At 42.5% G+C, this 143,825-nt stretch overlaps 3 protein-coding genes across 7 annotated transcripts; 2 read left to right on the forward strand and 1 right to left on the reverse strand.

Annotated features, from left to right (window-relative positions):
• Positions 1-18,410: 18,410 nt before the first annotated feature.
• Cmpk1 (cytidine/uridine monophosphate kinase 1) lies at positions 18,411-51,094 on the reverse strand. Its single transcript, XM_069987292.1, has 6 exons — positions 50,863-51,094; positions 28,594-28,740; positions 23,670-23,822; positions 21,447-21,523; positions 21,106-21,202; positions 18,411-19,476 (listed from the first exon to the last, which is right to left on the reverse strand). Exons 1-6 carry the CDS (start codon positions 51,031-51,033, stop codon positions 19,435-19,437), a joined length of 687 nt encoding a protein of 228 aa, XP_069843393.1. The 5' UTR covers positions 51,034-51,094; the 3' UTR covers positions 18,411-19,434.
• A 9-nt stretch (positions 51,095-51,103) lies between these two features.
• Positions 51,104-103,605, forward strand: Stil (STIL centriolar assembly protein). 5 transcript variants are annotated; one of them, XM_069987289.1, is made up of 18 exons: positions 51,104-51,406; positions 55,382-55,496; positions 61,954-62,039; positions 64,271-64,378; positions 67,348-67,460; positions 67,890-68,077; positions 69,846-70,093; positions 72,162-72,245; positions 73,508-73,594; positions 75,978-76,128; positions 78,141-78,250; positions 81,463-81,577; positions 83,790-84,758; positions 87,592-87,748; positions 93,080-93,311; positions 96,919-97,135; positions 99,453-99,703; positions 102,207-103,605. In XM_069987289.1, exons 3-18 carry the CDS (start codon positions 61,996-61,998, stop codon positions 102,985-102,987), a joined length of 3,855 nt encoding a protein of 1,284 aa, XP_069843390.1. In that variant the 5' UTR covers positions 51,104-51,406; positions 55,382-55,496; positions 61,954-61,995; the 3' UTR covers positions 102,988-103,605. The 5 variants fall into 5 exon arrangements, with proteins under 5 accessions (XP_069843390.1, XP_069843388.1, XP_069843389.1 ...); XM_069987287.1 differs by lacking the exons at positions 51,104-51,406; positions 55,382-55,496 and adding an exon at positions 60,524-60,685; XM_069987288.1 differs by lacking the exons at positions 51,104-51,406; positions 55,382-55,496 and adding an exon at positions 60,525-60,685 and having other exon boundaries at positions 96,922-97,135.
• A 10,309-nt stretch (positions 103,606-113,914) lies between these two features.
• Positions 113,915-126,688, forward strand: Tal1 (TAL bHLH transcription factor 1, erythroid differentiation factor). The gene is made up of 6 exons (XM_069987293.1): positions 113,915-114,287; positions 114,465-114,717; positions 116,323-116,470; positions 119,867-120,325; positions 121,632-121,726; positions 123,208-126,688. The coding sequence occupies exons 4-6, from the start codon at positions 119,868-119,870 to the stop codon at positions 123,654-123,656; spliced, it is 1,002 nt and encodes a 333-aa protein (XP_069843394.1). The 5' UTR covers positions 113,915-114,287; positions 114,465-114,717; positions 116,323-116,470; position 119,867; the 3' UTR covers positions 123,657-126,688.
• Positions 126,689-143,825: the final 17,137 nt, after the last annotated feature.

Below are 143,825 nucleotides of genomic sequence, written 5' to 3' on the forward strand. Positions count from 1 at the left end.
CACACCTGTAATCTTAACTACTCAGAGACTGAGATCCAGAGAATTGAGGCTCAAAGCCAGTTCAGGCTGGGCGCTGGTGGCTCACGCCTGTAATCCTAACTACTCAGGAGGCTGAGATCTGAGGATCGCAGTTCAAAGCCAGCCCAGGCAGGAAAGTCCTTGAGACTTTTATCTCCAATTAACCACCAGAAAACTGGAAGTGGCGCTATGGTTTAAGTGGTAGAGCACTAGCCTTGAGCTGAAGAGCTCAAGGACAGCATCCAGGCTCAGACTTCAAGCCCCACAATCAACAAAACAAAACAAAACAAAACAAAACAAAAGCCAGCTCAGGCAGAAAAGTTCATGCAACTCTATCTCTAACTAGCAAAACACAGGTTGGAGTTAACTCCAACCTGGAGTGCAGGTAAGTATGTGTGAGGTCCTGAGTTCAAACCCCAGTACCAGCAAGTTGAAAAAATAAAATAAAATCTACCCCCAATACTACAGATGTGAGAGTATAGAGCCACCAAATTGGAGAGAACTACCCAGAGTTATCCAGCTAGAAAAAGGCTCCATCTCCAGGACACACCATTGAATGTGTTTGGGGCTTTAACAAATTACTGATTCCCAATAGAGTCCCCATTTAACAGATGCAGAAATTGAGAACACCCAAGTTATGAGCCTCTATTCCCCAGCCTCGGTCATATGGAGGCCTGTTGCCTGGCTCACAGTCCCAGCACTTTCCTCACTGTGGCCCCGAGCCATCAAGCAGTCCCTACCCTAGTCCCTTATGCTAAGGATCCCCTAGACTGCCTCATAAGGCCCAGAGATGGCCATTACTTGCCCTAAGACCTCCAGCAGATCATAATCTCCTAAAAGACTAGGGAAGAAACTGGGCAGCTGCAAGAGAAAGAAGACTCTCCTAGAGGCTGGAGACAGTGTCTGGAACAGCTGTGCCTCTGGAGCAGGCGGGCAGTCATTAGCAAGGCTTTGGCACATTTGGGGGCAATAACTGTGTGTTGTCTCCAGGGCCCATTGTGAGCCACCTCTGCTCAGAATGTAATGAGCATGTTTCCTACAAGGGAGGGGGACACTGGCACTCCTCTCAGGCTTGCCTGCCCAGCTCTTCTGCTGTCTGCTTGGTGTTAGCCTCACCCGCCTTCCTATTTTTAGCTGCATCCCACAGCCTGGAGGACCAGCAGCTGCATGTGACTGCCACTTGCAGACCAAGCAGCCTAATGAGGGAGGGTAACCCACTCCAGGGCTTAATGTGGTCAAGACACTTCTTTTCATCTTCAGAACTCCATCAGAAGATTTTCTAAGCTTAAAAAATACATGGAATATTGGTGTGGGGAAGGGCTGAAGATGTGGCTCCAATTGTAGGATGCCTGCCTAGCAAGCACAAGGCCCTGAGCTAAACTCCAGTTCCTCAAAACAAAAGAGGGGGGGAGTATTTTTGTTTTGCTTGTTTTCTTCCTATTCTCTATCACCCCAATCTCCCACCCCACCCCCATCCCCACCTAGGAGACTTCAGGGGTGAAAACCAAAAATAAACCTGGGAAAAGTGGAGATGAATCTGCAGCCCTGCCTCCCATCTCTTCTTCTCCCACTCCAGGCTGCTGTTTTCTTTCATTCTCCACTGGGCCCTGTACAAAGCTTGGTTCTTCTGTCTGGAAAAACCCTTCTTCTCTCTGCCCTTGCCCTGATCTGAAAAACTGATCAAGCACATGCCCCATGCCCCAGTTCCCCTCCCCTCAGCTAGGTCTTCTGTGCTTGCTTTTTTTATTTTTTTGGTCAGTCATGAGGCTTGAACTCTGGGCTTGGGCACTGTCCCTGAGCTCTTCAGCTCAAGGCACGCACTCTACCACTTGAGCCACAGCACCACTTCCGGTTTTCTGGTGGTTTATTGGAGATCAGAGTTTCTTGGCCTTTGGCTTTGAACCAAGATCCTCAGATCTCAGCCTCCTGAGTAGCTAGGATTACAGGCCTGAGCCACTGGAACCCTGCTTGTGTTTGCTTTTTAAGGTCTCATGACATCCTGAGTGCTTGCTCAGCTCCCTCCCCTAGTTGGGGCACCTTGAGAACTGGAATGTGAATGATTCCTATAGCACGATTCCCAGTCTCCAACATAGAACCAGGCCAGAACAGATGTATAGTAAATGCTGACTATAGTAAAGGCTGCCTAGACTGGTGGTTATATTACTTTACTAGAGCATCACAGATGAAAGGAGACTAAATATATTCTCTTCATTTTACAGATAAGGAAATTGAGGCTTAGCAAAGGAAAATAAGATAGTATCAAGAATAAGTAGGACTGGGAAGGTGGCTCAGTGGTAGAGCACTTGCCTTGCATGCTCGAGGCCCTGGGTTCAATTCCTCAGCACCACATAAGCAAAAAGAAAAAAGCCGGAAGTGGCGCTATGGCTCAAGTGGTAGAGTGCTAGCCTTGAGCTGAAGAGCTGAGGGACAGCGCCCAGGCCCAGAGTTCAGGCCCCATGACCGGACCCAAAAAAAAAAAAGAATAAGTAGATGCAAATGCTAGAATACCAACTCAAAGTTGCTTGAGAATACTGGGGGTGGGGGGGGACATAAACCGTGTCAAGCATGGAATTGAGCATAGAGGTGTCTGGAGCCAAGCATTCCCATGTTCATTTCTCTCTCCCTCCTCTCTCGCCCCCCCCCCTCACTCTCAGGTCCCAAAGCATTTATTTTCTTCTTCTTCTTCTTCTTCTTCTTCTTCTTCTTCTTCTTCTTCTTCTTCTTCTTCTTCTTCTTCTTCTTCTTCTTCTTCTTCTTCTTCTTCTTCTTCTTCTTCTTCTTCTTCTTCTTCTTCTTCTTCTTCTTCTTCTTCTTCTTCTTCTTCTTCTTCTTCTTCTTCTTCTTCTTCTTCTTCTTCTTCTTCTTCTTCTTCTTCTTCTTCTTCTTCTTCTTCTTCTTCTTCTTCTTCTTCTTCTTCTTCTTCTTCTTCTTCTTCTTCTTCTTCTTCTTCTTCTTCTTCTTCTTCTTCTTCTTCTTCTTCTTCTTCTTCTTCTTCTTCTTCTTCTTCTTCTTCTTCTTCTTCTTCTTCTTCTTCTTCTTCTTCTTCTTCTTCTTCTTCTTCTCCTCCTCCTCCTTCTTCCTCCTTCTTCTTCTTCTTCCTTCTTCTTCCTTCTTCCTTCTTCTTCCTTCTTCTTCTCTTCTTCTTCTTCTTCTTCTTCTTCTTCTTCTTCTTCTTCTTCTTCTTCTTCTTCTTCTTCTTCTTCTTCTTCTTCTTCTTCTTCTTCTTCTTCTTCTTCTTCTTCTTCTTCTTCTTCTTCTTCTTCTTCTTCTTCTTCTTCTTCTTCTTCTTCTTCTTCTTCTTCTTCTTCTTCTTCTTCTTCTTCTTCTTCTTCTTCTTCTTCTTCTTCTTCTTCTTCTTCTTCTTCTTCTTCTTCTTCTTCTTCTTCTTCTTCTTCTTCTTCTTCTTCTTCTTCTTCTTCTTCTTCTTCCTTCTTCCTCCTTCTTCCTCCTCCTCCTCCTCCTCCTCCTCCTTCTTCTTCTTCTTCTTCTTCTTCTTCTTCTTCTTCTTCTTCTTCTTCTTCTTCTTCTTCTTCTTCTTCTTCTTCTTCTTCTTCTTCTTCTTCTTCTTCTTCTTCTTCTTCTTCTTCTTCTTCTTCTTCTTCTTCTTCTTCTTCTTCTTCTTCTTCTTCTTCTTCTTCTTCTTCTTCTTCTTCTTCTTCTTCTTCTTCTTCTTCTTCTTCTTCTTCTTCTTCTTCTTCTTCTTCTTCTTCTTCTTCTTCTTCTTCTTCTTCTTCTTCTTCTTCTTCTTCTTCTTCTTCTTCTTCTTCTTCTTCTTTTTCTTCTTCTTCTTCTTCTTCTTTCTTTATTTTTTTTGGCCAGTCCTGGGGCTTAAATCAGAGCCTAGGCACTGTCCCTGAGCTTCTTTTGCTCAAGGCTAGCACTCTACTCCTTAGCCACAGCACCACTTCCATCTTTTTCTGTTTATGTGGTACTAGGGAATCAAACCCAGGGCTTCATGCATGCTAGGCAAGCACTCTATCACTAAGCCACATTTCCAGCCTCCAAATAATTACTTTATTTGAAGGAATGGTGCAAGTGAAAAGAACTAGGATGTTCTGGTACAACTTACAGAAAAGTTAATGGTAACCCCAACATGCATGCACTGCCTGGGTGACCACAGTCATTCTGTGGCTTTGTGGCTTAGCTCTCATTGTCACTGTCTCCTAAGGTGTCACTGCCTCCCAGGGGTTCCCATCTTATGCAAGTTGGTGACATGTCACCCAATTCTTTGATGGATTTCACCTGCTCATTCAGATAATGAGTCTCAGTGAATTCACACAAGTGGGAGTCATTGTTTTTTTTGTCAGTGGCCAGTTTGTGCAGTTCCAGTAGTGACTGATTCACAACTGTGTGCAATGCACACACCAGTGCCTTCAGCCCCCTTTCCCTGTCCTCAGGGTCCGTTTTCTTGATATCCTGCAGGAAGATGTGTCCACCTTGCTGGGTCTGGGGCTTTATCAGTCTCTCTGCATGTTCCCTCATGATATTGGTGAAGAAAATCTTTGGCAAAGTTCTTCAAAGCCACATCATCTCTGTCAAAGTAGTCAGACATGAACAGGTAGACACAGGAGACACAGAGCTTCAGGTGGACTTGGCAGTTGATGGCGGCCCTTAGAGTCCAAGTAGTAGTTCTGGTACACTTGCAAGGGGGACAGGGACACGAGGTGGTGGCTGGGAGAGGCCCAGAGGCCATCCCAGGATAGGGCAAAGGGATAGCAGAAGGCTGGTGGCTCCCAGTTGCTGGCCAGCCCACCCCTGGGGCTGAGTGCAGGGTTCTGTTCAAGCACTGTTGAAGCCAGAAACCATGGCAACTTTGGGCGAAGAATGTCTGGCAACCCAAGTTCTCTTCATGTTCCTTTCTTTCCCTGTCACAGGCCACTTTCTCCAAGTTGGGGCCCCAGCCCCAACCTGCTGTCTGCTCCCTTCTTTACAGTTCTGCTGACAGAGGAGATAAAAGAGCTGTGGTCTGGTTTGGGTCCTATGCTCATTTCTAATACAGCCCTGAGGACAGAGCCAGAGGAGGAGCAAGTCAAACATGGCGGGGGGAGGGGGGGAGCATCCTAGCCACAACTCTTGGAGGAACTCACTGAAGTTTGGGGAACCACCCTGATTGAAATCCACTGGAGTCCCTAGCATTCCTTTGTCAATTCTATCTTCAATTCATAAGAGAGACTTCCAAAACTCACTGTTTCACCATTACTCTGGGGGTGGATATCATTTCTCTCAGTTTACAGATGAGGAAACTGAGGTTCAGAGAGGGTAATTACCTCAGTCTACATCCTTGGCATACAGTGAAGAAATTATAGCTTCAAGAACACCAAGGCTTACTTGCCTAAAGTCACAGAGCAGGTCATTAGGATAGCTGCAACTGGGAAGTCATAAGGTGTGTGACAGGCATCTTTGGAGTATCTGCTTGGGTCATGACAAGTCCCTCTCTCTCAGAACAGCCCACCTGTCCATCTCCATAAGAGTGGGAAATGCCTCCCAGAGGTGTAACTTGGCAGCCACTTCAGTACCATAAGATGCTGTGTCTCAACGCAAAGCTGACTGTGCTGGAGTTGGACTCCTGGCTCAGTGGAACCAATCATCTTTTTAAGTATTTGGAGGGTTTTTTTTTTTTTTGATCTGGTCATGGGGCCTGAACTCTGGGCCTGGGCGCTGTCCCTCAGCTCTTCAGCTCAAGGCTAGCGCTCTACCACTGGGGCCACAGCGCCACTTCCGGCTTTTTTCTTTTTTGCTTATGTGGTGCTGAGGAATTTGAACCCAGGGCCTCAGGCATGCAAGGCAAGCGCTCTACCACTGAGCCACCTTCCCAGCCCCTATTTGGAGGTTTTTAATATGGCTTGACCTATCAGTCATATTCTTCCCTCATATAATCTGAAGGGCAGTGAAAACCAATCTAGGAAGAAAGAAAAACAGAGACACAAGGAAAGACTCCCACCCCTTGTGTTACAGAGGGCTTTCCCTAGCCTAGGACAAGATCTTTTCTGCATGAGATTCCTTTAGAGATTTATTTAGCCCCTTTTGTTTGTTTAAACTGGCTGTAGTGGATTTCATGTTGAGTAAATAACATTCTAACATCACACATGGCACAGTGCTTTTCCTGAAAAGGTACTACTGAAGGGACTCATGAGAGAATGTGAGCCAATTTGGTGATCACACAAGGAGGCCAGAGCAGGATGGAGTGGCCAGGAAGTCCTCCCTGAAGCAAGCAGCATGCTTCCTTCCTGAAAGCATGGAGAGAAAACAGTGTGCTGACCGCTTTCTCAGAGGTGACACGTGGAAGACTGATTTGAAGAAGTTGAATGAATGGATGAGGAAGGTGATATAGTAAATAAGAAAGAAAAAGGCTCATCCAATGCCACTCATTTGTTCTAATCTGAGAGGTTGCTGAATTACAAAGTACTATGGTCTGATTTAGGTCCTGAAAGGTCCAGCTTCTGGCTATCATTCTATCAGTCTACTGCATTAAGAAATAATAGGTTGAGATTGTAGCTTAGTGGTAGAGCACTTCCCTAAGATGCATGAAACTAGGTCCAATCCTCAGAATTGCAAACACATACAATATAAACCTTTGAGTCATTTAAGGGATTTAAGAGATAGTTATGGATGGATGGATGGATAGATGGATGGATGGATGGATGGATGGATGGGTGAGTGGGTGGGTGGGGAACAGGAGGGTTAAGAGGAAAAAAGAAAAGAATTGCTGTGAAGGGAGAAGCTGGAGACGAATCAGAGGACTGACTAACCTGGATTCTGATGACTGGTTTGCTCTGTGTGTATGTACCCATGCATGTGCATACATGTGTGCACACACCAGTCCCGGAGTTTGAACTCAGGGCCTGGGAACTGCCATTGAGCTTTTTTGTTCAAGGTAGATTGACTTTTTGTGCTCAAGATTAGTGTTCTACCACTGAGCCACAGCTCTACTTTTGGCTTTATTGGTAGTTAAATGGAGACAAGAGTTTCATGGGTTTTCCTGCTCTGGCTGGCTGTGAGCCAGGCTCCTCAGATCTCAGCCTCCTAAGTAGCTAGGATTTCTGAGTTAGCATGAGTTACTGGCACCCAGCTTTTGGTTTGAGTTATATAGCCATGATAAGGAACCAATTTCTGCTGAGCAGAGTGTGAACCTTCATGCTGTCATTGTGGTGGAAAAGTCCTTGTCACAGGGGACATGCAAGTCAGGACTGGATGGCCTCAGCAAAACCTTTGAGCTGGATCTTTCCAGGGCTTAGAGGTATACTGTGTATGTCCCCATCCTACCTTCCTGTCCTTTAAATCAGATGTTGTAAGTGAGCTCAGAGGCTGGGTTGTCCTCTTCCTTCTGTGCCTATCTTCCTTAAGCAGAAGGGATGGAGAAAACAGGCCTCCAAGAAGACATGGGCTGTGGAACACTTGGAGCATTATTTGACTCACAAAGTCTTGGGCTCCAGGGAACCAAAGACAAGGCTGGCCAGGAAGTCCTTCCCTTCAATTTGTTGCTTCTAAATTCCTCCCAGAAATGAGGCGTGTCAGTCTTTAAACTCCCAGGTTTTATGAGGCAATTATGGTGATTACTATAAATCTCCTGTGTGTTGTTTTCAAAGGAGCAATTAAGTGGAGGAAGGCACCATTTTCGTTTCTCATTAAGTGATTAGAGTTTGTTTGGCCAATCCCAACACTAGTGGCTGGAGGCAGGCTCTGTTGAGCTTGACTTGGGCAATTCACCACCTCTACGCACGCTACACATTCCACTCTAGCACTTCCCTTCACCTTGGCCTCTGCCTGAAGGAGCTGGAAGGAGCCCTCTCATTATACAGGTGAGAAATAGGCACAGAATGTAAACTGACTTGCCAACTTTTCACCACAGCAGAGCCAGGCTCCGGCTCTCAGAGTGCTCCTACAGCCAAAACAAATCCTTCCTCCTTTTCAATTGCTTCTCTCACAGTGATGAAGTCTAATTATTACAATATGGTAAGATGGAGGCGTTCTGGCCTTAGTGCTTTACCAGCTACTGTACCAGTTCTAGACAAACCTTCTGTAGTTCTTGGTGAGTGAAAGAATAATGTCCTAGAGGATCAAGGATTTGTGATATGGGTTTCTGTGAAAGTTGGGAGCAGGGAGTAAAGAATCAGAAAAGGAAGGCTTCCTGGAAGAAGACACTTCATATTTCAAAACCATTTCCCATTCTTAGACATTGGCATCAGTTTTATTTCTCCAAGTGCTATTAGCTGGATGACTCAGAGCAAGTTAGCCTCACTGTGCCTGATTTTCCTCATGTTCTAAAGATTCAATGAGATAAGATGTTGGCAGGAGGCCTGATCTATAAATGTTAGTGTCATTTTTTCCCATGTTATTAATTGAGATGAGGAAGAGGAATGCAACTTGCATAGCTCCTGAGGTCATGCTGAGACCACTGAGGGGAAAGATCTGAAAACCACTTTGTGAGAGACTCAGGTTCGTCTATGGAGACCTGGCTTCTGTCTCTGGGGAGGCAAACAGAGCTAGAGTGGTCCATGAGGGAGGGCATCTGCCCCAAGAAAACCTGGCCTGTCCATGACAGTTCAGTGATGGAGAAGAGGTGGAGTAAGCCCATGCTTGAAACTAGTGAGAGCCACCAAACTTTCCTCTGTGGAAACCAGCCTGAGGTCAGAGGGAGGGGTCAGCGGAATGTAGTGTACTAGAGTGACCACCTCATCCTGTGTGCCTAGAATTTTCCCAGTTTAGTACTAGTGCTGAGCAAACCAAGCTGGTGGGCGGATCTTGTGTGTAGAGGCTCCTCCAGGTGAATCTCTCTAGGCCTCCAGCCTGTCACCTGGCTCCAAAGATGCAGACCCACCTCCAGGGTGACCAGGCTCTCTAGTTCCAAGGTCAGGAGAAGCAACCTCCACTCAGTGATGGTAGGCAACATATCTGATCTAAAGACAGACAAGCCAGCTCTGAGTAGCAGCAGCCCCTCTCCAACACAGCTGACCTAGCTCTGCCTTTTGGCAGATCCAGCCTTGCATGATTATTTATACCACCAGTAAGTAACATGTTCTTACTTCAGGGGATCAAGACATCAAAACTTCACTCATACCCAAGACCCATCTTCCCCAATCTAAGCCCTAGGACTGGAATCCCAGCATCCATTTGTTGGAACAGAGTAGGAATGGTGTTCCCAGAAGCTTCCAGATGACAGCAGCTTCAGGGTGCAGTCAGTACTTTCCAGAGGAACACACCATGAACAGCCAGCGAGGTGCTGGGGGCTAAGGGAGGAGAGAGTAAGCATGCCCAGAGGCACATTTTGAGGACCTTCCATTTGGACCAGAGTGGTGATAAGAAGGGAAAAGGGGAAAGAGCTGGGGCCTATGAGTCAGTGGAGATGGTAAACTGGTGGCTTGCTTTATCTTACTCTCCCTTGAAATTTGTTTGTTCTGGTGTGGATACCAGGGTTTGAACTCAGGGCCTCTGGCTGTCAATTGGCTTTTTCTCAAAGTGCTTTACCACTTGAGCCATACCTCCCTTGTAGCTTTTTGGTGACTAATTGGAAAGAAGGAATTTCATTGACTTTCCAGCCTGGGCTGGCTTCAAACTGCAATCCTCCAATCTCAGTTTCCTAAGTAGCTAGAATTACAGATGTGAGCCACCAGTGCCCAGGCTGGCCTTTTCTTTTTTCGACGGTGGGGGGAAGCTTGTGAGGTGAGAAAATTAGGTTGGATAGAGACATGAATTTCTCTTCAAAATCTCTACCATGTCATTTTAACTGAATTAAAAAGAAAAAGAAGTATAAATACATAAATACATGGAGGCAAGTTACAGAAGAAACAGATAAAAGCCTGAAGTCTTTCACCTCAGCACTGTGGGGGAGAGGGTGGCTAGTGGCTGCTTTTTAATTGGTGTGTGTGTGTAAATTGGTGTGTGTGTGTGTGTGTGTGTGTGTGTGTGTGTGTGTGTGTGTGTGTGTGTGTGTGTGTGTATGTATGTAAATATAGAACATAAAATTCACCATTGAAGCATCCTATATTATACTGGCACTGAGTCCATTCACTTTCTGTGTGACCATCACCACAACTGATCTCAGAGCCTTTATAATCCTAGAACTTGAACTCAGGGCCTGGGTACTGTCCTTGAGCTTTTTTTGTTCAAGGCTAGGACTCTACCACGGTGAGCCACAGCTCCACTTCTGGTTTTTGAGTGGTTAATTGGAAATAAAGACTCTCACGGACTTTCCTGACAAGGCTGGTTTCAAACTGCAATCCTCAGATCTCAGTGCCTGAGTAGCTAGGATTACAGGTGTGAACTGACACCAGAACCTTTACATCTTAATCAACGGAAACTATACACTTTGAATAGTGCCCCCCCCCACCTCATTTCAACTTGGTCTCAATGAACTTGACTACTATAAATGGATTCACACAGCGCTCATCTCTTTGTGACTGGCTTATTTTACTTATTTTATGTAATGTCTTCAACATTCATCCATATTGTAGCACATGCTAGAATTAGGCACCCTTTCTTTCTTTTTGGTGATGCTGGAATGGAACCCTGGACCTTGCACTAGCTAGGCATAGCTACATCTCCAGCCAGAGTCAGCCCTTTCAAGGCTGAATAATATTCCCATAAAACCATTTTCTTAAATAGAAGAGTTAAAGGAGAAAGATCTAGGTAGATAATCAAAGACAACCTGGTCTGGTGACTGCGGGGCCTTTTGCACTATCATGATTTTTCTGGCGTAGCAATAGAAGTTAGCAGCTTAACACAGCTGTTTTAATTCTTCACAGTTCTGCAGGTCAGAAGTATGGGTAGGTTCCACTGGGTTCTCTGCTTATAGTTAGCACAAGGCTTAGAACAAATTTGTTGGCTGGACCAGGCTTTTACCTGGAGATTCTGGGAAAGAGTCTACTTTGCAGCTCATTCAGTTGTTTACAGAATTCAGTTATGCTCAAGCGTGGAACTGTCTTTGCTTTCAGCTGGGGCCCATCCTCAGCTCGGAGAAGCCTCCCCTACTTCCCAGCATAGGGTTTGGTCCATTTTTAAAGCAACCAAGCAGCCACCAATCAAGTATGTAATCTTATGTGTCTCAAATCCCTGATTTTTTTCTCTTACTCTGTAGAATCATGTGACCTGTCTGGGCCCATCAGATAACCTACTTCTTGCCACCTAACATAGTCACATGTTCAACCCACACTCCAAGGGGAAGTGACTATACAAGAGAATCACCGAGTTTTATGAACACCCTGATGACTTTCACCCTTCGATGCCTTCCTCCTCTATAAATATGTACAGATGTTGCAGATACAATAAAAGTACTGACAAGATAGGAGGTGACACCAGCCAGTCACATGTTATTATATATGAGGCCTTTACATTTAGGCAGAGTGTTTTGTCCAGATTGTGATAGAAGACCAAGATTCAGAGCATAAGAAAGCTTGTCTGCCTTTGCTCCACTAAAAATGGAGGATGTGCTGACTGACAGTGGCTCATGCCTATAATCCTAGCTATTCAGGAGGCTCACATCTGAGGATCCAGGTTCAAAGCCAGCTAGAACAGACAAGTATATGTCTTTTATTTCCATTTTTTCCCTCAAAACATGTGGGAGATGAAAGTGTGGTTCAAAGGGTAATCAGCCTTATAGCTGAGTAAGAGCATGGGACCCTGAGTTTAATCCCCAATACTACAAAAAAAGAAAGAAAAGAAGAAAGAAAAAGAAAGGAAGGAAGAAAAAGAAAGAAAGAAAGAAAGAGAGAAAGAAAGAGAGAGAGAGAAAAAGAAAGAGAAAGAAAAAGAAAGAGAGAAAAGAACTGGAAGATGTATGTGAAGGAACTGAGGGCAGCCTCCAGTGCCAAGAGCATCCATGGCTAAAAGGAAAACAGGGACCTCAGTCCTACAATCATAAGGAACTGAATTCTGCCAACCATGTGAACAAGCTTGAAGGTAGATTCTTTCCCAGAGGCTCTGGTGAGAGCCCCACCCAGCTGACCTCTTAATTTCGGACTCCTGGTGCTGTGTGCCCAGAACCCAGTCTACTCCACCCAGACTTGTGACCTATGGAACTGTGAGGTAATAAACAAGCGTTGTAAGTCAGCCAGTTTGTAGTGATTTATGAAGCGATAACAGCAATCACTGAAGGCCTGACCTTCATCTATCTGTTCCAAATCTTATTTTGATCATGTCAACAGAGGCATTCTAGACTGGTGGTGAAGCTCACACACCACAGACAGGCAGACCTGAATTCTTTTCTTTTCTTTTTTTCTTTTTTTGGTCAGTCGTGGGGCCTGAGCGCTGTCCCTCAGCTCTTCAGCTCAAGGCTAGCGCTCTACCACTTGAGCCACAGCACCACTTCTGGCTTTTTCTGCTTATGTGGTGCTGAGAAATTGAACCCAGGGCCTCATGCATGATAGATAAGCACTCTACCACTGAGTCGCCTTCCCAGCCCCAGACTTGGGATTCTAAAGCTTTCTTTCTGTGGATTAACACTCAGACCTAAGCACAGTAGACATTTACTAAACCAGCAACTATAATGCTTGTTTGCATTCATTCTGTGTGTCTCTGACCAGCCTTCACTCCTTCTGTTAGAGCCTCCACTCTGCAAAGCTCCTCCCAGCCTCCTCTGCTCATTGTACTTACTCATTCTACTAGGACATACCTCTTGCTGTACTGGCTGCATTCCCTCAGAAGCCATTAATACCTTGGAGGACAGAAATCTTATTCTAGAGCTTGGCCCAGCTCCTGTTAAGAGGATGGACTTTGAGAGTGGAGGCTTTGCACAGGGGAGGAATTCCAAGCTACCCAGTGAAGTGGGCTCCAGCAAAATTACCTGCCAGGTATGCCAAAAAACACAGACATCATGACATTCTGGGGTCTTTTGGTGCTCAGCTCGTGTTCTGAAATTTCCATTTGTATCACTGAAGCACAAAAGGTGAGTGCTGAAGGGTTGGGACCCCTCTCTGGTTGAGTGAGCTGGGGAAAGCAGTCCAGATTTGGACTGGGCTCCTGCGCCAGGAGATACTCAGAGTTACTGAAAATCAGGCAGGATTGGATAGCTACTGCTGAGGAAGAAGTTGTAGGTAGGAATCACATAATGATCAAACCCTGGCAGATCCAGATATCCAAGGGACAGACAGGGAACGCTGAATTTGGAGCAAGTTTTCTATGAGAGGTATGGGGACTTGTATTTGTTTGATGTGAGACAGGGAGGTGGTAAGTGTGTGTGTGTGTGTGTGTGTGTGTGTGTGTGTGTGTGTGTGTGTGTGGTGTGTGTTGTGTGTGTGTGTGTGTGTGTGTGTGTGTGTGTGTGTGCAGAACTGACAGACCCAGCAAATGGTGACTGCAGGATGGATCCTGGGCGCCACTTGGTGGCCACATGGCTACTTACACCTGATATCATCCAGTGCCCAGAGGATTGAATGCTTCATGTATCAAACTGGAAGGACCAACTCACCCAGAAGACTCACTCACTGTAGTAAAATTGACATGTGACTGGATCTGTGTCTGGGGTTCTTTGTGTCCATGGGCTTGTGATTTCCAAAAGTGTAGACATATGTGTGTATGTGCCATTTGTGTATATGATGTAAGCCTGTTTACAGGTGGTGGTAAGTAGGCACAAGCATGCAAGGCATGTGTGCATGTATGTACTAGGTGCTAGCATGCAAGCATAACTTTGAGTACCAGATCATGTCTCTGTATGTTTGTACAGAGACATGTTTGTATTGTGTATCTGTTGGTTTGATCACTTGTGTGCTTAGGTCTCAGTGCATGTGTTAATGCAACTTCTTGGGGCCTGGCTTTCCATTCTGTTACACATTGAAATAGTTAAGCACCATAATCTTATTGTTTGTTTAAAGTTTGCTCTTGGATGAAGGCCTGTTCCAGAATAACTAGCAGATGCAAAAAGCATCCATTATGTATTTTTGCAATTAGCCGAAAACCCAGAAACTTTTCTTAAATAACAGACACAATTTTGTGGGTTGCTTATTGGTGGGATCCACCTCCTCTCCCCAGCTTGCCCTGGGCCCAGCCCCAACCTAGGCCAAGCCAGGGAGGGTTTGCAAACTGCCCCTAGTGGGATGGAAAAACCATTAAGGATTCCAGAATAGAACTCAAGGGAGCTTACAGTGGGGAAGAGGAGGGAGAAAAACAGGAGAGCAGCCACCAAAATCTGAAATGCCATTGTCACACTGACTCATCCAGCCTAGCACTTCCCCAGCTTTCTTGTATGAACTCAGTTAAATAATCACAGGACAAAGTCTCCATATACTCATTTACCCATTATTAAATGTTTTTCCCTATTTCACTGCATACTCCTATTGCTTTTCCTCTCCCCTTTCCCGCCACTGCTGTCTTTTTTTTTTTTTTTTCTGGTGCTATTTCTTCCTCTCCTCCATTATAAACCAGGGACCTAACCATGAGTAGCATTTCCACAGGCAAACTTTGTTGAATAGCCACCCCATGCACTGTGGTTAGCCCTTAGGAGGCAGAAACAGAGGCCCAGAAAATTTCTGGGCATTTGAGTTCATATGAGGCACTGATCCTTATACCTTCACCTTTCCCTTCACTTGTGTGGATAGAGAACTCCTATGTCCTGCGTGTCCAAGAATGTGGCTTGGGTTCCAAGTGGATTTCAGACTTAGCTACAATTTGAACAAGGTAATGCTTGAGCCACAGAACTCAGAGCTAGGAAACTCTAGGATCTGGTCTTTTTACACATTTCCAGTGATGGGTAAATCATGTGCTCAAACAACCTAATTAATGGATGGGCAACCTTAGGTCTTATTTCCATTGCTCCACTGTCCTAGCCCTGCCATTCAAATCACAGCTATTGCTATCTCCCTTCAGAGGCTGGCGACCATGATGGCTGTCCCCTAGGCTCTCTTCCCCTTTTGAGACTGGCAGCTAAGACCAGAGGAAGCCTACTATAAGTTGGGAAGTACTTCTCCTCTTCAATACTTTAGGTTCTAGGATGGCAGACTAGGCCAATCTCATTTGTGAGCTGTCATGTAGTTGTCTCCCATTGTCAATCTACCAAACACTAAGGGCATCTCCTGTGCCAGGGACTGTGAATGCAAAGGCAAAGAAGACTCATTTCCTTGTCGACAAAGCAGAACAGCTGTTTCCAGTATCTGCTATACCCACTCATTTCAGTAAGATGGTTCCCAAAGAATCAATATCGCATCACCTGAAACTTCCTAAGAAATACAAATTGTGGACTGGGTTCCCAGATTCACTGAAACACTGTGTGAGCCCAGCTACCTGGGTTTAACGAGGCCATCAGGTGAAGCAGATACTGTTTAACCCTTGAGAACCACTGGTTTTAGATTCACCTGAGGAGACTTTAAAGTCAAATTTCTAGAGGGAGGCCTGAGGCGTTTTTTTTTTTTTTTTTTTTTTGTCTTAAGTCTGGTTTCAAATACATACACAGTGTAAATGCTCAGTACCCTGAATAAAGTCCTGTCCCACAGTATCACAGTGGTGATAGAGTATCATACAATAACTTCTTTGCCTTTCTAGGCCCTTAATGGGCCTGCTGACACTGGGGTAAGAACAGAAAGAAGACAGTAGGGTTCCAGGCTGAGTTCTGGTAACAACTGTCAGGGCTTCAAGGACACTCCTTCCACTATGTAAAAGTTTCTTAAGAGCTATCGCGGTACATGAGTGTAAGGCAAGCACTCAAGAAGCTGAGGCAGGAGGATCATGAGTGTAAACCTGGCCTGGACTACATTGTAAGAGCCTATCTCAAAAAAAGAAAAGTTATTAAGAATCTAATGTTGGGCACTGGTGGTTCACACCTATAATCTTAACTACTCAGGATAGAGGTTCAAAGTCAGCTGGAACAGAGAAGTCTGTGAGACTTTCTCCAGTTAGCTAGCAAAAAGCCAGAAGTGGAGCTGTAGCTCAAGTGGTAGAGTGCCAGTCCTGAGCAAAAAAGCCAAGTGAAAATATAAGTACCTACACGTCCAAGCAGCAGTACCAGAAAAAAAGAAAAAAAAAAGTCTGCTCCAGTTTCAGGGTGGGAAGGAAGAGTAATAGGGGATGACTATCATAGAAGTAGATTACATACATAAAAACTGCATGATGAAACCACTAAAATTCTTAATAGGCCAGATGTGGTAGTGCACACCTGTGATCTCAGCCTTGCTAGAGGCTATAGATCAAAGGATCTCAGTACCAGGGCAGCTGGGCAAAATGCAAGACTCATGAAAAATAACTAAAGCAAAAAGGACTCAAGTGGAAGAGCACCTGCTTAACGAATGCAAGGTCCTGAGTTCAAACTCTAGTACTCTAGGGGATGGGAGAGAGAGAAGAAAAGCTGAAAGAATCTCACTTTCCAAGTTCAGTGAATATAGTTGCTGTCAAAGTGCTGAGGATAAAATATAATTTTTTTTTTTGTCCATTGTGGGGTTTGAATTCAGTGCCTGGCACTGTCCCTGAGCCTCTTTGTGCTCAAGGCTAGCACTCTACTACTTGACCCACAGCACCATTTCTGGTTTTTGAGTGGTTAACTGGAGATAAGAGGGTCAAAGGGACTTTTCTGCCTGGATTAGCTTCAAATGACAATCCTCAGATCTCAGCCTCCTGAGTAGCTAATAGTCGTGAACCACCAGCACCCGGCTGTAATATAATCTGATAAAGAGAAATGCTAAGTGGTTTCAAATCTGTAGCATGAACTAGAAACCGGACTCTATAAAACAGATTTTCCATGTCCTAACATAGTAATACTGAAATAAAGATGCAATAGGTTAAAAAAAATCCATCAACAAAGATTGAACACAGATTGTAGATGAGATTTTTGTCAAAATATTGTTTTCTGGTCCTGATGTTTCTTTTTTCCTTCTGAATTAGTCACATTTTACGCCTTTCTATGAATTGTGTGTTGGAAGCTGACAGAAGCCAATGATGTCTAAAATCATGGTGTCCAAAAATCCATCTCACCTTCTACTAAGTCATCCATGCAAAAGGAAAATCATTCTTTCAATTGTTGAAAATATAACATGACATTAAAAGTTTGTCCACATTAAAAGCATGTACTGAAATACAACACAGGTAAGAGACTAGACTTGGAGTTTGTCTAGTGACTTTGTTGAACACAGTGGTTATGTATTCATTGATGGTGTATCCCTAATGTCTCAAACATATTTTGAATAGCCAGGTTTTTTTTAACATGAACATTTTGTTGCTATTGTCATCCTTTGATCTGATGACACACACAATGCTCAAGAAGGTGTGAATGACCTGCAACCAAGGTCAGGGGGTCTGCATTTCTGTCTGAGCTGATTTGCTAGTGGCTAGCTACCTAAATTATGATGGCAGACCCTGGCATGAATGTGAATAGACTGTAACATCACTTCTTATGTGTATACAGCAATTATTTAATCAATTAGCCATGTGGATGGTCACATAAAACAATGACTTAACTGCTTTCTTACACAAACTTATACATATCCATAAAATTACTCAAAACACAAACTGAAGATAAATGCAGATTGGTGGTATTAAGTCACATTCCTGAAACCATTTCATCAATGAAGTACTCATGAAGAGGAGTGGGAATGTGGCCTATGATTACTAAGACTTCTGGGTACATTAAACAACCGTATTTGGCAGGAGCCATAACTAGCTGAATACTTATTCAGCCTTGACAAGAGCCATCACTTAGGAAGTAGAACTGGACAGAATCATGTGTCTCCGTACAAATGACAGGGACATGTCATTATGCCCAGCTGTTGATTGAAAAAGGGCCTCAAAACTTCTCTGCCTACACGGGCATCAAGCCACAATACCAATCTCAGCCTTCTGAATAGCTAGAATTACCAGTGTAAGCTACAGTGCCAGCCTGGCCTTTTGCTGGCTGCTTTGGAAATGAGTCTTACGGACTTTTCTGCCTCAACTAGCTGACCATAATCCTACAGATCCAGCCTCCTGAGTAGCTAGTATTATTATAGGCATAAGCCACTGGTGCCCAGCCTGAGATGTATGTATGTATGTATGTATGTATGTATGTATGTATGTATGTATGTATGTATGTGCATGTCCTAGGGCTTTTACTCAGAGCCTAGGCACTGTCCCTGAGGGTTTTTTTTTTGTTTTGTTTTTTGTTTGTTTGTTTTTTGCTAAAAGTTAGTGCTCTACCACTTGAGCCATAGCTCCACTTCTGGCTGTTTTGTTGTGTTTGTGTGTGTGTGCTTAATTGGAGAAAAGAGTTTCATGGACTTTCCTGCCCATGTTGGCTTCAAACTGTGACCCTCAGATCTGTCTCCTAGGTAGCATGAGCCATGGGCGCACTGCTTGAAAGATAATTTTTAAAGGAAGAATGGATGTAAGAGAAAATTCCTTTGTACTTGATAACCTTTTAAAAATTGTGTAAATTTCAGCATTTCAATGTGGTGCCTCCCCCCGAAAAGAAAGGAAAAGAAAAGTAGCCAGGAAGAATATCAAACATTTATAAGATATATTTATTACTTTTTTCTGACCAAAGTGCAATGATTTTTAAATCTTTTTAAACAAATAACTATGAAAAAGGTTTTCCAGAAAATAAAATACAAATAGGAAATGTAACCATTTGATCACCTTTTCTAATTTAATCTACCCTTATTATTTAGTCTAGAAAACAAAACAAACAACAACAACAAAAAACTTAAAATGAGAACAGAATCTTTTAACATAAATCTAGCACATGCATTTCAAGGTTTCATTGTGAATAATTTTGTTAAAATGAATAACACCATTGATAGAGCTTAAGGAACATGAGTCATTAGATGTGATCCTTGCCCCACACCCTCAGAATCTGTCAGAATAAGGCTGACAATTTTGTCAGGCTCTGAACCCCTGTGCCCTCAACCCAAACCTCAGAAGCAAAGTCTATGTATGCCCTGTCATACAACTTTGTACAAGTCATAATAAATCAAAGCCTAAATTTTCTTTGTATAGGCGATGGTCAGTTTACTTGATAAACATTAAAGCACTGCTAAAAATCCATTTTTATGACTTTGTGTACTGAAGACCTTGAACAAGAACTGGCTTCCCAGAAAATTCCTTTGAAATTTGGTCCACAAATTTGCTTAACAGGTTTCAAATTTAAAACCTGTAAGAAAAAGAGGAAGTGAGAATCCCTAATCCTAACATGGTATAGTATTACAAGGGACAAACATGCACACTAAAATATTTTGCTCACAGAAGGCACGAACTATAAAAGGGATAGTCTTTTCAATAAAAACAAGGAACTAGCTGATACCCTTCTTTGTTTGGTGAGCACCATAATAACTACGATGAAGTTAAACCTGAATTCAGTCTATTGTTGTGACAAAATTTTAAAAAAAAATTAAAAAATCTGTCTTACTATAGATTTTCTAGCATTGAGATGTAATTTTTAAACATTAAAATTGCCTTAAAAAGGGGTTGTAGTAGCAGCTATCAAAGCAATATTCAAGCATGATTTCAAGGATGCTATAGGGTTTGAAGTTAGCCTTCTTTGTCAAAAATCTTCACCACATCATCAAAAACCTGCAAAGAAGACAAAAAGAATATTTTTTAAAGCAAATACTCTTTAAAACACTATACCTGAGTCTAATTTCCAGCAACAAAGATAAGAACCAACACAAAAATCTACCAAGTAGCTAAGTATGTACTAAAATAGTCAATTTTAACTATTACAAACTTGGATCACAGGCTAGGTGCTAGTGGTTCATACCTATAATCCCAGCTACTTAGAAGACTAATAAGATCAGAGGATTGCAGTTCAAAGAAAGCCTGGGCAGAAAAGCCCAGGAGGGTCTTATCTCCAGTTAGCCACCCAAAAAGCTGGAAATGGAGCTATGATTCAAGTGATACAGTGCTAGCTATGAAAACCTCAGGGACAGCGATTAGGCACTGAGCTCAAGTCCCAGGACAAAACAACAAAATACATTACAATGTCTTAGCTTCACCTATTTCACTTTCAACATAATACAAATGAGATGACAAACATGCATCATTCAACGTTATTATTATTGTCACTTAACTTTATTATTATTATTATTGCTTTTCCAATAAAACATACTTTCTATAAACTACTAATAATCTGTAAAATGTATCTGGAATGGCTTTTTTAGTTCTGATCTTTAACCCACAGTTTTCTCATGTATTACTTCACCTCTAGAGAGGCAATGGATAAAAAGAACTTCCTGGATGTTTTTCCTCAGGACCTTTTTTTTTTTGTAAGAGGAAGAAGATTGAAGAATCTTGAAGAGGAAGAAGGAGATTAGGTCAATTAAGACACACTAGAAATCTTTCTAGGCACAGTGGACTCAAACCATAATTTAGAGATGGCTGATTTGTGAAAAGAGAAGTTAAGAAATTGTGGAAAACATGTACCTCTGAAGCTACTTGTCTATGAAAAAGGAAGTAACCTGGGCTCTTGTGCTAGGAAATCTGGCAAAAAGTAAGCTGTTCCTTGTCCCTGAGATGATGGTGACCCTTGATTCCATTCCCCGTCAACATCTGGATTTCCTGTCATAACCTCTCTCTACCTATAGGTAAGAATGAAGTTTTGTCTAGGACTCTGAACATTATGAATAACCTTTAAAAAAAAAAATTCTACAGTGGCTTAGTCTCTAGTTTGTCAGTCATTGTGTCAGCCATTCCTATCTCAGCTGTAAATTTCAAGTAAACCCAGACTAGATTCCTGCCAGAGTCTGCTCTTTGTTCTACTCTTGGATTCTGTATCATCTTGAAATTAAACCAATTCATTTAAAAGAAAAGAAAATGAACATGTGGGGTTGGAGGTATGGCTCAGTTAGTATAGCACTAGCCAAGAACAAGTGTCAGGTACTGAGTTCAAGTCTTGGTCTCAGACCCAAAAAAAAGCCCAAAAACAAAAGAACAACATATTCCAAATAATGATATCCAAGATTTAGGAAAGAAGTTTGGACTTAATGACCATCTACTTCTCATGAAAAACAAGTCTAAAGTTGTAAAACCTGTATTGCACCTATTCCAAAAGGAAAAAAAAAATCCTAATTTCACATTTAGTCTCAACTGTTTCAAAAACAAACTTACCTGTCATAGTATTTATTTTTCTTACAATACTTCAAAAGAAACAGTTACATTTTTACTTGATGATTTTTTATTCAGAGCCAAGCCAAGAACACTTACTTCATCCACCGATTTAGAAGCATCTATTTTCTTGACTTTCCCCATTTCCTCATATAGATCAATAATTGGTTTTGTTGACTGAAGATAAGTTTGAATTCTGCAAAAGGAGCAAAACACCTGTTAGGTTCTACAGATGGACGGCCTCGCCCCCCCCTTTCACATTACATGATGCTCAGAGGGCAGCAGACTCCCACCTGACTCCATCATGTCCTTACATAAGCCACTGTACCTAGATAAGCACAACCTGTTCTTTCTCTGGACCAAAGTAGGACAGGAATTTCATCTATCACTTCAGTTCTGCAATGGGACTAAGGTAGTTAAAACAAAAAAACAGGAGGTACCTCTTTTCCAAGCTCTCTCTGTTGTCATCACTCCTACCACTACTTTTCCCTCTCTCAAGGCACCGTTCAATACAGATCTACAGGAAGATATAAAGTTAGGTTAGAAAACAAAGGCATTAATTTACCATTCTTTTTACCTAAAAAGAAAATAAAATTTGAAGAATCAACAACAACAAAAACTCACATTCAACCCAATGTGTTTAACTCATTAATCAACATGCAAAATCTTTCTCAATTTAAACATGTGGTTCAATTTATATAAACTAGGTTAAATAAGTACAGAGCATAGTAAGAATTCATTCATGACTCAGTTTTTCCTCTGTGTGTGTGTGTGTGTATGTTTTCAAACTGCAATAAAAAGAAAATCTGTATGTGTATGGTCCCATCTTAGATATTTTATTAACTTATTACATATGAATTACATGCTCAAATTTTGTTCCATTTTTGCTTACTTGATAATTCCATAAATATCCAAATATTTGAGTCAACATATTTGAATAAAGCATCTCTTGTTAATCGTGAATAAACATTCCTTACTTATAAAGCTGTGGTAACACTCTTAAGTTAACTTTGAAGGGTAAGTGGAAACACATTTTTAGGGTTGGAAGAAGAGAGTTACATTTTAAAGTAACTCAGTGCTGCAGAAAGTCTCTACTAGAGGCACATTTGTAATTCAATCTAAGAACAGCCAACTTCCTTCAAGGCACTACTTCAAATTCTTATTTTTTCAGACTGTTGGCATTAATTTAATGAAGTTTATATCACAGCCACTGACAAGCAGAGTTAGGCCTTTTAATTAAATGGGGCTTGAACTCGGGGCTTGGGTGCTATCCCTCAGCTCTTTAGCTCAAGGCGAGCACTCTACCACTTGAGCTACAGAACCACTTCTGGTTTTCTAGTGGTTTATTGGAGATAAATGTCTCAAGGACTTTCCTGCCCAGGCTGGCTTTGAACCATGATCCTCAGATCTCAGCCTCCTGAGTAGCTAGGATTACAGGTGGCCCCACTGGCAGCCCAGCTCAATGACCCTTTCTTATTTTTTGTTTGCCAGTAATGCTGTACTGGGGCTTTTCACTTTCAACTTTCTTGCTTACAGCTGGCATATTACCACTTGAGTCACAACTCTAGTCCAGCCTTTTGCTGGTTAATAGATGATGGAATCTTGAAGATTTTTCTGCACAGGCTGGCTTCAAACTTAAATCTTCCAGGTTGGGGAGCCTCCTGAGTAGCTACAATTACAGGCATGAGTCACAAGCATCTGGCTTTTTTTTGTAAGTTTATTTCATTCTTAGAAGATAACCCAAGCTATCCTATATGTCCCTTTAAAATATAATGCCTCCTGCTGGGTGCTGGTGGCTCATGTCTGTAATCTTAGCTACTCAAGAGGCTGAGATCTAAGGATTGAGGTTTGAATCCAGCTTGGGCAGGAAAGTTTGTGAGATCCCCTACCTCCACTAAATTACAAAAAAAACTGGAAGTGGAGTTGTACTCTAGTGGTAAAGCACCAGCCTAGAGCAAAAAGAAGGCCAGGGACAGAACCTAGGTTCAAGCCCCAGAATTGACATAAAAAAAGAAGAACCTCCTCAATTTTCCAAAAACATATTTCTTTGCCAGTAAGCAACATGTTCTCTGAAAACAATACACACTTAATTAAGTAGTAGTTCAACTTTATTATTTAACATTATTGTACATGTCAATTCTTTTTTTAAAAAACTTAATTTTTGTTATTTTAAAATAACAAGACTTGGAGGGGCTGGGAAAGTAACTCAGTGGTAGAGTGCTTGCCTTGCATGCATGAGGCCCTGGGTTTGATTCCTCAACACCACATAAGCAGAAAAAGCTAGAAATAGAGCTGTGGCTCAAGTGGTAGAGTACTAGCCTTGAGCTGAAGAGCTGAGGGACAGCGCTCAGGCCCAAAGTTCAGGCCCCATGACCGACAAAACACAAGACTAAAGCAAATTTTATGTTGCTAAAGCTTCTGGTGCAAATAGCTGTTAATACTTCAACAGCACAGCACTGCTTTTGTTTACTCAATCTACTAATTAAAAAAAAAAAACTGCTGCCTAGAGAAAAATGTACATATAAGTAAACATCCTTTTGTTTTTTTCTAATTGTTGACCATCAGTTGCTTAAAGCCCAGGTGGGCAGATGAAGATTTTCATTACCTCATTATTACAGTCGAAAAATAAAACAAAAGGTAGGCAAGATGAATATTTTCATTACCTCATTATTACAGTCGAAAAATAAAACAAAAGATACATCTGCCTTTCCATCCATGGTCTTGTTCCAACCTTGAAGATTGTCTTGATTTCTTGGAAACCCATCAATCAAGAATTTATTCTTCTGAGCATTGGCAGCCATTGTTTGATCCATTTCCTAAAGAAAAAGGTGGTGAAGTTTTAATATTATATTAACCAAGTATGATTTCTTGTGTGTGTGTGTGTGTGTTTTTGGGTCCGGTCGTGGGGCCTGAACTCTGGGCGTGTGTGTGTGTGTGTGTGTGTGTGTGTGTGTGTGTGTGTATGTGTGGGGCCTGAATGTGTGTGTGTGTGTGTGTGTGTTTGGGTCCGGTCGTGGGGCCTGAACTCTGGGCCTGGGCACTGTCCCTCAGCTCTTCAGCTCAAGGCTAGCGCTCTACCACTTGAGCCACAGCGCCACTTCCTGCTTTTTTCTTTTTGCTTATGTGGTGCTGAGGAATCGAACCCAGGGCCTCAGGCATGCAAGGCAAGCGCTCTACCACTGAGCCACCTTCCCAGCCCACGAAGTATGATTTCTTAAGCAGTAGTTTATTTTGTTATTACTCTTTGAACTATAAATAAGGTACATGCCTATTACTCCAGCTATCCTCCTACCTCCAGCTGGTAGGAAGATCACAATCTGAGGCCAGTCCTGGACAAAAATGTAAGACGCTATCTGAAAAATAACTCAGGGTTCGGAGCATGGCTAAAGTGGTAGCTTTCCTGTCCAGCAAGCATGAGGTCTTGAGTTCAAGCTCCAGTTTCACCAAAAACAATAACAACAAAAGCACACATAAAGAACTGAGTGAAGCGAGCCCAAGGCTTTGAGTTCAAGCCCCAGTACCAGTACCAAAAAATAAACCAATTGGAAATGAACCATTGTTTCAATATAACTGCCTCAGATGGCTGAACTACATTTTGTGTTCCCACACCGCCCCTCCCCACTTTCCACATTCTAGAAAGTAAGCATATCCTACAGGATGTTGAGTCTCCCTCAAGGGTCCATGTGTTAAAAGCCTGGCCTATAGGGTGGCATTGTTGGAAGGAGTCTTTTAGACTCCTTAGGTCATTGGGGGATACACTCCTGAAGGGGACTATGGGACCCTGGCTTCTTTGTTTCAAATTGTTTGCTTCCTAGCCATGAAGTGAGCAGTTTGCTCCTATGTGCTCCCCACCAATATCATGCAGCATCCCTACCATAGGCCCAAAACAATGTAGCCATGTGATCTCATACTGGAACTCCAAAACTACAAGGCAAAAACACACATTTTCTTTTTATAAGATAACCATCTCTTCTGCTACTTAAGCCACACCCCAGTCCTTTTGCTGATTTGTTTAGGTAGATTCTTATACTTTACCCTGTCTACCAGGGACAGCAATCCTCCCATTGGTACTTCCTGTATAGCGGAGTATAGGTGTGTACCAGTATGCATGTTCTGTCCTCTGCTTTTGTAAGTATTATTCAACCTGATTAGAATAAAAGTCATGTTCAGAATCTTTATAATAAATAATTCTAGCCATGCGCGGTGGCTGAGATCTGAAGATCACAGTTCAAAGCCAGCCAAGGCAGGGAAGTCGATGAGACTCTTATCTTCAATTAACCACCAGAAAACCAGAAGTGGCCCTGTGGCAAGTAGAGTGTTAGCCTTGAGCTGAAGAGCTCAGGGACAGCACCCAGGCCCCAGAGCTCAAGCCCCATGACCTACCAAAAAAAAAAGACAAAGATAATAAATAATTCTAATTGATATCTTTTCCTGCATAAGAAAAAAAAGATAATCATCTCATGTATTTTGTTATATTGACAGAAAACCAACTAACACTTTACTTTCATAAATATTATGTTCACATATACATTTAAAATTGTAAATAATTATGATAGCAAGAATTGGAAAATAATCATTCACCAAGATCTATGCTCTGGTTGTCTAGAGACTCTGTCTTGCCTTCCTTTTTTTTCTAAATCATTCTACGTTGGTAAGAAGTATGCTGCCTCTTTCCCCCACTCTCTCTTCTCTCTCTCTTTCCTCTGTCTCTGTCTCTGTCTCCTTTCTCTCTCTCTCTCCTTCCCTGCTTTCCTTTCTTCTTCTTTTTTTTTTTGGTGCCAGTACTAGGGCTTGAACTCAGGACCTCATGTTCTCTCTCAGCCTTCTGAGTAGCTAGGATTATAGGTATGAACTACCAGTACCCAGCCCTCACTTAGCTTTTTCACTCAATCCTGTTACCCTACCACCTAAACTATACTTCCACTTCCAGCTTTTTTCTGGTTAATTGCAAGCAATAGTCTCTTCAATTTGCCTGCTTAGCCTGGCTTCAAACTTTATCCTAGATCTCAGCCAACTGAGTAGCTAGGATTACAGGCACGAGCTACCAGCATCCAGCTTTTTCTTTGTTTTCTTTTTTTTGCCCATCCTAGGGCTTAAACTCAAGGCCTGGGCATGGTCCCTCAGCCTCTTCATGGCAAGGCTAGCACTCTGCTACTTGAGCCACAGCACCACTTCAAGCTTTTTCTCAGTAGTTTATTAGAGATAAAAGTCTCACAAACTGCCTGGGCTGGCTCTGAACCATGATCCTCAGCTCCCAGCCTCCTGAGTAGCTAGGATTAAAGGAGTGAGCCACTAGTGCCTGACTCAGCTTTTTCTTTTCTTAAGACAGCATCTTATCATAGGTTCAAGCTTGCTTAGCTCAGACTGACTCAAACTCTGGATACTTCTGCCTCATCTTCCCAAGTGTTGAGATTATAGGTGTGTACCACAACTGACTGAACGTATACTGACTCTACAAGTGCTTGTTTTTGCTATAATTTAAGCCAAATAACAAGTCTCTGAACAAAATTCAAATTCTTCTTATAATAATAATCCTCAAGTGGATTGGACAAAACTCAAATTCTTTTTAAATTAGTTAATACTTGGTGGGTTTTATCTTTTTTATAACCTGAAGCTAATTACATCTAAATGTCACTGGCTGCCCCCAAAACCAAGTAGAAATAGAAAGGAAACAATACATTCAGAAAGATGTCAAGAAACTACATTCAGGAAGCCTGAATTTGAACATAGGAATGTGTAAATGTAGATACAGATATCCAGTCTCCAAAAGCTGGCCACTTACAGTTACCACAGAAAAAGACTGTGACAAGCTTTAGATTAGGCCTCTAGTCTGAAGCAAACTGACATTTGTTACCCTCCATCTCAAACTTCCCTTGCTCCTCAAAAACAACCATAACTGCCCAGACTCCTGATTCCTTTATCTAATCGTTGGTTTTATCTCAACATGTGGCTTCTTCTCCAATATTTATAAAATGTAAAAATAATTTTTTTGGACTTTTCTGCTGAAGCATTTATACTGTGGAAGATATCTGAAAAAGGCACAACGATTGAGCCTTATAATCAGGGAATATGAAATGCAAGGTCATTATTCTTGCCCTTGGAGGGCTCCCAGTCTAGTGGGTAACAGATATAAATGTAAGTTCTAAGATAAGGTATGCAAAGAAAGCTATGATAAAAGTAAAGCCAGGCTGCAGTTGCTTACACCTACTCAGGAGGCTGAGATCTGAGGATCATGGTTTGAAACAAGCCTAGGCAAGGAAAATCATGAGACTCTTACCTTCAATAACTACCAAAAAGCTAGAAGTGGAGTACTAGCCTTCAGGGAAAAAGCCAAAGGACAGTACGTAGTACCTGAGTCCAAGGCCCAGAACCAGGACAAAAAAAGAGAGAGAGACTGAAAAAGAACAGTTGTTAAAGTGAACAAAAACGGTAACATGAGGAATGGTGATCAGTGAACTTTGAACAAATGATTAGAACTAAATATAATGACTAAAAATACTACCTGGTCTTGATAGGGAAGACCACTGGTAACATGCAAGAACAATTTCAATGGAGATCAAAACAGACTGCAAAGGCTAGAAAGTGAAAAAGTAGAAGATAGTCTCCACTTCCGTAATGCCCAACTATGACACAGAGGAAGGGCTCTGGATCCAGAGTCTAGTGAGACAGGATCTATTTACTCTGGAATGGAAGCAGGTTACTCCAGACTCTGAGAGACAAGACAGTATGTAGGTACACTCTTCATCCTCAAGTGTCTCTCATTCTATCTAGATGCCTATACGTCTCTCTGCTAACCAGGCTTTAGCTGTTTCTTTTTTTTTTTTGTCGGTCGTGGGGCTTGAACTCTAGGCCTGGGCGCTGTCCCTCAGCTCTTCAGCTCAAGGCGAGCGCTCTACCACTTGAGCTACAGCGCCACTTCCAGTTTTCTGGTGGTTTATTGGAGATAGGAGTCTCACGGTCTCTCCTGCCCGGGCTGGCTTTGAACCGCGATCCTCAGATCTCAGCCTCCTGAGTAGCTAGGATTACAGGCGTGAGCCACCAGCGCCCGGCTTTTAGCTGTTTCTTGTGTGCCAAAATACCTATGAATGACTATAGTCCAAGGGGTCTACAATGAAGAGTTATCAAACAAATGCGAGATTGCTATTTTTTCAGATATCACCTTGACAAAGATGATGCATATGCCAGAAAAGGAGGTATCAAGATAGAAAGAATATCCATAATCAAAGGGTCATAAGTGAAAAAACAAAGAGAGAAAGAAGAAACAAAGATTTGCAAGAAAGCAGAAAGGAGAAGGAAGGAGAAAGAGGAGAAGAAACAAATGGAAGAAAGAGTAAGTGTCTGAACACTGGGAAGAAAGGGTCAAGTGCTCATATATGCATGTGGAGTTGACCTACAGCTGATCTGAAACCAAGGCAGGGAATCCTTGTTACTGTTCAGTCTTCCTAGGTAAAAGAGTTCTCTGCTTTGCCATTCTCAAACACCGTGACTACCTTCCACAAGCAAGAAATGTTTCATTAATCAAATAAAAGTGCATTTAATTTCTTGTTCTCTTGCCAATTTAAACTAGTTGACATTGACTCTTCTTACCCTCTTCAGCAAACTGATCGTTATCTCAACTGGAACAATCTTTCCTTCTTTAATGTACTTTTCAATGAGTTCACCATACTGTGAATCTGGGTTTTTCCTTTCATCACGAAGAAGTTCTCCTGCAGATAGATGTGTATAGCCATATTTCTGAAAGAAACAACACATAGGAAAAAAAATTAAAACTCACTCAACCTAGTGGTAAGACTATATATTTTTGTGTCAATTTCTACAGTCTAAAATAAAGTTTTAAGGATTTTAAGGATGTCACAAAGCCTAATTTGCTTATTATCCTTAATCTTCTAAAACACCATGAAATCAATCTAAAATTTATCTAAGTGGTCAAGGCATTAACATCCCATTATATTCTTTCACAACCAGGATCCAAGTCTAAGTATTACTACTACTATTCAAAGAAACAGTAGTCCAAGTTATGGGGAAGATGGAAATGGATACTAATTTGAAGCCGTCCTGAGGAAAAAAAAAAAACAAAGCCAGACTGTATCTCAAGAAAACGATCCAAGAATGACTGAATACTTCTAATCCCAGTTACACGAGGCAGCAGTCTAAGAAAGCCCAATCCAAAACAAGATTTCATCTGAAAAGTAAACTAAAAAGCAAAAAGGAGGCTGGGGGCATGGCTCAGGTGGTAGAGCACCTACCTGGCCAAGTTCAAACCACAGTGCCACATAGGAAAAGAAAAGAATAAAGTCTAACAAAAACCTTTATGACTCAAGACAAAAAAAAAAAAATCCCAAACTTTTAAATCTGCCAGCTATAACCAATGTCTATAACAGGAAATTCTGCTTTCTTAAACTAACATGTCTAAACTGAACTCACCAACACTCCCACAAAACCTCCTTTTTCATGTTTTCTTCTTTTTCTCGGTGAATAATGGAAATCCTACCTCCTCCATGAAATCAGCTTTCCTGATAACTTTGGACAATACTCATAAGCAAATGTATTTTAGAGTATCAGACTCTCCACTTAAGACCAGTCTTTTAAAAATCCATTTCCTAACTTTCTACTAATGACAAGAAGTCTCATTTGTGAGCTGACACAGTGGTGCACAGCTGTAATCCTGGCACTTAGAAGGTAAGGCAGGAGGACTGCAAGATCCAGGCTAGTCTGTCCTACAAAGTGAGACCCAGTCTTAAAAAAAAAAAAAAATACAAGTCTCATTTGTAAAATGGGAACACAGATACCTATTTTGTAAGTCTGTGGGTTTGATTAAAAATTACCCACAACAGGGCTGGGAATGTGGCTTAGTGGTAGAGTGCTTATAACATGCATAAGGTCCTGGGTTCGATTCCTCAGTACCACATAAAAATAAAAAGCCAGAATTGGTGCTATGGCTCAAAGTGCTAGAGTGCTAGCCTTGAGCAAAAAAGCAGCTCAAGGACAGTGCCTAGGGCCCGAGTTCAGTCCCCAGGACTGGCAAAAAACAAAACAAACAAAAAAACTACCGACAACAGCACCCAACACATAGTATGTAACAAAAGCTATCAATTATCTCTTTGCTATCAGGAAAATATTTATCATAAATGACCACAGTTTTTTTTTGTTGTTGTTGTTGGTCATGGGGCTTGAACCTGACTATGCATTTCTCAGAGAGTGATGTGTGATTTACTGGCAAGGATATCTTGTAGTCACTGGGCAATTTTGTTCTTGGGTGACCATCACAGTCTATGCTCCATCAGTTATTAGGCAATACAATATTTTGGGACCAAGTTAATATATGCAGCTGGCCACTGGCTGAAGTGTTACTTGTAGTGCATGCCTGTAAATATATATACACTTTAATGGTTTTGGTAGAAAACCCTATCAAGAGATATCAAGTGAGATATGAAAGATCAGCAATGTATTGTTGTGGTAGTGATAATCATTACCATTAAGGCAATGCCATCCGAAATGCCATGTTTGGCCAGGGTTGAGGGTAATACTTAAGTCATATATGACACAACGGTACTATATTGCCATTTCTCTTTGGATGCAATGAGAAAACAATACAGTACTTTTAAGGGTATTTTTGTTTGTTTTGTCGATTGTGAGGCTTGAACTCAGGGCCTGGGTGATGTCCCTAAGCCTCTTTATTCTCAAGGCTAGTGCTCTACCACTTGAGCCACACTGAGAAAACAATATAGTACAAATGAGAATTTTGAATTAAAAGTTTCTTCCTCCATATGAACTTCCTTTACCTAAATTAAATCCATTTTTAAACTTTTTATTCTGAAGTCATGAGTATATCCAATGTTTAGTTACAATAATCAATTTATCCCAAATTTGAAAGACTACCTCAGTGAGTTCTTATTTTTCTATACTTAGTATGTAAATTTTATCTTTAATTCAATTTTGAAATTCTAGAAAGCTGGTTATATAGTAAGAACTGGCTCCCCATTGCTCCCCCCAAAAAGGTGTTTTGGCTCCAATTGCTCCTTTTATGAATATTAACTCTTCCAATTATCTGGCTTTCTTATTTCTTATGATGAGCTTTCTTATTTTGGGCTACAGAAGCCATACATTTCTTTTCTTTCCTTTCTTTTTAAATTTTGGTCATGAGGCTTGAACTCTGGGTGCTGTCCCTCAGCTCTTTCGCTCAAGGAGAGTGCTCTACCACTTGAGCCACCACGCCACTTCCAGTTTTCTGAGTGGTTTATTGGAGATGAGTCTCATGGACTTTCCTTCCCAGACTGGCTTTGAACTGCAATCCTCAGATCTCAGCCTCCTAAGTAGGTAGGATCACAGGTGTAAGCCACCAGTGCCCGGTGAAGCCAAACATTTCTATCCCTTTCTATTTCCCAAAATTGTTGGTTAAGCTCATTTTCACTTATTAAATTGTAAGCTATTGTAAGGTAGTCAGGAAGGAAAAACAAACCCTACACAGATTATTTGATGACTGAATTTGGGTATAAAGTTGGATGAGACTAAGCAAAAACCATCATATAATCTATGTTTTAGCCATATAAAGTCCTTCCACCAAAAGAAATTGCTGAAAGCCTATTTAATTATTGTAACAGGTTTTAAAGGAAAACTCCCATAACTTACAGAAAATAGAAGTACATACAAATTTATTCAAACTGTATTTTACAATTCTTTCTTTACCAACTATAAATCCCTACTTTTATCACTAAGTATAGGCAAACTTCTGAGAGATGGGTACAGAAAGGACATTATAAAACAATGAAATTTGACTTATTTTCCCACTTACTACATACCATTTTCAAAAAGCATTTTACAACTACTGTCCAAAAAATTTTATAGCAGCTTCATTTCCCACTGTTTATTTTGGCTCCTACTTGGAAGTCTCTGCTTGCCGGATGCTCAACTCTGGTCTAATGATTACAGCATATGGTGATGTTAAATAAATGCAGAGACAAACAGAACTAAATAATGACAAGCACTCAGTGAAAATGCCAGCCATATACATTACTCGGTAATGCTCTGCTGTATGAACAACATATACATAAGAAGCCCAGCTAGCAATTTAGAAATTAGTATATTTACTGTTCATTTCCTGATACTCAAGAGCTCAAATTTGCAAGCTTTATTTTGCATTAAAATGGGGTTTGGCATTATATAACTTAAGAAAAGAATAAAAAGTAGTTGTAAACTGTGGATACATAAAAATGATATATTTAAACAATTTTATAGTTTGTCAAGAAGAAAAAACACTTTACCTACAAAGTCAAAGGAAACAAAGAATGTAAATAAACACAATCATGTCTTTTTTTTTTTTTTTTTTTTGGGTCTGGTCATGGGGCCTGAACTCTGGGCCTGGGCGCTGTCCCTCAGCTCTTCAGCTCAAGGCTAGCGCTCTACCACTTGAGCCACAGCGCCACTTCCGGCTTTTTTCTTTTTGCTTATGTGGTACTGAGGAATTGAACCTAGGGCCTCTGGCATGCAAGGCAAGCGCTCTACCACTGAGCCACCTTCCCAGCCCCAAACACAATCATGTTTAACCTATACATTTATCTTTCAATTTCTCATCCACATTCCATTTTTAAAAATCCTCTAATTGCTATTTGCTTTTTCATGCTGTATTTTCCTTAAGGATTTTGCTGAAGCTTTCCTCCTACCACACAGAATTTCAACAGCAAGAAAAAGATAACTATCACATACTAGTTATTAAGGCATCTTATTAGTAACTAGACTTCCAAAAAGCACATTTTCAAAACATTCTGCTGTTCTTAAGTAATCATTGATGCCAGTTCTGAAGAATAGAATAGGTATTTTCCAACCTTAACCAAAACTTCTTCACATTCTCTGAGATTTCCCAGTAATTAAAAAACCTAGTAAGTCACCAACTGCAATGAAGATCAACATTCACAACCATAGCAGCTTATAATTATAATTACACACTACTATCTAAACAAAAAGGTTTCTAGTTACTCCAAGTAACTGTGTAAGGTTCTCACTTTCATTTTCTCTTTATGAAGTTGAAAAACAAATCAACAACCTTTATGAATCATTACACTAAGATTTACAGGGAGAAAAAGAACACACAACAGCATTATATTTACTGTAAGTAGGAAAATACTATCCGTTCCATGGCATCAGCTCAAACACTGGAGCAATTTTCCTCACTGCCTAGCAATTGCCTTTCTTTTCTTCTAAATTTTGATAATGTGAGAAGTAGGAATGTTCCTCAGGGTAGAACACTTGTGTAATATAAGCAAAGTCTTTGGTTCAACCTCAAGTACTGCAATATAAAAGAATGAAAAAGAATTAGATAATGTGATTTGATGTAAATAACAACAAAAACAATCAAAACAAAAAAAGCACACAAAACAGAATTCACAGTACAAATGATGCATACGTGGCAAGTCCTTGAAGGCAGAAAGAGATCCAGATGCCTGGCAGAAAGAAATCCAGATGCTAAGCAACTCTTCTGGCTATACCCCAGCAGAAATGAGGCTGCAGGGGAACACAGCAAGTTTCCTCCCACCCTTAAAAGTACAGATCAAGCAGCCAAGGGCAGGAGTTTGAGCAGCCAAAGGCCAGGCAGGCCTGGAGGAAGGTACATAGAGGGACGGGGATGCAGGATATGGCTTCTATAAGTGGACATTACAGGACAGGGAACAGGGACATCATCTGCAGATAGGACATTATCAGAACAGAGATGGGTGATATGAAGCTACTGATCATCTAGCTCTATGTTCCCTGAGCTCTGGGACTTGCAAAGCTGATAAGGGAGCAGTAAAAAGTGACCTACGTACACTACTATGGCTTAAGCATGAGCAGTACATGCTGCAAATCAGGCCTAACATGTCCCAGAGTTCAGTGTCAGGTAATCCAAGGCCAGGTTATACTTGCTTGATGGGGGCTTGTAACTGCAGCACTTTGTTGGACTTCCAAGGGTCTGACATAACTGTGAATATGGTAAATCAAAACTATTAAGATAGCCAGGCACTAGTGGCTCACATCTGTAATCCTAGCTACTCAGGAGGCTGAGAGCTGAGGATCACAGTTCTAAGCCAGCCAGGGCAGGAAAGTCCTTGAGATTCCTATCTCCAATAAACCACTAGAAAACCAGAAGTGGCACTGTAGCTCAAGCAGTAGAGCGCTCGCCTTGAGCTGAAGAGCACAGGGACATCACCCAAGCCCAGAGTTCAAGCCCCACAACCAACCAAAAGAAAAGAAAAGAAAAGAAAAAGCCAGAAGTGGCACTGTGGCGCAAGTTGTAGAGTACTAGCCTTGAGAAAGTTCAGGGACAGTGCCCAGGCCTTGAGGTCAAGCCCCAGGATTGGCAAACAAACAAAATTAACTATTAGGTGTCCTTTAGATATGCATTTATTAAGTATTTAAGACCAAGTTTACTTTGCATTATTTATATGATTAGTGAACCTTAAAATCAACATTCTGGTCATGTACTGTCAACAATCTACCTTCAGAAGAATACCCACAAATGTGTGAAAATTATGCTGAATCATCTATATTCATATCAGGGACGAGTTGCAAACAAGTTTTTTTTTGTTTGTGTGTTAGTCATGGTGCTTTGAGATAGCATCATTTTCTTTCTTTTTTCTCTGGTGGTTAATTGCAGATGTGGGTGTCATGGACTTTCCTGCCCCAGCTGGCTTTGAACTGCAATACTCAGATCTCAGCCTTCTGAATAACTAGGATTACTACAGCATGCACCCACTGCCTAGTCTGTAAACAATATATTGTTTTGCAGTCTAAAAAGTGTTATGAACACTCTGTAAAGATATAATTTGTGGGGCTGGGAAGGTGGCTCAGTGGTAGAGTGCTTGCCTTGTATGCATGAGGCTGTGGGTTCGATTCCTCAGCACCACATAAGCAGAAAAAGCCGGAAGTGGAGCTGTGGCTCAAGTGGTAGAGCACTAGCCTTGAGCTGAAGAGCTGAGGGACAGCGCCCAGACCCAGAGTTCAGGCCCCATGACTGGCAAAAAAAAAAAAAAGATATAATTTGTTTCAAAGGTATATTTCCAATACAACTTTTTCCAATTAGTAGAAATTCTCTTTGAGAAGGCTTTCCAAAACAGTACTTGTCATTCCTATAAGAGCGTCCTTTTCTGTCACAGTATCTCACATATTACTGGCCAATTTTTTAGGATTTCTTTTTTGTTGTTGTTATTAAGTAGGTGTACAAAGGGGTAACAATTCCATAAGTCATTATGAGTACAATGCTTAAGATTTTATCCAGTACCAACTGCAAAGAATTAAAAATGTTTTTTTTTCTACTACTATTAAAGGTTATCGTTAAGAAAGTCTATATCCAATGGAAGAAAAGCTAAGTATCATTAAATTGCTAGTGAATTTCCAACCTCATTTTAGTTTGTCCTCATTGTATTTCTAACTGGGTGTGCTATACTTAACTGTGACTACTAATTACGAAATGTACAAGTTATAAATGAAATTAAATCTTTTCTTAAGCTAAAAGCTTTAGCAGACAAGACTAAATTAACACAAAGCAAATTGCTTCCTCTAACTAAAGAGTGGTATCTTGCATTCTGCAAAAGAGAAAAGAGGGATATAATGTACTCAACTACAAACAATTATAACCCTTTTTGTGTAACTGGGACTTGAACTCTGGGTCTCTTGATCTAGTTTGGCTTCTTTACTCACAGCTAGCACTCTACCATTTGAGCCATTCTCTAGTCCAGGAAAAAAAGTCCAGCAGACTCTATCTCCAAACCTCCAACCTTAGGTATTAAATTCCCAGTGTCTATGATTACAGACATGAGCCACCAGCACCTTGCTACTATTTCATTTTCCCCAATGTTTCCTCCTTCATATAAAAAAAACCTTGAATCAGGCAATACTTTATATCTATAAATATTTATCTACAAAGCATTGGGCAATATGCTGATTCAGAGGAGGTAAAAAGGTTATATTCATAAAGGATACAACAGTGGTTTGCATCTACAAAATGACTTGAGTCTTACTGATTAGCAAAGGCAATTCTTATTTGCACAATTTTATGTTTTTTCCAATTTTGTCAGCTTAGGGAAGAAGGTGAATCTTCAGAAGCAATGGCAAGACAGAACCATAAGTAAAACTAAGAGAAAAGGGGAGTCAAGAGCCTCCAGGCTGTTAAAACCTAGACATCACTCTAACATTTGCCAGAAGGCTTCTCTGATAATTGAGGATGGATTGTGTTATGGCCCCTACAGCATCTGTGAATTATAATTTTCTAATTTTTTAAATTAGAATATTCACACTTTGATTTTATTCTGTAGTTGGGCAATTCCAGTATTTCTTTCAGTTTATCTCCATCATTCTGATTAAATCTATATTAGAGGAGGATGAAAAATAGTCAAAATGAAAACCAGGCTCAGAAACCTCCATGGGCTCAGAAACTGAGAGGCAATAACTTGAAGACTTCCAGCACTGATGGATAGAACCTGTTAACATTTAGTAAATACTCATCCAGTCTTGTTAGTTAAGCAATCAATTTTTATTGTCAATGCATAGTCTGTAAACTACATACTCATTCTATGTCTGGGCAGAAAAAGTATCTTAAGGAATCTCTCGTGTAGCACTCACTACAAGACAAATATTGTCCCAAGTGGTCTAAATAGTTAGCTCAGTTCCTGTAAGAATGTTTGGAGAACATTTGCAGACAGCAATGGTAGCCTAGGTATTTTTTTTAAAAGCCTAAGTCTTTATATACATCAATTCAAATAGAATAATAATAAAACAGGAGGTTTGATCAAACTGACTTTTTTTTTAAGGCTATTAAAATGAGAATAAAAGACTGGTGCACTGGCACACACCTGTAATCCCTTTTTGGGATTAGAAGATTAGGCAGGAGAGCTTGAGCTTGAGGAACAGGTGCCCAGTGGCTCTCACCTGTAATCCTAGCTACTCGGAAGACTAAGACCTAGAGGATCATGATTCAAAGCTAGCCACCGCAAAAAAAAAAAAAAAAAAAAAATCCTGTGAGACTCTATCTCCAATCAACCAGCAAAATACCGGACTGAAGGCATGACTCAAGTGGTAGAACAACAACACTAAGCAACAAAACCAAGCAAGAACTGGACATCCTTAGTTCAAGTTCTGATACCAAAACAAAATCTAAATTACTTTAAATAAACCATTGTAGGGGAAAAAAATCAGCTTTAGAGATATGTATCATTGAACTTCTTAAAACCAAAAACAAATTCAAACTTTAAATGAAATTTTCTTTGGAAAGTGATCCATTCCTTAAACAATGGAAAAACAAAAGTATAATATAGCAACACAGAAACATAATCTGGGCATAAAGCCAAGAATTATAGGAGAGACAGAAAACAGTCCAGTTTCATAGCCTAGAAACAAATGTAAACTCAGAGACATACTCAACTGAGATTATTCAAAGATTTAAAAAGAAACATATTCAATGAAGACCTACTCCAGAAACTAGAATTCAACATTACAAAAATGTTCTGGAAATGACACATCCATAGCATATACTCCTAATCTCTATCTGTTGGAACATTTTTAGAGCTATATTGAGCTAAGCAACCTCTCTTAATTAGCTTTAGAAAAACATTAATCGCCGTTTAGACAACAACAACAAAATCACCTTCATTTTTTAGTCTAACAACTTGTATTAACAGAAGTGAGAAAAATCATTCTTGGCTTTGAAAAATAGTACTTAAAATTTTTTTTTGGTATAAATCTTTGTGATTGTTCAAAACTAAATGTACTCATTACCTGACTTCTGTAACTGTAACCCCTGTGTATATCACCTTTTTAATAATAATAATAAAATTTAAATGGTCTTTGTGAATATATGTAATTCAAAAATTAGAGTCAGTCTAGTACTTTTGAAGACAGGGCAATCAAAACCTAGCCCAGCCTAGGATTTCATGGATTTTGTTTTCATAGATAATGCTACTTTTTGTTGTTGTCGTTTGTTTTTTTTGGTAGAGCAGCACTAGGGGCTTAGTTCGTAATTAAAAGAAGTGTCTTGTTGGGTGTCGGTGGCTCACGCCTTAGTCCAGCTACTCAGAAGGCTGAGATCTGAGGTTCGTTCATGGTTTGAAGCCAGCCCCATCAGGAAAGTCCGTGCAACTTTTTTTTTTTTTTTTTGGTCCGTTGTGAGGCTTGAACTCTGGGTCTGGGTGTTGTCCCTCAGCTCTTCAGCTCAAGGTAAGCACTCCACCACTTGAGCCACATCTCCACTTCCAATTTTCTGAGTGGTTTATTGGAGATAAGAGTCTTACAGACTTTCCTACCCAGGCTGGATTTGAACTGAGATCCTCAGATCTCAGCCTTCTGAGTAGCTAGGATTACAGGCGTAAGCCACCAGTGCCTGGCTTCCCGAAACTCTTATCTCGAATAAACCACTAGAAAACCAGAAGTGGCACTGAGACTCAAGAGATAAAGGCTCGCCTTGAGCTGAAGAGCTGAGGGACAGTGCCAAGGCCCAGAGTTTAAGCCCCACAACCAACCAAAAGAACAAACAAACAAAAAATGTCCCTCAGAAAACATACTTAAGTTAATGGGCTTACCACTGAAAACTGCAGATGGAGGTACACAGAAAAGGCAACACTGGCTATTTTTCCTTCCTTTTTAATTAAATTTAGGACAAATGAACCAGGCCCTCAGATGCCTGCACACTCCTGCACACTGCCTCCTTACAGAGGGAACAAAGCACACAGCAGGCTCTGATTTCCCCCATGGAGACACAAGACCAAACACAAGACACTCAAGAACCAAGACATAGATAGAAAAAAGCCGGCTGAGGTGGGGGCTCTCTTACCCATGAGTGGGACCCCACAACACAACTGTATCCAGAATTTTCTACTGAAAGTAGAAAGCAGGTGGGCCTTAATCTATATATCTTCCCACCAGAGGCTGCAGAACTCTCCACAGTACAAGAGTCTCCTGAGTGAGCCACTACCCACTCAGTGCCACCAGAACCTCTCTACCTCATCAGTGTGAGAGGAAGAAGGGCGGGTTGTCAAGCATGTTTGTTCCTCATTCCTTTTCAATTTCCATATGGAGCAGTCCCCAGGTTTCAGAAAAAATATATAAACATAAAACAGGACAGAGAAATAGAGACTTACTTCCAGCAGATTTCTAAGTGACTCCAAAAAGATGTTTGGATGTCATGTCCAGCATCAATGAGCTGGCTGTCAGAATGGCAGAAAGACCACAGGCCCTGGAACTTCTCAGGGGGCATACCTCCCCTGTAGGGGTTTCTGTACTTTGGCAGCTGGGCTGTGGAGGCCATCTGCCAATGGCTTTAAGGAACCCAGATGCCCTCCTTGACACTGGGATCCCAGACGAGCCCCCATCTGTTGTAAGGTAAATTTTGGAAGATAGATTCTTGGAGTCTTTATTTCACAGCGGGCTGCAGACAGCCAGTTGTAACAAAAGCCTGCATGCAGCCTACAAACACACTTAATACAGCTAGGAAACAGGCCAGAGAGGAAAGAAAGAACAAAAACAATACCAACAAACCAATTCAGCTCTGATGGAGGGCTGAATTGGGACACCATTATTACTGGAGACAAGCCAGGAGACAGGACACAGAACACAATCATAGAGACACATTGCATGGCATCAAATGAATAAGATTGTAAGTTTTTAATGTGCATTGACAATGAATAAATCAATATGAACAAAAAATAAAAGAAATGCCTGAAAAGCGGTAATAAGCTCAGAGTAAAACTTTCCATAAAAAATTCTTTCCTATAATGAGTATACAACCATAACATCCAAAATGGGCATCTTCTCCCATCCAACTAATGTGATTTAACTAACTTGAACCCTACTATGTCCTGGAATTAAGTATAAGAAGTAAGGAGAATTTGTCACCTACCTTCTTATCCTTTCTTCTTAGCACTATGCCTGCTCTTCTCTACTCCCAACTCATAGTCCCAAGTATGAGGCAAGAAAAAGAATATTGTCTTTTAATTTGCAAGCTCTAAGACCTCATAAAAGTTAAAGATTTCTTTCTTATGGGACACTTATCAAGAAAATAAAGACAACCCACAGAATGAGAGAAAACATCTGCACACATATACCTAGTGACTGAATCATTTGCCTTTTGAGTATGGTCAGATTGGATAACATGCTACCTAATGAAGTCTTATGATACAGATCTCTTTTCTGACTGGCAAGACCATCAAGCTCAACAACCTTCATATCTTACTAGGAGAATCTGAGATGTGCTAACTTGGTTAGTGAAGAGAAAACTGGCACTTGAACCCAAGGCCTCCTGACTCTCAGTTTCAATCATTCCTTAGTAGACTGCTGAGATAATTCCTCAGGTGACCAGTTTACAGATACAGAGCTGCCAGCTTTTGCAGTCTTTGAAAAGAAGCTTCCAACAGACATTAGAGAGAAACTCTGGGGCTGGGAATGTGGCTCAGTTGTACAGTGCTTGCCTAGCAGGCATGAAGCATGCTAGGTTTCATTCCTCAGTACCACAAGCAGAAAAAGCTAGAAATGGCACTGTGGCACAAGTGGTAGAGTGCTAGTTTTGAAAAAAAGAAGCTCAGGGATAGTGCCCAGGCCCAGAATTCAAGACCCAGGACCAGCAAAAAATAAAAAGAGTACCTAGCTCTATGTGTGGGGATAATGATTCTGATGTCATCTTCATGCTAGCATACAACAAAGCCATTAACTTTGAGTTTCTCTCTCCTCTCTCTTTTTTTTCCAGTCCTGAGCCTCTTTGTGCTCGAGGCTAGTGCTCTACCACTTGAGCTACAGTGCCAGCTTTTTTCTGAGTAGTTTATTGGAGATAGAAGTATCAGACTTTCCTGATCTGCCTGGCTTTGAATTGCAGTCCTCAATCTCAGCCTCCTGAGTAGCTAGGATTACAGGTGTGAGCCACAGGTGCAGGACAAGCGAGGTACTCTAGGCCCACCTTAATCAGACTCTGATCATCATTGTTTCATTGGCATCATTCTTAGTATTTCCACTTCTGAAACCCTACCATTTCTACTTGCCTTGTACAATAATCACTAAATAAATAACTACCAAAGAAACAGTGCTACTATTTGAGTATCTAAATTAGCCATTTAGTAAGTGACAAATTACACAAGGAAAACATCTTCTAGAATGGATTTTCATGTTTGTCTATCTAAACCATATATAATTTTAAAGGTAAGGCCTATGGGTTACATACATAGCATTTTCCAATAGTAAACTCTGATGAATAATATATCTTAAAGACTCAAGCAGAAAGAAGGCAGGAAAGCAGTGTAACCCCAAGCTACGCATATTTAATTGCTTACTGACGTGGGATATGTCCTAATGGTGATTGGAAGCAACTTACAAGTCTTGTGGAAAGACTGACAGAAACCAGGAATGGAACATGTCTCATGAGACACAGTCTCTTCAAGTGACAGTTTCTGAGAGTATGAAATAACTGACACTTTTTCCTACAAGTGATGTGTTGTTAACTTTACTCAACAGACAGTGTAAAACTGTTAGCAAACATCTGTCAGTCAGCCACACCTGTTCTCTATTAAGTCCTAAATGCTCTTATCACATGTTTAGTCTATAAAAGTAGTCTTGATGTGTAAGGTAAAAGCAACTAAAATGTTAGAACAAATAAACGTTCATATAGTGATAGGCTGGAAGTATTAACTTTGAGGTAGGAATCAGTATGAAGCTAGGCATCCGTGGCTCATGCCTATAATCCTAGCTACTCAGGAGGCTGAGATCTGAAGATAGCAGTTCAAAGCCAGCCGTGATGGGAGAGTCCATGACTCTTATTTCCATTTAACTACCAAAAAATGGGAAGTGGAGCTGTGGCTCAAGTGGTAAAACACTCACCTTGTGCTGAAGAGTTGAAGGGTAGAGCCCAGCAGAGTCCAAGCCCCACGACCAACCAAAAAAACAAAACAAAAAAAAGGGCTGGGAAGGTGGCTCAGTGGTAGAGCGCTTGCCTTGCATGCATGAGGCCCTGGGTTCGATTCCTCAGCACCACATAAGCAGAAAAAAAAGCCGGAAGTGGTGCTGTGGCTCAAGTGGTAGAATGCTAGCCTTGAGCTGAAGAGCTGAGGGACAGCACCCAGACCCAGAGTTCAGGCCCCATGACCAGGAAAAAAAAAAAATCAGTGTGAACAGGCCAACAAGACATAAAGAATATAACCATTAACCTTGTCCCTGCCCTCTTAGCCAAAAAAAAAAATCTCATCACTAAGTCAGGTGCGAGTGGCTCACACCTGTAATCCTAGCTACTCAGGAGGCTGAGATCTAAGGATTGAGGTTTGAAGCATCTAAGAATTGAGGTTTGAAGCCAACTAGGACAGAAAAGTCCATGAGACTCTTATCTCCAAAAAACTACTCAGTAAAAGCCAGAAATGGTACTGTGGCTAAGTGGCAGAGTGCTAGCCTTGCGCACAAAGAGGCTCAAGGACAGCACCCCAGGTCCTGAGTTCAGGCTCCATAGGGGGCGGGATAGGGGTGGCGGCGGGGGGGGGCAGGGAGAGACAAGGGAGAGAATATTGAAGATGGATTGTGAGGTAAGGCGGCTATACATAGAAACATATCTGATTGGGATTTTTAAAAAGTTGTATTTTCCACCCTAGAGAAAATACAAAATACACAGAGAGAGAGAGAGAGAGAGAGAGAGAGAGAGAGAGAGAGAGAGAGAGAGAGAGAGAGAGAGCTCAATACACCAATATCATTGGAAGGTTTAATTTTTTGTTTTAACTTGGTGTTGAGAATCTAACCTAGGGCATTCCACATGCCAGGAAGTGCTCTACCATTGAGTCACATACCCAAACCATATATATATATATATATTTAATTTCATGATTGAATGAGTTGTGGCTGCCCTGGGGACTCCCCATCATTAACCCTAGTGACTAAAGCCTGGGTCTTTTAGGGAATAGGAAGGGCCAAGAACACACTGCAGAGACACCAAAGACCTGTCCTTTTGGGGCCTCAAAGATTGCCTGAAAAAGTCAGGATCCCAGAAGGATGATACACCTTCAGTGGTTTAACTAGGGGGAAAAAACTACCCAGAGAAAACAGAAAAATTCCTAACCACAAGTTATACTGATTAAAGAAAACTCTAAAGCCTATACTTCAGGAAGAAAAGTGATCTCAGAGGGGAGACCTGAAATACAAAAATAAATGTTGACTAAAGAAAATGGTATGTAGACATGGAAGTTATTCCAAACATTACATCTTTGTTATAAAACATTATACATGTCATTTATGGGAATAAAAAAAAGTCAATATAGCATTAAAATCTCAGAAAACAGACAAGGATAGAAAAATAGAGCTAAAGCTAGGTACCACTGCCTCATGCCTATAATTGTAGCTACTCCGGTAGCTGAGATCTGAGGATCAAAGTTGAAAGCCAGCTCAGGCAGCAAAGTCTATGAGACTCTTATCTCCACTAACCCATCAAAAAAGCGAGAGGTAAACTGTAGTTCAAGTGGGATAGCACCCAGGCCCTGGGTTTAAGGCTCAGGAGCAACACACACACACACACACACACACACACACACACACACACACACACACACACACACACACACACACACACACACACACACACACACACACACACACACACACACACACACACACACACACACACACACACACACACACACACACACACACGTTTTTCTGAACAAATGACTAATACACAGAGAAAGCAAGAACAAGAGAGCTAATTATGCCATTTTACCTTAATGGATTTAATAAACATCTTAGAAAAAAATGAGGAATTTACTCATAAACTTTAGAAAGAAGACAACAAATATGCAAAAAGTAAGGTAATTATCTACATTTAGTGTTGGTAAAGAATTAATGTCCTGGGGATGTGGACAGAAGGGAACCTTACTGCATTGTTGGTGGGAGTGTAAGCTTGTTCAACCAAGTTGGAAAGTAGTATGGAGGTTCCTCAAAAGACTCCACATAGAGCTCCCCTATGATCCAGCAATCCCACTTTTGGGCATTTACCCAAATGTTCACAAACAAGACCACACTAAAGCTCCCAGCACAACTATGTTTATTCAGCCTTATTTACCATAGCTAAGATATGGAACCAACCCAGATGCCCCTCAGTAGATGAATGGATCAAGAAAATGTGGTATATATACACAATGGAATTCTATCCCTCCATCAGAAAGAATGACATTGCCCCATTTGTTAGGAAATGGAAAGACTTGGAAAAAATATATTAAGCGAAGTAAGCCAGGCCCAAAGAAACATAGGTCCTATGGTTTCCCTTATTTGCAATAACCAGTGTATGTCTGAGTCAAGCAGAAAAGGTCAGATAAGTTGATGTTAGGGAAATGAAACCTACGATATGTATTTACACGTTTTTTTTTCTTTCATGCGATTGTTTCTAACACATTTACAAGATTATTTCTTTGTTGCTTTGTATGTCCCTCCCCTATGGTATAACCCCTGCTTTCACTGTATTTGATGTTGGTATAATTTGTGGAGGGGAAGGGAAAAACCAAATCGTTTAACTAGAGATACAGGTGGACCCACTGCAACAATGAGACGTACAAGTTGTTATGTCAAAAAATGAACTTTACGGAGCCAAAGACATACAATGGAAGAAACACAGCCTCTTCAACCGCTGGTGCTGGGAAAACTGGACAGCCACATGCAGAAAACTAAAAGTGGACCCCAGCCTATCACCATGCACCAACATCAACTCAAAATGGATTAAAGACCTTAACATTAAACCTGAATCTCTGAAACTACTGCAGGACAGAGTAGGAGAGACACTTGAACTAATAGGCACAGGAAGGAACTTCCTGAACAGAGTCCCAGGGTCACAACAAATTGGAGAGAGACTCGACAAATGGGACTACCTTAAAATAAAAAGCTTCTGCACAGATAAAGCTATCGCAACCAAGCTAGAAAGACAACCAACTAATTGGGAAAAAATATTTACCAGCAATATATCAGACAAGGGGTTAACATCATGTATATACAGGGAACTCAAGAAACTAATCCCTCCCAAACCTAACAAACCAATTACTAAATGGGCAAGGGAACTAAAGAGGGACTTCTCAAATGAAGAAATAAAAATGGCAAAGAAACACATGAGGAAATGTTCATCATCCCTGGTGGTGAAGGAAATGCAAATAAAGACAACCCTGAGATACCACCTTACCCCAGTCAGAATGTCCCACATCCACAAATCAGCCAACGACAAATGCTGGAGGGGATGTGGAGAACGAGGAACGCTATTACACTGCTGGTGGGAATGTACACTCATACAACCACTTTGGAAAGCAGTCTGGAGGGTCCTTAGAAAGCTAAAGATTGACCTCCCTTACGACCCAGTCATACCACTTCTAGGCATCTACCCTGAACAACAGGAACCAATATACAAGGACACGTGCACCTCCATGTTTATTGCAGCACTGTTCACAATAGCTAGGATATGGAAACAACCTAGATGCCCCACCACAGATGAATGGATCCAAAAATTGTGGTATCTATACACAATGGAATATTATGCAGCCATTAGAAATGACAAAATAATGGCATTTTCAGGGAAATGGATGGAGCTAGAAGGAATCATGTTGAGCGAGGTAAGCCAAGAACGAAGAGACAAACAGTACATGGTCTCCCTGATAAGTGGATGATAAATCCAAAATGTTAGGTGATATGACAAAACTAACAGGACTTAAGAAACAAAGAACTCCCACTCATCTGGTTGAACCACTACCAAATATCCCCATGCTGCTGATCACATATATGGTATATAACATATGAGCACCGTTATATATTACAGACTGTGATAGACAATTTGCTCCAGGAAAGTTAGAATGAACTTGTGACTTTAAATGAGCATCATTATTCCACAATACTGTGAATTTCCGGAAATTAAGTAATCACTTAATCACAATCAAAAAAAAAAAAAGAACCTTGGGGAAGGGAGGGAGGGAGGGGATGGTAGGGGGAAAACAATGGAGGGGGTAACAATGTTCAAGAGGAAGTGTACTCATTACCCCACTCATGTAACTGTAACCCTCTGTATAGTATCTTTACAATAAAAAAATTAAAAAAAAAAAAGAACTTTACAACTTTGGTGGTGGGGGGGGTGGGGGGGAGGGATGGGCTGGGAAGGGGAAACAAAGGAGGAGGCTACAATGCTTGATAAGAAATGTACTCATTATCTTGCCCATGTAATTGTAACACCTCTGTACAGTATTTTCACAATTAAAAAAAAAAGAAAAAAAGAATTAATGTCCTAACAGAAATTTGTAAGCATTGGGTTTGTGATGCTTAATTAATTCTAAGTGTCAATATGATATGTTAAGGGATAACCCACATAGCTGGTCAAATATTTTTTCTTCAGAAGCCTGTGAGAATGTTTTCTAAAGACTAGCATTTATAACAGTGGCTCTAGTAACGTTAACTGGCATCATCCAATCCATTGAGCACTATTAGACCAAAGGAGGAAGAAGAGTAAATTTGTTCTCTAAGAACGGAACAGCTATCTTCTGCCCTCAGATATCAAAACTTAGACTCTCAGGCCTTCAGACAGTGAATTACACCAGTAGGTTCCTTGGTTCTTCAGCCTGCACATAGCAAAGCATGTGACTTCTTGGTTTTTCTAAGTGTGTCGGCCAGTTCTACAAATAAACCCCCTTTGAATTTATCTCCTAAGAGTTGTTGTGTTTTCCCAAGTAACTGACTCTGACCCAGCAATCTACTTTTAGGAATTTTGTTTATGAAATAAAAACATTTATATTCAAAGTTACATTTACAACAAGGTTTACTGAAGCATTGTTGCAATAGCAAAATAACCCCCAGAAATCGTCCTGAATATCACTCCAAAGGGTATGATAGTACAACCAAGCTAAGATAACACCCAGAATATTGTGCAGTTACAAATGAATAGCTGGGCACCAGTGGCTCACACCTGTAATCCTAGCTACCCAGGAGGCTGAGATCTGAAGATTTCGGCTCAAAGCCAGCCCAGGCAGGAAGTCTGTGAGACTCTTATCTCCAATAAACCACTCAAAAAACCAGAAGTGGTGCTGTGGCTCAAGTGGTAGAGCGCTAGCCTTGAGCTGAAGAATGCAGGGACAATGCCCAGGCCCAGAGTTCAAGCCTCACGACCGACCAAAAAAAAAAAAAAAAAAAACAAAACTAATTCTGTACATAAAAGCCCAAAGGATAATGACACATTTCATGAAAAAAATTCCATTTGGAAGTAAAAAAATATATATAAATATTTGCATGTTTGTAAGAGTATCAATAAAGCAATGAAGAAGCAGTTACTACTGGTAATTTCAGGTTCAGGAGAGATTTAACTTTTCTCAATAGGCATGTCCTACTTTTGTAACCTACTTTTGTAAAGTTTTGGAAAGACCAAAACTTTAAAGTTGTTTTTTTAAAAAAGTACTGGAAATAATAAGACAATCTTCCTTCTCAAGTTCTCAACATAAAAAAATTCAACAAGCATGCCTGTTGAAATATTGGTGTTTCAGAAATCAGGATTCTGCGGCCCTTCTCTTTTATGGATTACATTTTCTTTAGAAAATTATTTGGGTACTGCTGGTGTGGCTCAAGTGGTAAAGGTCCAGTTGTGAATGAAAAAGCTCCCCCCCAAAAAAGTACCCCACTCCAAGAAGAGTCTTATTTTTCTATTCTTAAACACCAGACCTAATGTTAGGCATATTTTTCCTATTTAGCTTCTCAAGAGAAGCTAGATCTATTCTGGGAATTTACAATTATGAATTTTTGAAAATATTTTTGGCTTACTTATCATTAATTCAATGAGAGTAAACAGAGTATTGCACAAGAAATCTGAAGGAGAGAGGAAGGTCTCATTCATATTTTTAGTACAGAAAGTTGGGAGAACAGCTACTTGGGCGCCCCCTTGGGACTGAATCTTGTAAATGTATCATCTTTGGGATAAATTAATGTCTTCAGTCATCATATCAATATTCAACCAATACTCATTGAGAGCATTATTATCAAATACAACATTCAACAATGGAGTCACAAAGATAAATACAGTCAAGTTACTTAAAGTCAATACCTAAGTCCAGTAAGTAGGCTATCCATGAAAAGCAAGAATCATCTAACAATCCCTGAGGAAGTCATGACATAGATGACAAATAGGCTTTCTGAAAGCACAGAAAGCAATTAATTTAATATGGATACACATTATTCATTATTTATGTAAGCTAAATCTGAAAGTTTAAATACTGAGGAGGTTTAAATACTCTTTCCAACCAATACATGCAAATTGTGGTTATTTTCAAAGATAAGTGGGTTTTTTTTGTTGTTGTTACAGTGCCATTTCTTTTGGGCCAAAATAAATATAAATAAAGCTTAATTTTAAAAAAATGTTAAAATGACAGTACTGGATTGAAAAAAGTCCAGTACAAATAAGCAGGAAAAGTTACTCCCTAAATCTCCACTAAATCTTTCCTTCTAACAGCAATACTTACAGAAGATACTATATCAGATTTGCCTTTTCCTTCTCAGAGAGCAAGCAATTCATGGAGCAAAACTACTTCAAGAGATTAAGTATCAGCTTCCTTCCAACTAAGCCCCGTCCCCCACAAGATATCCATCCTCAAGTTCTACAGCCAAAACTCAAGAGATGGACTTCTGGCTGTGGCACACATCTGTAATCCCAGCACTCAGGAGGCTGAGGTAGAAGGATGCAAGTTCCAGGTTAGCCTGGGTTACATGATAGACCCTGTCTCAAAAAACAAAAACAAACAAACAAAAAAAAACTTGCTGCCAGATGAAAATCAATGCTATTTCCCCAAAGAAATAATGCTACTTCAGCCCACATTTCAGGTACCTTGAGATAAATTAGCCTTGGCATGATAGATAATAGTTCAACAACAACAACACACACATTTATGAGAGAAAAAAAATGCAGTTTCAAAAATTACAATCTCTTGGCAATTGACTTATGATCACATATATAATATTGAGCCAAAATACGAGAGGGAGACAGATGTGACATGTAATTGCTGAAATTTTAAATAACTCATTATAGACATATCTCATAGTAGAATCTTTATTTTAACAGAGTAAAGTATGTATTTATGAGGCATATAGATTATTTTTAGTACAGTGGAATAATGAGTATTATTAGGTTGAGTGTGTATATTTAAAGACACATGATTCAGAAACAAAATATTTAAGTGCATTTAAATATAAAAGTCATAAATCAAACTTTAAATCCACTTCAAAATAAAAATAACTAATACAATAAATCAATAAGTTTGAAGTGAAGAAAAAATTATTTGCATGTGTCTCTGTGTGCCAGATATTTTTCCTCATTTAACATTTACACGTGCCATTATAAAGCTACCCTTGTAATCCTCGTTACTCAGGAATTGAGACCTAGAGGACTGAGGTTTGAAGCAGACAGGACAAAAAAGTTGTGAGATTCCACCTCCAAAAAACTCAGCCAAATGCCAGACCACTGGTGTGACCCCAGTGGTTGAGCACCAGATGAGCAATAAGTTTGAGGTCAAGTTCAAACCCCAGTACCAGCACCAGAAAAAAAAAGGTACTATATAGCTTAGGTTCTTCTATTTTCTCCCATTTTACAAAGGAAATGAAGCTATAAATAGAAACTTCTGAGACTAGAGAAACAGTAATGACAGAATAGGGATTTAAACCCACATCTATTTGAGTCTAAATTATTTGGTCTCCTGCTTCAACCTCCCAGGTGCCAGGACTACAGGTGTGCACAATATCAGCAGTCTTTTAAAAACTGAAAAGTCACAAAAATAATAGCATGCATTTCTTGTTTGGTTGAACTAGGTCCTAAAATGATCAGTAACTATAAATACAGTTATAGAACACATCCCACTTTTCCTGGATACTCCAGAGATAATACAATATAGGACAGGAGCTGATGGTAGGAAGATAGGAGAGAAGTAAAAGCCCAGTGAATATAGGACATGTCAAACTGTTTTAGAATGTTCCTGGGTCAAAAATGTCTGTTGATCACTGAATTTTCAGTAACTGGGGGGTATTTTGCCCCACCACTGGCTCCAGGTGTCTTGTTTTCCCATCCATACTACCCACTCAACCTTACTCAAAGTATCCCTGCATCTAACAGTGAATCTACCACTCCACACAGAAAACTGTTGACAGAATTAAGTGGCAAACCTACCACGCCTTAAAGCAAAGCAAAACAAAGCAAAAACTAGTAACACCACCGTGGTTAACATTTGGGACATTCTCAGTCAATCTAGGTGCAGAGCCCCGTATCTTATTACTGGGAACCAGTGAGGCTCGGTGAGAGGAAGTGACTCTCCAAGGACAAAGCGTGAGCTGGCAACAGGGCCAAGGGTTGAAGCCTGAGTTGGGTAACTGCTAGGCGGTATGAGCTCCAGGGCTGTCCCGACCCAGAAGCCTGGGGTGGGCGGGGCCTGGCGAGCCCGCAGGACGTGCGGAGCAGGACCTTCCCGAAAGGGCTCCCTTCTGGGGGTACAGGCCGGTTAAACGCCGACTGGGAGGTACCGGGCCTGCGGGAGAGGACGCGGGCTCCCTCGCTAGTCAAACCCGCGCTCGGTCCCACCCTGCCCTCCGTGAGCCGGGTCCCCGAGGCTGACCCCACCAGAACCTTCTCCCGGCATCCCCCGGAGACTCATCGAGTCTCCAAAATGTCAGGAAGGAGACGCGCGGGAACAAAGCGTCCGGGAGCAGTCCCTCCCCGCCGCACTGAGCACTGAGCGCCCCCCTGAAAAGAGCCGCGCGCGGGCGCCCCGGTGCCGGGACCACGCGGACGGCGCGGAGGCCGCCGGGACCGGAGTCCGCGGCCGGGAGGTAGAGGAGGACGCGGACCGCCAGCGCGGCGGCCCGGGCCCGCCCGCCGCCGCCCGGCCTCACCTCGACGATGCGGGCGCACTGGGTCCCCTTGCCGGCGCCGGGACCGCCGAGGACGAACACGACCACCGGCTTCATGAAGCGGCGAGGGGAGAGGAGAAGCGACGGGAGGATCGGCGGCAGCGGTCGGGCGTTAATGGTGCGCAGCAAGCGGCAGCGACAGCGGCTCAGCATACACCTCGTCTCTGACAGCAGCCAGCGCGGACCGACCGACCGGCGGGCGAGGCGGGGAGGGGCGGGAAAAAGGGGCGGGCCGAGAGGCGCCGGGCTCCGCCGCCCTGCGGCCCGGGCGTCAGCCGGCGGCGGAAGGGGCGGGGCCTCCGCGGTGTCAGGAGGCCCGAGTCCGGCTCCACATCCGGGTGCGACTCTTTCCCCGCCCTGCCACTAGCTGAGTCGCCGAGGCGGGAAGCACGCGCGTGCCACTCTGTGGTCTGTTCCCCTGGACTTCGAGTTCCGATGGGGAGGCAGCTTAGCCCGAATTACCAAATGCACGAATCCATTTCTAGGAAACAAAACGCAGGACCCACCGAGGACACCACTTGTTAAGGTACTCAGGACCTCAAAAGGGGTGACATTAAACACAGAAATGGAGGACAAAGGGTGGACAGATGCAGCAGTGGTACTCTCTTGACACTGTGGAAAATGAACTTTTACGACTTGTGGATGGAGGTGGGCGGGAAAAACTCGGAGACCGCGGGAGAAGGGGTGAGTGACATTGTCCAAAAAGTACTCTGGGGGGGCGCCGGTGGCTCACGCCTGTAACCCTAGCTACTCAGGAGGCTGAGATCTGAGGATCACGGTTCGAAGCCAGCCCCGGCAGGAAAGTCCGTGAGACTCTTTATCTCCAATAAAACCACCAGAAAGCCGGAAGTGGCGCCGCAGTTCAAGTGGTAGAGAGCTAGCCTTGAGCTGAAGAGCTGAGGGACAGCGCCCAGGCCCAGAGTTCAAGCCCCACGACCGACAAAACAAAAAAAAAAAACTGAAACCCCTCTGTTCACCACCTTTATAATAACAAAAATAAATAAATAAAAGGAGGGGACATCAAGCAAGACACAAAGGTAGGAAAGAGCAACGCTAGGGAAAGACTAGGACAGTGTCCCACACTGGGAGGCAAAAACAGACCAGAGCGAGGCAAGTGGCAGATCATTAAGAACTTTGGGTTATGGAATTTGGATGATATTCTAATCACAATGGAAAGCCCTTAACTAGAACTCCATTTCCCAGTTGTTTTTTTTTTTTTTTTTTTTTTTTTGGGAAAATCTTAAAGGAGAACAAAAGGAGTCTAAATATTGAGACTGGGTGAACTCAAACCTTTAACAGTTAGATTGAGGGGCTGGGAAGGTGGCTCAGTGGTAGAGCACTTGCCTTGCATGCCTGAGACCCTGGGTTCGATTCCTCAGCACCACATAAGCAAAAAGAAAAAAGCCAGAAGTGGTGCTGTGGCTCAAGTGGTAGAGTGCTAGCCTTGAGCTGAAGAGCTGAGGGACAGCGCCCAGGCCCAGGTCCAGAGTTCAGGCTCCACGACAGGACCCAAAAAAAAAAAAAAAAAAAAGTTAGATTGAACCTAAGAAGTAAGAGCTGGAAATGATGGAGAAAAACTTAAGAGTATTGAGAATATTATTAAAGGCATAACAAAGAAACTAACGATCTTGCCCAATGCTGGATCTTGCCACACCCATGTTGAAGCTAACTTGAAAGAGGAATGTGGACAGATGTGGAAGGCAAACAATGGGAATAAAGGTGGATTATTTAGGGTAGGGAACAGGAAATGTGCCGTCCAATATGGTAGCCACTAGCTACATGTGATTAATTGTGTGCCTAATAAATGCTAAGAAATGATACTGATTAAAAAAATAAAATTACATTTAATGTCATTAAAATTTAGTTCTTCAAGCACAGTGGCCACTTTTCAAAGGCCCAACAGTCACTTGTGTCCGCACATTACACATTACACTTGGTGTAATGCACAAACACAACTTGTCCATCATCACAAGAAGTTTTGTTGGGGAGTACTATACTAGTGCTCCTATTTGAGCTACTATGAATGCTTTGACAGAAAAAAGAAAACATGTCTTTCACAAAACTTGGGGGGGTGGTGAGTGGCTGGGAAGGTGGTTCAGTGGTGGAGTGCTTGTCTTGTAAGCATGAGGCCCTGGGTTTGATTCCTCAGCACCACATATACAAAAAGCTGGAAGTAGCATTGTGGCTCAAGTGGTAGAGCACTAGCCTTGAACTGAAGACCTGAGGGACAGTACCCAGGCCCAGAGTATAAGCCCCATGACCGACCGGAAAAAAAAAAGAACTTGTGGGTGGCAATGGGTGATGTAAAAGTTCTTAAGGAAAAAATTTGTTTGATTTGTAATAGGGTACTGTTAGTATGTCCTCTTCCATTTGGGGCTTGACAGGCCCTCCAGCAGGTATCTCTAGCCCCCAGCTACATCAGCAGAATGCCCTCCACCCAGACCTGGACTCCAGTCTGCCCTCACAACGAAAAAAGCACTCTCCCCTGGTTCCTGCTGGTTTTCTCTAGGATCAGGATCAGTCCACATTCCCACTCTCTGCCCAGACCTAAACTCTGCCTTGCTTCTAGGCTGTTTTTGGTGACCAGCTGCCCACTCAGAGTACCTCCTGCCTCTAGCCCCACATAAGGATGCCCGTGGGAAACAGACAAGTGCCATTTCTCCCCACCCCTTGGGGAAGGTGGCCTTGTTAGCCTTGGCTGGCAATAAAATCCACTGGCTCCTTGGTGGATTTGCTCTTCCCTTTGGAGAATCTGAGCTGCTCCAGGGACCTAGCCCCAGCCCACCCAGAACACTGCCGAATTGACCTCCTTCTGACTGAACCCCTTCACCCCATCCAATTCACACTTCTTCCCGGGTGAGTGACCACTTACAGTAAGCTGGGGACTCAGAGTCCATTTTCTGTAAGGCCACCGTGCTATAACAGGGAGGAAAATCTTGGTGCCAAGTTCCCAGCCCTACTCCAGGGCCTAGGCCACCAGTCCAGAATAGGCCAAGGAATTCAGTAATTGCAGGTGACTATCCCTTCTTGCTGCCTGTTCCCTCCACATTAGCTGACTAGAGTACTTCTGAGGACCTCAATGGGAGCTCTAGAGCCAGCACTCTGTCATTCATCATGGGTGGGACACAGTCTAAAATTCTTCAGGACACAACCTAAAACTGCTCAAGTTTGAGCCTGATCTTAAGCCTCATAAACAATATACACTTATGCAATCAAATTTGGCCCCAATATTTACTGGACAATAACTCCACAAGGCCACTTCATGGGGCATTGAACTGCCAATTACATAATTTCTATGAGCATTTGGGCATATGGGAAATGTTGTCTTTAGTCATTTTTTATGCTTTTTTTTTTGTCATTTAACAAAGCAGTTTAGAAATACAGTATCTTGATCAATGTCACCCCTTTTCAATAGTCTTACTCATCCCTCTCCTACCCACTTCTTCCCTCATTCTTCTTAATTTTATAGGATATATATTGGATTCTTGTCTGCATTTTCCTCCCCTTCTCCTCTTCATTTATCTACCCTTTTCCTCTTGACCCTTCTCCACCCCTTTTGAGTACCCACTTCTTTAAGCACACAGGCTGCATGTTTTTTTTTTTTTTGTCGGCCATGGGGCTTGAACTCTGGGCCTGGGCCTGTCCCTCAGCTCTTCAGCTCAAAGCGAGCGCTCTACCACTTGAGCTACAGCGCCACTTCCGGTTTTCTGGTGGTTTATTGGAGGTAGGAGTCTCACGGTCTCTCCTGCCCGGGCTGGCTTTGAACCGCGATCCTCATATCTCAGCCTCCTGAGTAGCTAGGATTACAGGCATGAGCCACCAGCGCCCGGCCAGGCTGCATGTTTTGTATTCAGACCTTTGTAACTACCTAGTATATTGTAATCTATTTCCTGAAGGGACCCTTAACCCACTGCACAACTTGATGCTTAATGGAGTTACTAAAATTAAGGTTTCTACTATTCCTATTTGCCTGGTTACTGCTGAAAGGCTGTATTAATGATTCTGAGAGCATGAGTTAAGGGAAACATATCTTTGAAAATCTGGTATGCCAAGTCTGTCAACAGAAGACAGACTTACCTTCCTGGAAGTCACTTCCATACTGCAGAAACCAGGCTGACCAGTGAAGAGACATTGATTTAAACTAATCTCATAGCATCATTACTCCCTAAGACTTGCCAAGTTTAGGTAGGTCTGCCCACCTACCATTTTCTTGTCAGGATGATGGCATATGAACTCAATTCAGCAAATAGTTTTAGAGAAGTTACCAGTGTGTTATAAATATCTAAAAAGAGTTTTCCATAAGTTGACATATTCCTTTAAAGCAAAGCTGTGCTTGTTTTTTAAAAGCAGTAGTATAACTCAGAAGTGTAACTGAAAGAGGAAAAGTTGGATGTTTGGAGAAACTTAGTACAGTAAATAAGGAAGAGAGTAGGTAAAAAGAGAAATAACTGATTTCAACTTCCTTGTTCCTGGTGTAACAATAGATCTTTAATCCTTACAGGCCGTCTGTCAGTACACACCATCAGGGTTTATAACACGGAAGATTTACCTGATGTATGCATGAAGAACCTGTCAGGTTCTGGACAGTTCAGTACCTGCATAGGTACTGAAAAAGGGTAAGAAAAAAAATGGTATATATTGTCTTACTCCATTTGAATCACTACCACAGAATGCTATAAACTGGGTAACTTTTAAACAAGAGAAACTTATTTCTCATAGTTGTGGAAATGGTGAAATTGAAGATCAAGGTGCTAGGAAACTAGTGAAGGCCTGCTTCCCATTTCACAGCTATCTTCTTGTGACTTCACATGATGAAAAAGGGCAAAGAACCTAGTGTGTGTGTGTGTGTGTGTGTGTGTGTGTGTGTGTGTGTGTGTGTGTGTGTGTGTGTGTGTGTGTGTGTGTGTCTTTTATAAGGGCACTAATCTCATTCATGAAGAGAGAGAGAGAGAGAGTGTGTGTATGTGTGTGTGTGTGTGTGTGTGTGTGTGTGTGTGTGTGTGTCTTTTATAAGGGCACTAATCTCATTCATGAAGACTCCACTCTCACATTCTAATCACCTCCCAAAAGCTCTACCACATACTGTCACTTTGGTGGTAAAGATGTCAACATAAGAATTTGGGAGCCGGGTACCAGTGGCTCAAGCCTGTAATCCTAGCTACTCAGGAGGCTGAGCTCTGAGGATCAAAGTTCAAAGCCAGCCCGGGCAGGAAAGTCCCTGAGACTTATCTACAATAAACCACTCAGAAAACCAGAAGTGGTGCAGTGGCTCAAGTGGTAGAGTGCTAGCCTGGAGCTGAAAAGCTGAGGGACCGTGCTCATGCCCAGAGTTCAGGCCCCACAACCAGCAAAAAAAAAAGACTTTGGGCAGGACAATCTATAGCAGTTGAGATGTAAAATTGTGGATAAATTTTTTAAACATTGTGCAGCAAATTACTGGAATAAAACTATGCTTTACATTTTATTTAGTTTTTATTATTTTGCAAGGATTGACTCCAGGGCCTCACTCATGTTAGAAAAGAGCTCAACCAATGAATTACAAACCAGCTCAAATTCATACATTATTAAAAAGTATGACACATTTGAAGTAGTTTTCTGTGAAACAAATTAACTACAGCAATTCTACAGTATCTTGAAATGATGTAGAACTATATGTATACAAGGATCAAAGAATAGCGTGGTATATATTCACTTTGTTTAACCTGGCCAGCAGTCTAACAGTCACTTCATATTTGCTTTGGATAATTACCTACCCTATAAAATTGTACCTTCCTTATCCTATTCTTGTTATGTCCTTTCAATATTATCTAGAACAAAATTATGTGTAATAGGTTCTTTAGCATTTGTAAATTTCAAAACATGCTTTTTCTAAAACCTTACCAAATCAGTTTTCTTATTCTCTTTGAATGTAAGGCATTCAATGTTCCTTATTAATAATGTCAATTGTCAGTACACCTAGAGTAGTAATAATGTTGGGGCATATTCTTTAACTCCAATACTCATGTATTAACCTTATGATAATGTACAGTATGAAATGAGAAAAATCAGTTTTAGATGGAGTAAATGGCAGAATTAGGGCAGATCCTCAAACACTTGTTGCATTTGAAGAAAATAAATATATGGATCTACATACTTTTTCAGTTGCCTCTTAGGTATAAAACCAGAATATAAAACCAATAACAGGTATAAAACCAGAATATAAAACCAATAACTGATTTTATTCTGGTCAAAGGGTTTATGCATAGAATTACAGGCATATCTTGATTGGAATCATGTGTTAATGAAATGCTTAACTGAAGGATGCTGGTATGGGAAGATACCAGCATTTTTATTAGTTTATTCAAAAAAGTATGTTTCAATTCCTCACTAAGAAACTATTTTTAGAAGATTGTATGTGTGTGTGTGGCGAGGGGGGGAGGGGGGTCCTGGGGCTTGAACACAGGGCCTGGGTGATATCCATGAGCTTCTTCTTTTTTTTGCTTGGTCGTCTACCCCTTGAGCCACAGCTCCACTTCTGACTTTTCTGAATAGTTTATTGGAGATAAGATTTTTACAGGCTTTCCTGCCCTGGCTGGCTTTGAACCGGATCCTCCAATTTCAGCCTCGTGACAGGTGTGAGCCACAAGTGCCTGGCTAGAAGATGAATAGCAATACCATTGAGCTATATTCCTAGTCTTCCAGAATAGCTTCAGATTTACTGGAAAATTAAAATTAGGCATGGTGGTACTTGCCTATAATCCCACCACTCAGGAGACTGAAGCTAGAGCACTGCAAAATCAAGACCAGCATGGGTTATGTAGTGAGATCCTGTCTCAAACAGCTAATAAAGACAAAAATTGAGAACTTAGTGTAGAGTCTATACTTCCTGCACAAATTCCTCTATTTTTAAAAACATATTAATACATATATTTTTACAGTTAATAAACCAGTATTACTAACTGAAGTCTTTGTATAGCTTTCTTTAGCTTTACCTACTCTCTTTTTTAAATGGTTTGACTCTATCCATGATTTAGTTGTCATATCTCTTTGAGCGTCTCTCAACTTTGGTAGTTCCTCAGATTCTCCGTTGATGAGTTAACTTTTTCAGAAAGGAGATATGGACCCTTACTATGTTGCTGAAGCTGCCTCTCAGTACCTAAGCTTAAGTTAGTCTCCTGCTTCAGCCTCCCAAATAGCTGGGATGATAAGTGTGTACTACCATGTCCAGTTGAACAGTTTTGAGATGTACAGATGTACAGATGTAAGTATTTCTCAGCACCACATAAGCAGAAAAAGCTGGAAGTGGTGCTATGGCTCCAGTGGTAGAGCCCTAGCCTTGAGCTGAAATGCTGAGGGACAGCACCCAGGCCCAGAGCTCAGGCCCAACGACTGACCAGAAATTAAAAAGGGGCGGGGGTTCCCCTAGATTTCAGAAATTTTCCAGGAAAGAGAATGATAGTCTATAGAGTACATATTTCTTGGCTAGTTTGACTTTTTCTTTGTATGTTTTCACTCTTTCAAGAGGGGACACCTATTCCAAATAGGTCATACTACAACACAGCACAGACTATAAGATAGTCTCATATTGCTCAGGAAATGAACAAAAACAGAGTGTTTACCAAAGTAAGTGGCATTTAGAATTCGGATGCAACACAACTTGTGAGATCTTTGACCTTTTATCTTTCGTTAAATAAGGATAATAACTACTTGCCTATTTGCCTGTTGAGTATAAGTTATATAAGTTAGTTTTTTGAAACCTCAGGGTGCAATATGCACATTCAACCAACCTTGTCATGACTTCCTAAATGATAAAGTATCCATTTGCATTGTACTTGTCATTGTAAGTAATTAATTATTTAAAGTATATGTGAAAGTTGTGCATAGATTATATTCAAATACTCCAATTTTAAGGCCATCTTAAGGTCAGCCAGAGCTGTATAGCAAGACTGTCTCAGTAAAAAAATAAAAACCAGGCAAAAGCAAAACCGACATTAGCTATGAAGGTAATTACAAATGATCATAGATATCAATATATTATTCACACAAAATATTAATATTACATATTCCATATTGTATAAGTACATGGTAAGTATAAGATATTTAAGTATATAGCACTAGCTGGATGCTGGTGGTTCATGCCTGTAATCGTAGCTACTCAGAGATCTGAAAATCCTGGTTCGAAGCCAGCCTGGGTAAGGAAGTCTATGAGTCTCGTGGCCGATTAACTACCAAAATAGACGGAAGGAGTGTGGTGGAGTGCTAGCCTTGAGAAAAAAAAACAAAAAACTCAGGGACAGTGCCCAAGCCCTAAATTCAAGTCCCGGAACCAGCCCGTGTGCGCATGTGCGCGCACGCACACACACACACACACACACACACACACACACACACACACACACACACACACACACACACACACACACACACACACACACACACACACACACACACACACACACACACACACACGCGCGCGCGCGCGCGCGCGCGCGCGCGCGACACAGGATAGGTAAATATAGTTTATAAATGTAAGTCACACTTTTTCCTTAGGACACTTTCTCACTTCGTACTCAGAAATAAAAACAATCGTTTCATTTTACATTTATTTTTGGTGCCAGCTTTGGGGCTTGCACTCAGGACCTCATGCTCTCATTTGGCTTTTTCAGCACCTTTAGCTGAGTCACATGAGTCACGCTACCCCCAGCGAGATAATAGTGTATTTATCTGCTTGGGCTGGCTTCAAACTTGGATCCAGGTGTGAGCCACCAGCAACACTCCCTCCTCTCCCCCGCCGGTGGAAGAGAATTTTTCTATATTTATTGAGAGACATCTGCTCCCTCCTTCTTTCCTTCCTCCCTCCTTCCTTCCTTCCCTCCCTCCTTCCTTCCTTCCGGCGGTATGGGGGTTTGAACTCAGGACCTCGGGCTTGGTAAGCAGGCACACTGCCACTTGAATTACAGAGGGCTTTAAGGGAAGCGAGCAACTATAAGGCATTTTTAAGGGTTCAGGGACAGTTTGTTTTTTGTTTATTATTTCGTACAGGTCCTGGGGCTTGAACTCAGAGCCTGGGCGCTGTCCAGCCTTTTGGCGCTTAACTGGAGATAAGAGTCTCACGAACTGTCCAGCTCAGACTGTCACCGAACCACATCGTAAAGCCTCAGCCCCTCGGGTAGCCAGGATTACAGGCGTGGGCCACGGGCGCCCGGCGAGCTGCTCACGTTATCTGTATTTAAAGGACCTACTTTAGTATAACAGGCAACAGTGGGGAGAAATAGAAAGGGGAGAGGAAAAGCACCACTGACTTGCGGAGCAGGCGAGGGTGGGAAAGCTGCTGCGGAAACTTCTCCAGAACGCGAGCTCTCGTGTCCGGGGAGCACCGGTGCAGCCAGCACTTCCTCCTTCCCCTCCTGATCCAGCCTGCTGGGCTTTGTACTGCGCGCGCAAAGCCCGCCTTACCCCGGAACTTAACCGTTGACGCAATGAAGGTTTTAAATCCTCGGAACACTGATTCAGGAACTCCTCGCCTCTCCTAAGAACCTTGGGATTGGTAGAGCGCGGAACTTATGAAGAGCCCTGATTGGCTGTCATAGTAGCACGTAGTGGTGACTTGACGAGACGCCTTTAGCTCCGCCCTTGCTTCCTGACTGGCGGGGATTCCAACCAGTCAGGAGGGGCGGCGCGCCCTTCGGTTTCTCGAGCCGGTGTTTGCCGCCTTGGTTCCCGCGACCCCAACGTATCCGAGGCGGGGCCCGGGGCACCTGAGAAGCTCCTAGGAGCCGACCTGTGTTTTGATCCAACAAACACACCCCATATGGGCGAGGTAACGGTGAGTAGGACGTTTGTGGAACCGGAGGAAGGTCGGCGGGTAAAATGTTCGGGGCCCTGTAGTGGGTTGACTTCATTCCTCCCGGGGGCGGAGGACCAGATGGAGAGCTAGTGGGAGACATTAAGTGGACCCCACACTCCTTCGGTATTATGTGTATTGAGTTGTATGGAAGAGTTAGCCGTCGGGCACCTGCCATTTAAAGTTTTTCGCGGTGGAAATCTGGGAACTTACATCCTGAATCGCCTTACAGTGCCTGGCATGGTGTTTTGAAGTTGGGAGGAGAGGTCCCTGGAAGTACGGTGTCAGCTGCGAGGCGGATCACTGTCCTATGAACCTGGGTAGGAGGTACGGACCTTCGGGTTGGATGGGGGAAGGAGGATGGACATTTACCAGCACAGGGCCAGCCTGTGCTAACTGGACCCGGACGACTGCAAGTAGTTCCCTTTGGCATGAGTGGGAGATGGTTGGAAGGCTAAAAAGGAATCGAATCATAGAGGTCTTTGACTCTGGATCTCGAGAATAACTTGATCAGATTTGTCTAGCTGCTCTGGGGAACGTTTAAGTGACTTCTTTGAGGGCTTGCTGAGTTCAGCTAAGGTGGTGTCATGGAAAGCACATTTATGTGGGGAAGACGATCATAAGGATTGTGAACTGTTATATGACTTGCTGAGCTCACCAAGTTAAAATTGATAGATGGTGAGATAAAAATCTGTGCTTTCCCATTTCTTGTGTTTCTACTTTGATTTACAACTGTGTTAGATTTCTTGGGGGTGAATTCAGATACATTTGTAATTGTTCAGTTTGCTTAATTTGGATACCTCTTCTTTTGTATAACTATATTAACTTTTGTTAATGTGCCATTGGTATGTGTGTGTGTGTGTGTGTGTGTGTGTGTGTGTGTGTGTGTGCACGCACGCAATTATGTGTTTGTGTGTATATATTCAGCCTCTCCGGGAATGTACTCCAACAAACATTAAGGTAAAGTCCAATTTACTGAACATTAAACATTAGCCTATCATTAAAAAAATCTGGACTTTCTTAATTAATAGAGATATACTGAAAGATTTCACTGCGTGAAATCAACATGCATTTTTAGGAAGAATGAGTCTAACATGTGAAAATGATCAGCACCACAAGCATTTAATTTTATTATCCTCTTGTCACATCAAATATAACTAATCTAATTTTGCCTGTAATTTTATTAATATGTGGTTAAATCATGTTTCAACGGTGTTTTTGTCATTAATAATATTTTCTTATTTCTCTAGGACATTGAGGATTTAAGTTGCATAAATCATTCACCAAATATCATGCAACCTGTATATCCTCTTGGGAAGGCCCAGATGAAAACCAGGTATAGAATTATGTCTCCTTCAATACTAGTTTTCACTCTGTTGCCCCAGCTGGACTCAAACTTGTAGACTCAAGTTATCCTCTCACCTAACCCTCAAAGGCTAGGACTGGCATATGACATCACAGCAGCATAGAAATATTTGTATAATTTTTTTCACAGCTACTCACTTTAACTTGCAAAGGTACTTTGGAAGAGAGGAAAGAATATAGTCTTCAGAATCAAGAAAATTATTGCACATATGCCAGTTCTTCCATATATAAGGTGGGATTCCCTAATCAACTTAATTAATAAACTTCAGTTCCTCATGTAAAACAGGGATGGAAGTCTCTGTTTTACAGATTATTGTGAAAGGTTAAATAGGATTATTATGCTAAAGGATCTACTTATACTAGTAAGCACTTAGCAAATATTAGTTCCATTTCTTCCTTCACTTATTTTAATTGCATAGGAGATCTTTTTTTTTTAATCAAGGGTAATAGTATCTGAAGTCCTGAGACTAAAATCTACATAGGTGTTTATTTACATTTAGAAGATTGCAAAAGTAACTGGGTTCTTTCTTTCTAAGCACTGATTCATTAGTGGTAATCCACAATTAGGTATACCAAGTTTCCTCAAATGTTCCTAACCTTTCCTATTAAGTGGCATAAGAAGGAGGAGCTTCCTACCTGCCTCCTGATTTACTCAGTCTGTTATTACTTTGGGGACCAGGCAGACTGGCTTGTGTTATTTGGTTCTTTGGATCATGTATTGTTCCATTTTCCCCTAGGGAAGGACAATTAATATTGACATATGGATTTTGTTGTTCTTAAAAACTAGAATTGCACCCATGGGGTGTCAGTATTTTCTCTTTATTATCTGTCTTCCTTTGTACCAGATGTTCTTAATGAAGACAATGGGAAACACGGCCCAATGAGGCTATCATGTTTCTGTTGCTTTAATTTTGTCCCTTCTGTTATACTCCACCTCTTCTTAAAAAGTTTTAATTTGTATATATATATATATATATATATATATATACATTTTTTTTTTTGGTGGTAGTACAAATTGAACCTAGAGCCTCATGCCTGCTAAGCAAGCATTCTGCCAACTTGAGCTATGTTCCCAACTTTTGTTTTGTTTTTTAAGACAAGATGTTGATCTATAGCTCAAGCTGGTTTGGAACTGGAGATCTTCCTGGCCCCACCTTATGAAAGCTGAATTACAGGTGTGCCTCATCTCACCTGTGCCATCTGTTATTTGAAAAATTGTCACCTTCTGTCCTTTGGGAAGTATAGTTGTGTAACAAGTTCAGTATATTCTCTTTAAAATTTTATTATCAGATTGATTAGTTAGGATTATAGACTTGAACTACTGCAATCAGTGTGATGTTTTGATTAATGTGTACATGATGCAACAATCAAATCCCAGTATTTAGTTAGTATACCTAGTACCTCAAACACTTGCTATTTCTTTTTGTCAAGAACCTTCATAATCCTCTCCTCACTTTTTGAACTATGTACCGTACTATTGTTGACTAGCTACCCTACTGTGCTATAGAACACTATTACTTATTCTAACTAATTTTGCACCCATTGACCAGTCTCTTCATCATCCTTGTCCCGCTACCCTGCCTTGCCTCTGATAACCATTGGTCTTTGTACTTTTATAAGATCAGCTTTTCAAATTCCACATCAGAGTGAGATATTTGGCTCTTTGTCTGGCTTATTTCAGTTAAAATTGTGTACCATATGTCCTCCGTGTTGGCACAAATATATATATAATAAATAATAAATATATATTTATATATATATAATAAATGTACATATATATAATATAGCTCTAAATAGCTATATTATATATATGTACATATATACTGTATTTTATTTCTCTGAGCATGACACATAGATTGATTGCATATCTGTGCTATTGTGAATATGTTGCAGTGAGTATGGAATACAGCATTTTCTGATACTTTCGTTGAATTCCTGTACGCATTTATAGTTCCACCAACAATGTATAAGTGCTCTCATTTCTCCACATCTATAGCAACATTTGTTCATCTTTGTTCCAATCTTTTGCCAAAAACAAAAACAAAAACAAAAAAACTCCTGGGCTCAAGCCATCTATTTGCCTCGCCCTCCTAAATAAGTGGGTGAATACAACCTGGCCTGACAAAGATAATTAACTATTTAATACAAAATCTCTACCAATTTTCTTTTCCTTGTGCTTTTATTTTAAATTTTCTTTTAAAGGTTTCCTTCAAGCAAGATGGTACCTTTCCACTTTCCTCCATCCAAGCTAGCCCTTTGGAACCCAACACCAATTGGAGATTTTGTCTGTTTGCATCTTAATTACTACAGGTATAAGAACTTTTCTTTTTTCAAACCAAGCTAGTATAAACCTAAGTCATAAAAGGATGTTTAAGGCAAAATTGAGTACCATGACCAATTACAGGTTGAGGATCCCTAATTTCCAAATCTGAAATCTGATATCTCCAAAAATTAAAATGTGTTTGATGGCAACATTGTGGCACAGATGCCAGTGAGAGAGAAGATGAAGAATGAAGATGTACAACACACAGGTGTATAGGATTACCTTCAAGCTATATGTGCGAAACATAAATTTGTTTCATTTTTAGATTTGGGTCCCATCAACAAGCATATCTCACTAAATATGTAAATATCCCAAGATCAAAACACTTTTGGTCTCAAATATTTCAGATAAAAGGTGTTCAACTTGTGTTCCCATTTGTTTGCTTTTTCCATGAAAGCCTTAAACAAAATGAGAATCTCAGTTTCATGGGAAAATTCTGAACATATAAAGTTCTGAGCATTACCATATTCAAAATAAAACCTGAAAGGTTCTCATCATGCTTAAACATGTAGAACATTAGGAAGCTTGAACTGATTTTTTTTTTTTTTGAATGGTTGCAGAGATTGAACTTAGGATCTGGGTACTGTCCCTGAGCTCTTTTGCTCAAGGCTAGTGCTCTGCCACTTTGAGCCACAGCTCTACTTCCAGTTTTTCTTTTTTTTTCTTTTGTTGGTTGTTCGGCTTGAACTCTGGGCCTAGGCACAGTCCCTGAACTCTTCAGCTCAAGGCAAGTGCTCTATCACTTTGGCCACAGTGCCACTTCCTACTTAGGGTTTTTGAGTGGTAAATTGGAGATAAGAGTTTCATGGGAACTTTTTCTGCCCAGGCTGGCTCTGAACCTGGGTCCTTGTATCTCAGCCTCCTTGAGTAGCTAGGATTACAGGCATGAGCCACTGAGCTCTACCCATTTTTGAGTAGATTGAATTAGAAGGAATATAAAATATCTGGGTCTTAGACACAGAAGAGAGACATTTAAGACTTAAAGTAATACAAAATAGATCCATTGAGACTTTCTGTATGAAGACTTGCTGAAAGTATTCTATGAAGGATGGAAATAGTAGGGAAGGCCTACTGACAGTTAACAGTGAGATGATGCATGGTTTTGTTTGGTCAGTTCTTGGGTTTGAACTGAGGGCCTTACGTTTGCTGGGCTAGTGCTTCACCACTTGAGCCACACCTGCAGCCTGGAAATGGCTCATAGATTAAACTATGAGATAAGTCACATAGATTTTTGCTACATTGGTTTCAGATAGTTTAAATGGAGTTAGACAATCTAGAGTGTTAAGTTCAGATTTTACAACTTCTTATTTATGTGACCTAAAAGAGGGTCCAAGGATCAGTAATAATACCCATTTCATAGTATTATTTTGGGGGGGTATGGTGCTGGGGATGGGAACCCCTGCTTTCTACCCCACATCTTGCATAGGCAGGTCCTGATTTGAGAATTCTAGATACTGCATCTAAACCATATCCCCGGTTTGGGTTTGTTAAATATAGAAGTACATAATCAAGCCAGGCTAGTGGCTCAAGCCTATACTCCTAGATACTCAGGAGGCTGAGATCTGAGGATCATGGTTCAAAGTCAGCCCAGACAAAAGTCCGTGAGACTCTTATCTCCAATTAACCACCAGAAAACCAGAAGTGGTGCTGTGGCTCAAGTGGTAGAGTGCTAGCCTTGAGCTGAAGAGCTCAGGGACAGCACTCAGGCCCAGAGTTCAAGCCCCACAACCAAAAAGAAAAGTACATACTCCATAGATATACATATATATACATATATATATATGTATATGTATGTGTGTATGTGTTGTGTGAAAGAATATTCATCATAAGTATGCTTAGTTTATAAAATAAAACCCATGTACATGTCTCCAATTGATTATATAATGTTTTGAATTTTTAATTGATAGTGTATTTTTTTAAATCTCTGTACGTTCCAAATGCTTCTTTTCAAATTTATGCCTTTTTGTGGTTTCATTGTTGTTGTTGTTCTTGGTGGTGGTGGTGGTGTTGATGGTGATGGAGATGATAATGGCAAAGGCGTTAATGGTGAGGTTTGAACTCAGGGGGCCTGGGTTCTTTTTTTTTTTTTAGGAGGGAAGGGTCCGGTCATGGGGCCTGAACTCTGGGCCTGAGCGCTGTCCCTCATCTCTTCAGCTCAAGGCTAGCACTCTACCACTTGAGCCACAGCACCACTTCCAGCTTTTTTTCTTTTTGCTTATGTGGTGCTGAGGAATCGAACCCAGGGCCTTAGCCATGCAAGGCAATCGCTCTACCACTGAGCCACCTTCCCAGCCCTGGGTTCTTTCCCTAAGCTCTTTTACTCAAAACTAGTGCTTTACCACTTTGAACCACAGCTCCACTTCCCAGTTTTCTGGTGTTTAATTGGAAATAAGAGTCTCATGGACTTTCCTGCCCGGGCTGGCTTTGAACTGCGATTCTCAGATCTCAGCCTCCTGAGTAACTAGGATTACAGGCGTGAGCCACTCGCACCTGGCTCTTCTTTTTTTTTTTTTTTTTTTTTAGTTTCTTATTTCTTGCACATATTTTGATTTCCTCTTATAGTTCTTTAAACATTTTAATCAAGTTTATTTATATTCTTTATGCACTAATGCTGTTATCTGAAGCTCTTAAATAATGTGTGAACATATGGATCTGATTATTACAATCAAACTTTTTTTACGAAAGCAAATGGTCTGCATAGTTTGTCAATTCATTCTCTGGTTCCTAAAGTTAGGCAAGTGCCAGGAGGATAATTATTGCTTTGGATGAGCTATTGCCATTCTAGTTTCCAAGTGGCCTTCTTTACTCCTTGCCTTTGACCTTGGCATTTCCTGACAATGATCTTTGTGCACACTGTAAAAGTTACGTGCTATATTCTAGGTGACATTTCATAACATGAACATTTTTCAGAAAATCCAATTCACAACATTCATAAAAGACTAATGTTATTTTTCAGAAATCCAAAACTTATGGTGACTGAAAAGATCATCCGACTTGCTTATCGTCATGCTAAGCAGAATAAAAAAAATACGCCGTGCTTTTTAATTGGTTCTTTCACAGTGGATGAAGGTAGTGTACTTTAAAGAATTACTTCTGTGACTATAATACAATGCATTTTGTTGATTCAGCCAGCTATTGTATGTGCTTTGTGCTAATTTTCTTTACTATGTACCAAAGATACAAAAATAAGTAAAATTACCCATCACAAACTTCACAATATAGTCACATAAAAGAATATAGAAGCAAACTTTGGTTTGGTTTGGTTTGGTTTGGTTTTGGTTAGGTTTTGATTCTGAGTATTGAACCCAGAGTCTTGTTCTTGCTAGGCAAACCCCCTGCCAATTGAGCTACATCCCCAGCTCCAAACCACTTTTCAAAGTATGATTTTATAGTACACTGTTGGAATGAATAAACGGTTTTGCTAAAATTTTGCCTTGCTTTGTTGATTTATGTTTTTAATTAGCATGCTAAGTAATAGTTATTATTCTTGTTCTTTAGATGAAGAAGGTGTGACATTGGCAGTAGATCGCTTTGATCCTGGGCGAGAAGTGCCTGAATGCTTAGAAAGAACTCCTACTGCTTCTCTTCCTGGGGACTTTTTGGTCAACTGCAAAGTTCATACTCAAGGACTTTGTTCAAGAGAAGTAGCAGTTCACAATGCAGATGACTTCAGTTCAGCTTTTAAGGTGAAAACTCATTGATAACTTTATTCAATCAACAGAAGAATCATATATAGTAAAAATTATTTTAATAAGTTCATATTTGAGAGGTACTCAGTAATTTTTTATTGAATTATTGTGGATCTGAAATCCAATATATTAGTTTCTAAGGGTAGAGATCCTAGTATGCATAGCATTCCAGAAAAAGAAGCCGTGTGACCAAGACAGGAAAGTTCAAGCTGTACTGAGGGTAGCTATAAGGATGTGGAATTGTGTTAGCTCAAGCTGGAATATTAGTTTGGCCAGACTATAGAGAACCTTGAGTATTAGTCTAAGGAATTTGAACTGTGTTATAGGGGCCATGTAGCCTTTAAAGTTTTCTTTCAGTATGGAGTTAGGAGGCCAGCAAGTATTCTGCCTCAGGTGGCTAGTCCCCTGGGGTTTGCTTATGTTAGAGACAGTGCTTCCCTTTATAGCCCAGGGCTACCTCATTATAATCTTAATGTCTTTGTGTCTTTGTCTGCAGTGTAGGGAGACTAAGGTGTGAACCACCTTGCTGGGCTCATTAAGGTTTCTGAAAAGAGGAAAATACTATCAAATCAGAAACAGCTAATCTGGTAGAGCAGGCTTTCTGAAGTTAGGCTGGTTCAGTAGTGAGATTAGTGTTAAAGAGGATGTGTTAGCCTACAGTAGAATAGTGGCACTAAAACTTTAAATGATACTATGGGCATGAGTAAATGCTTGGCAAATTGCTGTAACAAGAAAGAACTCAAAAGAGGAAGAGTAGCTGGGCATTGACTCATGCCTGTAATTCTAGCTGCGCAGGAGGCTGAGATGTGAGGATCAAAGTTCAAAGCTAGTTGGGGCAAGAAACTTGGTGAGACTCTATCTCCAATAAACCACTCAGAAAACCAGAAGTGGCCCTATGGCTCAAGTGGTAGAGTACTAGCCTTGAGCTGAAATGCTGAGGGACAGTGCCCAGGCCTAGAGTTCAAGCCCCACAACCAACCAAAAAAAAAAAAAAAAAAGAATTGTGAGATTCTCTGAGGCTGAATTCAGAATTTATATCCTTTTTTTCTTATGTGGATAATATTTATAAGGGATAACATAAGAATTTGAAGTGCCAGCTGGATGCTGGTAGCTGTAATCCTAACTGCTTAGGAGACTAAGATCAGGAGAATTATAGTTTGAGGCCAGTATAGGCATACACATGACACCTTTTCTAACCAATAGCTGGGCATAGTAGCATGTACTTGTCATCCTAAATATGTGTGAGGCTGAGATTGAGAGGATCTTGGTTCTGGGCCAACCCAAGCAGAAAAGTTCACAAGATTTCATCTCAGTGGAGGAAGTTGGGCATGGTGATGTGTGTTTGTCATCACAGCTATACAGGAAGCCTAAAATAGATGTCAGATCATAACCCAGGCTTATGCCTGGGCACCAAGTCAGAGTCTATCTCAAAAATAGCCAGTACTAAAAAGGACTGGAGGCAAAGTGCCTACCAAACAAACATGAGGTCCTGAGTTCAAATCCCAATACCACCATAAGGAATTGGAAGTGCTATTAGGACAACTTATTTGGAAGTATGTTTTGGAGCTTGGAACAGAATTCTTAATTTGCCTTCATATAATAATTCATACAACCATTTCATTGCATGGAAGAAATATCTGACAGAAATCAGAACTAATTTAATTTTGTTAACACAAGATATATGTGTATAGGTACTAGTGTTAAATAACCTTAAAGACATGCATACATGTCAAACCTAAAATAATTGTATAATATTGATTCTCAGGCCATACAACACCACGTGTGTAGCAAAGATTCCTTGGACTGTGCTAAGCTGCTTTCTCTCAGAGCTCAGATCACTTCCAGAGAGGATTTGGACACTGTGGAGTTTGACTTGCATTGGGCAGCAGTAACTCCAGCAAATAAGTTTAAATGCACACCCGTGAAGCCCATTCCTATTATCCCAACAGCCCTGGCAAGAAACTTGGCTAGTAATCTGAATATTTCTCAAGTTCAAGGTACCTATAAATATGGGTAAGTTTACGTTAATGTAAACTTTTTAAGTTGGTTCCATTGGTGTATTTTTGGAATAATGTTATATGAGACAATTGTGTAACCAGTTTATATATCAGGGATCTGATGATTTGATTAATAACTAGGGGAATGTTTAAAAAAAAAGATTTGTTTTGGTTTTTGTGTGTGTGTGTGCTAAGAAGTGAACCTAGTGTCTCACATATATGTACACGCCCTACCACTGAACCACAATCCAGCTGATTTCAGAATAAAGTTTTCTTTATGTTGTTTTTTTTTTGGGGGGGGGGGGGTCCGGTCATGGGGCCTGAAATCTGGGCCTGGGTGCTGTCCCTCAGCTCTTCAGCTCAAGGCTAGCGCTCTACCACTTGATCCACAGCACCACTTCCGGCTTTTTTCTTTTTGCTTATGTAGTGCTGAGGAATCGAACCCAGGGCCTTGAGCATGCAAGGCAAACGCTCTACCACTGAGCCACCTTCCCAGCCCATAAAGTTTTCTTTAAATAGGTAAAATTACTAAAATTGATGGGTTTTCTTAGGTTTTAGGTCATCTTTGCCTTTGTTTTCTTTTTTTAACTACAATCTGACTAATTGAACCTAAGAGAAGCTGAATGTTTCATGTATAATATGCAGAGAAAGGAGATCATTAAAAGTTTGTAATACTCTTACATACCAACTTGCCAGCTACTTGAGGGTGGTTTCCTTACATATCTGGAGTAGAGTCCTCTCCAGCTTGTTATCCCTTAGTTCCTTAGGAAATGTAGTCAAAATGCGTGCATTCTAGTTCTCAGCAGGGCTACTTCCCTGAATCTTCATCTGCTTTATCAATTATCTGTTGAACAATATAAGCACCTTGTGCTTTAAAGTTTAACAAGTAGCAGCTCTGGCATTCACTACCTTTCTGGCTTCCTGTCCCACTGACTCCGCCTCAGTTCCTGTTAAGTTTCCAGAGGCCTGAGAAGTGCTCGCCAAGGTATACTCAACTCCAAGTCTTATCCTTTAAAAGAGGATGAGAAAAAGAAAAGAATTTCTCCCTGTAGTAGCAAGCAACTCTCATTTTCAATCCCAGAATCTGAGCAGAGTGGTAGTTGCTAGTTAAAGGAACACAAAAGAAATAATTTTGTATTCCATAATCAGGGAATGGTCAAAGACCTGATATTCAAAAAAGTATTTGAAAGAACACTTAATTCTTTTGGAATAATGAAGTGCTTTTTAACTGGGAATTTTTTTATTAACATAAACCACAAAATTAGTTTCCCTTTGTACCTATGCAGCAGAAAATTTCCTTTCTTTGAATTATTGATCTGTAGCCCTTGGGCATGCCAATGTACAGTATTATACCCCAACCAGATTTTTCATATACTTAAAACCTACTGTCAATTATTATAACAAAGTATAAATATAGTATATTGTCCTTTTGGGAAAATAAGTGTTGGGTTTTCTTATCATACCCTTTGGGAGAAGTTGGAGGAATATGGCACATAAATACTTGGTTAATACTTCTCCTAACTCAGGCACTTTCAGTGTGAAGTCTTGGCAAATTACCTAGATGCTAAAACACTTCCTGGAGCAAAAAATTCAGTTTTCCCTGTGTAACCTAATTAGTTCTGATACTGCCTACTTTGATGTTTACACTTCAGGTTAAAGTAAGTTGTAAGTAAAATTAAGGAATAAAACGTTTTTAAAAGTATATCTTTAATGACCATTTTAATAGATAGGTATAGGAAGTAGTGTTCTGGCTCAAAGTGGTAGAATGCTAGCCTTGAGCGAAAGAGCTCAGTGACAGTGTCCAGGCCCTAAGTTTAAGCCCCATGACTGACAAAAACAAAAAAAACAAACCCAAAACCTATTAATAGGTAGGTAGAATTTTAAATTAAATCTCTTTAATCCTTTCTTACTAGAGTCCTCTGTTAGAGTTAAGTGAGTTGAACTCTTCTTTGTGTTTACATGTATCTGAGACTACTCTTTTGAATCATATCCCCTACCTAAATTATACTCCATTTCTGAGATTACCTCTTTAAGGTCAAAAATACATAGCTAAAATTATTTTTACATAAATATCTTCTGTTTAGGTATCTTACCATGGACGAAACCCGAAAATTGTTACTTTTACTGGAATCAGATCCCAAGGTTTGTTCTCTACCATTAGTGGGAATGTAAGTACTATACTGCTCATGAAAGCCTTTTTAGCCAAATGTAGGATTATAAGCATGAGGCAGCTTTCTTATTTTAATAGGGATTTTGAATCAGCTAAAATAAGATTTTGACCAGATTTAGAATGAACTCCTATATGTAAAACAGACAAAACTGAATCCTTATCGTTGAAGTTAAAGTCTTAGAACCTGCATTATTCTGACATTACCTGTTGTCTTATAAGTAGTTACACTGAAGAACCCAGTAGTCAAAATAATGCTACTTAAAATGTACTGCAGGCAATCTTGCAGAAATTTCCATTAGCTTTCTTTTTAGTTAGTGGCTAATGGCATTTAGACATATTATTCAGGAATTTATATTTATTCAGTATTTATTTAGTGTTTTTCATGTGCTTAACATTATTGTTTGGTATTATGTTTTGCTTGAAGCTCCTTCTCAAGGAATTTATAATCAAAAGTGGAATGATAATATTCACATAGAAAAATAAATGATTAAGTTACTGTGAAGTGAGCACTGTAGAAAATGAACACTGTTAGTATTTGTAATAGAGCAATAATGGAAATTTTCTTATAGACAATAAACTTGAGCTGGACCTTGAATTGTTTGGATTGACAGGAAAGGGAATCCATGTTAGGAAATGGCATTACAAAGCTAATGAAAATTGATATGGGTTCGCTACACTGTGAAATCTGTTAGTAGTCTTGTGCTGTGGTTCTGGTATTATCCATGGCTTATTGATTACTAAGTAAACATTAAGACCCTCCTGTATTTCAGGCCATCTCTGTATGTTACAGCATTGAATCATATCTACAACTCAGGCTCCTCTAGTTCCCAATCTTTACACTCCAAGCTAATTCATTCTGGCATTCTACTCTCACCCCTGGACCATTTTCTCTTTTACATCTCAGGTGGAACAGGATAGAGAGAAAGAAACACATACTTGTTTTTTCTGTATGTAGATACTATTTATTTATAGTAATACTATACTAGATGTCTATAGGTTATCCCTCTAATGCTGATAGATTCCTTATTTGAAGGACTTTTCAATATATTTCTGGCAAATATCAAATATCTTCCAATACATAAGGAGAAATACCTAATCTAAAATGTTCATCTTTAAATGACTATATTGTTTTGTTTTGTGTTCATTATTTTGAGGATTGATCTCAAACTCTTCCTGCCTGAGCTCCTAGTGCTTAGATTACAGGTGTATGTCACCATATCCAATTTTACCATAGATTTTAATTTCCATTTTTTCTTTTAGTTGGCTGTCTGGAATTATACACATCTATAGTCCTCAGGTATGGGCTTGCTGTTTGAGATATGTATTCAATTCTTCTATTCAAGAAAGGCAAGTAATATTATTTTATTACGTATTTTATTTTTGTCTTTACCCATTTATCTTATATTGGTTTCACTTAAAATTTATATAATATTTTTATTTATTTATTATTTATTTTCCCTGCTGGGAGCTCACATAAAAAGGCTTGTACATGTGAGGCAAGCACTTTACCACTGAGTTACATCCCCAGGCCCTAAATTATTTTTTCTGTCTTACTTAGAAAAGATTTTCTGGGGCTGAGAAGGTGGCTCAGTGGTAGAGTGCTTGCCTTGCATGCATGAGGCCCTGGGTTCGATTCCTCAGCACCACATAAGCAGAAAAAGCCGGAAGTGGCGCTGTGGCTCAAATGGTAGAATGCTAGCCTTGAGCTGAAGAGCTGAGGGACAGTGCCCAGGCCCTGAGTTCAGGCCCTATGACCAGCAAAAAAAAAAAAAAAAAAGAAAAGAAAAGATTTTCCTATTTTAGAAGTATTACTGAGTAAAGTATCTTTTGTATTTTTTTTACATTTTCTTCAAATACTTTTTTTAATATTGGTACTGGAGCTTAAACTCAGTGCCTTCTTGTTCAGTTTTTTCTGCTCATGGCTGGTGCTGTACAATTTGAGTCATTTCTCTAGTTCAGCATTTTGCTGGTTAATTGGAGATAAAGTCTCTTGGACTTTTCTGCCCAGGTTGGCTTCCAACCGTGATCCTTAGATCTCAACCTCCTTCATTTCTAGGGTTACAGACATATGTTACTAAGACCAGCTTGTTTGTTTTTTCTTTTGAGGTAGAGTCTTAATGTAGAATTCAGGCTGTCCTGGAGGTTGGCCTCAAACTCAAGATCTTCCTGCCTCAGTTCCTGAGTGTTAGAATTATAGGTTTGTGCCCCCATGCCTGATGCTATTATAGCTGGTTTCATAGTTAGATTTTTTTACATTTTATTTCATCTCTTGCAAAATAGTTTTATTTTTCAGGACAGTGGTACATGCCTATAATCCCAGCATTTGGGAGACAGAGGATTGTAACTTTAAGGATAGTTTTGGCTACATACATGGTTCTAGCCCAGCCTTGATTAGGTTACAAGATCTTATCTCAAAACAAATAAAATGGTTAAATGTTCCAGGCGGCCAGTGGCTCACACCTGTAATCCTAGCTACTCAGGAGGTTGAGATCTAAGAATCACAGCCAGCCAGGGTAGGAAACTCTGTGAGACTCTTTTTTTTTTTTTTTTTGGTCGGTCGTGGGGCTTGAACTCTGGGCCTGGGCGCTGTCCCTCAGCTCTTCAGCTCAAGGCGAGCGCTCTACCACTTGAGCTACAGTGCCTCTTCCGGTTTTCTGGTGGTTTATTGGAGATAGGAGTCTCATGGTCTCTTCTGCCCGGGCTGGCTTTGAACTGGCTTTGAACTCAGATCTCAGCCTCCTGAGTAGCTAGGATTACAGGCGTGAGCCACCAGCGCCCGGCTTATGAGACTCTTATATCCAATTAACTACCAAAAAATCAGAAGTGAATCTATGGTAGGATACTAGCTGTGAATGAAAGAGCTTAGGGACAGTGCCCAGGTCCTGAGTTCAAGCCCCACAACTGATTAAAAAAAAAAAAGTTAAGTGTTACTTATTGATAAAACCAAGACAAGGTAAATGTTATTGATTTAGTATAGTTTTATCATTAATATTGATTTTGTTGTAAGTTACTATTGACAGTAAATGTTCAGTAAAATGAATTTTGAAGCACTCTATCTCTCATTCTGTGTTCAGTCTGAAGCATGAGACAATTTTTTTTGTGTGTGTGTTGATACTCAGGGAAATGTTTTAAGATGGGGTGGTCTTGGTATGTTGTTCAATTGGGTCTTCAACTTATTAGCTTACATGATCTTCTGCCTCAGCCTCCCATGTAGGCATTGACTACAGATGTGTGCTACCATGCCTGAATTCTGGAAGTACTTCCACTAAATAGGAGAGTGAATAGTGTCTTTTTCACTTTCCATTTTATACATTCCTATACATTTTACATAATGAAATGCATTTTTTAAATTAAAAAGGGGGCTGGGAAGGTGGCTCAGTGGTAGAGTGCTTGCCTTGTATGCATGAGGCCCTGGGTTCAATTCCTCAGCACCACGTAAACAGAAAAAGCTGGAAGTGGTGCTATGGCTCAAGTGGTAGAGCGCTAGCCTTGAGCTGAAGAGCTGAGGGACAGGGCCCAGGCACAGAGTTCAGGCCCCATGACTGACAAAAAAATAAGCAAATAAAAAATAAATTAAAAAGAAAACATAGACTTGCTTTCCAGTTTTCTTCCAAAAATTATACTGTTTACTTGATCTATTTGGAGCCTTACATAGGAGTTATTTCAGTATAATCCTGTTATCTTCATTAAGTTTTAAAGTTCTAACATTTAAACAATATTTTTTATGCAGGGTTTTTTCAGAATCTGGACATTTCGTCATAGTTCTTTATTCGTTGACACATAAGGAACCTGAGTTTTATGAATGTCTCCCATGCGATGGAAGGACCTCTGACCTTCATTTTCACTTACTATCCAGCAAGGAAACGTTACGTGTTTTCAATGTAAGTGACCTATGTATCCAATATATTATGACTATTATGGGTTACATTTGGACTGTTGAAATTCATTGTCCTTTATCCTTTAAAATATTAATTTAAATTGTTAAGCTTTACTTATTTATTGAATAGTAGATTTTTTTACTTATGGCTAGTTTTTCTTTAGTAAATCTTAGGCCTTAGACTAAAGGTTATCACAGAATAACTTATCCATGTTATTCTGAAATCTTTGAAAATTATATTTAGTTTATAGTTGTATCAATTTCTGCTCCTGAGGATCTCATGATTTTGGTGTTTTCTTTCTCATAACTATATTATCTTTTTGAATAGTATATAAAGTTTTTCACAATTCAAAGTCAGTATTTATACAGTATAATTCAAAGAATCTAAATAAGTTGTTGCTTTATCTAATAAAATATATAAAATTGCATCTATAATGACCACAGAAAAAGTACATCTTTGAAACCAGAAATATCTAAATTTAAAGATAACTTTTTTTTTTTTTTGACAAGGGGCAGTCTTACTACCTTGTACTTCTGCCTTAGCCTAGAGCAGTACTAGTATTCGTGCTACCACTTCTAGCTTAAAGATTACTTTTTTGTGCCAGTCCAGGGCTTGGACTCAGGGTCTGGGCACTGTCTCTGACTTTTTTTGCTCAAAGCTGGTGCTCTACCACTTGAGCCACAGCTCTGCTTTCAGCTTTTCAGTGGTTAAGTGAAGATAAGAGTGGGGCTGGGAAGGTGGCTCAGTGGTAGAGCGCTTGCCTTGCATGCATGAGGCCTTGGGTTCAATTCCTTAGCACCACATAAACAAAAAAAAAAAAAATGGAAGTGGCACCATGGCTCAAGTGGTCGAGTGCAAGCCTTGAGCTGAAGAGCTGAGGGACAGCGCCCAGGCCCCATAACTGACCAAAAAAAAGAAGATAAGAGTGTCATGGACTTGGTTGGAACCACAATCCTCAGATCTCATCCTCCTAAGCAGCTAAAATTACAGATATGAGCCCCTGGTACCCAAATCTAAAGATCACTTTTTTTTTGGGGGGGGGGTCAGTCATAGGGCTTGAATTCCTGGGCCTGGGTATGTCCCTGAGCTCTTTTGCTCAAAATTGGTGCTCTGCCACTGTGAACCACATAATCATTTCCAGTTTTCTGGTGGTTAATTGAAGATCAAAGTCTTAGGGCCTTTTCTGTCCTGGTTGGCTTCAAACTGCAATCCTCAGATCTCAGCCTCCTGAGTAGCTAGAATTATAGGCAGGAGCCACAAGTGCCTGGCTAAATACTATTTTTTAAGATTATTTTTAAAGATTATTATTATTTAATAAAATTATTATATATCTTAGATGTTATACCAATAAGAAAAATACACCTTTTATTATAAAAACACCAACTGCTTCTAAAAAACTTGTCTTTCCACTCAGATCTTTTTTTTTTTTTTTTTTTTTTTTTTTTGAATCCAGTCGTGAGGCCTGAACTCTGGGCCTGGGCACTGCCCATCAGCTTTTCAGCTCAAGGCTAGCATTCTACCACTTGAGCCACAGCGCCACTTCCAGCTTTTTTCTTTTTGCTTATGTGGTGCTGAGGAATCGAACCCAGGGCCTCATGCATGCAAGGCAAGTGCTCTACCACTGAGCCATCTTCCCAGCCTCATCCACTCAGATCTTATCTTAACATTTTTCTTGAGTTCCTTTATTGGTTATATTTGTTCAGGAATAAAATTTTAATTTTAATTATCTTAAATGACAATTACTTCTGTTTTTGAGACATCATTTATCATTTCATTCTTTAGATGGTATCTTTATACTTGTTAAATTTATTGAATCCTTAGTTATTAAGCTATATAACTCAGATGATTAAGTTTTTAGTTACAATTCAGGGAAGTGGACATTTTCTAAAAGAGGTTACAGTTACAGAAATCAGAAGTGCCCTCCTCCATGCTTCAGAGCTACTTTTCATCTAACTATAGTTTCTTGGTGTTTTACTTTACATGAGATCTCAAAGTATGACTTAACTTCATTTCAGAATGTTGACCCTTCTGAAAGAAATCCAATCCACTTTGAACTGAGTGCTGAAAGCCAAGATGTAGAAACAGAGTTTTTCAGCAAGATTTCCAAGGATCTTTCTATTAAAAGGTAAAAAAATTACTCTTTATTATAATGTGTACTTTTTCTCTTACTTTTAAATGTACTCATTGGTAATGAAATAGCTCTCTATTTCTGCTAAAACTGTTTATAAATCTATGACCCTGGGGGTAACACTTCAAAAAGAAATGTACTCATTACCTTACTTACATAACTATAACCCTTCTGTACATCACCTTTACAATAAAATAAACGTTTTAAAAAAACGGTAAAAAAAAAAAAAATCTATGACCCTAAGTGCCTTTGCTTTAAATGAATGTTTTTTTAATCCACCGTGTTGTTGGTGGCAGTTTTGATGAAATGACAGCTCTGATATTGTCTTCGTATGAGTTGATTTATTGTACAAGAAAGCCAAAAGGTATTAGTCAAGAAATTACCTGGGGCCGGGCGCCAGTGGCTCACGCCTGTAATCCTAGCTCTCAGGAGGCTGAGATCAGTTCAGGAGGCTGGCGGTTCAAAGCCAGCCCGGGCAGGAAAGTCCGTGAAACCAGAAGTGGCTCTGTAGCTCAAGTGGTAGAGTCTAGCTTGAGCTAAAGAGCTGAAGGACAGTGCTCAGGCCCAGAGTTCAAGCCCCATGACAGACAAAAAAGAAAAAGAAATTACTTGGCTTAAGAAGTACCTCTCTTGCCAGACACTGGTGGCTTATCACCCATAATACTACTACAGAGGCTAAGGTTCAAAGCCACCCCTGGTGGGTAGTCTAGGAGACTCTTATCCCCCATTAATCACAGTGGAGATGTGGCTCAAGTGGTAGAGTACTAACCATGAGCACAAAAATTCAACAATAGTTTCTAGGCTCTGAGTTCAAGCACCCAGGATAGCACCAAAAAAAGAAAAAGAAAAAAGAAAGAAATACCTTTTTATTTCTTATTTAGTGTCTTTTCTTTGTTCTTTCCTTTCTTGTAGTTTTAATCATGGGTCTATCAGATAAACCACCATAAAAATAACTCCTTTACCTAAAAAAGAACAAGTTTGTTTAGAAACTTTTAAATGACATACATTTGGAGAATCTTAAATAAGGTCTTGTGACTTTTGAGTCATTATAGTCTACCTTTGTGGTAAAGAAGGTACTCATTCATATTACTAAAGCTTCGCCAGAGAAACAGAAGTAATAGGATTGTAGGTAGAGTCATATATTTATTTTAAGGAATTGACTCCTGTAAATTTGGGAGATTTGGCAAGTCCAAAATCTGCAAGGTAGGCTAGCAGGCTGAAGACTCAAGGAAAAGTTATATTTTGAGAATAAAGGTGATCTGCTTGCAAAATTCTGTCCTTTCAGAGAAGTTATTGGTTTTCCTTTAAGATGTTCAATTGATTGGATGACATCTATCCATATTATAAAGAATACAGCTTTACTCAGAGTTTCCTGATTTAAACATTAGTCTCATAACTAATATTTCCATGGAGACATTACATGTAGTGTTTGAATAATGTCTGGGTGCTGTGTTCTAGCCTATAGTATTTAGAACCCATGTTCATTCTACTGGGTTATAGAAATAAATTTCAGTCAATTCAAAGGGTTTTTTTAACCCCTTTTCTGCTAGGGTTATGTGTAATGTGGAGGGGACTAACAGTATTACCAGAACAGATGAGAAGAATGATAGGATTCTCATCTATCTGCTGACATGTTTGCATTTCTGTCTTTCAGAGGTTTGTGCAGGTTACTGTTATAACCCTATTCAGATCATTGGCTTTCTGTGTCATGGCCATGATGCACTGAGCACATGAGATACTATGCACTGAGCACATGAGATACTACTCTATATTTTCCCTGACCTTCTCGGACCTTATAGGAGAGCTTCGTAGAACTGATGCAGACCCGATCCATCTGCTTCAATATACCACACAGACCTTCTCATTGCTTCATTGTACTACCCTATACAGGAAGATTTTGTGTCTCTAGAGAAAACCGAGATTTGGTCTACAAATCTCTGCTGTCAGAGATTTAAATCTGCTTTGAGATTTCTTGTTCTAGAAGGACAACTTCTAGGAGGAATTCAACTTGTATGAAACAAGATGCTTTCTTAGAGCTTCATTAATTCTGTTTTCTTAGTTTATTTTTGGTTTATCTTTTCCTTACAGCATCTTATTGACACTTCATCTAACTTAGGATGCACAGAAACATCACATTTTAGAAATCTTAAACTCTAATTTCAGGTGTGTGGGGGGGGGTATGGAAGGGCGTGCTCTAATATCAGGTGTGGGGGGGGTATGGAAGGGCGTGTGTGTGTGTGTGTGTGTGTGTGTGTGTGTGTGTGTGTGTTATGGAGGGGCTTGAATGGGGTATGGAAGGGGGTGTGTGTGTGTGTCTGTGTGTATGTGTGTGTGTGGTATGGAGGGGCTTGAACCCCAGTACTGTGTTTATTGTCCCTGAGCTTTTTTGCTCAAGGCTAGGGCTTTACCACTTGAACCACAGCTCCATTTCCCAATTTCAGCTTTTGACATTTATATAACACTCAACATTTTTCTTTTATGTAGTGCTAGGGATTGATCCTGGGTCTTGCATTTGTTATGCAAGTGCTGTTCCGTTGAGTTACATCTCCAGCCCTGTCAAAAATTTTCAGCTGCAGCCTACCATTTATGATACAGTGACTAAATTGGAGGTGATACCTCTGTGTCTCAGAGTATTTTCCCACTACACATATAAGTATGTAGGAAAATGTAATTCTTTAGTGGCACAGTTAATGTTTTTAATACAGTATATTTAATATAGTAAGTATACATGTCTATCCCCACATTATAAACTTTATATAGTAAGTACCATGTCTTCTTTCTATATTCCTCAGTGTGGTCAGCCAGAAGGGTCTCAGTGACTGTTGATTTATTCTCACATTAAAGATTAAGCTTATCACAATTAGGCAAAAGATAATAGGTAAGCATGAGTTAGAGTAGATTAGCTTTCCTGATAAACTTATGTTGACCTAAAAAATAATCTGTACCTGTTAGGTACTGAACTAGACGTTCAAAATACTACTGATTAAAGAACGTTATTCAGTTTCAAAAAGGAAGAAAGAAAATGAAATTGTTGAAGGTTTAGGTTTTGTTTTGCTCTGTTTTGTTTTTGGAAATAGAGTCTTGTCATGTATTCCAGGGTAGCTTTGAACTCACAATTTTGCTGCCTTTGTCTCTTGAGTGCTGGGGGACTATAGGTGTGTGTGACTATGTTCAGCTTGAACATTTTCCTTTTTTCTTCTATTCTTTAGGTCTTCCCAAAAATTACCTCCTGGGAAAATACCAATAAACGATCATGACTCTGGTGTTGAAGATGAAGATTTTTCTCCAAGACCAATTCCTAGTCCTCATCCAGTGAGTCAGAAGGTATCACTGATCCTCTAATGAATTACTTTTGTGGTGAGAGGCCTGAAAGTCTCTTCATGTTATAGCAGTAATACTACTAAAACTTACTTAACTTTCATTCTAAAGCCGGGCGCTGGTGGCTCACGCCTGTAATTCTATCTACCGAGGAGGCTGAGATCTGAGGATCACAGTTCAAAGCCAGCCCAGGCAGGAAAGGCCATGAGACTCTTATCTCCATTAAACCATCAGGAAACCAGAAGTGGCACTGTAGTTGAAGTGGTAGAGTGCTTGCCTTGAGCTGAAGTGCTGAGGGACAGCTCCCAGGCCCAGAGTTCAGGCCCCACAACCAACCAACCAACCAACCAACCTAAATAAATAAATAAATAAATAAATAAATAAATAAATAAATAAATAAATAAAAATAAATATATCATTATTCTAGCTATTTGGATCTATATACAAGGGTACATTCCTTAGATACATATAATTATTATTTTTAGAGAAAACTAAGACATAGATTTATTTCCCTGTCCAAAATCACGTAACTGGTGAGTAGTGAACCTGAGATTCTGATTAGTGTGATTTTGTTTTAGAATCTTTTATCTATACTATTACCAAAGCCATCTGACATTAATTTTATTACTATTTTCTGAGGAAACATCTACTTGTATTCAGATGTGAGTTGTTAATAACCACTGTTGTATTTTTTCAATTACTGCAAACCAGTGGGTTATTTTAGAATTGTTGTTTATCTTAACTGAACTAGTTATCTTTTTAGAAGAAAAATGAATAGAAGGCTGAGTGTATACACACTTGAGGTACATCCCTCTAATCCCACTTACTCAGGAGATGAAGATCAAGAGGATTGCCATTCCAGGCCAGCCCGGGCAAAAAGTTAAGACCTCATCTCAACCAACAAACCAGATATGTGTGTTTATGGTACCAATTTCTCATGAGTAGGTAGGAAGATTGAGGCCAGAGGCTGGTCTTGGCCAAAAATGGGAGATCATGTTCAAAAAATAACTGAAGCAGAGCAAAAAAAAAAAGTTGGGGCACAGCTCAAATGATAGAGTATATGAGACCCTGAGTTCAAACTCTATTACTTCCAAAGAAAAGGAATAGGAAACGAGGGGCCAGTTTCTCATGCCTATATTCCTAGCTACTAAGGAGACTGAAATCTGAGGATTACAGTTCAAAGCCAGCCTGGGTAGGAAAGTTCATGAGACTCATTTCTAGTTAATCATCACAAAAAAACAAAGTAGCTCAAATGGTAGAGCACCAGCCTTGAACAAAAAAGCTCAGGGACAGCAGGATAGCATCCAAGCCCCAAGTTCAAGCCTCAGTACCAGTAAACACACATATAAAATAACAATTTTTAAAAATTAATATGATGGTGAAGCAAATTTCCATTCATTTTAGTTGATATTAGAAGAAATGACTAACTTCACTTAGTAGAAAAATATTCTAAATCATTTTCTGGAGAATCCCTGGTTATTTGAGTTGCATCAACATTTGGAGCTAGATCTGTTGGAATATTCTACATGAAATAATTGTTTTTGGCAGAGTAAGGGTAAAAACTTACATAAAACAGCTTCCTATATTGCACTCTGCGATCTAAACAATGTCATTTAATGTTCTATTGAAGAAATCCCCCCTCCTTTTTTTTGAATATCAGTAAGTAGGGAAGGGAAGAGTCAGCAGGTATTACCAAAAAAAAAGATTTGAAAATGGGAAAGGAAATACTGAGATACAGCAAAATCAATTATGAAATAAAATACCCCCATAGCTGGGATCATGAAAGCCCATGGAGACTTTAGTCTTCTTCAGAGAAAGGACTGCTAGGTACACACTTTCCCACCTTCCCTCCCCATAAATTCAAGATTTTTCACAAAGCTTTGGCTTAGGGGTCAATCTCACTATTAAGTAAATCTGGGAAATTATTAGGTTTGGGTTTGTTTGCTTTTTATGGTACTGGGATTTGCTTGCTCAGCTAGTGCTCTGCTACTTGAGCCACTCTACAACCTGGCATTTGCTGGTTATATTGGAGATGGAGTTGCATGGATTCTTCTGCCCCATTTGGTCCCAAACCATGATCCTCTAGATCTCACCATCCTGAGTACTTAGGACTAGTAATAAATAATTTTTTAACAAAGTAGAATATTTGGGAAATACTGGCCTAAGAAAGTAAAGTATGTACATTTCTCTAAAAATTTCTTCTTTTCCCCTTTTGTAGATTTCTAAGATCCAACCATCAGTTCCTGAACTTTCTCTTGTGTTGGATGGCAATTACATAGAGTCAAATCACCTGTCTAATCCATTGAAAATGCCAAACACTGAAAATCTTCCCTTGCTGGTGAACCACTCTGAACACTTGAAGCCATTGCAACCTGAGCTTTATGATGAGAAACATAGCCCAGAAGTTGAAGCTGGAGAGCCTTCGTTGAAAGGGATTCCCAATCAGTTAAACCAGGGCATTGCTTGTTTGAGACATTGCCAAGTAAGAGACTCATCTCCCTATATGAAAGGAAACCCCTATTTCAGAAACAACAGTACCAAACCATCTTCTCACACTGTGCTACCTCCTGATATATCTGAGAAGCTTCAAGCAGTTTCTGCTGGGAATATACAAAAAGAAGACTATCCCGGAAGAGCATCCACATTTAATTCTAGGCAGTCTTCTCTTGCCCCACAGTCTCACCCACACAATTTTATGTTCTCACCACCTAATTCAGGAAGACCAATGGAACTTCAGATACCTTCTCCCTCCCTACCATCTTTCTATCCCACAAATGTTTGCAGTTGCTGTCAGCATCATGGCCATGTTCAGTACAGTACAATCAATTCTTGGCAAGGAATAAATACAGCAGGATCTATTCAAGACTTCCAGTCTGCAGCCCTTCAAAAGCATTCTTTATTTCACCCAACTGGAGGTCCAGCTCTGTACCACAATGCAGTCTATTCTTCAAGTAGTCCTATCACCTCAAGACCTCAAGGAAGCATGGGCATTTGTTCTCCTCACAACAATGTAGAACCATCTCCAGTGGCAGGACCTCCACATGCTGACTCATGTAACCCACAGCCTTGTCCAGTATGCATGCACACACCCAAGACTGGTTCAGATAATGGAATGATGGGGCTATCACCAGATGCATATCGGTTTGTCACAGAGCAAGACAGACAGCTGAGACTACTTCAGGCCCAGGTTTGCCTGGAACTTTCTGTTTTGTCAAATTCTTAGAATTGATGTGATTTCTTTTCTTTCCTTTTTTGTCAGTTGTGGGACTTGAACTCTGGGCCTGGGCACTGTACCTCAGCCCTTCTGGTCAAGGCTAGCAATCTACCACTTGAGCCACAGCACCATTTCCTGTTTTTCTGGTGGTTTATTGGAGATCAGAGTCTCAAAGACTTTCCTGCCCGAGCTGGCTTTCAACCACAATCCTCAGATTTCACCCTCCTGAGTAGCTAGGATTACAGGCATGAGCCACTGGCACCCCACTTGAAGTGATTTCTTAAAAAACTAAAACTTGCAGTGATTATATTTCATAGAATTGTATATCAGAGCATAGAACTGCAGAATATCAGAAGCTAGAAAGACTTTAAAAACTGAAATCTGGTTCTTATTTTACCAATAAATAAAATGAGGATTTCAGAGCATAATTTACCTAATGCCACTTTTCTATTCATATTAAAACTAGAAAGCATATTAAGACTAGAAAGCAAGACTTCTTTTTCTTTATCTGTACATACCCTAACCTATAAAATCATTTGCTTTTATTGCTTATGTAATTTGCTAAACCCTTATATATGACTAAATGCAAATGCTGACATAGCTCTAGTTTGACAACCCTTTAGTATTCATACTAACTCTTAGTCCACTGCACCTTAAATAATCCAGAACCTCTCCATGTGTGTAGTGGATTTGTTTCATTTGCTTGGTTCTGAAATGTTTTCTTTCTTTGAGGCTTTTAGTGTCTTAATATGTCTTTGTTGGGCATTTTTGGCTGTTTTAGTCTTTTCTTTTTCTTTCCTCATTAGAATCTTTCCTCTGTATATTATCCCAAACCAGTGGAAATAATTTGAAATGTATTCTCCATATTTTTTCCATGATCCTCTAACTGTACAAATACATGTGCAATATTCATAAATAGCATACCCAATTCATCTCTTTCAATATTCTCCTTCATTATCACATATTACATTTTACTTAAAGCTTATAATGGTTAATTAGCTTATCCAAAATGTAGCAGAGTAAGATTTAGACTTACATTTTCATAACACCAAAATCTGTACTACAAAATACTATAAATACATGTTATATTGATTTTAGTGTATTTCTACTGACCTTAATATATTGATAGTACTTACATTAATCTAAAAATAATGAGAAGTTAAGTATAATAATATCATTAATAGGAAGTAGAAAATAACAGTATGTAAAAAGGGTGGCTTTAGTATATATCCAAAAGAAATGAAAAAATATATCTACACAAAACCTTATATATAAATGTCCATAGCAACATTTTTCATATGAGCCCAAACTGTAAATAACATAGTTGTCAATCAGCTGATGAATGGAAAAATACAATGTGATATATCCATACAATGGAATTTTTAGCTATTAAAAGTGCAGATAAGGCCAAGTGCTGGTGGCTCACGCCTGTAATCCTAGCTACGCAGGAGGCTGAGATCTGAGGATCACAGTACAAAGCCAGCCTGGGCAGGAAAGTTCGTGAGACTCTTATCTCCAGTAAACCACTAGAAAACCAGAAGCGGCACTGTGGCTCCAGGGTAGAGCACTTGCTTTGAGCTGAAGAGTACAGGGACAGTGCCCAAGCCCAGAGTTCAAGTCCCACGACCGACAATAAAAAAGAAAGTAGGTAATCTATGACATAGTTAAACCTTTGAAAGTGTTAGTCTGATTGAAAAAGCCAGCCACATGGTTCTATTTAAATAAAATATCCAGAATAGGCAAATTCATAGAGGTAGATAAGTGGAAGCTAGGTCCTGGGGAGAAGGATAATGGGTAATAGAGTCTTTGAAGTTTGATGAAAGTATTCTGGAATTATTGGTGGTGATGATGGTTGCGCATTTCATGACTGTAATAAGAACTACTGAATTAGCAATGGGTATGTAACATATCTCAATTTTAAAAGAAGAGTGGGAGACTTTGACGTTTGAATCTAAGTTTTGCTACTGTTCTGTTAGTTATGTATGCTACCTGAACAAGTAACTTTGAGTACCTCTTGTTTTCTTATCTTTGTAATAGCCATACACTCTTCATGGAATTATAAAAAAACAAAAATCATTCATGAAAGCTTGTGGAAGCAGGGCACCGGTGGCTCACACCTGTAATCCTAGCTACTCAGGAGGCTGGGATCTGAGGATCAAAGTTTGAAGCCAGTCCAGGCAGAAAAGTCCCTGTGACACTTTTATCTCCAGTTAACTGCTCAAAAGCTGGAAGTGGAACCGTAGCTCAAAGTGGTAGAGCACTAGCCTAGCGTAAAAGCTCATGGACAGCACTACCTAGACTGGAGCCCCACGACTGACACCCCCCCCCCAAAAAAAATAGCTTGTGGTATAGTGTCTTACAAACAAGAAACAACTCAGTAATTATTAGCTATTGTTTATTAATACTTCTAGTTTCAGCATAGCCATATATGGGCAGTTCCAATTAACCTTTATAAAAACAATCTGTAGTGTTCAGCCTTTGGTATGCAGAGTCTGAGTTTACTCCATTTTTACTTGGTTTATAGGGAGGTAGGAATGTCAATTTGAAATATTGGCATTTACAATTTTTTACATAAATGACAATCTTTATACTTCACTTTTTAATTTATACTTGACTTTAAGTGCTTCTTAATAACTAATGATAATGGCTCTCTATATTGAAGTTTCATGGTATGATCTAATTGTAATGTGATAAAATAGCTAAAAGTATGTTCTTTATAACTTGTCACCTTGTAATTTGTTGTTAAACTCTGCTATCAATTTTGTTGACCACTTCATTGTTAAAAGTATGTTTGTGATTGATACAGATTCAGCGTTTATTGGAAGCACAGTCTCTGAAGGCTGGCTCTTCTAAGACAGCTGCTGGTGAAGATGCAAGACAAGTCGAGCTGGTATCCATGGAAACACCCTCTGACTCACCTGGCATAAACTTGAGAAAAAGTGTAAGCATTGCTGTGAGCACAGGTAATGTTTGTTTGTTTGTTTTTAATTCATTGGTTTATAATACAGTAGATCTAAAACAGATGATAAGAGTGTAACTTGTTTTAAGTGTGTAATTCTTTTTCTTTCTTTCTTTTTTTTCTTTTTTGGTCCTGGGGCTTGAACTCTGGGCCTGGGCACTGACCCTGAGCTTCTTTTGCTCAAGGCTAGTGCTGTACCAGTTGAGCCACAGCTCTGCTTCTGGCTTTTTTCTGTGATTAATTGGAGATGAGTCTCACAGACTTGCCTGCCCAGGCTTTGAACTGGGATGCTCAGATCTCAGCCACCTGAGTAGCTAGGATTACAGGCGTGAGCCTCCAGCACTTGGCTGTAATTTTCTTCTTGATTTGTTTTTGTTTGTTTATTGGAGGGTGCAGGTCCTGAGGCTTGAACTCAGGGATTGGGCACTATCCCTGAGGTTCTTTTGCTGAAGGCTCACTGTACCACTTGAGCCACAGCTTTTCTTCCTTGTAATTTTATTCTTTATTAAATAAATTTGCACCTGAAAGCAGACACAAAACTTTATCACATGACATATAGTTGGGCTTTATTACTTTCCTGGGTTGAACAGAGTTCTAATAAGAGAAATGTCTGTGGTTTGAAGGATGAAGGAAAGGTTTCATCTACATATTGTTAGTGAGTCTGGACCTTGATAGGAATTGAGGAATCGTAAGACAGGCTCACTAAGAAGACACAGGACTCTTAGCTGTAGCTATGGTAGGGCTAAGAATGGAAAGGAGGGCTGAGTGTGGTTCACACCTGTATCCCAAGCTACTCAGAAGACATAGATGAGGGGGTCTTGGTTCAAGGCAGCCCATGCAAAAGTTCATGAGACTCTTATCTGCAAAACAAAAGCAAAAGAACTGGGGGCATCGCTGAAGTAAGTGATGGAGTGTTTGCCTAGCAAGTGAAGGCACTGAGTTCAATTCCAGTACTACCAAAAAAAAGTGAGGAGTGGAGGTGAGGAGAGAAGAGCGGAGAATTTGAAATAGTATACAGATGAGTATTTCATGTTTGTAAATATGTTTTTTCTTGAGTCTGGCTTCACTGCTTTATATTTTAAAATGTGACTGACAGAAAAGAGAAGGAGAGGAGGAAAGGAATTAGGAGAAGAATTAGGAGGAAAAATCATGTAGTATAAAAGGCCACATAAGCCACTGATAAGATTTGATAACTAATTGGATGAAGCAGTTGAAGATTGAGAACTGAAAAATTACTGTGGCAGAACACAATGTGATGGCCTAGATTGGATCCTGAAAAAGGAAAAGGACATTAGTTGAAAAATTGATGGAATTCAAATAAAGCTTGGAGTTTTAATTTGATAGTAATGTACCAATGTTAGCTTCTTAATTTTGGCAAATATAGATATTGGTAATATGTTAACAACAGGAAGTGGCGCTGTGGCTCAAGTGGTAGAGCACTAACCTTGAGCTGAAGAGCAGAGGGACAGTACCCAGGTCCAGAGTTCAAGCCCCACGACCGACCAAAAAAAAAGATGTTAACAACAAGGAAAATTAGGTTAGGGTATATAGGAACTTTATTCTTTATTGTAAGTCTAGAATTATTCCAAAATTAAGTTGACTAATGCTAGTAGCGTTAAAAAGAAGTTAGAGAAGTACAGAAGAGAATATGGAGATCAATTTAAAAATCCAGAGACTGGGCTACTATGGGAAATGTCATTATTCTTAAAAGTCATGAAATGAAGTGTGAGATAATTGATAAAGGACTGGCAGAAACAAAAAATGATGAATTGAAGTGACAGAATAAGCTTTGTTTTTATCTGAGTACTCAGTGCCTGATGCTTTCCCTTATTGGCTGGAATTCTCATTAACAGAGCCACACCTCTAACCCCCAGAATAAACATTTAAGAGAGAATATAAGAACAAAAATTCCTACTGGTCTTGAACCTGCTTGTTTTCTAAGCTATTATATTGAGGAGAGCAACAAGGGAGAGATGCCTATTTTTAAGTCACGAGTACTATTTAGTATTAGTGAAAATTCTTTGACTGTAAATAACATAGGACATTAGGAAAAGAGTACAGCTAGAAATTATGCTACCAGTAGGACTCTACTTGGCTTTTTCCACCCATTTCTATCTGTAATCTGGCTTCACTGCTATATATTTTTAAATGTGGCAGACCTAGAGTTTGCATGTTAGATTACCACTGGTTTAGTGGAAAGGGTATTGAGAAACAGGAATTTATCTGTTAGAGTCCCATCTTTGTTCATTGCAAAGGCAACAGTTCTTAGGGAAACTATGCCTGCGTGCATTTATGTTTTGGAGAGGTAGTATTACAGGAACTTGTGGGTACTGTGAGCTAAGTAAACATACAAAAAGTGGAGTATTTTTCTGTGTGCCATTAAAAAAAATTTTTTGTGGGGGGGGGCCAGTTGTGGGGCCTGAACTCTGGGCCTGGGCACTGTCCCTCAGCTCTTCAGCTCAAGGCTAGCGCTCTACCACTTGAGCCACAGCGCCACTTCTGGCTTTTTTCTTTTTGCTTATGTGGTGCTGAGGAATCAAACCCAGGGCCTCAGGCATGCAAGGCAAGCGCTCTACCACTGAGCCACCTTCCCAGCCCACCCATTAAAAATTTTTTAATTCTGTGTTTACTGTATTAAACTTTCTCATACATGTCCATCACTAGACTATAAGATTTTGGGATCTGGATTCTGGCTTACTTATACACCAAAGGTGTTGACTCATGTTTGAATGATATTCTGAGATTGAGGACAAGGTTTCAAACAAATACAGAGTTTGAAAATTTGAAAATGTTGTCTATTAACATTCAGAGTTGTTCATATAAAAATTATTTTTTTATTTGTTCAGATTTCTTTTGGTGCTAGTCCCTAGGCTTGAACTCAGGGCCTAGAGCTCTTTCTTGGCTTTCTTGCTAGTCTAGCATTTTGTTGGTTAGTGGAGATAGAGTCTTTTGGATTTTACTGCTGGGGCCAACTTCAAAACTCAATCTTCCAGGTCTCACCTTCCTGAATAGCTAGGATTACAGGCATAATTCAGTAGCATCCCAGTAAAAATTAATAGTTACTTGAAGTAATTTTTATTAGAGAAGTACATCAGTTCTACATATTCTTCTCTCCATAAATGTATGTGTCTGTATGTATATATACAAAGAAAGTCAGGAATAGTAGGCAGGACCAATGTAACTTTTCAAATTTGTTTTTTAAGAAAAAATAATGAATACAAAGTTAAATCTTGCTTTCATTAATTTTTTAAAAATAAAATCACAAAAGTAAATCTCCAAAGTATAAACAATTTTTTAAAAGGCTGGTATGGTGCATACCACATACTTATAATCTCAGCATTCAGGAGACTGAGGCAGGAAGTTTGAGGATTTGTAGCCTAGGACCCTGTCCCAAGGGCAGGAGTGAAGAAAAGAAAAAAGAAATAAAAGAAGCTTTAAAAACATTTTTAGCCGGGCGCTGGTGGCTCACGCCTGTAATCCTAGCTACTCAGGAGGTTGAGATCTGAGGATCGCGGTTCAAAGCCAGCCCAGGCAGGAGAGACCGTGAGACTCCTATCTCCAATAAACCACCAGAAAACCGGAAGTGGCGCTGTAGCTCAAGTGGTAGAGCGCTCGCCTTGAGCTGAAGAGCTGAGGGACAGCGCCCAGGCCCAGAGTTCAAGCCCCACGACCGAGAAAAAAAAAAAAAAAAAAAAAACATTTTTAACCATTTCTTTCAACAATTATGTATATACTATTATTTCCCAAAATATAGCATGCAGATAACTCATGGTTCAAAAGATAATTTGGGGTAATATGCAGATGAATAGTTCATGTGTTGAGTGTTTTTTCTTGTGAGTACTAGAAAAGGTATAATTAGATATCAAGTCTATGATTTCACAAAAAAAGGATCAGATAAGGTAAAAATAAAACGAATTAATTTAGCCAGGTGCTGGTGGCACACACCTGTAATCCTAGCTACTCAGGAGGCTGAGATCTGAGGATCTCAGTTCAAAAAATATACCAAGTAACAAGTCCCTAGGTTCTCTGGTTTTTATCTTTTTCCTGCCCGGGCAGGAAAAGTCTATGAGACTTTTATCTCCAATTAACCACCAGAAAGCCGGAAGTGGCGCTGTGACTCAAGTGGTAGAGCACTCACCTTGAGCTGAAGAGCTTAGGGATAGAGCTCAGGCCCAGAGTTCAAGCCCTATGACCAACAAAGAGAGAGAGAGAGAGAGCTGGGAAGGTAGCTCAGTGGTAGTGCTTGCTTTGCATGCATGAGGCCCTGGGTTCAATTCCTCAGCACCACATAATAAGAAAAAGCTGGAAATGGCACTGTGGCTCAAGTGGTAGAGCGCTAGCCTTGAGCTGAAGAGCTGAGGGACAGGGCCCAGGCCCAGAGTTCAGGCCCCATGACCAACAAAATAATAATAATAATAATAATAATAATAATAATAATTTAATGAAAAAAAGTAAGCAGCTAATATATAAGAAAGGTCTATAAATATGTACAAATAGTCCATAAAGTTTGGGAATCATTTCTGTGTGTGTGTGTGTGTGTGTGTGTGTGTGCGTGCGTGTGCATGCGCGCGCACACATGCTCTGGCGCTGGGACTTGAACTCAGGATCTGAGCGCTATTCCTGAGCTGCTTTTGCTCAAGGCTAGCACTTTACCATTTGAGCCACAGTGCCACTTCTGGCTTTTTTGAGTTTAGTGGAAACGAGTTTCACAGTCTTTCCTAGCCAGAATGGCTTCAAATTAAAATTCTCAGATCTCTGCCTCCTGACTAGCTAGACTTATAAATGTGAGCCACTGGGCACCCTGCTGAAACATTTCATAAATACTTACCTGATATATTTGGTACATCTCTAATATAGTTTTTTTGATGTAGCATTTTAAGATAAAAACCAGAGAACCTAGGGACTTGTTACTTGGTATATTTTTTTCTACTCCTTTGTTTTGTTTTGTTTTGAGACATGATCTTGCTGTGTAACTTGGACTTCCATTGAAATCCATATATAGCCCAAGCTAGCCTTGTACTCTCAATCCTACTGCCTAGCTTTATGAATGCTGGGAGTTCAAGTGTACCACCATACCTGGCTGTCAGGACCTTAAGATATAAATCAGAGACTCCTCTTAAAGAAGCAGGACTCAGAATGAACCCTTTCCCTGTGCCCCAGGTTTTGTCTTTTACCTACCTGTTTGTGACATTTCTGAGGAAAATATGAAAACAGTTATAAGCAATTGTGTTAAAATAGAATAGCTGCTCATACAGCTGGCTTTAGTAGTTTTCATGTTTATTATTTTCATAGGTGAATATTTGTTTCAGTGTGTGTTACATCATTTAATTTCCAGGTGCTAGCTTATTTTGGAATGCAGCAGATGATGGTCAAGAGCCTGACTCTCGGCTGAAGCAAGATGATACCAAGATTTCCAGTGAGGATATGAATTTTTCTGTTGATATTATTAATGAAGACACAAATCTTCCAGATAATGCATCTTCACTAAAAGCAGTTGACATTCCCAGTTTTGAAGAGAGCAATGTTGCTATAGAAGAAGAACTTAATGAGCCACTTTCTGAATCCAAGTAAGATGTCTTTTGAGTCCTTTTTTTACATTTTGTTTTAAATTGACAAATAATAATTGTTTATGAAATAGAATGTAATTTTTATATGTTTGTATATTTATAGTATAGAATAATTAAATCAAGCTGATCAACTACCTTAGCACTTCACAGTTGAAATCTTTTTGAGGTCAAAATGTTTAAAGTTCATTCTTTGGTCATGATGGCTCATGCCTATAAGCCTAGCTTACTCAGGCTGAGATCTGAGGATCACTGTTTGTAGTTAGCCTGGGCAAGAAAGTCTGTGAGACTTATCTCCAATTAGCCACCAAAATGTTCGAAGTAGAACTTAGGCCCTAAGTTCAAGCCCCAAGTGCAGCACCAAAAACAGAACAACAAAATATGATGTAGAATAGTTAGAAATAATAAAAAAAGAGTTGGGGTTAGAAAAATGATACTGTAGCTATACAAGGAAATACTATATAATGATTAAAATTTGTTTTTGGGTAGGCCCAGTAGCTCATGCCTGTAATCATTGGTACATAGGCAGGGATCTGGAGGACCCACAGTTCATGACCAACTTAGATAAGTTAGCAAGACCTTACCTCATTTAAAAAGCTGGGTGTAGTGATATAAGAGTGTGATCACACATACCTATGGTCCCATCTTAAGTGAGGTTATAGGTATAGGAGAACTGCAGTCCAAAGTAGGCCAGACAAAAACACATTACCTGAAGACTAAAGCAAGAAAGGGCTTAACAAGCCTGAGGATCTGCATTCAGATTCAGTTCTGTATCAAAAAACAACACCAACAAAAGAAATGCATTATTTAGTCTCTCTCTCTCTATATATATATATAAGTATATTTAGTAAAATGAGAAGATACTCAGGATATATTAGGTTTTGAAAAGCAGATTCTAAAACTGATAAAATCAGAAGAAAAATGTTAGATATTAAATTGTCTGTAACTTATTTTCTTCAAGTTTGGTATAACTTGGTGCAAATTAGTTAGCTACTCTTGTGACTCAATGTTTCTATATGTCAAATGGGAATAATATATCTACCTCATGTAAGATGAAACAATGCCTAGCCCATAATAACACTTCTACCAATACTTATTATTGCTTTTCCCACTTTTTCCCCCCTTTTTGAGATGGGGTAGCTTTGAACTCTCAATCCTCCTCAGCCTCCTAAATGCCAGATTATACACGTTATCACACCTGGCTTGGAAATTGCATTTCTTACCCCTACCTCTCTCGCTTCCTTCTCCCACTTTCTTTTTTTTTTTTTTTTTCTTTCTTCTTTTTTTTGGTTTGGTCTATTGTGGGACTTGAACTTAGGGCCTGGGTGCTGTCCCTGAGCTCTTTCCAGGCTAGCCCTCTACCACTTTTAGCCACAGCTCTACTTCTGGTTTTCTGGGGGTTAATTGCAGATAAGAGTCTCATGGATGGGCTGGGAAGGTGGCTCAGTAGTAGAGCACTTGCCTTGCATGGCTGAGGCCCTTGGTTCGATTCCTCAGCACCACATAAGCAAAAAGAAAAAAGCCGGATGTGGCGCTGTGGCTCAGGTGGTAGAGCGCTAGCCTTGAGCTGAAGAGCTGAGGGACAATGCCCAGGCCCAGAGTTCAGGCCCCACAACCGGACCCAAAAAAAAAAAAAAAAAAGAGAGTCTCATGGACTTTCCTGCCTGGGCTGGCATTGAACCATGATCCTCAGATCTCAGCCTCCTGAGTAGCTAGGATTACAGGTATGAGCCACCAGCACCTAGCTGCTTCTCCCACTTTCTTAAAATAATTACAAGTTTGTACTTCAACTATAGTCATCCTTCTTATTGCCCCTCACCCATCCTGCTGGCACCTGCCCCCTAACATAGCCTGTTTTAATTATTTATGATTCTGTCCTTTTTTTTTTTTTTTTTTTTTTTTTTTTTTTTTTTTTTTTTTTTTGGGTCCAGTCGTGGGGCCTGAACTCTGGGCCTGGGCGCTGTCCCTCAGCTCTTCAGCTCAAGGCTAGCGCTCTACCACTTGAGCCACAGCACCACTTCCGGCTTTTTTCCTTTTGCTTATGTGGTGCTGAGGAATCGAACCCAGGGCCTCAGGCTTGCAAGGCAAGCGCTTCTACCACTGAGCCAGCTTCCCAGCCCTGATTCTGTCCTTTTTGTTTTTCCTTTTTTTAAAGATGTATTATTTGTACAAAGAGGTTCCTACAGTAGCCAAAGATTACTGTTCTAATAAGAGATTTGTTTTGTTTTGCATTGTTAGGTATCAAACCCTGGTACTTGTACATACTAGGCAAGTGCACTACCCAGCCTCAAAGCACATTATATCATGTATGGAAATACCACAGTGAAACCCCTTTGTACAATTAGTGTATGCTAATAAAAATGTTTAAAAGGAAATACTTTCCCTAGTTATTTTAAAATATGTATTTAAAATTTTTTAAAGTAATAAATGCTCATTGTATAAAATTGAAAGGAATACATCAAAGGATAAAGAAGAAAAGAAATGCCACCACGTGTAAAACATAGTTATAAATAGCACCTTCTGAACTTTTATTTGATAAGGATCTTTATTATTTTAAAACTTGAGGTGAACAAATAATATATTTTAAGTTTTTAGATACTTTAAATGTTTTCATTGCATCAGGTTTAGAAGAAATAAACAGGTTGTTCTCCAACCTTTAAAGATACTTTTCTTAAACATATTAAAAACAGTGAGCTAAGTTTCTGGTGGCTCACACCGGTAATCCTAACTACTTAGGAGGATCGAAGTTCAAAGGTAGCCCAGGCAGGAAAGTCTGTGAGACTCTTAACCAGTTAACTAAAAAAATGGAAGTGGAGCTGTGGCTCAAAGTGGTAGACCATTATCCTTGAACAAAAAAAGCTCAGGGACAATACTCAGGCCCTTAATTCAAGCCCATCATCCTACAAAAAACAGTTTTATATGCCTATCAAGATGATATATTTATATACATCACTCAAGAACTGAAAATAACCAGGAAACTGGCATATGTGTTGGGGGGAGGTAGAGTCAAGAGGAGGGAAGGCCAGACTAATGGAGAGAGGAAGAATAGGTGAAAACAATCAAATATTCAGTGTTCATATATGAAAATGAAACTTGGCAACAAGAGGGTAGGTGGGGTTGGGAGAGTTGGGGAAGAACAAAAAAAGGGGTGACACTAATCAGATGCATAATACTCATAAGCTGACATGTTGAATTGAAACCTCTTTGTACAGCTATTTAGAGGTAAAAAAACAAAACAGAAGAACTGAAATAGCAACCATATGCTGTTTGAGTCTTAGCCCTTTCTTTGAAAGTTACATTTGAAAGATGTGTTAAAAATACACAGTTAAAAGCCAGGCGCCAGTGGCTCACTCCTGTAATCCTAGCTACTCAGAAGGCTGAGATCTGAGGACCCAGTTCAAAGCCAGCCGGGCAGGAAAAAGTCCGTGAGACTCATCTCCAATAAACCACTCAGAAAACCTGAAGTGGCGCTGTGGCTCTCAAGTGGTAGAGCACTTACCTTGACCTGAAGAGCTTAAGGACAGCACCCAGGTCCAGAGTTCAAGCCCCATGACCAGACCAAAAAAAAAAAAAATACACAGTTAACATTTACTTTTTAAATTCTTCTAAGCAGCTCTTCAGAGGTAACCAAAGAACCCGATGTGCCTGTATTCTTCCCAAATGCTTTGCTGGCTGAGAGCGTGAGCATGTGCTTACACACTGGACCAGCAGAGGGTGCCAGCGACAACACTGCAACTGCAATGTTGGGGAGACCGAAAAGTGAGCAAGTGATGCATACATTGCCTCCACAACTAACAGATAACCAGAAAATTTACCAGGACTTGTTGGTAAGAAATGCAGAACATGTCATCTTTTGCGAAATGGTTATTTAATATAGGGGATACAAATTAGAGGTAGGAAGATTTTTTTTTTTTTTTTTTTTTGGTCCGGTCATGGGGCCTGAACTCTGGGCCTGGGCACTGTCCCTCAGCTCTTCAGCTCAAGGCTAGTGCTCTACCACTTGAGCCACAGCGCCACTTCCGGATTTTTGTCTTTTAGCTTACATGGTGCTGAGGAATCGAACCCAGGGCCTCGAGCATGCAAGGCAAGCACTCTACCACTGAGCCACCTTCCCAGCCCAGGAAGATTTTTTTAACTAGTTAACAATCATTTATTTCCTTTAGGTTTTCATAAACTGTGATAAATTTAGTCATTTACTGTATACCTGCCAGTCATCAGGTACTCTGCCAGAATAAATCAGCTTTATTTTTAGAATATAAATGCTGGTATTACATCAAATTTATACTGACATTTATACAGAAAGAAGCCAGCAATAGTTTATTTAAAGTTTTAAAATTGGAAAGTAGTAGGATATTTCTGGTACTATTTGGTCATTTTATTTTCAGGTTTGCAGGTATTTATTAAAATTTAATTTAGTCTTAAAAAAGGGGACTAAGTAAATAATGTAAGGATGAATATATAGTCTCTGAGTATGATACCATGAGGTGGGGGAGGAGGGAAATAATATCACAGGCAAGACTAGCCAGCATTTGACAGGTGAAGCACGTAACACAAAGAGAGCACAGAATGAATTCTATGCATAATGTTCTGTTCTACCCATATATGATATATCAAACCCCAGTTGTCTATTAATAAACCTTCAGGCCAGATCTTCTATGTGCTATTTCAGACTGTGCTGGGCAAGCATTAATTATTCCATTATTCTAGAAGGAAAACTTAGAATTTAAGCTGGAGTTTGAAGGTTGAAATGATGCTGATTGTCGCTTCTGTCCAAATTGTTGGTTTTGGAATACTGGGTTTCCCTATTTGTATTGATTAAACATCCTTCATTGTAAGGTCCTCTCAAGTCACCAGTGAACCCATATTATTTGCCTGTTGGGTCCTAGACAGGGGTTAGTCCTATATGTTCACTGAGTAAAATGTACTCTAGTCTCAGGAACACACAGACAGTATCACAGGTCATTCTGATTTTTAGAAAATGAACAGAGGAAGGAGTCAAATCCTAAAACTAACATGAGGGTCTAATTTTTTATTTATTTATTTTACTTTTTTTTGCCAGTCCTGGGGCTTGAACTCAGGGCTTGGGCACTGTCCCTGAACTTCTTTTGCTCAAGGCTAGCACTCCTTGAGCTACAGCGCCACTTCCAGCATTTTCTGTTTCTGTGGTACTGAGGAATGGAACCTAGGGCTTCATACATGCTAGGCAAGCACTTTACTACTAAAGCACATCCCTAGCCCCATGAAGGTCTAACATTTAGCTGCCATTTTGTGACTAAAATCATAGTTCAAAACTTCAGTTTTTAGCTAGGCACTGGTGGCTCACACCTATAATCCTAGCTACTCAGGACACTGAGATCTGAGGCTCACAGTTCAAAGCTAGCCAGGGCAGGAAAGTATCTGAGACTCTTATCTCCAATAAACTATTCTGAAAAAGCCGAAATGTTGCTGTGACTCAGGTGGCACTAGCCTTGAGCACAAAGAAGCTCAGGAGCAGTGCCCAAGCCAAGTTCAAACCCCAGGACCAACCGGCAAAAAACCCCAAAACTTTTCTTTTTAAGGAACTTAGCATAAATCCTTGCAAACACTTGGAATATTACCAAACAATTTTAAACATGATGTTTGTAGTTTGTAGGTGTTCTATTTTGTTATTTGGGTTTGGTTTTTGTTTTGCAATTTTTTTGTCTCTTGTTTTTGAAACAGGGTCTTATTATGTAGCCCAGACCAACCGTGAATTCACAATTCTCTTGCCTCAAGTTCTCAATGTCTGGGATTACATGTGCCCATGACTGTGCCTGTTAAAATGTGTTGTTTGTTTGTTTCTTTGTTTTGGTACCAGGATTTAAACTCAGGGCCTCAAGATTGCTCAGCTGGCTTGTTCTATCAGCTGGCCTCCTGTCATTTGAGCCATGCCTCAAGCCTTGCTTTTTGATAGTTATTTTGGAGATTGAGTTTTGAGGATTTGCCTGAACTGACCTCTAACTGTGATCCTTTGAAAAAAGGAAAAAAAAACTTGCAAATGTATTCTGTGAAATTGAGACGATAATACCTCATTGCTTTCTCTAGCCCTTCATTATGGTATATTATGTAACAGTTTATCCTAAGATTGATAATGATTTTTAAACATGTCCTTTGTCTTTTTCTCAGGGTCAAGTGAACCACTTACTAAGTAACTCCTCAAATGAAAATGAGCAGCCATCTCCTAAAGCAGTGGTTATCAGCCATGAATGTACCAAAACCCCAAATGTTTATCATGCAAAGAAAAACAATCACAATTCAGGATTGGTGGACAAAGATTGTGTTCTTAATGCAACTCTTAAACAACTAAGAAGCCTGGGAGTAAAAATTGATTCTCCCACTAAAGTGAAGAAAAATGCACATAAAGTAGATCATGCCAGGTAATGTTAAATTTTGCTTCAAAAATGAATAGAAGCCAGGTGCTGATGGCTCATGCCTGTAATCCTAGTTACTCAGGAGGCTGAGACCTGGGAATCATGATTCAAAGGCAACCTGGGCTGTAAAGTTCATGAGACTCTTCCAACTAACCACTAGAAAAAAGGAAGTGTCACTGTGGCTCAAAGTGGTAAAGCAGGAGCCTTGAATAAAAGCACTCAGGAACAGCCCAGGTCCTGAGGTCAAGCCCCCAGCTGACCAAAAAAAAAAAAAAAAGTGAATAGATTTTAGATAAATTGTAGAAAGCTCCTGGGAAAAGGCATAAATTTGTACCTCAGATTATTTGATTATGATTTATATAGGGCCTAGTATATATGGGATGAATATAAGATCATCTCCACATTTTAGATTCTTTTAGTTAAGGTAGAAAGTTACAAGAAATAATTTGATTGATATTGTTTTGTTAAATCCTTTAGACAACAACAACAAAAAAAGGCTCGGCATGGTAGTACAAGCCAACTACTTGGGAGGCAGAGATCAGGTAGATCACAGTTCTAGGCCAGCCTGGACAAAATGTTCCCAAGACCCTATCTCAACAAATAAACCAGGTGTGGTTTTACACAATTGTATTCCAATTGTGTAGGCAGCATAGGTAGGCAGATTTCACTTTAGGGGCATCCCTGGCAAAAATGAAAGACTTTTTCCAAAAAAAAAGTAATGAAAGCAAAAAAGGCCCAAGTGGCAAATCACCTACCTAGCAATGTTGAGGCTCAGTATTGCCAAAAAATAATAATAACATTATTTTAAAAAATAATGTCTACCTAAATTGGGAACATCTGAAGTAGTCTCCAAGTCATTAAGTACCAAGAAGATTAAAGGAACCACATACAAAACCTAATATTATTGAGCACACTTTTGGATTATTTGGTATCAGGAGAGAGTAATTGTTGGGAATTACTTCTTCCAAATTTCAGGTGCTCATAAGAATGAAAATAACTGGTATGTATTGAACTTTTTTGTGGGGCTTTGGATGTAGGCTGTTGATAAGTACATGTAAAATAGCTCAGGCTCTTTATGGTATGATATAGAAAATCTTAGAATATTCTTTGACTAGAATATAATGTCACAAGTAGTCACGAAAGACTCTGCATCTTGCAAAATGTAATATGCTGAATACAGAGTGGTTATAGAACCCCCAGCAAGATGGCAGATGTAGGCTCAGTTTCTGCTGGCCACTTACTACTCTTCATCTTTGGAGAAATGGTTAAAATCTATTCCTCAGTCTCCTCAACTTAAACATAATAATTGTACTCACTTTTTTTTTCAGTATTTACCAAATACATGCATATTGTGTGGCAGGCACTGAAGATAATTCAATAGGGGAAAGCAGATAGAAGTCCTTTCCTTGTTTGGCTCGTAGGAGGGAATTAGACATGTGTACTGGATATATAGATAGCAATCAATGCTAAGGAAAAGTAAGGGGAAGGGAATAGGAAGTGTTGAAGAAAAGAATGAGGAGACTAAACCGAAGTGGTGGAGGCAATAAGGTCAAAATAGATAGGCAGTACTTCTTTGAGAAAGCTTACTGTAAGGAAGAAGTACACTAATGCACATACAGCTTTAGCAGAATGACTGGCACATGTAAGGACTCAATGAGAACTGGCAGCTGTTGTGAGTTTATACATGACATAAAGGAAAAGACAAATCAGCCAAAATGGGCTGTGTGTGCACGTGTGCACATGCACGCGCAGGCCTATGTCCAGAGACTGATCGATGCTTTTCATTATTACAAATGAAATCTCTTCAACTATGAACAATTACTTTGATTGGTTGTTTGGACACATGGTCTTTTTTTAATTTATTTTTTCATATAATATCTTTCCTTCTGTTCTTACACCAACACAAGAAATTCTTTTTTAAATCTTTTATTTAATGACAATGTCTGGGCTAGAGGTAAAGCCCAAGATAAGGTGTAGCTATCTGCTCAGAGTAGCCTGGAGTCAAAATCCTCCTGACCCTAACCTCCACGTGCTGGAATCATAATTATGATATCATTTTCTGTGCAATTTACCAGTGCTTATACTTTTGGATCATTAGATGTTTTTTGTGATTGATTTTACTTTACATTGAAATATCATGCTGTTTCAGGAATAATAGTTGAAAATTAAGTGACACAGTAGTATTAAATGCCTGAGAGTTGGAGCATTGTATTTGTTCATAAACCATATGTGTGTGTGTGTGTGTGTGTGTGTGTGTGTGTGTATATGCAAATAGGTTTGTATTTCACTTTCAATCTGTGAATCATAGATTGCCTTCCACATTATTCTACTTATTCCTTGAATTTATATCTGGATCATCAAGACTTTAATGTCTGAGTACTCAGATAAGAAGCAGCATGAGCTTAAGGCTGAAATCCTTTGTTACTTTCACAGAATGAAACATATTTAGAATGAAATTCTTATTACTCAGAATAAGATAAAAGATGATTTACTAATTTGTGTCTTTCAGTGTGCTGGCATGCATCAACCCAGAAGCAGTGATCTCTGGATTAAACTACATGTCATTTGCTAATGTTGGCATGAGTGGTGTAAGCCCCACTGGGGTGGATTTGAGCATGGAGGCAAATGCTATAGCTCTGAAATATTTAAATGAAAATCAGCTCTCACAACTGTCTCTCACTCGATCAAACCCAAATAACTGTGACTCATCTTTTAGCCTTCTACATATTAATGCAGACAGAAGCACTGTGGGTCTTAGCTTAATTTCACCAAACAACATGTCATTTGCAACAAAAAAATACATGAAGCGATATGGACTAATACAAAGCAGTGACAATAGTGAGGACGAAGAGGAGCCTTCCAACCACATAGACAGCAAGGGCGACCATTTATCAGCTCAGAATGCTGCATCCATACCTATACAAATTGGTTATCAGAAAGACCCTCCTAGGAATGCCCATGAAATACCTAATTGTTATGACTGTGAATTCGAGGACACACACACAGTGTTGAGAAATATTACAAATGAAGTTGTACGGCCAAAAGGAACACAGCATTTAAATGGAAACCCAGCTTTCTTATTAAAGAACCTTAAACTAAGCCCTGCAGTGAACTTACGATCTGGAAAAGCAGAGTTTACTCAACATCCTGAGAAAGAAAATGAAAAGGACGATCTTGTTTTTCCTGAAAGCTTGCAACCCTCTGAAACTTTGAAGCAAATGAATAGCATAAATGCAGTAGGCACCTTTTTGGATGTAAAGCGTCTTAGGCAGTTGCCAAAATTATTTTAAATCTTTGACTCCTCCCTACTGATGAGGATTGGATATCTCTATACCTGAAGACAAAGCCTTTGTAGCTTGGGGATCCCTAATCATTGAAGGAGTCCATCTGTTCTTGGCAGCAGTCAACTACAAATTGCTGAACAAGTGACTTGATGTAGGATGACTGGCTTATAGGAAAGCCAAGTTTTTGTTCAAGTAGGGCTTTTCAGCATCACTGAAACCTGAAAAAAAAATAAAAGCTCTCAAGATCAGTTATTTAAGCATATGAAGGTAAACAGATGCTACTCAGCTCTTAGTCTGAATCTGAAGTATTATTTTATGCTGTGTTTTAAGAAGTCCGCTTTGCTAGCTTCTTGCATCTCTGGATCTACCCTGTACCAGTAACACAACACCAAGTTATCATGATCTCAGCTGAATTAGCAAAATCAATCCTTCATGAGTGTAAGGGGAAAGTTATTTTTTAAAATAACTTGAGACCTTGATGGAAGTGTTTCCTCTTAATTAGGATGTGTAGTGTTAAACTCTGGAAATAAAATTTTTTCAGTCTGGTGTGTTGATGTTAATGTAACATCTTGAACCTATAGCACTAACTGTCACAGAATAGGAAAATAATTGAATTCAAGTACCTTTTGTAAATGTTTTTTCAAATGTCTTATTTTTTTAATAGAACTGAATAAAAATATCTACATGGACTCTTGTCATTTTTTTCCTCTGCTATAATTTATCCTTTTTTTCAGCTGCCACAAAGATTAAAATATATATATATATATATATATATATAAGTTCATACACTCTTCTCTGATGCTGAAGATTAAACCCAGGGCCTTATGCATGCTAAATAAGTGCTCTACTACTGAGCTACCACTGAGTTCAAGGTTGATCTCATTACATAGCCCAGGCTGGCTCCAAACTTGAGATCCTCTGCTTCTGCCTCCTGAATGTGGGGAGTACAGACACATGCACTCCTCTACCTGGTTCAGGTATGCTCTTTACGCAGTGCCTTCCCTGATAATACTTTATACAATATAGTACATTTCAAAACCAAGAAATTGACATTATCAAGCATCTTACAGAAGGCTGGAGATTGAACCCAAGAGCCTTGCACATTTACACTGTGGTAGGTCCTCTGCTCACAAGTTTTTACATGCATCACTTTTACATATATATGAAATTTTACCACCTTACAGTCACACAACTACTCTCCTTTTGTGTCACTTTTTTTTAAATCGGTTGTGGGGCTTGAACTCGGCCTGGGTGCTGTCCCTCAGCTCTTTGGCTCAAGGCAAGCGTTTCTACCACTTGAGCCACAGTGTCACTTCTGGTTTTTCTGGTGGTTAATTGGAGATAAGAGTCTTGTGGACTTTCCTGCCCGGGCTGGCTTCGAACTGCGATCTTCAGCTCTCAGCCTCCTGAGTAGCTAGGATTACAGGCGTGAGCCTCTGGCACCTGTTATTGCCTCACATTTTTAAATTACTATCAGTTGTTTAATTTTGACATGTCTATAATATGTACAGTGTACCTTGATCAGACACTTCCCATCATGCTCATCTTCCTAAACCAACTTCAACTGCCTTTATTTGTTATGTCTTCACACATGTACATCGAATTTTTTTTTTTTTTTTTTTTTTTTTTGTCGGTCGTGGGGCTTGAACTCTGGGCCTGGGCGTTGTCCCTCAGCTCTTCAGCTCAAGGCGAGCGCTCTACCACTTGAGCTACAGCGCCACTTCCGGTTTTTTTTTCTGGTGGTTTATTGGAGATAGGAGTCTCACGGTCTTTCTTGCCCGGGCTGGCTTTGAACCGCGATCCTCAGATCTCAGCCTCCTGAGTAGCTAGGATTACAGGCGTGAGCCACCAGCGCCCAGCGAACATCGAATATTTGACCTTTACCCTCTCCATTTGCCCTTACTGCCTCTAATTCCCATATCCTACACAGGGACCTGTAATGTCCCTGTTACTGTTTTTAGCATTAAGACTATACTTTCAGGGATCATTTCTATAGTTCATTGCTAATTATTCAAAGGTATTTCACACCTTCATTTATAGTACTGCCCCACTGCCCCTTTTACCCAATAGCTTTCAATGAGTTGCATTTTATTATTCACAGATGTACTTTCATTATTTGCTCATGCATCCTTGAAGGAGCCACCCCCACTCCCCAGATAGTATTCAAGGGTTTACTTCAATGACTACCTGGTAGCAAACACACTGACTTAAGGACTCCAGGAAGCTAGAGGAACAGTTTCTGCACCTTCACTAGGCATTGTTTATAAGGGCAGAACTTTTCCTAGCCCTTCAGGTGATGTGAGTAGCCTTTACGCCTGCAGTATAAGTCAGACTTGTAGATTGTTGCGCACTTCTCAAAGTGCTTTCCTACATACTTGTTCATACAGTTCTCACAGCAAATCCCTACTGGAATTCATAGCAGACTTCCCAGGTAAAGAAAATACCATGTATCACCAAGCCAAAGTCAAGCACAACTGCTCACCAGTGCACCAGCAGTGTGTCCCTCCTTCCACAGGGTCTGTCCCAGTGGCAACTACTCCTTTCACCTTAGCTCCTCACCTCAGCACATTATTATAACCTTGTTATTCAACAGTTGTATCATGTTGAGCAGGCTAGGCCCTGAACTAGATGTTGGACATAAAGGAAATAACCATGCCTTATAGGAACTCAACCTAAAGTTGGAAAAATATGCAATACAGTCAGGTAAGATGTAAGAGAATAAGAGGAATTGGGGAGGAAATTATTTTGAGAATGTTCTAGAAACATGGTCACATTTTTTTTTCCTGAATCCTTGGAAGCAATAGGAAAGAGAAGGGGATCAGGATATATTATTGATTAAAGGAAGAGCTGTGAAAGCATGGAGATCTGGTAAAGGTGATAGAGCAGGGAACCAAGATTGGGAAAGAAAATACGCTAGTAGGACTATTGATTTAGGAATTAGGACAAGTCACTGGCTTTAGTTTCCTACTCTTGGAGGTAAAGGGTTACTCCTGTGTGACTCTGATCATACATAATGTTAAGAAATAGAGCATGAGCAAAGGCTTGAAAGGCCAGGAGGAGAAAGGATTTCCGGCAGGAGACAGCATTAGAGTTATACTATTAAAGATCTTGAAAGTTTTTCACAGGCGTGTAAGTGGGGAAAACTTTTCCTTCCTTTTTATAATGGTTAGCATACTTCACCATGGAGAAGGGAAAAGTGAATTCCATTTCCTCCATTATAACATTGAGTAATCCTGTTCACCTGAAGGGATAGCAGCAAATCTTTCTCCAGCTCTGAATTGGGCATTCTCCATATTTAAAAATATAATTTTGTTATTAAAGATGTTGTACAGAGGGGTTACCATTTTATAAGTCAGGTAATGAGTACATTTCTTTTTTTTGGATCTCACCCCTTCCTTCACTATGTTCCAGCTTTCCTCTCCTGCCCACAATTTGCATGTCATTTTCCACATAGTATATACTAAATAGCATGATTTTATTTGTTCACCCTTCCCCTCTCCCTTTCTGTATGCTCCCCTTATTCCCCCCGCCAAAAAACAAAAAACAAAAAACAAAAGCACCACCACCACCACCGATAAAAATCCATGATTCCATTTCTTGGACTTGCCCCATTTTTTAAAGAACTTGTCAAAGTATAAAACTCACAAAAAGGGTGTTGGAGGGTATGAAGGCCAGATGCTCTCTATCACCCCATCACCCCCTCCATTCCCCTAGCAGGAACTGTCTGGGTTATAGAGAATATCCTCAACAGGAAATCCTGCTTTTCCGCTTCCTGGTTGGAAGCTGAAATCCAGGAAAAGGATGGATTTAGTGAGAGCTCTGTTGTCCTGCCTCTCCATGGGAGGTCTGGGGCCCGGAGGCAGGAGGTGCTAATTAAAAACGTAATGGAAAAGATGACATCAGGTATCCAAAGGTGTCAGAGCTTCAGGGCCCTTAGAAATCACTTGATCCTCATTGTATAAGGGGAGATGGGTCCTGCTCCACTTCATAGAGTGCAGTGCCTACAGAGGTGGGACTGCAGCTCAGGCCTCCAGCGTCCTAGAGTATGCCGTCTGCCATGTGATTTGACTTGGTAAGTTAGGAATTCAAACCCAGGTCCTCTCTGGCCCCTCAGTCATGCTACAAAGGGAACAAAAATTCAGTGAAGTTTCATCTTTGCTCCTATTGTTTCCATTGCCTCTAAACTCTACCAGTTCAAAGGTGAATGTACCCTTCAAAACTCAGCTTACACGCTCCCATCCCCACCCCCAACATCCTCTCCCCAATCTGCAAGAATCCTGGAATCCTCAAGTGGAAAGTGATATTTTCCTACTTTGAAATGCCATAGCATTCTCTCTGATCTTTTTGCCCTCATAAAGAATTTATTATAAAGCTAGACACCCATGGCTCATGTATGTAATTATATCTACTCAAGTGATCTGAGTTTGAAGTTTAAGCAAGCCAGCCCAGGTATGAAAATCCATAAGACTCCTGTCGCCAGTTAACCAGCAAAGAGAGGTTTGGCTCAAATGGTAGAATGCTGGCCTTGAGCAAAGAAGCTCAGGGAAACCACCCAGTTCCTGAGTTCAAGCCCCACTACTGACATAACTACCTACCTACCTATCTACATAACATATACATGCATACATACATACACACAGTGAGAATTCATTATAACCAGCTTGTTAATTGGTTTTGTGTTCCCTGGCTTGGAGCTCCACAAGGCCAGGGATCATGTATTGTCCCTTGATCCAGGGACAAGCTATATGGAAAAGATCTACACACTTCCATTATGTTGGAGGCCTGATTCTAGTCTTTGGAGAGCACAATGAAGAACAAGAAGGCATGGCTAGACCCTGTCTTTCTGCATACTCTGACATATTACAAAATCATATTCATCTAACATTGATCAGAGTCATGCTTGCTATCTCATTTATACTGCACAGCAGTCCTTCATGGTAAGAGAGGAAACCTCCAGCTTCAGACACAGACATGTTGTAGTATTCAGTTACAGTGAGCTGAGACAAACACCCTTGAAAGTGAATGCCCAAGTTCTGATTCAGGACAGTAGAAAGAAGTTAATGTTGAGAGGGTGATGGTATTATCATCAAAGGCCTTTAAAAAAGACCAGAAACTGCCTGCTATAAGGGCTTGCTGCATCAAGGCCAATAGGATCATAGGAAAAAGCATTAGTGTGTACATTCTTTCATTTAATCACATAACTCATCAACAATAAATTAGTCTTTGCTGGGCTGGGGAGGTGGCTCAGTGGTAGAGTGCTTGCCTTGCATGCATGAGGCCCTGGGTTTGATTCCTCAGCACCACATAAACAAAAAGAAAAAAGCTGGAAGTGGTGCTGTGGCTCAAGTGGTAGAGCACTAGCCTTGAGCTGAAGAGCTGAGGGATAGCGCCCAGGCCCCGAGTTCAGGCCCCACGACTGACAAAAAAAAAAATTAGTCTTTGCTGAACACATGAATTATTAACTCACACATTCTTTTTTGTTGATGGTGGTAGTAGTCGTGGGGCTTCAACTCTGGGCCTGGGCGCTGTCCCTCAGCTCTTCAGCTCAAGGTGAATGCTCTGCCACTTGAACCACAGCGCCGCTTCCCATTTTCTGGTGGTTAATTGGAGATAAGAGTCTCATGGACTTTCCTGTGATCCTCAGATCTCAGCCTCCCGGGTACCTAGGATTACAGGTGTGAGCCACCAGCACCCTGCATCACATATTCTTCACTATAGCTGGAAGAGGTAGATATTATTTTTATTCTCCATTTTATAGCAGAGAAAATAGAAACAGGGACGGCTGAGGGCTCCACACTAGCTGAGCAAGTCCAAGGCCCTGAGAAAATAGATACAAGGATATTAAGTAATTTGTCCTAAGGTCACCCAGCCAATATAAGGAGCCAGGATTTAAGCCCTGGCCATTTGGCTCCAAAGGCCCTTAACCTGAGTTTCATTACCCTTGGAGCAATGGAGACTCAGGAGTTGATGTGCCCAAGGATTTGAACTCAGGACATCTAGCTTCAGAGCCCGGCCCATTGTTCCTCCTTCTTCCTTGGAGTTTAGAGGGCTAAGATAGGCATGAACTCAAATTCTTTAGTAGTCCCTTTCCAGGGCCCAGGGTCCTGTCCAGGTCTGGATATGTACAGCTGCACCAAGGATCTGTCTTGGAAAAACCTTCAACAACTACTTGCTGCTCAGAACAAATAGTGCCAGGAGAAGGGAGACAAAAATGGAGATAAAAGTGTCAGCTACTTAAATTGACATTTTTATCCTCAACAATAATCCCTATTAAAAAAATTTTTTTAATCCCTGAAGGAGGTATAGACAATGATCACCTTCCTTCTACAGATGAGAAAAATGGAATCAAAAGGTGAAGAGTATCTTGCCTTGACCCCTCCAGCTGGAGAAGCAGGAATAGGAGCTCAGGCCTACCTGTCTATTGAATCTGCTCTGCTGCTCAGAAGCACCATGGCCTGAAACCAGACTGTACTGGGTCTGAACTGTGCCTCTGCCACTTACTTGCTGGGCATTCTCTGGAAACTACCTGTCTGTGCTAGTAACAGAATGGAGGTCCTAGGACTCCCTACCTCATTGGTTGCTGTCAGTACTAGCAGAATTGATATAAAGAGCTTAGGGTGGCACTAGGCACATCAAAACCACAATATAAATTGTAGGCCATCTGCCTGACTGTCATGGAATCCTTTCAGAGGACAAACTCCGGACCTAGAGCACTCAGAGTCAGTACCCAGGTAGACAGAAACACTTGGAAGAACTTTAAAGCCTGAGCTTTGGAGTGTTGGGGGAGACTCCAGGCTGCCATAGTGGTGGTGATTTGGTGGTGAGGGGCGAGGTCTCCAGCCAAAGCCTAGCCAGGCTCTTCTGTCCTCTGCTTTCTCCACCCAAGCTCCAGACTTACCAGTCTGTGGTCCCAACCTCCCTTCCCCTGTCGCCACCCCCTACCCCCACCTCCAGGCGCTCAGGGTTTCCGGCCCGACCTATGGAGGCTCCAGTTTGGGGACGGTGGAGGAGGGGTGGCATTTCCTGGCCTGGCCGCGTCACTCATGGACGCTAGGACAACGCGCTGACCGACAGGCACCAGATGCTATTTCGGGCGGCGCCCCGCTTAGTGCACAGTTTCCGTTTTTCCACTGTCGGAAATAGGGGAGGGAGAGAGTGTAGATGTCAGGAGCCCCCAGCCCCAGGCAGGGGTTTAGGGACTAGGGTTTAGGGACTAGGAACTGCTGCTGCTAGACGGTCAGAATTTGCACCCCGCTAAAGAACACTGAATAGATGCTTGAAGGTATTTAAATTAAAGGAACTCAAACCAAACGCATAATCCTCCCCCCTGGTCTCCAGACCTACCTTTTCTAGGAATAACCATCTACCCAATACTATTCTTATTTCTTAGGTAATAGTTATTATTTGGAATAAGATGTGTTCTAAGAAAAATTTATTCTTCGGTGACTAGGATACTTTGAAATGTATGCTTAATGGGATAATTTAGAAGGCAAAGGGAATTCCCTTTGCAATACAAATGTTGAGATGCAGGAGGAAGAGGAGGAGAACGAAGAGGAGGAAGAGAAGGAAGAGGAGCAGGAGGAGGAGAAATGAAACATAAATTCTATGCTTCATAGTTTTGACACAAAAGGCACCATGGAGATCCTTGATTACAATAGCTAATTGGATCTATTAGAAGTGTAACAAAGCACAAGTTATTATTCATGGTATATTGATGTCATTTAAAATGACAGGAATATTTATCCAACTAACCTTTGGCCAAATTTCAAATAGCCAGAAACCCAAGGGTTTCTCTGAATTTTTCCCTCTCTTCCGCCCTTCCACCACCACCACCAAGTTTCTACAAAGCTGGTTTTATACCTTACATACATTTTTCTCTTCATCCCATCTTCTTCTCTCTTCTGCCAACACTATAGGGCAAGAGCTAATCTCCCTTTCCTGATCATTGCATTGGCCCCAGAGTTGGTCTGCCATTTTCCTTCCCACCTCCTCACCCCGATTCCAACTCCACATTACCTGCAAAGGGTTTTCTAGAAAGGCAAATTCAATCCTTTATAGGACACTATGACTTTAAAACAAGCAGATATAATGGGTCTCCCCCCTGAAAAAAATCTTTTTTTTTGTCCCCCAGCTTGCTCTACTAATATTCTTTTCTGTTCCTTCTGCTTCAGCTCTTGGTCTAGACCTCACTTTCTCAAGAGGGCAGTCCTCACCTTGGCTTTCCAACACCAGTGTCACTAGCATCCTTTTGCAAAGGGCTAGAGACATGAAATGATTTGTCCAAGGGTCCCAATGTGCAAAGGGGACAGAGATGGTTTTCAAACTCACAATTATATGATTCCTTGTTTCCAAGTGATGAGGTCAAGTGAAGGCAAGAGTTCTGGGCCGGGGGAGGGAGTCAGGGTTAGGCTCTTCTTGGGACACAGTGGCCCTTCCACCATAGGATTCTGTGGAAGTCACCTGTATCCAAATTGCAGGCTGACTTTCCCCAGAGAAGTCAGAGGAACTAGTGGGCACAAAGAGCTGTACTGAGTTATGTGGCATTTCAGTTCTCCTGAGACCCAAGAGAAGCTAGAATTTAGGGGACCATACTCAGATCAGGCTCCAAAAGGACCTTCAAACAAGATATTAGAGGGACAAAGCAACTTAGCATGATCATGAGTAGAGCTGTGACTTAAACAATAGAATGTAGAGTCCTGGCTGTTCCCTGGGTAGTAGTAACCAGGTGTGGCCAAGTCACATCTCACTGTGCTTTAACTTCCTGCTCTATGATGACAACCAGCTCTCTCATACAAGTGCATATGGTGTTTTTCTGTGTCATATATAGTCTGCACAAGGTTCTATATATAACCAACCCTTCCCACACTACCTTTTAAATATAATTTTATTTAATGCTCACAACTTTGTGTGATAGGGGAAAAAAACTTCTCTGGAGAAGTTTTTAAATCACCTAGCTCAGAGCTAGGTGATTTAAAATTTGAACCTGCGGTCTTTCTATACTACCATGAAAAAATAAAGCCAAAAAGCCTCCATGAGCTGAACCCCAATCACCCAGGTGGCAATGAACTTTGGTTCCTACCCATTAGTATAGATTTTGGTCCTTGCAATGAGTTGAGCTTAATTGCAGTCTTCCCAGCCCTTCTTCAGCTGAGCAATGTGTGCCAGCCAGATTTCCTTCCAACTAGGCTTCATTACTCGCATGAAATGGCACTTTGGGCCTTACCTTTGCTCTTCACACTTCAGTGTTTCATCTACAAATAAAAAATAATGAAAGTAAAAACAGAAAGATATCAGGGGAGTATTTCTTTCTCTATGCCCACTGGGATGGGAACTGTGGGCTTGAGAATGCTGGACAAATGTTCTACTCACTTTGCTACACCTCCACTTGTTTATGAAGACTAAAAGTATTTATAGAGCCAGGCACTGGTGGCTTAAGCTTGTAATTGTAGCTACTCAGGACGCTGAGATCTGAGGCTCACTGAAACCAGCTGATGCAGAATAATCTGTGAGATTCATCTCCAATTAATCTCACAAAAGCCAGAAATGGAGACATCTCACAAAAGCCAGAAGTGGAGATGTGGCTCAAGTGGTAGAGCACCAACCATGAGCAGAAAAGCACCCAAGGTCCTGAGGATCAAGCCTCAACACACACACACACACACACACACACACACACACACACACACACACACACACACGCAGAAGGCTTAAAACAATCCCAGTCTCAAAATTACATCAGCTTAATTCAGTAGCAAAACGTATGTTAAACACATAGGGGAATGAAGTGGCATTCATGACTGCGATTTTACCAAGAAGAATGGGTATTTTAATGATTGTATTAACATCTACCCATGAAGAGCCCCCTCCATTTTGTATCGGTCTGAGAGCCAGGGCAATAGGGGTGGGGGGGGGGGGGGCGGCTTTTGGCCAAAAAGGAAATTAGCCATTGAAACACGGTATCTAGGACCTGGGAGACAGAATAAAGGTTGGAGGTGATGGTTCAGGTGTCAAGGTGATCTTCTGAGGCCGGGACAGGGTATCGGTCGGTGTAAGAGGCAGTGAAGGTGTGGAAGGTCCAGGGCGGGAGAGAGGGAGGGAGGGGGGAGGGAGTGCAGTTGTGGGGAGCCGGGATTCCCGAGAGGCCTGGAGGTGAGAAATGGGGCCGCGCCGCGCCGCGGGGTCTTAGACCCAGCGCTGAGTCCTCTCCGCGGCGCATTCCGGAGCCGATTCCAGTGCCGCGCAACCAGTCCCCGCTCCCTCCGGTGAAATTGCCAAATTAAAATGAATCATTTGAGCCATAATGGCCGAGACGCTTATCGGGGGCGGGCGGACCCGCGGCAGCGCCTTATCTCGGCGGCGCACACGGCCCCAGCGCGCCGCGGCCCATGCTAACGAGGCCTGGAACGTGAGCGGGATTAGAGCGCGGCGGGGCCCGAGCGGGGCGCGGGCGGGAGGGCGGGCGTGGGGGGGGGGGTCGGGCCGGCGGGAGGGGCCGGGCCTCCGCACCAAGGAGCAGGCCTCAAAATGGCCACACGCGCACCCCCGTACGGGAAAAACGTGAGCATTCTGGCCATTTTCTTAGAGTCTGGGGTGGGGAGAAGCGACCTGCAGCCTCCCACGGAATTGCTGGTCCATGTCTTCCTCCTTTCCCAACACCTTGCAGAAGCAGCCATCGCTCCTTTCCTTGGGGTTCTTTCCACGAGAAGGGGGGGGACATTTTTCCACTGACCCCCCCCCGCCCTCGCCGCCATCGCCCCTCCCGCCTCGGAGACTCTCTTCCTTCCTTCCCCTTTTTCCTTACGCAATATACAGAAATGAGCGAGGCAGTGGTTGGTGTTCATTTCTTCTCCGTGGTTGTGTGCATGCGGTGGGATTGTGCGAGTTGCGTGTGCGTGAGCCGTGGGCAATGTGGACGGCTCCCTACAGAGTGGTCTTTGGGGGCGCGAGCGGTTGTGTGTCCGAGTGTGATCGCAACTGTGCGGTCTGGGTTTGTGAATTCGAACCCTCCCGAGGTCCTTCTGCCGTGTATTCGTTGTATGTCATTGTACCCGTTTCCTTTCTCGACAGGGCTCTTGCGTGTTGGGGTGTGTGGCCTTGGAGGTGCGTTTGGGCGGTGTGGTTGTTCTGTCGGGTGTGTGTGATCCTGGCTGTGCCGCTGTGTGTCGGTCAGCGGCTGCGTTTGATTGATTTCGTTGTGTCGTGTTGGGCAGTGCGGGGATCTGACCACGTCGGCTTGTGGGGTAGTGTCGGGTCGGGCTTCTCTGCGTCCCTCCTCTGGGGCTGGACCATGTGTGGTCTCGTCCACAGTGAGTTGTGTGCTTGTGTGCTTGTGTCCTTTAGAGGTGCATTTGCAAATCGCTGGGGGGCGGGAGTGGGGGGGAGGGAGAGCGAGAGACCGAGAGACGCTGGTGGGGGCGTCGGCGTGGGGGGCGGGGAGCGGGGTTTCACATTTTATTCCAAATTATGATGTATTCGGGAGCCAGTGTGGGCTTGGATGGCTGAACACAGCCCAGTCGGCGGCCGCCCTGTCCGTAAGGCCAGTCGGTGCCTCGGTGTTGGTGGGGTTCGATGGTGAGTGGGAGGCTCCTCCGAGCCCGAAGCTGAGCAGCACTCGCCGAGGCCCGCGCCTGCGAAGCCGGTAGCGGCGGGCTGGGGTTCGCGCGCCGCGCCGCCCGCTTCACCCACTTCTGGTCAGTTTCGCGGGTGCGGCCGCCATCGCCCGGGGGAAGAGGCCTGGTAAGGACAATGGGCGCATTTTCCAGACTTGGTACTATGGGTGGGAGGGGGCTTTCAGGATTACCTTCGGGGAACCTTTCCCCATCCCTCCTCGGGGGAATGACCTCCCGACGTGGATCAGATGCCCGTCGCGTGCGTGGCTGTGGCCGACGACCCCATGAGTGCCGCCTTCACCCCAGAAGGAAGGACTGCTTGACGCCAGTGATCGTGGTTGCTAATAAAGGCCACATCACAGCCCTCATCAACATCCATTTTAGTGAAATAATCGTCCAGAGGCGTTGCAGCTTGTCGCTTTAGAGGGAGAACAAAGCGGCGCAGTCCCATCTCCCCACCCTCAGCCCGGTTTTCCAAGTGGCTGGCTTTGGGGTAGGGAGAGAAAATGGAGAGAGGATCAGAGAAGAATTCAGTCATAAAGCAAGCATTAGTCCCAACTAACATACCGAGAATGGATGGGTTCCCCCTCCCTCAATTTGGATTAGAAGAGAAAGAAAAAAATCTCTGCATTGGGTTGAAACACGGGGGGGAGGGAGGGTAATTTTAATTTTGCATTTCCTCCCAAATCCATCACAAAAAGAAAGCAGCTTTCGCAATCAAGCCAAGACTTCGATCTGCAAACATCATAAACTGGACGATTTAGGCGACACAAATTTAACAAAACCGGTGGTTTCGTGGGGTGGGGGATAAAGGGAAAGTAAACCCAGCTACAGGGGTTTGCTTTTAACCTACCTTTTTTTTTTTTTTGCCTCATTTTATTGCTGCAATGTATTGTTAAAATTTCTCCTTATTCTGCCTGTCAAAAACCCGGAAAAATAGAAAAATCGTTTTGTAAGGGTGGTAGAGGGAAAGAAATTATTTCTGCTTTTTAATTTTTTTCCTTTTCTTTCTCGTAGCTTTTCCTTCCTTCCTTCTTTACCACCTTCCTTCCTTCCTTCTTTCCTTCTCTCTTTTTCTTTGTTTCTGTCAGTGGGGAGAAAAGAAGGGCCCTGAATAGATCATACCACTCCACCAGCTCCCGTGGTGGATTCCCTTCCTGCAGGAATGGATGTCTGGCCCTTGGACTCGGTTCTGGTTTAGATGTGGGCCGAGGATGGACAGGCTCCCCCGCCTTCAATTAGATAAGATAGGGGTTCTAGAGGGAATGGCCGAGGGGCTCCGAGGTTCTATCCTAGGAGCCCATTTTCGCCTTTCCTGACAGCCCCCACCCCGATCCTGTTAAGCTGAGGACCACAGCTTCTCCCCGAGGCCGCACCCCGCACCGGGCTTAGGCTGCGGAGCACCCCGCATAGATGGCGTCCGAGCTTACAAACCAAACTCGGCCATAGTGAAGCGGACGGATCCTAGTTGCAGGGGTCGGGAGGGGTTGTTTTTGGACTAGTTATTTCTGATTGGTCAGGTGGAGGGTTCTTTTTTTTTTTTTAACGGGGGCGGGGAGGAGGGGGCTCCGAACACCTGCGGGTTGGGGGCGGAAAGCGGGTTCCCGATTCCCTGGGCTAGCTAGCAAGGGCACATGAGGTAATTCCCAGCCATTGACCCCCCATTTCTCTCTCGCCCTCCCTCTTTCTCTCCACCCCCATCTTTCCTGGAAACTCGTGTTGGGCGCGGCAGACCGCCCAGGACCTCCGCGCAGCCTAACTAACTCCTGGCCTCCCAGCGAGTGGGGGGAAGCAGACTCCCCCCATCCCAATCTGGACCCCTCTCGGCGGAGAAGTGGAGGTTCTATTCAGAGGGTCCGGTCTGTCTAAATATGCCCCAGGTGAGGTTTTGTGTGTGAGTCGGGGTGAGGGGCCATATCGGTGGAAACGGCACAGGAAGGCCTTGGGGTTCCCGCCTGGGGTGGGAGAGGCTCAGGACCGGGGAGAGCCGGGTCTTGAACGTCAGCCTCAGAGGAGGGGACCAATCCAGGCTGGGAATGGGGATCTGACTGCTTACTAGCTACCTCAGGGCCTCGGAGCAGCAAGGCCCTTTCCTTTTTCCGGCCTCCGGTAAAACCAGCTGGTTGGACTAAATCCTCCAGGCCGCTCCCATCGTCTGGTTTAGTGGACGTTTCACAAAGCCGGTAACTTTGTTGAGGCTACATCCGGGTGGTGCAGGCTCTGCACCTCCCAGCTCCAGCAGGAAGGCCGAAGCCATGCAAGCTAGCACAGGCCTCCCGCCACCACCACCCCGTTTGTGGGCCCAGATGCAGGGCTGGAGGCCTAGGGTGGCCAAGCGGGACACCCCTCCACCCTTGTAGGCGCAGGATGCTGTGCAAGTTTGGGGCTTTTCCAAGGTGCTCTGGGGGAGAGTAGGATAGGCAGGACTGAGACCCGGTCTAAGGCAGCGGCTCTAGCCCTCAACAAGCTGAAGCTATTTAATTTTAAAAGATTTCCATGATGGAGTGTGTGGGGACAGCTGTTGAAGACTTCTTGCCTGTCCCCAGGAGGGAGATCCCAGGAGTCACCATTCTGACCATGTAGCAACTGGGGATGTGGATCCAAAATTGTGAGTTTCAAGCTGGGTCTCTGCTGCACAAAGAGGGTGGTTGTAATGATCAAATGCTCTCTTCTAGTGCCATCCAGTCCTAAACCTTCCTGCTGCTTCTCCATCTTCCCCAAATAAAAGCAAATAAGTAAGTCACCCAGGCTTTCAGTAATCTTAATGGAACCCCACTTAATGCAGTTTAGGGACAGATAACCATAGGTGCTTTGTGAGTCCTTCGGTGGCTTCTTCCCTGGCATGGACCCATGGCTGGGGCAATTCTTGTCTCAGAAGAGCAGGCAGGGTTTTCCTGAGTAGAGAGTGGTTGCTAGAAGCCTTGGAAATAGGGATATTTATAAGCATCTCGAGAGGGCATTGGGGCCAGGGTCAACTCATTTGGAGTATGTGCTCTCCTTGTCCCTTGGGAACCTGCTTTTGCTGCTGCGGCAGAATTAATCAGGGGTATAAATGTGTCAGAAGGGAGCTGGAGCTCAGTTCGTGATTGCAGTGAACGCTTGAAACTCAAAGCTGAGACAGAAGCACTGATCATAGGGTGCACACCGATGGTGGTAGCAATGAGGTAAACTCAAATTTCTATATTTCAGCAGGGGTTGGGATATTTCTGGTGTATTTTGAGTGGGAGGAGGGAGGCTAGAATGGCTGGCATACTTCAGATTCATTTCCAGAGGCCTCGGTGCCTTGCTTATGGTATTCTATGAATATGGATATTTTAAGAAATCTTCCTTCTGTTAGTAAACTGTTACAATGAAGCATGGCAGACCCACTAGCTTTGCAGCTGGTGTACAAATCTAGAGGAAGTTTGTCTTCTCAGGTGGGGTGGGAGCTGGAGATATAGAACAGCATTGTGGTCTTAAACTCAGTTCTGTGCCTTGTGGGTGTCTAGTGGCAAGGAGCTGGGCTCTAGAGGAGGCTGAAGGAGGTCTAGTTTCCTTTCTAGGGGAAGAGAGATGGTTCCCAGGACAACTCTGCTTCAGTGGCAGAATGGGAACTCAGTGTCTGCCACCAATAGTTAGTGGACTTTGCATTGAGCTAAATTGGACATTTACTTATTTTATGGCCTTAAAATAACGGTTGTATAAATATAAGAGCAGAAATCCTATTTTAAGCATTTACAAAGCCTTTCAAGTTGATTATACATACTTATGTAATCAATATTTATGCCTATCTATTGGGGCAGGATCTTGTTGTTTAGTCTAGACTGGTCTCAAATTCACAATCCTTATAACTCCTTCTCTGGAGTGTTGAGATTACAGGTGTGTGTGTGTGTGTGTGTGTGTGTGTGTGTGTGTGTGTGTGTGTGTGTGTGTGTGTGTGTGTGTGTGTGTGTGTGTGTGTGTGTGTGTGTGTGTGTGTGTGTCTTACTATGCCCCGTGAATTGATTCCCCCTTCTCCTCCTCCTTTTTAAAATAGCAGCAAGTACTTCCAAACTCTGGATTCTGGGGTTTTCTGCTTCTGTTCTTGCCAGTGTCTAGCTCCATTTGGATGAAGTGGAAGTAATGGAAGAAAGCTAGCATGGTTGTGGCAAGCCAAATGGCTGTGTTCATCTTGGAGCTTGAATGTTCAGCACTGGAAGGTTCCAGAAAGAGTGAAGGGGGAGGGGAGGAAAAAGAGAGAGGAAGAAGAGAGGAGAGGGGAGAGAGAGACAGAGTGACAGAGAGAAAGAAAGAATGAGAGGATAGCACAAGATCTTAGAGGATACACCAGGATGGGGGGAGGGGTGCTGGATGGATCTATGGCCTGTATGATGCTTCCTTCCTTTGGAGAGGGAGTCAAGACCCCACTGGTCTGGGGAGCACTATTTGAATGGATGGGCTGTACCACCTCAGCCAGGCCTCCCTTTCAGATCCTCCCTTCCAGGTTGGATGGATCCCCACAGAGCAGAATGGGGCAGAGCATACTGGATTGTAGGGCCAAGATCTTCTTTTCTGGGCTGTCTCTCTGTTCTGGGTAGGGTAGCTGCACACAGAATTGGGGGGGGGGATTGGCTGTGTAGACACCTCCCCCCATCTAGGAAAATATGTGGGCAAGGTGGACTTGCTTCTCTAGATTATTAATACTAAATTTGTCATCTCTGGCTGAAAGGGGCCTTTCATTTCCTGCTTTCCCCTCCACTAAGTTTCTGGGTGTCCCGTCGAGTATGTGTGGGGCAGACGCCTGGCGTGCCTGCCCCTGCCGTTGCTGAGAGGTGAAGGGTGGTTCTAAAAGCACCCCACCCGTGCCTGATAGACTCCCCGCCAAAACCAAAAGCTGGGGCGGGAAGCACAAGGTCGGTGGGGGGTTTGTTCCCTCCCCTTCCCTTGTGGCCAGAAAGGGGAGACCGGGTGATCTTTCTTTCTCTCCTTTGCACATTTCCTTCCTCCTTTTATTCCCTTCGGTTTTTCTTTCCCTGGCGGTATGGTATTCCTTTCCTTCTAATGCTACTGCCTTCTCTTTACACCTCTGTACTTCTGGCCCTCAGTGCCTCCAGGGTTCCCCTCCACTCCCGGCCTCTCCCCACCTTTCCTGCCCCAGGCGGGCGGAGGCCTTCAGGCTGAGGACGCAGGGTGCGGGGTTAAGGGGAGGGCGCCGTCCACGTGGCCCTGTGTGCCCGCCGCTTCCCACGTCGCTGCAGGTGGGCCGGGGCGGTTGTGAGAGCGGGCATCCGCCCTTGTGTCTGTCTGTCTGTCCGCAGGATGACCGAGCGGCCGCCCAGCGAGGCGGCACCCAGTGATACCCCGCTCGAGGGACCGGACGCGGCCGAGACTCGCATGGCCCCCCCGCACCTGGTGCTGCTGAACGGCGTCGCCAAGGAGACGAGCCGCGCAGCCCTCGCCGAGCCCCCGGTCATCGAGCTGGGCGCGCGCGGGGGCCCGGGGGGCGGCCCCGCCGGCGGGGGCGGCGCCACCAGGGACTTAAAGGGCCGCGACGCGGCGGCGGCGGCGACGGCCGGCGAAGCGCGCCACCGGGTGCCCACCACCGAGCTGTGCCGACCTCCCGGGCCCGCCCCGGCCCCCGCGCCCCCCTCGGTCCCCGCGGAGCTGCCGGCGGACGGCCGCATGGTGCAGCTGAGCCCGCCGGCGCTGGCGGCCCCCGCCGGCCCCGGCCGCGCGCTGCTCTACAGCCTGGGCCAGCCGCTGGCCACGCTGGGCAGGTGAGCATCGCGGTGGGGCCCGGCTCCCCTTCTGCTCGTGGGGGCGACCCCGGCCAGAGCCTGCCAGTCTGGAAGCTGGAGCCCCCGCGCGGGTGGAAGAGGAAGCCAGCGATGGGCTGGCGGGACAGGCGCGCGCTGGGATGTGGGGGAGCGCGCCTCTGGGAGGGACTCCCCCCTCCCTGTGGGCCCGGGGATAGTGTGTCCTCGTGCGAGCAGAGGCCGAGCTTACTTCTGAGCGCTGCGGGAGGACCAGGCAGGAACGAAGGATATATATGAGAATGGGTGGCTGCAGACAACACCCCCCACCTTTTTTTTGGTACTGGGGCTTGAACTAAGGGCCTAGGGGCTATCCCTTAGCGTTTTCCCTCAAGGCTACTGTTTCACCGCTTGAGCCACCCCTCCACTCCCAGCCTTTTGCTGGCTAATTGGAGATAAGCTTCCCATGGACTTTCCTGCCTGGGGCTGGCTGACTTTGAACCACGATCCTCGATCCTCGTATCTCGGTCTCTTGAGTAGCTAAAATTACAGGTGGGAGCCACTGGCACCTGGCTTAACACCTGTTTCTGAATTTTGGCTGGCCATCCCCTCCTGGGCCCCACCCCAGGACAGAAGGCTCCCTCACTCTCAGCCCCTCTGCTCCTAGTCACTAGCTGTGGTTCCCGGGACCACAGTACAACATCCCTACTGTTGGTGTGAGGAGTCGACCCTTTCCCAGACACTGTGATTTGTGAGGGGAGACAGGGTTGGGATGGGGAGAAGGAGAGGAGATAGGGTAGAGGGTAGGGCAAGGTGTGAGAAACAGCTGTGGGGTAGTATGATGGCCCAGAGAACTTATCCGGAAGGGGGCCCAGTGTCCAGTCCCCTGGGAACTGTATTTTGAGATTGGCAGGAAGGCACAGCATGCCCGTTTGTGGTGCTAGAGTTGTATACCATCAGGTATGAAGACTGGATGCCTGTGCAGAAATCCTATTTGGGAGTTGAGGTGTCTGAGTGGATTGTGTGCTTGTTTCTAGAGGAGAATGCTGTGTGTGTGTGTGTGTGTGTGTGTGTGTGTGTGTGTGTGTGTGTGTGTGTGTGTGTGTGTGTGTGTGTGTGTGTGTGTGTGTGTGTGTGTGTGTGTGTTATGGAGGGATGCATGGCTCCTTTGGCTTGTGTGGATGTCTGTGTGAGTTTCTGTTAATTCGTATATCCCCAAGTCAAGTGCTGAAGGAACAGGGTTGCCTTACAGGGATAGGAGGCTTTAAACCCTGGAAGGAGCCTACAGTCATTTTGCCCATTTTAATGTGATGTTGTAATCCCTACACAGTGGTTTTTTTGGGGAGCCCGATGCCTTCCCTATGTTTACCACAAACAACCGAGTGAAGAGGAGACCCTCCCCCTACGAGATGGAGATTACAGATGGTGAGTCTACACTGCTCACTCTATGTACTGCCACCTCTCAGTGGTTAGAACCCTCTGTGGGAGTATGGGGGAATCAGACATTATGCACATGTTTCCCTCAAGTAAGAGGCCACCTTGGCACCCCAAACTGCCAAAGCTTTTTGTCCCAGAACTGGGAGAGCCACACTCATGGTCCTGGGGAGAGGGGGCCTGGTGAGGGACACAGTGGCATTTAGGCCAGCTGAAGTCACTTCTAGTGCCCTGCCTAGGCTCCAGTCCTACATGCTGGGATATATATGGGGCGAGGCAGAGACATTCCACATTCCCAGCTTCAACCTGTGACCCCCAGGGAGTCCCTGTATCCCTCCTCAGGTCCACTTAAAAGCCTGGAATTTGCTCCCACTCTGGACTTGTACTTTCAAGGCTTTACACCTAAGTCTCTTCATGGAGGGGTTCTGTGTCCCTGTTACATGTTCTGGATTGAGACCTAGAGTTCCTCTGAACATCAGAGTCTACCCTGGGTCTTTGATTCCTCCAGAGGAAGGCGCAGCACTGCTACCATAAGGGAAGGGATGGAGAAATGGGAGACTTAGAAGACGCTCATCCTCTTCCTGATGAGTACCCAATGTCTTTGAGGCACAGACCCCAAGCAGGAGAACAGGTTTTTCAGAGCTTCAGGACTTTGAGTTCCTGGGCTGTCAGGACTTCTGGCAGTCTGGGACCCTATGAAAGGCACTGAGGCTAGAGCTAGCAGAGGGAGGGTGTGGACCTGGAGGGGCTCTGGGAGAAGCTCAGCTTCATCATGTTGTTCCTCAGAGAGGAAAATAGGGTAAAGTATTTATTTAGAGCTTGGCTTAGGGTAGGTGCTGAGCTCCTCCTGCCTGTTAGGAAACTATGAGGGGAGAGTAAACACCCTTTCCACCTAAGTCTGAAGTTTGTGTCATTTTCATGACCATGCTCCTAGCACCAGCATATTGCTAATAGTCCTCAGGAAGTCATTTCAAAGGGTGGAAGTAGTGGGTGTAAGTGACAGCAATAGTAGCTGCCACTTGTTGGATACCTATGATATGCTGTGGACACAATAGTGTCCACAGTATGTATGTGCTCGTTTTATTTAATCCTCACTCACCACCCATGAGGTCAGCATTGTTTCTATTTAACAAAGGAGGAAAGTGAAGCTCTGAGAGGTTAAGCAGCTCACTTAAAACCACACAGCTGAGTCCTAACCAGCCTCACAGCAGTGGAATAGCTTTGGAATAGGTCCTGAATCATCACTGTGTCCTCAAATGACACATAACCCAGACAGGGAACCAAGCACAGAAGCAGTCAGAATGGAGAGTCATGGAGAGGATGAGGGGGGCCTGCCTAAGGGGTTGTCAGGAAGGTCTCAGAGATGAGGTACACAGATTGGGTTGAGAGGAAGAAGAAGTGGGTGTTTCCCAGTAGGTGGAATCTTTGAGAGATCTCCACCTGTTCTCCTAACCTCTGTCCTCTTGATTCAGGTCCCCATACCAAAGTCACTCGTCGGATCTTCACCAACAGTCGGGAGCGATGGCGGCAGCAGAATGTCAATGGGGCATTTGCAGAGCTTAGAAAACTGATTCCTACACACCCCCCAGACAAGAAGCTCAGCAAGAATGAGATCCTCCGCCTGGCCATGAAGTATATCAACTTCCTGGCCAAGCTGCTCAATGACCAGGAGGAGGAGGGCATCCAGCGGGCCAAACCTGGCAAGGACCCCGTGGTGGGGGCTGCTGGTGGTGGGGCAGGGGGTGGTGCACCTCCAGATGACCTTCTGCAGGACGTGCTTTCTCCCAACTCCAGCTGTGGCAGTTCCCTGGATGGGGCAGCTAGTCCGGACAGCTACACAGAGGAGCCAGCACCCAAACACACTGCCCGCAGCCTCCACCCCTCACTGCTGCCTGCCACTGATGGGGCCGGTCCACGGTGATGGGTCTAGGACTGCCCAGGACCAGCCAACAGGAGCCTTTAGGCCACAGGAATGGTGGACCATTGGGTACCATGGGCTGACAAGCAGGGCAGTAGACTTGATGAACTTCCCTCCAGTCTGAACTTTGGGAAGCCCTAACTGACCTTGGGCTGGCTTTTCTATTTCCTGCTTCAGAGGAAGAACAGGAAAATGGAGTGGAGTGGTAGGTACTTTTTCTGAAGATGGCACGGTCTTCTCCCTTCCCCAAAGTCACTAAGACTTCCCAAATAAGGGGCTTAAGTGTCACTGCTTTTGGCCTGGAGTTTTGGAGCTCTGCCTTTGCTAAAAGCTGGAGTTGTCAGCCATCGCCTAAGGTATCCAGAAACCTTTGCCTTGTCTTTAGCCCCTCCCGAGCTGACTGAAGTAGCTTCTGTGGCTGCTTCTGTCCCATTGTATAGGTACCCAAGAGCTGTCCATTATTTTGAGCCCAGTCTTTATCCAGTCTAGTGTTGCTCTATCCGGCTTGCCAGCGGCTGTGGATTCACAAGCCTCTAGGTGCCTTCTTCAGGGCCTGGTTGACAGCCTAGTCTGGACTAGCTGGACCAGAGAGTCAGGAAATTTAGGAGCCCTGACTTCTTATCCTGGGGAAGCAGAAACCTGCTTTTTTCCCACTGACACTTGCCTTCCTATCCTGTAGCTGTGGAGATGAATATGCCCTGTTGGGCTTTGTGCGAAGGCAAGGAAAGGGAAAGGGAAATTGAACAACTTCAACTCCTGCACATCACTGTTGATGTTGGTGGGCAGATGCCAGTGTGCCGATGGCACATGAGCATGCTGGGAGACTTGCAGCCCATGTGTGTTCTCGAGGCTCAGAGGGCATTCCTCCTGCAAGATGTCTGTCTGTTGGTTGGTGGTTTGTTCTTCCTTCTGAATTGAGTGCTAACTCTGTCCAATTCTTTGTATTTGGAAGTTTTGCTTGACTTTAGTTATCAGTAGACGCTTTAGGCCTTGATATGACCCAGGATTTACAGCCCTACTGTAGGGCCTGGGGAATCCAGTCAGAGACCAGGCCCTGATGAAGACCCAGATATATACATATTCATTAGCAGGACCTTAAATATCCCTTAATTGTGTAGTTTTCATTCATCAAAGGTGCAGATGGGAGGTTGATGTAATACAATAGGAATGTCCTTCCAAAAGTTGTACAGGAAGTTTTTTTCTTTTAAATCATCCATTTAAAAAGAAATAACTACTACAAGCTCTTTTGTAAGGTGGAGAATCCTTTTGTAGTGTGGACCACTGCCTCCATGTTTATCTCCTGTGTTGATCTAGATGCTGGGTCATGGTTTACTGAAGTCTAGGCCTAGTTTATTCCAAGCCCATGGAATAAACTGCACTGAAGTCCTGTGGATCTCCCATTGTGCTCTTAAGTCATGTAACCCTCCTCCACTAGGCTCTGGCTAGTGAAAATATCCAGTGGCCAATTTTTGTTATGCAGGGACCATCACTGAGGCTGTGGGAAACCGTTCCTGCTCTGAGCCTTAACCTAGTAGCTTATTCCCACATGCTGGGGCCTTGAAAACAACCTTAAGCAAACAAGGAATGATCCCTGCCCTCTCCCCTTTTAGTTAGGTTGTGAGGTCCAGTTCTCTGGCAGTATGACTGACTATTGAAACATTCTGGGAGATGCTATGCAGTATCTCACTCCTGTGAAGATGGAACCACTGTCCTAGGCTCTAAGGCTGTGTTTACCTCTAGTAGATTATCTTGGCTTGGGAATGAATGAAATCTGGTTTAATGCAATAGGACAGGTAGTTAGGTCTTATGAGATGGACTATGCATTCTGTCAAGATGTCAAGCGTTACCTCTACAGATTTGCAGTGTGACTAGGATAAGGCACCTAACTGTCAGTTTCTCATAAATACCTTGACTTAGACTGTCTCCTAGGGCAGTGGTATGGACTGAATAAATATGGTAATGAAAGTACAAGTGTTTTGAGACCATAAAGACCTTTGTTGTGGGCTAGGGTATATATTGCTCAGTGGTAGAGCACTTGCCTAGCACGCATGAGATTCTAGGTTCATGAGATTCTAGATTCTTTTTGACCTAACATCCAAAAAAAGAGAGGCTCTATTGCCTTCTCCATACCAAACCTGCAGTGAGGTTAAAGTCCAAACCGTGGGCAGTTGACATTGGGTTAATTGAAATTATAAATTGCTTTTGCCTGAGTTTTCTTGATCCTCTTAATTTATCAAGATTGTTTTCATTTATTTGTGTCTTAGTCCAAAGCAAGAAACAAGTGAGAATGAAAAGAGAACATGGACAGACTGGGAAATGGAACACAGCTGCCCCATATGTGTCTGGCTAGTGGGAGGGGGTGAGGTTTTATTTAGGTCTTTGAAAGAAATAAAGAAAAATGGTCACTTCTTTGATCTTCTACAACCCATACCCTTCCTTCTCTTCCTTTGCCTTCTCTTACCCATGAATAAACTGCAGCATTCCAGGAATAATAGATTCATAATATCTGTGCATAAAATGTTTTGAGGAAAACAAAAATGTAATGAGAAGAGGAATCACATCGTTTAGGAATTTGTGTTGTTTTTCATGCAGTGGCAAATAATAAGATGGTACAGCTTTTATTCTTTCTCCAGAAATACAATGAAATGGCACAGCATCCATAATCAGCCGACAGCTATTTCGGCCTTTTGGGCAGGTCTAGCCATACTTGTGATTTCAGTGGTACATGACCTTCTGCCGATGGCACACCTGCCTGTGTACATAGCGCACTGTTCCTGTGGACGGGCCCAGCACTTTCCGTCATTGTTGTACTGTATGTGATGAATTGTGTTGGTCTCTGCATTCTTCTGCAGAGAGGAGTAACTGCTCCGGGTACCTTGACCTTTGTACAGCTCAGAGTCCAACACGATGGGCTTGTGACTCTTTAGCAAAAAGGCCCATGTGATGATGATATGATGATGATGATGATGATGATGATGATGATGATGATGGTGTGTACATACATAAGGTTATATGGGGGAAGATTTCTAAATAAAAGTTTTACAAAAGGTCCAGGCATTGTGTTTGTTCTTTGTTCCCCTAGTCCTAAGAACCTGTCTCCTTTGAAATAGGGATACCTCCACGACCTGGCTGTCTTTTTTAGGAAGTGGGAAGTCCCTACCCTGGCAGGCAGGCCTGATGCAAAGGAAGAAGGCTCCCTCTCATGGTTTGCATTTTTTCTCCTCCTTCCTGGCCTCCCAAAGGGGCCTTAGTTTAGTATCCTATGCCCATGTTTTCAGCCCAGGGCAACTCCAAAGGTTCCTTCTCTTTGTGTAGGATCAGCTTTCATGGCTGGGGGGTTGCTTCCAGCACAGGCTCAGAAAAGGTTACGCTGTCTTCATAGGTGGTTCCAATTCTCTGATGAGACCATGGAAGGTGAAGCTCTTAGACCTGGGGCTCAGGCACAGAGGTCAAAGGCTTTGGAAGCCAACTGTGGTGGCCTCTGTATTACCTGAGGAATTCTCTGGAGGCTCAGGAAGGTGATTTGATGCAGAACTGTGGGTCTGGGGAGACCACTGTATGGACTGTAATCCTCAGGAACTTCAGTAGGGTGGACTCCTCCAACTGAGTGTGCATACTGCCCTCAGTTACTTTACAATCATTTATTTTATTTTACTTTGTCAGTTGTGGGGCTTGAACTCTGGGCCTGCGCACTGTCCCTGTGGTCTTCAGCTCAAGATGAGCCCTCTACCACTTGAGCCATAGTGCCACTTCCGGTTTTCTAGTGATAAGACTCTCACAGACTTTCCTGCCTGAGCTGGCTTTGGACTGTGATCCTCAGATCTCAGCCTTCTGAGTAGCTAGGATTACAGGTGTGAACCACTGGCATCTGGCTACAATCATTTATTAAGCACTTGCTATTGGCTAGACATGGATTTAGATCTAGAGGCTGGGGAATCTGGCATTGAACAAAGATCTCTGATTTTGCAGAGCTTAAACTCCATCACAGAAGATAGTAAACACACAAACACAACTACAATAACAATATAAATAGGGCTGTTTAAAAAAGTTATAAAATGAAAGATATTAATGCAGAGAGCTGTGCTGAGAGGAACTTAAGGATTTTGTAGATAACTCACTTCTTCATAATGAGCAGGACCTTTTGGCATCTTCTATCAGAGAACTTCCATTAACAGGAGGACAAAGGCAGGATCCAGCTTGGAGATCAAGCTCAGGCTGGTAGGAAGCTCTTCAGTTTTTGGAAACCTCAAGCATGACTTTCACTGACTCAGAACAAGGGGAGGTGGGACTGAGAGATTTTCCCCAGGATGAGCCAGTGAGAGCTGGTGACTGGGGAGGTGGAGGGAAGAAGAAAAAAGGAAGGAAGGAAGCAAGAAAGAGCAAGGAGGGAAGAAAGGAAGCAAGCAAGAGAAAGAAAGGCAAAAGAAAAGGAAAAAAGGAAGGAAGAAAAGAGAACAGAGAGAAGGTAGTGTTGGAGAATAGAGCAGAAGGGTATTTGGGAGGAGGAAGTGGTTAGCCAAGTCCAGTGCAGTTGAGCGGTCAAGAAAGAAAAGGCCTGAACATGTTGATTGGGTTTAGAGACATGGAAACCACTGATGGCCAGATAAGAGCAGCATCAGGAAAGGGTGGTGGCAACAATCTAACTATTCTAGGGAAAGGCAAGACCCAGGTTTGGAGAAGAGAAGAGCACATAATCTTGCAAGGAATTCTTTTCCAAGAGGAGAGGCAGTAAGAACTCATAAATCCTCTGGTCACTGAGAAAGATGATAGTAGGTTACAGAGTATCTAGGCTGCCTTAGGCCTTGGAGGCCATGTGAGCTAATGTTCTTGTCTCCAAATGGGGATACTGAGGCCCAGAAATGAAAAGGTTTTCCATAGTGACAGGTAGGCCAGGCCCAACACTATCCCTGAGGTACTAGGGGCTTCTGACCACAGAGGGAAAGGATTTTACCCTAGGCCCTGGCCCAAAGAGGCCCCGCGTGATCTTCCTAACATCACTTCACTTCTCACCACTCCTTCATTCAGCTCCCGTTGTACTCTCTGTCTGTTGTTCTATACCATATTGTTTTATTGTTTTATGATCGTTTGGCTTTTGTACCTTATGTACCCCCAAACAGTCTACCCATCTTCCCACCTTTCCTTCATTTAGTGGACTTGTCCTCAATACCCGGGAAGTTGTTCCATATTCCATAGAGCCAAGCACCTCCTTGTGTCCCCACAGGGCTTCCTTTAGGGTGGCTTTGTGCCACCTGTGTGTCAGACAAATGTCTGTACTGAAAGCAATCTCCTTGAAAGTGGGAACATTTGCTTGAGCCCCATGCCTCAACATCTTGGGAGTTCCACTTGCACAAATGCCCTTTCATATTTACAGTGAAGAGCTCCACTGGTGTGTGACCGCCTAGCTCAGTTCTGAGGCTAGCAAGGAGATAGGAGCTGGAGAGGTCTTCCTACACAGATGCCTGCTCCAGTGCCTCCTGCCAAGCAGCCATGCTCCTAAGGTGAGGACAACATTACTACCATGGTGGAATTGGGGGAGGAGAGAAAGATAGAGAGGGCTGCTGGGGGCAGGTAGACATCTACCCTGGGCTAGTAAGAGACAGGAAGGAAGGGAAGAAGGGAAAGGAGGAGAGAAGGGAGGGAAGGAGGGAGAGAAACTCTTTTTATAAAGCCACAGTTGTATGCAATTAGGGACCCACTCTTAGGACCTGGGCTGCTTCTCTGGGCTAGTGAGGAGTAGGTGAACAGCTCTGACTTGGGCTAGTGAAGGGCAGATAGAAGCTCTTTTCTGGGCTGGCAGGAGTGCTTCTCCTTGGAGGGGGAGAGGGAGGAGGAGGACATGAGCTTTCTGGGCCTGGGCTAAGACTGCCTGGTTATCACTTTGGCCTGGTGGGGGAGGTGTGGAGTGATGGAAATCAGGAGTTATTTATCTCACAAGTAGCTCAGCCTCCTCATGCCACTGACCTTCTTCCCTGTCTGAAAAACAACTTCACCATTGCTCAGCAGCAGGCTCTGCCCCTCTCTGCCACTGCCCTTATGAACAAGCAATCCTGGAGACCAGGACACAGGCCCTGGAGCAATAGATCTTGGCAATCACAAGTCTGAGAAAGGGAAGACACATGCCAGGGTCAACCAGGAGAGGACTTGAGGCCCAGAGAAGATAAAGGCTTTTCCAAGGTCTTTCACACGTATGATGTGAATTGGGATCTACAACCAGAACTAGTACACCAGATCCTGCAGGAAGGAAGAAGGGACCTAATAAGTAGCAGGTGTTTTGGAGTAGGTGGGTCCTAGCTATGCTATTGGATAAGATAGCAGCTCAGCTTATCTCAGCCATCTGCTCTGTGGGCAGTGAAGAGCTTGCAAGCAGCAGTAGGTGGCAATGAGGGTAGTAGGTACATTTCATAAACAGAGGTACTAGAACCTAGGGGGAACAAGGCCTTTGAGGTCAGAATGACCTAGGTTGGAGCTTCAGCCTTGCTACTTAATGCACTGGCTGTGTGATTCTGGGTGAGTCAGTGTATCTCTCTGAGCTTTAATTGCTGCATGCAGGGTTGTCACAGACCTTCAAAGTAATATACAGAAAGAGCTTGTGTTTTTATAGAAAACAGCCATTGTTAATGAGATTGGGATGGGGCTGAAGAATCACCAGGGACCATCCCATCCTGTCTGCAAGGGCTCAAAGACTGGGTGGAGGCAGCCAGCATCATCTCTCTATAGCTGAGGCAGGCCTCTTCAGGCTGCTTCAGACCCTTCTCCTGGCTCCCCTATTCCTGCCTGGGCTGCCTGGCTTCAAGTAGTGGTGGGCCACTGTGACATTCCTTCCTCTCTCCATCTCTCCCCACTGAGTTGGTTTGAACCCTGCCTCCCTCCCTAGCTCCTGGCCTTCTCTGTCCGCAGCACACAATAACAGGATGTGATCCGTTCGAAGAGAGGAAGTGGGGAGAGCGGGCAGTGCTGATAGCCAGGTCTGACTCTCCACTCCTGCCCTCCCCTGTGGACCGGGCCCTCAGCTTCTCCTCCACCAGGCACTGTCTGGGCTTCTCCGTGTTTAGGAGGGATGGATGTGTGGTCTTTAGATCCACCCAGGCCTGGTGAAGCCTGTGGAGACACATATTTTTCTAGGAAGTCTGCTGGACAAACTGTGGACTCTGGGTTATTTCCTGGAGCTGTTGGAGCTTGATGAGAAGACAGGTGAGAAGCTCAGCATCCATGTCAGAAGGGTCCTGGCTGTCCATTTACTTCACCAGGTTCTCGTGGACCTGATCCAAAGTAACAGGTGATAGAACCAATCAAAAAGTCCTTGTGGGCTGGGAATGTGGCTGCGTGGTAGAGTGATTGCCTAGCATGCATGAAGCTGTGGGTTCGATTCCTCAGTACCACATAAATAGAAAAAGCCAGAAGTGGTGCTGTGGCTCAAGTGGTAGACTGCTAGCTTTGAGCAAAAATGAAGCTCAGGGACAGTGCTCAGGCCCTGAGTTCAAGCCCCAGGACTGGCAAAACAAAAACAAAAAGTCCTTGTAGAGGGCTAGTCTTCCAAGGATAAGCTACACAGATAGGGAAACCAATGCTCAGAGAAGCAAAAGATATGAACTTGGAGCTAGGCTACAGCCAGAACATGAGGCTTCATATGTGACTGTTGGCTCCTGGATTGAACAACAAAGATTTAAACTCACATCCCTTAAGTTGCTGTTCACTTATATTGTCTGCTTTGCTAGACTGAGCAATGTTGGAGACACAAATCAGTCGGATAGTTGCAGCTGTGTGTTAAGTCTAAGAGAGGAGTCTGATTCAGCTAGGGGTCATGGAAGCGCCATGAAGCTGGCTCTTGAAGGATGAATAGGAATTTGTTAGGTGTGTAGAGAGGGAAGGTGTTTGGATGGCAAGAGAGGCATGGACAGAGATGTAGCCTTGGGAAGGGCAGAATGGGCTCTGTGGTTGATGTGTCTGTGGCGGAAGTGTAGGGTTGGAGTGGCCTTGGAGCCAGGTCACTAGAGGCTTTGAATACCATGAGGGCAGCAGGGAGCCATTGAAGATTGTGATCATGTTAGAGGATGGCCGGATCCTACGTTTTAGGAACTCTGTGGATAGTTGCAGTGAGAAGTGAGAGAATTGAAGTCTCTGGAGCACAGCACAATGCCTGGCCAAAGGCCGGGAAGAGCTTGTTATTACTGCTGCAGAGACCTGTGTATATTTGTGAGAAGTAAAAGCTAACTGCAGGACTCCAGGACTGGAAGGTAGGGGACTCAGCAGAGCCCAGAATCATACCTTCCTTTTTTTCCTCAACACACTTTCCCACGCTAGCTATCTATTGCACAGTTTAACTCCATTCCTATGAAAATACCAGTCTTCAAAGGACAGTGAATCTGGAGCATTGATTTGTCAGAGCTAAGAGATTGTGTGCAGATCCTCTCTGAAGAACAGGTTTGAATAGAGCAGGCTCCAGATCCCAGGCCTAGGAAGCTCAGAAAGAGGACACGAGACCCCAAGAATGAGCTTGTTCTGTACTCTGTTCTGCAGCTGATGTCTGCCGAAGGCTGACTCCTCCCCAAAATCCAGTGCAGAGGGCACTCCCATTTTACAGACAGGACCCCTGTGCTTAGAGAAGTCCAGTGGCTCAGAAAGAAATCTGGCTAGAGGGCGCTGGTGGCTCACGCTTGTAAGCATAGCTACTTAGGAAGCTGAGATCTGAGGGGTGCAGTTTGAAGCCAGCCCAGGGCAGAAAAGTCTGGGAGACTCTTATCTCCAATGGAACCAGCAGAAAAGTAGAAATGACGATGTAGTTCAAATGGTAGAGTGCCAGCTTTGAGTGAAAAACAGCACGAGGCCCTGAGTTCAAACTCCAGCATCAGCACAAAACAAACAGAAACCTGGCTAGAATCCTACACCTGGCTGCTTGGGAGCCAGTCCCTCATCCCACCGCAAATGAACTGCAGATGGGCACCTCACATCCTGAACCATTAGGTTGGACTCCTTCAAGGGGGGAAATCAGAGGATGGTTCCCATCTACTGGGGGAAAGTTTATGTTATTCCCTTGGTTTCTGTGTTATTCTCTTGATTTAATCTCAGTGGTGCAGATGGTGATCTGACAGAAGATATCCCCTCCTCCTGCTCAGTCCCTACCCTCTTGCTATCCCAGGATGAAATCCCCCAAGACCCCTGCCTTTCTGAGATTCAGTAGAGCTACAGGACCGGGATGAAAACTCTTTCCCACCCCATGCCTGCTGACAGCCTGGCCAGCTGAGCCAGGTGGGGGAGGTGGGGGGTCCCAGGGTTCTCAGCTCTTCCCAGCTCACCCACTGTACAGCCTGGGATCTTCAGTGTCCCTGGGTCCCAGGCTTTGCAGGATCTCAGGGGGGCTGGGCCTTCTGCCCTCTGGCCGTTCCCACGCAGGCTGGCGAAGGCTTGTCTCTTAGCGCTCCGCCCCTTTCTCCAGCAATCCCCTGGGCGCCTCTGTTCAATGGGCTATCAAGCTTGCCCATCACTCTCACGCCCCCTTCCATTACCCCTGAATAGGTGGGATCCACACAGACACAGGCACTCCCAGCCCCAAGCCCCTAGACAATCTCTCTCAGGACAGTGGGCCTGGGACCTTAAGTGCTCTCATACCTACCTGTTTTTCCATGCTCAAGACTTCCAGGCCTGGGAGGCTGGCTGCCACACTAGAAGCCTGGCTCTTCCATTGTCTGCTAAAGGTTCCTTCTAAAGGAGTACGCTAAGGCAGTCACCTGCAGGCAGCTCAAGTAGGCAACCTAGCCTCTGCAGCTAAGATTCTGCTGTGCCATTTAGTCACAGTAACAGTGAGAGCCCTGAGCTCCTCCGTGTCTTGCTCCCAGAGAGGAAAGGAAAGCCTCGTTCTCTCAATGCGTCTCCCCACTCCCTTTGGCCTTGATGGCTGCTGCAGCTTCCCTGTGACAGTACAAGGGACAGACAGGGGCAGACAGGCAGGATAAGGCAGTGGTTGGCTGGCTTGCTCTTTTGGAGGGGAGTGCTGGCCCCAGGCTCCTTCAGGGTCCACATCTGCTGGGTTGGGGCTGCGCCAAAGGCTGCTGGTGGGTCCAGTTGCCTGGCTGCGCTGCTCTGGGAGGCTGAGAGCCGGCTGGCAGGCTCAGCACCATGCTAATGAGAGCAGACACCAGCAAGGAGGGGCAGGGGGAGGAGGGGGGAGAGGGGGAATGCTTTTGTGCTGCACTTGTCCTTGCTGGAGAGTCCTCAGAGAGAGAAAATGGGCCCTCCTCAGACCCAAGTGGACATGATTACTCTGCCATCACTCACTTTGATGGCTCCCAGTGCTCTGGGCGTGAGGACAGGGATGGTCCTGCACTGTTCCTGTGCTTCCCATAGTCTCCTCCTACAGAACCACCTCCTTCAAGAGGAGCTTTCAGCTGGGTGCCAGTGGCTCACCTTTAATCACTTAAGAGGCTGAGATCTGAGGATTGCAGTCCAGAGCCAGCCAGGGCAGGAAAGTCCTTGAGACTCTTATCTCCAATAAACTACTCAGAAAAAGCTGGAAGTGGTGCTGTGGCTCAAGTGGTAGAGTGCTAGCCTTGAGCAAAAGAAGCTCAGTGAGAGCGTCCAGGCCCTGAGTTCAAGCCCCAGGACCAGAAAGGAAGAAAGAAAAAAAAGAAAAGAAGGAAGGAAGGAAGGAAGGAAGGAAGGAAGGAAGGAAGGAAGGAAGGAAGGAAGGAAGGAAAGAGAATAGCTTCCTGAATGCTGGACCATCGTCTCCCCTCCATTTTCTGACTTATCCACTCTTTGTCGTACCTGATACATCCTTCATCATCAGGAACAGGTCTCTGTGTTAGGCTGTCTCTGAAACTATGTCTGCTAGTGTCTTTATGGATAGCCTCCTCCACTTTCTGAATGCAGAGCCTCTTGAGCCATGACTAGGGGCTGCTTGCCATGCACAGGTATGTGCATTCTGGCCTCCCCTGGTTAGTCTGTGAGCTGATTAGTGCTGTGTGTCTTAGTGCTGAGGCAGTGTGTCATTGGTTATTAGTGTGATGGGGTGCCCAGGAGGTGCTCAGGAAATATCAAACCATTTCCTCAGCCCTCAAGATGACTATAGATCATAATATCATGCACAGACAGGGAAGAATGACTTGTGCAAAGTCATATTGAGTGAGTGATGGGGACAGGGCCTTCCAGCCCCACCCCCTGTAGCTCCTCCTTCAGAGAAGGGCCTATCCAGTTGTTATTTTTATTTTTATGTTGGTACCAAGACTTGAACTTAAGGGCCTAGGCTTAGCCTTTTTTTTTTTTTTAACCAAGGATGGCACTCTACCACTTGAAACACAGCTTCATGTCCAGCTTTTTGGTGGTTAATTGGAGATAGGAGCCATGAGCCACTGGTGTCCCGTGTGGCTTCTCCAGTTTGGATCCAGGGACCCTCAAGAAGTCTGAGGAAAGAATTTGGGCAGAATACAAATGGGACTCGGGAACAAAATTACATCTTTATTTATTATTACTATTATTATTATTTGTGTTTTGGAGAGGACATCATTCTGTGTAGCCAAGGGTGGATTTAAACTCACGGTCCTCCTGCATTAATCTCCTGAGTACTAGGATGACAGGGTTATACCATCTCATATAGCTTATATCTTTTACTTTCACCAAGCTCTGGCTGAAGTGAAGATTTCCACCTTTATTGATCTAGGGAGCAAATCTCCACAGTATCAGTAAGTAGCATCTGTGAATTTTGTCACCAGTAGAAATTACATTCTATTGTGGTAGATTACCTTGAAATATCATTTATGATTATTTCTATCTTGCAATTATGGTAGATGTTAGACTGATTGCTAGATATTGTTATTTAATGAATAAAGAGGAGCAATTTTAAGATACCTTGGCAATTATATTTCAATACTATTTGTTTTCATTATCTTTTTTTTTTTTTGTCAGTCATGGGGCTTGAACTCTGGGCCTGGGCACTGTCCCTCAGCTCTTCAGCTCAAGGCAAGTGCTCTACTGCTTGAGCTACGGAGCCACTTCCGTTTTTCAGAGTGGTTTATTGGAGATAAGGGTCTCACGTCCTTGGAAGTGGCTCTGTGGCTCAAGTGGTAGAGCACTCGCCTTGAGCTGAAGAACTGAGGGACAGCGCCCAGGCCCAGAGTTCAAGCCCCACGACTGGCAAAAAAAAAAAAAAAAAAAAAAAAAAAAAGAGTCTCAAGGCCTTTCCTGCCCGAGCTGGCTTTGAACTGTGATCCTCAGATTTTAGCCTCTTGAGTAGTTAGGATTACAGGCATGAGCCACCACACCTGGTGCTTCATTATCATTCTATATATTTTATTTTATTCATTTAAGCTATATATGTAAAAGCGGTCCTGCTGGGTATGGGTGGCTCATTACTATAATCCTAGCTACTGTGGAGGCTGAGATCTGTTTGAAATCATCCTGGGAAGGAAAGTCTGTGAGATTCTTACCTCCAATTAGCCATCAAAAAAACTGGAAGTAGAGGTGTGGCTCCAGAGATAGTGTACTAGCCTTGAGCAAAAAAAGGTCAGAGACAGTGCCCAGGCCCTGAGTCCCAGAATCTACCACATGTCCTAAGAGGCTCATGGTGCACAGAAGGTTGAAGCCCCTGCAGAAAGGAGCTCCACTGATTGGTCCCTCAGCCTGGAGCTTCTGTGGCCCCTATCTCTGGGATAGAAGGGTCTGATGTCTGTGTTCACTCCCTGTATCTTCCCTCTTCCATCCCTCATATTCAGGGAAGGCACAGGGAAAGGTAGGTACCTGCTGGTGTGATTAGAGGTGGTTTAGCATTGATCACTTCTCCATCAATCCTTGACCTGCACATTTTAAATGCAGCCAAGTATTTACTGAGCACCTCACAGTTGCCAGGAACTGTTTTGAACACTGGGAACTGAGCAGTGAACAAGACTTTTTTTTTACATTATAAGGTTTAAATTCTGGGTGGAGAAACAGAATAAACAAGGTAACTATTTTGATGGGGATAAATGCCAAGGAGAAAATAAGCAAGGGAATAATAAAATGTATGTGGGGAGTTTGCAATTTTGGAAAGGATGAACATTGAGGGCCTCAGGAATGAGGTGGCATTAGAGTCAAGACCCAAAGGAGATGAGGCAGGAAACCATGAACATATCTGGAAAAGAGTATAATGGAGGAAAGAACAGCTAGTGCAAAGGTCCTGAGGCCCAAGTGTACCTGGCATGGACAGGGAACAGCAAGGAGGCAGGTATGCTTGGAGTGAGAAAGAGAAGTGGGAGAGGGGGCAGGGACATACCCATTGTGACTCCAGGACATTGTAAGGACTTGGGCTTTTGCTCTTAAGAAGTCAAGAATGTAGTCATACTTAAATTTCTAATATTTATTTATATTATTTTTTTGTTTATGTGGCACTGAGGAATAGAACCCAGGGCCTCATGCGTACTAGGCAAGCACTCTACCACTAAGCCATATTCCCAGTGCCAGACAAATTTCTAGCTGCCATGTGGAGAGCAGACTGAATGGGGACATAAGCAAATGTGGGAGACCAGTTGGAGGTAATTACAATAAACCTGGTGACAGGTGAGGGGGCTTGATTAGGACACAACCATGGAGGTGGCATGTAATATTAGAAGACCGGCTAAATTTTAACAGATCCAAGAGGATCGATGAAGGGAGGGGGGGTCTAATATGAGGTGTATTAGAGAAAATCAAAGGCTACCAAGGGGAACGGTTTGAGGACAGTGTTTGAGGACATGAGTTCAGGAGCTCACTCTGATCGTTTTAGGATGTGATCTAATCTACAAGGAGGTAAGTTTCAGGCAAAGGCATGATGAAGAGGCAGGAGTGGCCTTAGCAGCTATTCCGTGAGTACGCACTAGTGCCAGGCACAGAGCCAAAGGCTTTCCAGATGCTGTCTCTCCTGAAGCCCTGTCTGGACAGGATTGGTTCTCTGGCAAAGAGATGCTCTGGGATTTACTTTCGTTTGTTTGTTCCTTTGAGAGACAGGGTCTCACTATGTCATCAAAGTTAACCTGGTACTTATTATATGTAGCCCACTCTGGCCTTTGGACTTTTATTTTTTGTCAGTTGTGGGACTTGAATTCAGGGCCTGAGAGTTGTCTGTAAGCAATTTTGCCCAAGGCTAGCACTCTGTCACTTTGAGCCACAGCTCCACTTCCAGTTTTCTGGTGGTTAATTGGACATGAGTCTCACAGACTTTCCTCCTGGGCTGGCTTTGAATGATGATCCTCAGATCTCAGCCTCCTGAGTAGCTAGGATAACAGGTGTGAGCCACCAGTGCCTGGCTGGCCTTTGAACTTGTAATTCTCTTGCTTCAACCCCCCAAGTGCTGGTATTACAAGTATGCCCCACCAAACCTGGCTAGGTTTACTTGTTTATTTTTTAAATGACATTTTTAAATGGAAACCCCCTTCCCCCCATCCCCACGAACATTCTTCATGATAGAAACTCTTGGAAAAAATACAAGGGGGAAAGAGAAAAAAAAAAGATAAAATCAGCCTAGGCCATTCATTAATGTTTTAGTGTATTTCCTTTTTTTAAAAACAAACAAACAAACAAAAACTAAGCCCCCTCTCCCCAGGCAGTAAAATTGCGATTGTATTTTGTTTAACTTTTGCATCTGGCTCTAGCCTTTAAAGTCATTTTTTATTCTAAAGGTTGAAGTTTGACCTTTTAGACAAAGCTCCACGCATAAAGGGATCAGATGGTCTGAGTGTGGTATCCAGACAGAGCAAAGTGTAGGCACTATGAGGCTGGCACTGTGCCCCTCTGATGCCTCCCACTGCCCTGCTGGGGCTTCTATCCTGGAAAAAAAAGGAGGGCTTGGGATAGGAAAGTAAGGTTAACAACAACAACAGCAAAAACATCAAAACCCGATCTGGATGCTTCTAGCCTTTACCAAGTAACCCCTGCACGACACATTCAGCTATGTCATCCTCAGGCCAACCTGGGGAAGTATTGCTGAGAAACAGGGCAGAGCTTTGCTCAGCTCGCAGTGGTGAGTGAGGAGCTTGACACCCCCAGTGCCCTTCATGGGCCCTCAGAGACTCCAGCCTGGATTCCCTTTTGTGTCCTACTCTCCTTTATGAACAGAAAGCTCCTACTTGCATACTGCTAGTGATCACAGTAGTACCACCTGTCAGTCATTTAAAAGAAAATCTTTCACTGAACAAAATCCAGCTTCCTGCAACACTCGTACAGTTTCCAAGCACATTTTTTCCCCTCCAAGCAAGGAAAGCTCTGCAGATATATCTGGAGACAGAGACCTATAAAGGCTTCTCAAATCTCTCTGTCTCTCTCTGTCTCTCTCTGTCTCTCTGTCTCTCTCTGTCTCTCTGTCTCTCTCTGTCTCTCTCTGTCTCTCTCTCTCTGTCTCTCTCTCTCTCTGTCTCTCTCTCTCTCTCTCTCTCTCTCTGTCTCTTCACTCTGTTCTTAGTTTTCTCCAATTTTATTTTATTTTATTTTATTTTTTGATCGGTCATGGGGCTTGAACTCTGGGCCTGGGCGTTGTCCCTCAGCTCTTCAGCTCAAGGCGAGTGCTCTACCACTTGAGCTACAGCGCCACTTCCTAGTTTTCTCCAATTTTAAAACTGGCACAACATCCATGTCTGAGTTAGATCACTAGGTGGCACCTTGACTCTTCTCTGAAGTTATTCTCATGTCTGTACCCAAGCATTTGGCCTGCCACTGTATCCTGTATGCCACTCTTCCATCCATCAGTTCTCTTGCAGATGGTTTTAAGTGTCACCCTTCCTTTCCTGATCCTTTCTGAGGCTGCTTCACTGCTCCCTGCCTCCCAAATTCTGTGGTTGGGGAGATCTGGCTGAAATTCAAGAGAGCCTGTTTCAAGTTCTTGCTTAAAGCCCAATGATGGTCCTGTATTAAGCACAAGGACCACATCACCCATCACTTGGATCCCTTCCACAGCCTTCTCACTGCAAGGCCCCCTAAGAATTCCCTCCCAACTCACTCTGCTCTCAACCACTCCATCCATAGTGTCCACAGACCTTCTCACTTCTCAACCCTGGTGCTCAGATCACAGCCTAGGTTCCTGGGGAGTGTCTCCCTGGCTGCACCAGGCTGCATCTCCACGTGCATAGCTCCAGACTGGGCCTCAACTCTGACTTCACGCTCAATGTTGTCCAAGCCAACCTGGGAACCCTATTCCTCCTACTCAAAAAGGCCTCCTGCAGTCATACCCAGCCTACTCAAGCTGAGCACCCACGGTTGGCCACTTTCCTCTCATATTCCAGGTCATGGTAGCTTTATCCTCGAGGTACACCTAGCCTCAGTCCACATACCTGCAGTTCCCACTGCTTCTGTGAATGGAGCTGCTTCCCACTCTGGTCTCCAGCCAGGAATGAGCCTCTCAACCAACCTTCCTGGCCTTCTCCTGGTGACTAGACTGTGTCTCTTCTGCTCAAAACTCTACAGTGTCTCTTCTTTTTCTCTTTGAAGTAAAAGAGTAGACATTCCCAACTCATGCCTCTCCCTGAAGTTACTCTCAGCCACACTCACAGCCCTTCTGCACTCTTTTCTCAGGGCCTTTGACTTTACTTCCTTGCCTGGAATCCTTTCTCTTCTGACACTGAACATTTGTCTTCCTCACCTTCAGCTTGGCTCATTGTCATTGCTGACAGGAGCCTTCCTGGATGAGTGTCCACACCATAGCACATCCCTCTGTGAGGTGCCCCCAGCCCCAATCCTGTCTGGACTTTCCCACAGTCATCTGGGATTGTCAGTTTTTTTAAAATCACTGTGACAAATACCTGAAAGGAACAATTTAAAGGTAGGAAAAATTCGTTTTGGTTCACGGTTCAATTCGTGAGTGAGTCAGAGTCACAGCATCATGGCCTAGAGTGGAGCAGAGCTGCTCACTTGATGGAAGCCAGGAAGCAGAGAGGGTGGAAAGGGGCCAGGACCAAGATACTTTTCAAGCACCTGTTCAGTGGCCTAATCCCTCCAATTAGGTTCCATCTCTTACTTCCCAATAATGTTGTCATATTATGAATCTGTCAAGAGAGTAATCCATTGATTAGAACAGAGCCCTCAGATGCTGATCACTTCTACAAACTGACTTCCAAGCCTTTTGGGAGACAGTCTGCATTCAAGCCTTAATACCATCTGACCTATTTTATCCACTTGTTTATTTATTTGTTTCCTGGTTGATCTCTCTGGAACAGCAGCTCTATAAGGGCAAGGACTTTAGGTGCTCATTTCTGTGTCCCTAGCATACTGACCAGTGCTTGGCCCACAGAAAATTCTTGGTAAATATCTGTTGAATGAATAAATGGATTACTCTTAGACTTAATACTATCTTTTTCTGATCTCCCACACTAAATGATATCCACATTTCATATTCTTAGGGTCCATGCACCTGCTTTGAAACATTCAATACAGCTGCAAGTTCAAGGCTCTATCTTATTAACCTGTATTTCTAGTGCTCTAGGTGACCTTAAACATGTGCTTAATGAGTGGATGAAAGCAAGCTAGGGTGTTATTGGTTGTGCTCAGTAAGTGGGTAAATGGACTGAGCCCTGGGCTGGACATAGGTATGTCAGGCCCTAGCCTTCCCCCATCACCTCTCTCTCTGTGGTGTGTGCGTGCATGTGTATATGTGTGCTAGTACAGGGGACTAAATTCAGGGCTTGGTTGCTGTTCTTTAACTGTTTTGCTCAAAGTTGAAACACTTGAGCCATACCTCTACTTCTAGTTGTTTGCTAGCTAGTTGGATATAAGAGTGTTAGGGACTTTGCCTGCTCTGGCTTTGAACCATGATCCTCAGATCTCAGCCTCCTGAATAACTAGGATTACAGGACTGAGCCACCAGCACCCAACCTATCTTTTATTAATTGACCATGTGGTCATCACTTGGTCCTTTTTTGGGGACACAATTTTCCCAGCTGAAAAATGAAAAGCAAAATGGTATCATTTAAGTTAAGCCTGTAAGACAGGAGCTACTGTGATTCTAGAAGCCATCTCCCCAGCTTGGTTCCACTGCTGGCCCAGAGCCCTTGGTGGGGCATCAGGGCTGTGTTGGAACACAGGGAAGGATTTGGCCCTGGCCCATCTGCTGGCGTGGGGCTCCTGGCCTTGGCTGGGTGAGGAGGCAGTAAAGGAATTGATGGATCTTCCCTACTGGGGGGTCCTAGCTATAAATCTCCCTGGCCCAGTGGAGTCACCTAGGACCCAGAAGCCACAGCCAGTGCATTCTTTAGTTCAGCTGGCACCAGTCTGGTGCTTCTGCCCCTTCTAGCTCCTGGCCCCGAGGGGAGGCAAGTACCTATCTGATCTGATCATAGCCAAAGCTTTGAGGAGTAGAAAGTCCTTGTCTAGAGAGCTGCCAGTCTTTCTTAGATCTGCCCTAGGCTCCAGAGTCAAGATTTCTTAACCCCTTTTGTGCCATTGAATCCTTTATACTCTTTCTCAGAGAAGTTTTTACTTATTTATTTAGTGCTAGGACTGAGGCTTAAGGGCTTAAATTCAGGGATTTGTGCTCATTTGATTTTCTTGCTCATGGTAGATGCTCTACCAGTTGAGCCACACGTCCAGAGAAATATTTCTTACAGATGTGAGATAAAATGCAGAGCATTACAAGCCATGTGCCAGTGGCTTATGCCTACAATCCTAGATGGCACTTAGGAGGCTGAGATTTGAGGATCAAGCTTTGAAACCAGCCCAAAGCCCATGAGACTCTTATCTCCAATTAACCACCTAAAAGCTGGAAATGGCACTGTGGCTCAAGCAGTAGAGCACCAGCCTTGAGCAAGAAACGATGCCTAGGCTCTGAGTTCAATCCGAAGCACAAGTATTGAAAAGAAAGAAAAAGGAAAAGATGAAAATGCATAGCATGATAAGGGAAGACAATTGTATTGAAATGTAGTTATCAAAATATTAAAAATACACGTGAGATAATAATTTAAGCATATCTCAATAATTATTCAATAGCATGACCTTATGGAAGGTCATGGCTAGTCTAGTAGTAGTGATTTGCGTTACCCTAATGGTAAGCATAAGGACACATCCAGATATCTGCCAGGATTGTGTGCTGATAGGAAACCGTCAGAGGGCTGTGGGCTATGGCCTTCATTCCTGATGAAAGCAAATGGCAGACTGCACTAGAAGTTAAGGAAATACAAAAGTCAGATATTTCCTGACCAAGTTCAGGTATGATAAGCTCTGTCCACAGGCCTCTAGGAAGGGAATGCTAATTGTAGGGGAGTGGGTGAATGAAATCCCAAGTGGGAGAGGACAGGGACTCCCCAGAGCTTTAAACAGCTTCCTTCCTTAGAATCATATCAAAATACAAAATTTGATCAGAGCCTTTTGGTGGACTCCCAAGCTTCCAGACTTGGAAGTGCTACATCCCCTCTGCAGATGCCCCTGTGTTTGTCTTGGTCCTTGGCCTACTCTGGCACACCTAGAGGGATGGCTAAGCTTAAGTCCCAGTGTTACAGCTCTGAGGAGGAGCAGTGATAGTGTGTTCTTCCTTACATGAATCAGACCCAGTGCCTGCCCCATCCCACAGCTACAAGGTAGAGAGAAACAAGGGCTATGGGGAGCTGAAATATTCACTCAACAATCATTCTCTACATTTCCACTATCCTCTGAAACCAGAGGTAGGCAAGGGCTATACTGAAATTTAATTTCACAGAACATTTGTTCAGTGTGTGCCTTGGCACTGGGCCCAGTGCTAGGTGCCGGAGGGTTTAAAAAAAAAGAAGACACATACCTTCCCTCCCAGGAGACCTATTAAATGAGCAAACACACAAATCAATAGGGAATTGCAATTTGTAACAACAGCTGAGAAGAGACAGCCAGAGGAGACTCAGATGGGTGTGAGTGGAGGGGGGGGGGGAATGGAAGGCAAGTCTTCTGGAAGAAAGTGACCTTTAAAGCAAGACATGGAGGATCAGTTTGCCAGGTAAACATCAGGAAGCAGGAAGGAGAATTCTAGACACAAGGCAAGCATGTGGGGGAGGAGACTAGCCCTGTTGCAAGAGGCCTTGGGCCAGGTAAGGCTGGACAGGGTTTAAGGTCTGATTGTCCCACTCCTCAGACCTCTGAGAAGAAGTGTGGACCTTCTTTGAAGGGCCATGAAAACTCAGGAAAGGGGTTAAGCAGGATCATTTGAATCTCTAGAAATACTCAGGTTTGCAGCAGGTATGAGAACTTATAAGAATGAGTGAAGGAGCCAGGATACTGGTG

Source organism: Dipodomys merriami, unplaced genomic scaffold (assembly GCF_024711535.1).
Source record: "Dipodomys merriami isolate MVZ:Mamm:240054 unplaced genomic scaffold, mDipMer1.0.p SCAF_34, whole genome shotgun sequence".
NCBI classification, from domain to species: Eukaryota; Metazoa; Chordata; class Mammalia; order Rodentia; family Heteromyidae; genus Dipodomys; species Dipodomys merriami.

Excerpts from the sequence above, each read along its gene's own strand:
- Tal1 (XM_069987293.1), top strand. The coding sequence starts at position 119,868 with ATGACCGAGCGGCCGCCCAGCGAGGCGGCACCCAGTGATACCCCGCTC. Across the intron at positions 120,326-121,631 it reads CCGCTGGCCACGCTGGGCAG|TGGTTTTTTTGGGGAGCCCG; the intron begins GTGAGCATCGCG and ends ATCCCTACACAG. Across the intron at positions 121,727-123,207 it reads CGAGATGGAGATTACAGATG|GTCCCCATACCAAAGTCACT; the intron begins GTGAGTCTACAC and ends CTCTTGATTCAG.
- Cmpk1 (XM_069987292.1), bottom strand. The coding sequence starts at position 51,033 with ATGCTGAGCCGCTGTCGCTGCCGCTTGCTGCGCACCATTAACGCCCGA. Across the intron at positions 28,741-50,862 it reads AGTGCGCCCGCATCGTCGAG|AAATATGGCTATACACATCT; the intron begins GTGAGGCCGGGC and ends TGTTTCTTTCAG. Across the intron at positions 21,524-23,669 it reads TTTTCGACTGTAATAATGAG|ATCTGTATTGAACGGTGCCT; the intron begins GTAATGAAAATA and ends ATCTTCCTGTAG.
- Stil (XM_069987287.1), top strand. Across the intron at positions 64,379-67,347 it reads TTGCATCTTAATTACTACAG|AAATCCAAAACTTATGGTGA; the intron begins GTATAAGAACTT and ends GTTATTTTTCAG. Across the intron at positions 76,129-78,140 it reads AAACGTTACGTGTTTTCAAT|AATGTTGACCCTTCTGAAAG; the intron begins GTAAGTGACCTA and ends ACTTCATTTCAG.